Raw genomic sequence first — 110000 nt, 5'->3', positions numbered from 1 at the left:
TTTTCCCCGGAAAATTTTAATTAATTAATTAATTTAGAATATTTTTCCATGGTTATAAGATTCATGTTCTTTCCCTCCCCTCCTCCCAACCCCCTCCCATAGCTGATGCACAATTCCACTGGGTTTTACATGTGTCATTGATCAAGACCTCTTTCCATATTATTGATATTTGCACTAGGTTGATCATTTAGAGTCTTCACTCCCAATCATATCCCCATTGACCCATGTGATCAAGCAGCTGTTTTTCTTCTGTGTTTCTACTCCTACAGTTCTTCCTCTGTAGATAGCGTCTTTCTCATGAGCCCCTCAGAATAGTCCTGGATCATTGCATTGTTGCTAGTAGAGAAGTCCATTACATTCAATTGTACCACAATGTATCAATCTCTGTGTACAATGTTCTCCTGGTTCTGCTCCTCTCACTCTGCATCCTTCCTGGAGGTTGTTCCAGTTCATATGGAATCCCTCCAGCTTATTATTCCTTTAAGCACAATAGTATTCCATTACCAACAGATACCACAGTTTGTTCAGCCATTCCCCAATTGACGGCCATTCCCTCATTTTCCAATTTTTGGCCACCACAAAGAGCGCAGCTATGAATATTCTTGTACAAGTCTTTTCCTCCATTATCTCTTTGGGGTACAAACCCAGCAGTGCTATGGCTGGATCAAAGGGTAGACATTCTTTTATCACCCTTTGGGCATAGTTCCAAATTGCCCTCCAGAGTGGTTGGATCAATTCACAACTCCACCAGCAACAAATTAATGTCCCAACTTTGCCACATCCCCTCCAGCATTCATTACTTTCCTTTGCTGTTATGTTAGCCAATCTGCTAGGTGTGAGGTGATACCTCAGAGTTGTTTTGATTTGCATCTCTCTGATTATAAGAGATTTAGAACACTTCTTCATGTGCTTATTAATAGTTTTGATTTGTTTCACTGAAAATTGCCTATTCATGTCCCTTGCCCATTTATCAATTGGGGAATGGCTTGGTTTTTTGTACAATTGATTTAGCTCTTTGTAAATTTGAGTAATTGAGTAACTAGACCTAGAAAATAGACTCTTGAACAGCTTAAAAAGTTGTGCCAACTCATTTTGGATAAAAGTACACTCTCTTCCCTACCCTGACAAGCATCCACAAAAATGTGTTATAGTCACAAAATCGAACCACAGTAGAAAATGTTCATTGATAGGTTGTACTCATAAGATTTTATTCTGTACTTCTGTTCCTGAACTATATATTCACAGACTTTTGTGATATGAGAAAAATGGTTCAAGTTATTGGTACTACAGTAGGATTGCAGAAATATATTGTGATCCTAACATTATGGGTGGCTGAGAAATGATACAATGACAAAAGCAAAGTTTGGAACTATGGTGCAAAGAAAAATCAGTGCCAAGGGAAAAATTAAGAAGATAGAAAGGAACTAAGGACCCACTATAAGAAAGTGGAACTGTAGGAACCATGCTATGTATGAATGTGCCATGCGATCATAGATTTAGAGCTTGGAGGGATCTTAGGGGTCATCGAACACAGCTCTCTCATTTTACATATAAGGAAACCAAGTCCCAAAGCAATTATGTGCCCCAGTCACAGGATAGCAAATAGGCAGGATTACGAATTAAACTCAGGGCTTCTTAATTCTAAGTCTACTGCTCACTCTGTCCACAATACAACACTGCCTTTCTCAGAGGTCTAGAAAAACAGAAAGAAAGTTAATATAGACCAATGAAAGCAAAACAATATAATATGGTTAGAGAGATGGGAGTGCTGAACAACAGTGCATATGGGAATATATGGAAAAAACATTGAATCGAGTGTGGAAGGGACCTCAGCATCCAACTAGTACAGCTCACACAAAAAGGAGTTCCTTCTATTGTTGTCATTTAATTATTTCAATTGTGTTCTTCCTTCATCCTTCCTTCCTTCCTTCCTTCCTTCCTTCCTTCCTTCCTTCCTTCCTTCCTTCCTTCCTTCCTTCCTTCCTTCCTTCCTTCCTTCCTTCCTTCCTTCCTTCCTTCCTTCCTTCCTTCCTTCCTTCCTTCCTTCCTTCCTTCCTTCCTTCCTTCCTTCCTTCCTTCCTTCCTTCTTTTTCTTCTTTCTCTTCTGCCTTAGAATCAGTACTGTGCATTGGTTCCAGGCAGAAAAGCTGTAAGGGCTAGGCAATGGGGGTTAAGCGACTTGCCCAGGGTCATGCAGCAAGGTAGTGTCTGAAACTAGATTTGAACCCAGGACTTCTTATCTCTAGGAGTGGCTCTCAATTCAATGAATCACCTAGCTGCCCCCCTCCTCAACTCTCCATTTACAAGTTTCTTGGATGAGATATTGGAATGCTTTGCCATTTGCTTCTCTAATTCATTTTATAGATGAGAAAATAGAGGCAAACAGGGTTAAGTGAGTTGCTCCATTTTACGAGGCTAGCAAGTGTCTGATGCTCCATTTGAACTCAGGTCTTCTTGACTCCAGACCTGGTGCTCTGTCCACTGTGCCATCTAGCTGCCCAATTATACCCACTATTCCATACCCGATACATGTTTATCACATGGTGATGGTTGTTGTTGGCCCTTTGTTTTCAGATCAACTAATGACATCAAGGGGTGCTATCTTGACTTGCATGTGAATTGGATTTAAGTGAGGCAGAATTGCACAGTTATCAGCCTCACTCCCTTACAGATGGTACTAGAAAGATGGAAGTACCAAGCTTGGCATATAGTAAGCCCTTCTGAAACGTTTATTTAATAAAGGGGAGTAAGCAATTCCCATTCAGAGCAACAGCAGAAGAGGGATTTTCTGTGGATAGTGAGATCCTTTAGATGCTTCCGTTTCCAGATGCCATTGCTCTGTTGGCAACAAGCCTCAGAACCTTGGAAGCCCTCCTAGAAGAGGTCTAGAAGCACCCAAAGGAATTTGTCCTGACCATTTAGACAGGAAAGACCACGAGGATGAAAATTTTGCCTTCTAGACTCCAACGTGCATTTTGCCAAGCGGTGGGTACAGCTGCCAGACCCCCAACAACATCTAGAAATTACTAAGGGTTGCTTTCCAAAAACCCACACGTGGTTACTTTTATGCAAGATAGAAAAAAAAAGCAGGCTTTTTGAAAGAGACTACATTTTTTTAACACCTTTATCTTCTGTCTTAGAATCAATACTGTATATTGGTTCCAAGGCAGAAGAACAATAAAGGCTAAGCAATTGGGGTTAAGTGACTTTCGTAGGGTCACAGAGCCAGGAAGTGTCTAAAGTCAAATTTGAACTCAGAATCTCCCATCTCCAGGCCTGACTTTCAATCCACTGAGCCAACTAGCTGCCCCCAGACCGCATTGTCAAAATGCTAATAAAAGGCCAAAAAAGCATTTTTGCTAACGAATCTGAGTTGTCTTTCACTGTGATGGGGAGGGAAATGAATAGGGAGGCATAGAACATTATCACAAAACTATCCCATTCTTGTCAATAGATGACAAGGGAAGCCTTTGAGAACTTATATTCTCCTCTACACCAAAAAAAAAATCAATAAATTATTTTTCTTTATATGTCTGATTTTGAAAAGTTCTAGAGCTCATCTCTACTCCCCCAGTACAAGGGGAAGCCTCTGGCTCCCCACAGTGTGGTCCTTGTTTTCAAATCTCATTTTCTCTTCCTCCTTACCTGGGGATCCCAAATGTTCAACACCTACTCTCTTCTTACAGTTGGCTCTTTGACTAACAGTCCACTTCCCATGGGAAAGACCTGCAACAGCAGACAGACCTGGGACTCTCGTGTTGACACCTTGTCATCCACCTCCTCCTCTTCCAACCCTGAGTCAGACTCCAACCTCACCAACCTGCACCCTACAACTGATGACATCCCGTACAGGATGGCCCATGGATGCACTGGAAAACGGGAACTCCAGATTTATAGCTTCTTGCAAAGGGCCAACAACCAGGAGGAGAAGAGTCAGATGGTGCCTGCCTTCAAGGAAAGGCATTCCTCGAAGAACCTAATGTCATGTGAGAACAGTAGTGGGAGGCACAGTTCTGCCAAACAGAGACAGATTTTTGCCAACCTGTTTGCCAGAGACCTGCTTCGAGCAAAGAATGGGGAAGAGCCAATGGTGCAGTTCCTTTTGGGAGGGGTGGAGATCCTCCTCTACCAAGTGGGGAAGACTTGACAGATCAACCAAGGTGCTGGGCTTCCACCATTGGCACCAGGTGCTGGAGGGAATGGAAGGCGTCAACTTAGAGCTATCTGACCACGCTGAGTCCTTAGATAAGATCCTTTGAAGTATGGAGTTTGGACAGGTCATCCTCAATTTCTCAACCATCTTTCCTCTGGACTAGCTGGTGAGTGGTGGACATCCACTGCCAACACCAATATGTTTACATCGGAAATCGCCCCAGCGTTTGTCCTCATGGAGCAAATAACACTTAGGAAGATGCAAGAGATTACTGGATGGTCAAGTAAAGATGGCGGTGGCCCATTTCCCCCTGAGAGGCCATATCCAATACGTAGAGCATCCTGGCTGCTTAATATAAGTACTTTCCTGAAAGCAAAAGCAAAGGTATGTATGGCTGCTGTTCCCAAGCTTGTCCTCTTTACCTCAGAACACAGTCACTATTCCATAAAGAAGGTGGGGGCACCCTTGGCTTTGGAACAGAAAATGTGATTCTGATAAAATGCAATGAAAGGGGGGAAATCATTCCAGCTGATTTGGAGGCAAAAATTCTCAAAGCCAAGAAAAAGGGACATGTTCCTTCTTATGTCAATACAACGGAGTATGGAGCTTTTGGTGTGATTCCTGAGATTACAGATACTTTCCTCAAAGTCTCAGGGGTGTCCCCAATTGTGATGAGAGACGGCAAAAACTTCACAGAGTGGCATCCAAGATGGAAACTCTGATGTCTTTCCCCAAGGTCTCTTCTTCTCACCCACTTCACTTGCCCCAGTTAAATTTGTCTTACTGCTTGGCCCAGGCTCAGGCATCTTATGGTGCTTGCCCAAGCTCCAGAACTGCTAGTTACAGCTCTGAAAAAGGCATCATCTGCTGCCCAAAGAGTCCCATCCTCGCCATTAGTCTTCTAGTAGGAGAGAGTAGTAAGTAGCCCAGTCCTCATTAAAAGGCTTAGTCTTGTTGCATTTTTGGAGATTAGTTTGGGGAGATTGTGTATATTATTGTTAATTTCTTTGTGGGAGAAAAAAGGAGCACAAGTCGTATTTGCAATGACTGTTCAGTCATACAGATATGGAATATTTGCTTCATTTAAAGGCAGATTTACCATGTTAGGAGGCATCTTGTATTTTTTCCCCCCATTTGGAATGGATCTTATTTGAGGTAAGTTTGAAATCACGTTTATGGTATTTGAGTGTATCTGTGAGCCAAAGAGAAAAGAGTAAAAATGAGCGGTACTTGCATTTCTGTTAGAGTGCCCTTCACATAAGCATGCACCTGGCTTTAAAAGGAATTCTGCTAGTGTAGATCAAAGCTGGATCTGCTGAAAGCCCTCGACTTCAACAGAATCTGCACCTTCGTTGTCCTCGCTTCCTGGCTGCGTGTCCAGTCTTCTGAATGCTTTTCTAGTCACTCCTGGCTAACAGCCAGACCCTGGTACTGTTGTAGACGAAGCTCTGGGACTAGCTTAGCTAAATTCTCAGGCGACGTTTCTAACGTTCCCTCTGGATTCTGGGGGAGCCCTGACCGTGCTTGTGGCTGTTCTGCAGAGAGAACACTTTCGAGTACACTTGGGAAAAATGAATAAATGTAAATGTTCTCCTTGGAGAACTTGAACAGAAAAAAAAAGTTCTAGTATGCTATTATTTTGTTCAGGAGACTGACTCTTCCCACAGCTTTTTCAATGGAAACTAATGGCAAAATAGAATCTATTCAACAGGAATTCATTTTATAGTCACCTTTCCTGAGATGCTTCAATTTTGTTGTATAAAGGATGTTGTGACTGTTCAGTTGTTTCAGCCATGCCTGACTCTTCATGACCTCATTTGAGGCTTTTGTGGCAAAGATATTGGAGTGGTTTGTCATTTCCTTCTCTGGCTCATTTGACATATGGGGAAACTGAGGCAAACAGGGTTATGTGACTTGCCCAGGGTCACACAGCTAAGAAGTGTCTGAGGCTGGATTTGAACACAGGTCTTCTTGATTTCAGACCTAATGCTGTATCCACTGCACCACCAGCTGCCCACATATAAATGGTACCTATATTTATTAGCATTTTGCATACTAGTCTATACATGCTTTAAAAGGTGACTATCAGTACATTTTTTTCAGCAGGAAGATTTTTTAAAATGAAATAAGCTCTAGCTTTGGATCACTGATTTGCCATCTAATTCACCCCCCCCCCATTTTACTTGATAAAGAAATTGAGGCCCAGAAAGATCAACTGTTTTGATTCAAGATTACACAAGTAATTAATGTCAGAGCTGAGATATGCACCCGGGGGCCCTTAAACAAAGTTGTCTCTACCGTACTATATTGACTTTCATAGTAGTAAAGGCAATTGGGTGGAAGAGCTGATAGAGAGCCAGTTGTGAAGTCAGAAAGACTTCCTACATTCAAATCCAGTCTCAGACACTTACTAAGTGTGTGACCCTAGGTAAGTCACATCCTCCTGTCTGCCTCAGTTTCCTCTTTTGTTAAATGAGCTGGAGAAGGAAATGGCAAACCGCTCCAGTATCTTTGCCAAGAAAACCCCAGATGGGGTCACAAAGAGTGGGATACAACTGAATAACAAGTACAGGCAGGGCTTGGGGACATGAAGACTTAGGTTCATACCCTACTTTTGACAATGGCTAGTTTATCTCTGGGCAAGTTCTCAAGGTCTTATCTTCTAAGTCATGGAGGGATGGAAACCTGTGTTGGAGAACGGCGTTCCCTCAGTAGGAGGTCCTTATATTGATGCAATCATAGGTCATTCATGTATTTAATGTGCCAAATGTATGCTTTCCACATAGATATCTGCTAAATCACTTGACAGATGTAAAAGTGATATTGTCGAGCGTAAAGCTGCAGCAATCTGCGCTGGCTCCCAAATCTATTTTTTATTTTCCCGTGAGAGATATCTGTGAGAACGTTACATTATCAATACACGCAGGCTAGTTTTTCTAACTGTGCATTTAAAAAAAGAGTGGATGTGTGGGGAATGGTAAGCTTTCTGATTCAGATAGAAATGCACTTTGCAAATGATCGGATCATGGCTTTAGAGGCGAAGGGGGAGTGTTAAAGGAACAAGCAGTTAGTAAATATCCACTTTAGGACAAGCACTGTGCAAAGTGCTTTAGAAATATTATCACACAACCAGCCTGGAAAACAGGGGCTACTTTACTATTGAGGAAACTGAGGCAGATAGAGATTAAGTGACTTGCTTGGGCTCATTCAGAGAGCTAGATGGTAGAACTAGGATTCAAAATAAGATCTGTGACTCCCAAACCCAGCTCTCTCTAATGTGCCAGAAAATGAGTTTTGGACCCTGGAATGGATGTGGAAGTGGGAATGGGGGGAGTGGGAAGGTCTTTAGATTCAAAGCTTTCATCCTAATAATGGAAAGTTCCCAAATTGCATAATGAAAGACCAATGTGAACTGGTGTGGGATCATCACCTCCATTTCTATTTTCTAAAAATGGATGGAGTCAGTTAGTCCTGCCTAGACAGCTCATAGAATGAGTAAGGCAACACCTTGTCTTTTAAAAGTACATCTTCTAAGCGGCAGCCAGGGGACTCAGTAGATAGAGAGCCAGGCCTGGAGATAGGAAGTCCTGGCCTCAGATGCTTCCTAGCTAGGTGATCCTGGGCAAGTCACTTAACCCCAACTGCCTAGTACTTACCATTCTTCTGCCTTGGAACTAAGATAGAAGATAAGGGTTCAAAGAAAGTAGATCTTCTGGAATCATATTACACCCTCTTCTTCCCTGTTCCCCTCCTACCCCCAACAGAGAGGTGCAGAATGAGACATACACCTTCAGTACATATCCAGTGTAGGAATTTGTTTTGCTTAACTATGAATACTTGTTACAAAAGGCTTTTCTGGAAAAGAAATTTTTTGATGGGAGGGATAGAGATGAAAGGGAGATTAGGCGTTGGAATAGGACTGAGAGAGAGAGAGACAGAGGCAGAGACAGACAGACAGAGACACAGAGACAGAGAGAGACAGAGACAAAGATACAGAGATAGAGAGGCAGAGGAAGGGACAGAAGGAGGTATGGAGGGAAGGAAGGAAGGAAGGAAGGAAGGAAGGAAGGAAGGAAGGAAGGAAGGAAGGAACGAAGGAAGGAAGGAAGGAAGGAAGGAAGGAAGAAAAAGAGGGTCATTGAATCATTTGGTTAAAATGCACAGAAGAGAACAGAAGGAAGTCCAGAAAAAAATCAAGGACAAACAATAGTTTTGAGTTTGTATGTTGAATTATATACATGTATATGTATATACATATATGAATTAGGAGTTTTAAATATATATATTTAAAACCATTACTTTCTGTCTTAAGACTCAATGTATTAAGTGGAAAGGGCTAGGCAATGGAGGTTAAGTGACTTGCCCAGAGTAATACAGCTATCCAGTGTCTGAGGCCAGATTTGAGCCCAGGAACTCCTATCCCTAAGCCTGACTCTCATTCCACTGAGCCACCTATCTGCCTTCAAATTTATTATATTCTTTTTTTTTATAAGAAAGATAGTATCTTTATTGTTATCCTCATTTTTTCATTGTAAATTTATTCTATTCTTAAAAAGAAGAAGTAAGCTTTACATTATAAAGATTCACAATTTCATATACTTTTTTCCTGTTCTCCTGTAGCTATGGAAATATTCATTTAGTTAGTGTTGGTCAGTTCAGAAAAAAAGTAATGATGGTGTTAAACATAATAATAATAATAATACAATTTATTGGATGTCCTGCGCATGCTTTGAACTCAGCATTCCCAAACTGAACTCATTTTCCTACACCAAACCTTCCTTCTTCTAATTCCCAGCGAAGGAGGTAGATGGTGTAGCAGATAGAGCATTGAAACTGAAGTCAGGAAGACCTCAGTTCAAATCCACCCACTGACACTACTAGCTTTATGATTGGGCAAATTGCTTAACTTTCATTTGCCTCAATAATAATAGCACCTACCTCCCAGGGTTTTTGTAAGGATCAAATGAGATAATATCCCTAATCCCTAATAACAAATCTTAAATTATTATATAAATGCTAGCTACGATTATTACTGTGGGGTAGGGTGGATCACCATCTTCCTGTTCACTCAGGAATTGCACCCAAGTGTTATCTTCAACTCCTTTCTTTCTCCTCCCTCCCCATGTCCAATGAGTTACCAAATTCTGCAAGTTCTACCTTCATAACATCTCTTGTCTATGCCCCCTTCCCCCACTGCACTCTGGTACAAGTCCTCATCACCTTTTGATATCCTGGATTATTGCAATAACCGGCTGGCTGGTCTTGCCTCAAAATTCTCCCCATTCCAGTCCATCAGCTGTCCAACTGAGCATCCTAAATGGTAGGTCTGTCCATGTCACCACTCCTATTCAATAAACTCCGTTGGCTCCCTTTCACCTCAAGCATCAAATGTAAAATCCTCTGTGTGGGTTCCAAGTCCTGATTCCTTTCTACGGTTCCAATTTTCTTCCAGTTTACTACATTCCGCAGCCTGAGATCCATTGACTCTGGCCTCCTTTTTGTTCCTCCAACAAGACACTTTATTTCCCAACTGTGGCTAATTTCATTGAATGTCCCCATGCCTGGAATTCTCTTCCTTCCCAATTCTGCTTGCTTGTTTCCTTGACTTCCTTCAAGTCTCATCCAAAATTTCACGTTTCTGCAGGAAACCTTTCCCATTCCCCCTTTAATCTCTTGCTGTCTTGTTCATACCTAGTTATTTGGACGCTGCCTCCCTTACTAGACTATCGGTTCCTTGAGAGCAGGTGGTATTTTTGATTTGTTTATTTCTCAGTACTTAGCACAATACCTGGCACATAGTAGGTGCTTAATAAATCCTTATTGACTTGACTTATTAGCTGCTGCTCCTTTCACAATGAATAGTTTAATGGCTGAAAGGAACAACAACAAAAAAGAGAACATTGGCACGAGAATGGATAAAATCGGTTCATGAAATAACAGACAGATAAAATGTTCAGCAGTGACATAGACTATTCTAAGAAGCCGATAACAGTCCTGCCCCTCAGATGAATGTACTGAGCAGACACGTTTGAAGGTAAGGGCTATGAATTAGATGGTTATGGCTTTTAAGACACTGTGATCTGCCAGCTACTTTGCATGTAACTGTGATTTTTTTTTTAATTTTGAAGTTTATAACTGAGAAATAATATGTAAAAATCTTTGGAGACTAAGGAAATTCTGTAAGTCCTATTTGGTTCATACATAACAGAATGATAGATTTCTTAAGTTTTATAGCTCATGAGATAAAGATGAGTCACTCATCATCAGAAAGCTCTGATTTGAAGCCCTGGAAGATAGAAGAAGTCAGAGAAGGAGGTCCTGGGTCCAAATATGCCTCAGATACTTCCTAGTTGGGTGAACTTGGGCAAGCCACTTACCCCCATTGTCTTGCCCTTATTGTTTTTCTATCTTAGAACCAATACACAATATTGATTGTAGGGTTTAAAAAAAAGAAGTCATACAAGAAATTTTGAGAAGCTATAGGAAGAGATAGAAGAAGAAGGAAGAGAGTAAGCTGAATGCAGAATGGGCTACAAGAAGCCAGGGTCATAAGGCTTCCAGCTGAATTGACTCTTCACTAGTTTTGCTAAGGTCTTGCTGATTGAAAGAGAGATTCTACCTCGTTGGTTGTCTTGAGAAAGGGCTGAATGGATATTGGAAACTGACTGGAAAATAGCTAAATACTGTTGCTATGTAAAGAACTGCTGCACTTTAGCAGTACAAAGGCTGAGAAAGAGAAAACCTCTTGGGAGTTGATTTATTTTCTTTTACTTCCTTCTCTGGTTTGAGAGGGAGAAACAGAGAAGGGAAGACAGGCTTTATATATGTTTTGTTTTGAGCTGTGTTTTGCTATGAGGAGAAGTATGGGACAGATTAAATAAATCAGAATCCCTCACTATTTTCAGATCTGAGGATCTTGGTACTTCTCTGACTTAAAAGAGCTTCTTGTCACTGAAAGAACATAACACTTTTTCTTGATGCCCTCTTAAGGGTGGTTATGAGTAAAAAGAACTTGTTACCTCTTTTTTACAGCTGGAGAGCAAAAGAGGAATAGCTTTGCCCAATGGGACAGTTGTTGGGACCAGAAGAGTAGTAACTGGCAGAGAAGTGACTTTGAATGATGTAGAAGAACCTGAAGGGTTCAAGGACACATAAACCTGCAGTTCAGAGTTGTGAATTGCCTCAGGCACCTGAGTTTCCCTACTCATGTGCCTCCCTGATAGATTTCCACAAATATTTTCACTCTATCCCATGAGCATTGTGTACATTGGTAGAACAGCATGACTCAAAATTGGACAGTGATATTTTGATTATTCTTGCTTTTAATCTTCAATTAAATAACTGTGCTGTTCGATTATTCATGCTTTTATCTTCTGTTAAGTAAAAGTTATGATTAATCCTGTGTAACAGGGATTTTGACACACCTAAGATAGAGGCACCCATTTGGGAGGGTTCTGGGAGAAGACAGTTGTGTATCAGTTAGGATCAGCCTCTTTCCACTAGTTACATTGTTGGAGCCCTTTGTATCTTTAGAACTATCAGACTGGAAGAGTTTCCTCTCTTTTTCAGGTGGTATCCAAGGATAAAGTCTTATTCATCTACAGCATGAGTGCCTTCTCAAGTCTCCTTCTCCTTCTCCTTAAGCTTTATGATCCCAAGAAATGAGGTTGGAGTTTTGGTCTTGTTTGGTCATTTTCAGTTCTAGGTGCAAGGAATGGAGTACCCAGAACTAAGAGTTAAGCCATGGCTCTCTTGGAGCCCAGGACTCCAGGCTAGAGGTTGCAGTTGGCTTAGTAGAGAACCCAGAGTCCTAGAATTGAAGCCTGGGATGCAGAGAAAGGATGAGTGCTTTGAACTTAGAACTTGATAGAATTAAATCTATATACTCTCTGAGTTAAACTCAGAACCTAACCCCCTTTCTTTTCTCCAGAGACAAATTAGGTGGGGATTATACAAAGTGTTGGAGGGGGATGATCTTGGAAATATTTGTATGTTCTTGCTATATCTTTGAAGTAGACTTTTTTTTTTTTTGGTAAAAGCTAATCTTACTGTTAAGTAGTTCAATAGAGCTCAAGGGCTCGAATTCCTAAAATTGGGGGAATATAATCAATGAAGGCTTGAGTCAGTGACAGAGACTCTACTTCTCAAGAGTACCAGAGAACCTTGGGGGAGAGTGGAAATATAGCACATTTTGCTCTTAGGCAATGGGAGCCAGGAAAGTCTGTGCCACACCTGTTCTTGTCTCCTATTGAATAAATGTTATGATTATTCTTTTGTCATATTTAATAAATGTTTCCTATTTGAATTAGACTGATTTTGTGTAAATGGGAAGCATCAATGGGGGCTCAAAAACTAAGTGGCAAATAGTAGCAGAGTATTCCCCAACACATAAAAATCAGGTTTGAGTTATACTGTTGGGTAATAACTATTTCTGGGAACTCAGATCAGCCAGGATAAGTGTAGGTTGGGAATGAGGGTAGGGAGTAAGAGTTTTTGGGGGGCATCTGGGTAGCTCAGAGAACTGAGTGTCAGGTCTAGAAATGGGAGGTCCTGGGTTCAAATCTAGCCTCAGACATTTCCCAGTTGTGTGACCCTGGGCAAGTCACTTAACCCCTCATTGCCTAGCCCTTATCACTCTTTTGCCTTGGAACCAATCCATAGTATTGATTCTAAGATGGAAGATAAGGGTTTTTAAAAAAAGTCAGAGTTTATGCTCTTCTTATTACATGTACTACAAAAGGAATACATAGGGTCTGGCATTTGATAATACTATTCAACTTTTTTCGTGATCAGTTCTCTCTTTCCAGATCGCTAAGCATTCTTTTAGTATTATGTTCTCTAATTTTTCCAGGAATCAATGTCAAATTCAGTGCTTTTTATTTGCAAACTCAATTCCCTTCCTTTTTTTGAAAATGAGAACATTTACCCTTTTCTGAACTTATCACACCTTCTAGATTCTCTAAGGTTTTTCAGAGATAACTGAGAATAGCTTACCAATTATTTACAAACCCTAGTGTGCTATTTAAAGCTGTGGAAAGGGGACTCTGGTTATGTCTCATGTTGGGATTCTAAAGAGGTTAACATCATTGCAAAGGCTTGTGGGTAGACTTGACAGTGCTAACCTGAAGAAGCTATGGAGAAGTACGTTCCTGTGGCAAAGAAGATTGTCTCTTAAGCAGGACAAAGGTGCCAAGTCTGCAGTTTGTTTCTAGAAGGTTCCAGTCATCACTAGCTCGTTGTACCCCAATGAATAATACCTTCATTGATCTACCAAGGTCGTACTTGACCTCTACCAACATTGCACCACATTCTGTACCATCCCAAGCTATCCTTTGTCTTCTCAACACACTTGTTGAGGCTATAAATTGGTCAACCATACTCCACTTGGTTGGAAGACATGATGACTGCTGAAACCTGCTTTTGAGATCATAGACCAGTTCTTCTCTTGTGCATATAAGCAATTTTAAAAATGTGATGGCTAAGTCAGGAAAATGCAGAGTACTGAATTAATTCTTTGAAAATAGGGTGAATGACACGACCCAAAAATATCTCAGCAGCCTAGAAAGATGGAACACATCTAATAAGATGAAATTTAGTAGGGTTAGATGTAGTCTGTAACCCCTCTCAGCTTGCCAATTTAGTTAGCATTGTCCCAGGAGCATGTGACATTGGATGTAACCATGCCAACCGAGCAGACTTTCATCTGGAGTTCACAAGGACGCTGATGCTTGAACTAGATACTGGGAGAGGATGTTGGCAAGAATGGAGAATCTATCTTGACTGAGCTATGTGGAGGAGTGAGGGAAGACTGGGGAGTCAGAGAGATGAACTTCATCCCAAGCACCCTCCCTCACTTCTTCCACTGAAGCTTGGGCGTTGCTGCTGTGGGCAGTGGAGTGGTGATCAGAGGTGACAGAGAGTGCTGGGTGGGTGGGTGAGACAAGAGATAAGGCACTGGGGTCAGCTTCATGGCTCAGTGGATTGAGAGCTAGGCCTGAAGATGGGAGTTTCTGGCTTCCAATCTGGCCTCAGATACTTCTTAGCTGTGTGACTCTGGGCAAGTCACCCTCATTGCCTAGCCCTTGTTGCTCTTCTGCTTTGGAACCAATTCACAGTATTATTTCTAATACAGAAGGTAAGAGTTAAGAGAGAGAGAGAGAGACAGACAGACAGACAGACAGACAGACAGACAGACAGAGACAGAGGAGAGAGAGACAGAAAGAGATAGAGAGAGAGAGAGACAGAGAGAGAGAAAGAGAGAGAGAGAGAGAGAGAGAGACAGACAGACAGACAGACAGACAGAGAGTATTGAGCTATGCCAGGGGTGGTGAGCCAGGACAAAGATACCAAGCATCTACCACCATTTGGTTTCCCTCCTCCATTCCTCAAGGGCAGAGGACTCCAAGTTAGCTTCCCAGATATTGGCTTTGTTGTTGTTGCTGCTGTTGTTTTCCCCTCTGGAGAGGGGAGGTGTTAAGAGAGAAATACCCATTATTTTCTCTGGAGCTAATTGTACAGGCAGCCAGCATTCTAAGTGAACTGGCCCCTAAACTTCTTTTCACTTTTGGAAATTTGTTCCGATGAATACTATAAAGGAAAAGCCCATTCCACCAAATTCTGATCGGAGCAACTAACAACGCTGTCCCGGAGGTGAGGCTTGGTAGGAGATTGTGCCTTTTAAATGATAAGAAGCTACTTTTCCTTCATAGAAACAGAAGTGGAAGGTAGAAGAAGGCCACTGCGGAGAGGAAATCCTCATGACATTTAAAGGAGTCACAAAGGAAATGTGAGCCACAGAGATAAGGGTACAAGCTAGGTGAGGGCTGAAAATCTGGCACTGGAACTTCTGGGATGTTTTGCTGCCACTTTAGCCCATGTCACTGGTGACTGGACACCAGGGCTTGGCTGTGGCATTGCTAAGTCTGGACGCTGCTCTCAGCTTTGCCCATCAAACCCTATAAGTGATAGTGATGACTTGTTACCATTATTATTACTATGGCCAAGACCAATATTATCTTTATTATTGTCTATAAACTCCATCACCCATGGGAGCTTTAAAAAAAAACAACAAATCTTATGTTTAGGTTCAAAATAGCTGCACAAAGTAGAGGAGAAGGGAGGTCTGGCCAAGCAACAATTTATAAGAAAGAGATCTCTGGGTTTTAGTGGGCTGCTAGCTTAGGTGGCATAGTGGATAGAGTATTGGGCTGGAGTCAAGAAGACTTGAATTCAAATGTGTGACCTTAGATACTTATCAGCTGTGTGATCCTGGGCAAGTCACCTAACCCTGCTTGCCTCAGTCTCCTCATCTGTAAAATGAGCTGGAGAAGGAAATGGCAAACTTCTCTAGTATCTTTGCCAAGAAAACCCCAAATGGGGTCACAAAGAGTCAGATATGACTGAAACGATTTAACAACAGCAACAGCAATAGCTTGATATGAATCAGCAGTCAAAATAGCAAACGTGATCTTGGACTATATTAACTCTACTGAGCTTGAGGGAGGCCACACAGAGATTGTATTCTGTTCTAGGTACCATATTTGAGGGAGGACATTGGCAAGCTTGGATGTGTCCAGAGGAAGGTGACAAGTATGCTGAGGGGCCTTGAAAACATACCAAAAGGAGGACCAGTTGAAGGGACCGCCATGTTTAGGTTGGAGAAGAGAAGAATAGAGGGATACATGTCTTCAAGTATTCAGAGGACTGATGGATGGATTTCATTGGTTTTTCTTGGTCCTAGAGTGATGCAATGTTGTAGAATTGGAAGAGTGAGTACTTGATTTGGTGTCAGAAGACCTGAGTAGGAGTCCTAACTAGCTAGAGGACCAGAGTCAGGTTATTTTAACTTTTTGAGTCTTGGTTTTCCTCATCTACAAAGGGGAAAGGCAGACAAATCTCATTATCTTATGAACCAGGAATGAAGAGCAGAAGCCATTGCAAGTGTAGGGATTGGAGTAGAGTAGCCCCTGCTCCCAGGTTTGGGGGAATTCCGAGCTTCCTTCTAACTAAAAATGCCCTAAGTAGAAATTTAGATTTATGCTCCAACTAGAAATTTGGTCTTACCTTCCAGGTGACTTCATGTTTCAGTAAAAATGTGTTGCCATAGGCCTGTAATCCAGGGGCAGCATGTTACCAAGGAAGTATGAATTGCAAAATACTAGGCCATGAGGGAATTTTAATCAGCATTTTGGATCAAACAGAGGAGCTGGGAGAGCTGACTTCAAAGGGGCAATTATGCATCCTGGTTGCATTTTTTACTAAAGGACTTAATATTTCCTGAAGACACACTTAAAAGAGATAGATTTGTTCTCCTGCTTTTCCTGCAAGATGTATCTGGGTGAACATCTTGTGATGTTGAGAAATTAGAGCCAAAGGCGTATTGTCCTTACCACCTATAGTTTGGCCTTGGTTTTCCAACGTACACCTTCAAGATTTTCCATTCTCATGGTCAATGATTAATTTTTTTTACCCACTTCAGGAAACCCAGGTGGGCTTTCATGTTTCTATTACAACCCAGGGTGGTAAATCATTAAGCAAATCTAAGAAGCTTAATTAAAAAGAAAATGAGAAGCCCATCATAAGTGATGGAAAGTGGGGAAGAGTTAGCTAGAAATGAGGTGATTTTTGTCTTATGGTGATAAAGCGCTTGGGGCTTTGATACTTAGGATTTGGGAGAGAAAGCATGGAGAAAATGGCAGGGCACTGGACTCAAGATCAAGGAGACTTTGCTTCGAATCGCACCTCAGAAACTTCCTAGCTGTGCGATCCTGGACAAGTCACTTACTCTCTAATTGCTTCAATTTCCTCAATTATAAAATGGAATAATAAAAACACCTCTCTCAGGGTCATTGTGAGAATCCAATGAAGTAATATTTATAAAAAGCTCTTAGCACAGGGGGCAGCTAGATGGCTAAGTGGTTTGAGAGCCAGGCCAAAGGATGTGAGGTCCTGGATTCAAATATGGATTTAGACACTTCTTGGTTGGGTGGCCCTGGACCAGTCACTTAACCCCTCTTGCCTAGCCGTTATCATTCTTCTGCCTTGGAACCAATACACAGTATTGATTATAAGATGGAAGGTAAGGGTTAAAAAAAAAAGCACTTAGCATAATGGTTGGCCCATTGTAGATACTATATATATCTTATGCCCTTCCCCTTTCTTTTACCTCTGCAAAAATGAGAGGAATGGGTTATATGGCAGTTGGAATCCTTTTTACTTCAAAAGAATACACAGGGGGACTTACCAGAGGTAGCCAGATGGGGCAATGGATAGACATGGAATCAGGAAGACATAAATTTAAATCCTACTTCTATCATTTATTGGCTGTGTGATCTTGGGCAAGTCACTTCACCACTCTCTGACTTAATTTCTTCAACTGTAAAATAGAGATAATAGCACCTCCCAAACAAGGTTGTTGGGAGGATCTCATGAGAAAATGTATGTAGCAAGCTTTGCAAACCTTATAATGCTGAATGATGCTGGCTATAATTATTACCAGTGGAGTGCTCTGGCCACTATCCATCTGTCAAGTCCAGAAGACAAGCCCATCTTCTTTTCCCATTAGAGAATTCTTTGATGACATTTTTATTCCTTTTCTTAGTTAGATCATAGATTTAGGGCTGGAGGGAACTTTAGTGGTCTTCATGTTCAGCCTCCACAATTTACAAAGGAGGACATTGAAGTCTGGGGAGCTTTCAACGATTTGCTCAGTATCAAATAGCTAAGAAGCATTTAAGGTAGGATTTGGCCCAGGTCTGCCTAATTCTTAGTCTAATGCTTTATCTGCTATCCCATGATGCCTCACATATATACATATATCAAAATGCTTGCTTTCTCAATGAGGGGTGGGGGAGGAAGGAAAAGAGAGAATTTGGAATTCACATTTTTAAAAAATGACTGTTAAAATTGTTTTTACATATAATTGGAAAAAATAAAATATTAAGAGAAGATATAGAGCTGGCATTGTGGGGAAAATGGAGGTTCAGATATAAATTGGATCATCCTCTTTATAGGTAATAATTGAAACCAGGGGAGCAGATGAACTTACCAAAGGAGAGAAAGCATAAAGAAAAGGGAGCAGTACCTAGGACAGAACCTTGAGGATTTAGTGGTCATAAGGAGGATAAGGAGCCTGCAAAGAACAGAAAGGACATGATCAGAGATATAGGAAAAGAACCAGTAGGGGCCGATGCCATGGAAGCTAAAGAAGGAAAGGATTTTAAAGAAAAAGAGGGTAGTTCCTAGTGTCAAATGCTTTACAGAAACCAAGTCTTTCTCTTCAGAAGAATGGAAGAGTCCCATTCCACTTGACAGAAGCGTCTTTCCATTTTGTCCTTATCACCATCTCCACTGGTCTTTCTGGGACACAGTTCTCGTTCTGTTGAACTTCTTCCCAGTGGTGAGAATGAGTGTCTGAAGAAGAAAGAACCAGTAATTAAACAGAGGTACTTACACTGTCCTTGGCTAAACTCTTACTACATTGGAATGTAATCCATTCTATAACTCTACTTTAAGAGACAGAGAACATAGACAAGAAGGTTGACTTCCAAGTCAAAGACTATGAGAAAATTCCAGGAGAGAATAATAACAATAATTTTCATGAATTGTTATAATATATATATAGTTAATAAAAATAATGCCTCATGATTATATAGCTTTTAAAGATTTGTAGAGGACTTTCTCATTTGATCCCCAGGAAAATCTTGTGAGGTAGATGTTATGATTATCTCTATTTCATAGATGAGGAAACCAAAGCTAAGAAAAGTTAAATGACTGACCAAGGATCAAACAGCTAATGGAAGAAACTTAGAAGCAAAACCAGAAGGAGCCCTTAACATCAGAGATACTTAACATTCACTGGGGAAGTAGCTATTATTGATGGGCAGAGATGGAAATATGGGAAGCATGTTGAATAGTCCTTATGACCTAGAGTGAGGTCTCTCACTGAGGAGGATCCAGCTTTTCCCACCAGGAAATAGTTGGGGGAAGGTTGGGGAGAAAAGATCTGCCTAGATCTTTTAAGGCAAACGTTTGCTGGCCTGATCCTCCTCTGTATTCTAAAGAGGACACCTAGGATTAAGGAATCGTCTGCTCCGGAAAAAGATAGATGTTAATCAAAAGGAGCAAAACAGAGGAGGTTTTGAGGAATCCAAGGTGTCTACTCCTTTTTTTTCTCACCCAAAAGACTTAAGTAGGAGGGCATAACAACACCCTGATGGAAGAGTTCATAGCATCTGGCATTGTTTCCAGAAAACATGTAGTTATGAGTACTCTCTATTTCTCCCCTTTATGTGTATCTACTCTTCTCAGAGTCTGGAGATTTTCCCCAGGCTCTGTCCAAATTCCTCTTATCTCTCTTTACTCTCTCACCTGGTGATGTCATCAGCTCCCATGAGTTCAGTGCTCAGTTCTATACACGTAATTGCCCCCTCAACCTCTATCTTTCTACCTTCCTAAAACCAACTTATATTCATTTTGTGTATATACTCCTACGTATATATGTTGTCTTCCTCATTAAGGGATGAGGGTAAATTGTTTTTCAACTTTCCTTTTGTGAAGATTCGATCTATCTCCTGATTGTAACAATAAAGGTGCTTAGCTCTTCCTTGACAGTGAAGATGAAATTGTAATCCCCTTTCTATTTTTAGATTTTAATCCCCAAAGTGTTAACTCAATATTTAAAGTAGATCTACCCATTTTAACTACAAAAAGGTGTTAGCTAACAAAAAAGGTGTTAACTAATCACAAAAAGGTGTGAATACACATTTCATACATTGAGTGGGCAGTCCTGGAAAGGAGTGTCTTCTGTGATTGGTATATGTAAAATTTGGGGGAGGTGACACAAGAGAAAAAGGTCTTTATTTATTTATTTTTATTTTTTTAAACCCTTACCTTCTGTCTTGGAGTCAATACTGTGTATTGGCTCCAAGGCAGAAGAGTGGTAAGGGCTAGGCAATGGGGGTCAAGTGACTTGCCCAGGGTCACACAGCTGGGAAGTGTCTGAGGTTAGTTTTGAACCTAGGACCTCCCATCTCTAGGCCTGGCTCTCAATTCACTGAGCTACCAAGCTGCCCCCAAAAGGTCTTTAAATAGAGTAAACAGAGACACACTGGAATCATCATTCAGTCACTCAGAGTTGGACTGGAGAACAGTCACTCTGACTTGGAGTGAAGAACAGTCACCCAGAGCTGGAGGGAAGACAGACACTTGAGGAGAGACTGGAAGACAGACACTCAGACTTGGAGTGAAGATACTTGGTTGTGGAATTGGACCCCTGCAGGAGCTTGTACAGGAGACCTCAGATTGCTTTCCTTTTAGATGGTCACCGTGATGAGTTTAAAGGCTGACTTTGTTCCTTGCCCTTTCTGGAGATGTGAACCTCTGAGAAAGGCCCATCATCTTGAGACTTCTTTCCCTTGATTGTTACCTTAGAATTTCTACCTGGCTCAGAGGAAGCCAGAGCTTTCTCTCTCTCTCTCTCTCTCTCTCTCTCTCTCTCTCTCTCTCTCTCTCTCTCTCTCTCTCTCTCTCTTCTCTCTCTCTCTCTCTCTCTCTCTCCTCTCTCTCTCTCTCTCTCTCTCTCTCTCTCTCTCTCTCTCTCTCTCTCTCTCTCTCTCTCTCTCTCTCTCTCTCTCTCTCTCTCTCTCTCTCTCTCTCTCTCTCTCTCTCTCTTCTCTCTCTCTCTCTCTCTCTCTCTCTCTCTCTCTCTCTCTCTCCTTTTCTTTCTTCCTTAATATCTTCCCTTTATTGTAAAAATAAACTACCATAAATTCCATTTACTTTACTCATTCATTTTGAGATTTAGAAATTAAATCCCTGGCAACCACCAATTAAATCTATTCAGTCCAACAACAATTAAATTTAACACTTTGTATCCTCATTAGGATAACATGCTTAATAAATGCTTATTCATTGATTGATTGATTCCTGCCTATACCACGTATATTTATGGTAGGATTATAAATGAAAGATTTCCTACTATGTCATTTCAATAAATGCCTTTACTTTGAGATAGTTGCACCTTTTTGCTGACTATTAAAAAGGGATCACATTGGTGGGGGTTTATAAGACATAATCTTGAGGATGCAGACCCACAGAGTAACTTGAACCTGAAGTATTTGTAATTTGGAATAATTGTCCCCTGAGGGAGCCAAACAGAGGGTGATAGAGACTAATCCAAAGGTACAGTGCATTGAAAAATACTATTACTGTTAACTACAATACCATTTGTTAGGAATGGTGCTCAAAGACTAGATTACCCTTGCCAATAATTGGTTCTATCACCAAGGTTCTACCATTTCTGCTGTTTCTGCTTCAGGTTGATTATTCAGAATAAAATGTGGGGGCCAAATTGGCTAGTAGTGAGAATAGGAGTGTGCTTGTTTTTGTTCCCTTTTCTAGGCATAAAAATAGCTCATTCCAAGTATCAGAGAAACCCTGACCATTCACTTTCTACTTGTGATCTGCCCAAAATGTTCATATTTTGTTTTTGTTGTTCAATTGTGTCTGGATGACCCCATTTAACCCCATTTCTTGACAAAGATCCTGGAATGGTTTGTCATTTCCCTCTTCAGCTCATTTTACATATGAGGAAAGGGACGTAAGCAAGATTAAGTGACTTGCCCAGCACCACACAGGTAGAAAGTGTCTGAGATTGGATTTGAATTCAAGTCTTTTTGACTTCAGTCCTGGCACTCTATCCATTGTACCTACACTGTTCAAAAAGCCCTGGTTCTATGTGAGGCAAATTTAGGATTGCCTCACCATAATACCTTTGTTTGGGGATTAAAGGCTGACTTTGTGAGTTCTTTTTTAGCAATCCACCCTAAAAAGTCTTCTGCTGAGATGGCATGTTAACCATGAAGAGAACACAGATTGGAACCCTGGAGAACATTCGCCACTGGGTGCTGGGCACACTTACCTATTGTAAGACAAGCTGCCTCTTTCTGGGATGGGTGGCCACTATAAAAATACAGACCAAAGTGGTGCTCCATCTTCCAGTCCGATAGGAGCAACTTGTTGTCGCTAAAAAGGATGCTACACTTTCTATTGATGCTACACAGCCAGATGGGGAATTTTGGAGTCTTCAACCTGCTTCCAACCTGCGGTGGGGAAAGCAAGACTCTAAGAATGTTCTTGTCTTTAAGAGCCCTTTCTTACTTCTGAAGTGGCGTTGGTTTCACCACATTAAATACAGATTTTGCTTCATCGTGCACTATGTCATTGGGAGATGCCGTGGGAAATCATTTATCAAACAAACACCTGATCTCACCTGTTGATGTGCCAGGAGATACCCAAAGAGAGTCATCTCTGAAGATAGTGACCCAACCGGGGAATGAACATGCCTCCTCTGATGCTAATCTCAAATAATGAGTTTTTAAAGCACCTACTATGTGCCATATACTGGGAATGCAAACAGAAAAGTCAGAGATTTAGAGGTAGAGAGGATAGTGGTGAACCTTCTCATTTTACAGATGCTAAAACTGAGGCACTCAGAGTTCAAGTGACTTGTCAGGGTTGAACAGCTGGTGTAACCAAGTTGGTTTTGAACTGTTTTTTTTTCTCTCTCCACAAAAGTATGCTATTTTCTGTTAATATGTATACCTGTGTATGTGGGGTGGGAGGAGGAGCCATATTAGCAATATACAGTGTCTTTGTTTTGGGGATGACACATTGTAGGGGGGTAGAATAGGACTTTTAAATGGTAGCATTTTAAACTTTTTTAAACCTTTACCTTCTGTCTTAGAATCATTATTGTATTTTGGTTCTAAGGCAGAAGAGTGCTATGTATGGGCTAGTGACTTGCCCAGGGTCACATAGTTAGGAAGTGTCAAAGGCCAGTTTTGAACCCAAGACTTCCTGTCTCTAGACTCCTGGTTCTCAATCCACCAAGCCACCTTAGCTGCCCCCTTAGTATCAGTTCTAAGACAGAAGAGGGCTAAGGGCTAGGCAATTGGAGTTAAGTGACTTAAATCACACAGCTAGGAAGTATCTGGGGCCAGATTTGAACCTAGGTCCTTCCTGACTCCAGGCCTGGCACTCTATCCACGATGCTACCCAACTATGGGCTAGGGATGATTCATTTCTGCTTGCTTAATTGAGTTCTTGACTTTTGGTTAAGTAGTTTAAAGCAGGACCAAAACATCTGCCCTAAAAGTGCTGGGAAAAGGGATGATAGTTACATATTCAGAGGAGATTTATCTGATATTTAAGCAGTTGAATATTCTTGTATCTAACTCTCTCAGGAGAAAAAGAAGAGAGAATTCTGGGAGAGGGTGGGACAGAGATGGCATTATGCTCATCAAGGGAAAGAAGTGGGAGTGCTTCAGACAAAGCCTAAATGGATTCTGTCTCTTTTAAAAATGAGAGTGGATTTTTCTTCTCAGTGGCAGGTGTGAACCCCCTGAGGCTTTGCAGATGGGGTGAGAAGCGCACTTCTTTATGTTCCCATTCAAGTATGGGGATCTCACACTCAGACCGGTGCCTTCAAATAGAAAAGTGATGGAGACTCTTGTTCCAGATCACTTTTATCTTCTGGGTACATGAGAACAACCTGCAGGAACCTGCCGGGCTAATAGAGCATGCTAGAACTGGGGAGAAAGTGAAAGAGGATCAGTCTCTTCTAATGAGAATACTATTTTTCTAAATGCCATTCTAGGAAGGCAAATTTTCTGTACTTTTTATTCTTTTTAAAGATCTTATCTTAGAATCAATACTGTGTATTGGTTCCAAGGCTGAAGAGCAGCAAGGGCTAGGCAAGTGACTTACCCAGGGTCATGCAGCTAGAAAATATCTGAAGTCAAATTGGAACCCAGAACCCTCCATCTCCAGGCTTGGCTCTCTATCCACTGAGCCACCTACTTGCCCCTTTCAAAGGAGACCTCCCCTTCTGGATCCGACTCTGGGGCAGATTGGATATATGTTTTTGCCATCTCTGCTATCCTAGCATAATTTAAGGGGAAACTGATTTAGCTGAAGACAGGGACTCAGATGACAAGATGAAATTCATCCTGATGGCAGAATCTGATGGATGGGTGGACAGGGCTCTATATTTTTTGAAGCCAGAACTCTTCATGGATTTACAGTTTCCTAATCAGTACATAAGGGGCAGCTAGGTGGCTTAGTGTATAAAACATTGGACTTGGAATCCAGAAGACCTGAATTCAAATGTGACCTCAGACACTTATTAATTGCGTGACTGGGCAAGTTACTTAGCCTCTATTTGCCTTAATCCACTGGAGAAGGACCTGGCAAACCACCCTCAGAGCCAGATGCAACTGATCCACTGATAGCCTAAGCAACAGTACATACTACTGGCCTCGTTCTTCAGATTTATGGAACCTTCGCGAGCTGGAAGGGGGTGAGCTTCCAAGGGAGCATCTGTATGTTTCTTGGTTTGTATATATCTTTGTTGCCTCACCCGTGAGATGTAAGCTCCTAGGACTACTTTTGCCTTTCTTTTTTGTCATTAGCACTTAGCACGGAACCTAGCAGAGAGTAGGTACTTCAGAGGCAATTGTTGATAATCTTCTAAATTCTTCAATTTAATCATCTCCACGGAGCATCTCAAAGGAGCAAAGGCTATGCGGATCCTGTTCCATCCAAGTTCTTACTCTCAATCTATTAGGCTTATACATTTTTAACACACATTTACATATCTACATATGTGTATAGATATTATATACATGTATATAATTATGTAATATAATATGTAAATTATATATATATATATATATGAATTTATGTGTGGCATAATGGAAAGATTGCTGGATTTGGGATCAGAGGACCTGGTTTAGAATCCTGGATCCATTACTGATTACAGATGAATCTGTGTGACTTTAGGGAAGTCACTCATCCTCTTGGGACTCATCTGTAAAATGAAGGGCACTTGGCAGTGAGACTTCTAGGGTCTCTAAGTCAATGATCCTCTGATAAATTATTAATTACTTATTGGATATTTCAAGGCAGAAGTCATGGAAATATGGATTCGTATTTTTTCCCAACCCTTCCCATTCCAAACTTCAATCCAAATTTCTGTTGAAAGCTCTTCTTTCTTTCTAGCCTCCCAGGATTATAACCTCAGTTCTCTTCACTCTTCATCACAAAATGATATATTCATTTGACAATTCTTGCCATTTCTACACCTACAATTTCTCTTCTATCTGACCTCTTCTATGCATTCAGACCACCTCCCATTTAATCAGGGCAATAGTCTCCCAATTGACTTTCCTTTCTTACCTCTCCACTGCATCCTCTATCCTGCAGTTAAAATGATTTTCCTTAAATATAGATCTAACCACATAAATCTCTCCTACTCATTCAGCTTCATCCAGTCTCTGTTTTTTTCTAGGAGAAAATATAAACACTTCCATTTAGCTTTTTAAATCCCTTTAAAACATGGCACTCCCCACCCCTCAAGTCTTATTCTCTTTTCTTCACACATAATACTCTCTATCCCAACTCCATGCCTTCTCAGTGGTCATCTACAATGCCTGGGATGTATCATAATAAATCTGTGATAATGAGAGACTGAGGCACAAAAGGTCTGAGCTCTTAATCTATTTATTTCAGGGCTTGCAATTACTAATAATAGAAATTAATGGTTGCTCAGTAACCAAAGACCTCTAACATTAGAAAAGCTTTTTAATATAGCTTAAGAGTTATATAAGGTCCAGACACGTCTCCAAACTAAGATCGCGATTTGTTCTTAATTACCCAATCTGACCATGAGTATTCACCCATCACTGTGACCAGAAATCGAAATTATGCCAATATCCTTTTGGAAGAACCAACCTGGCAGTGCCTTCCCAGGCCAGGGACTTTCCAAAGTTCATAGTACACTAAAGCGTGGTGGGGCACTGACTTAGTTATCCTCCTGTTAACATTCTCCAGAAGGTTCCTCATCTACCCTCCCTGCACCAATGAAGCCCAGTACCAAGCAAACATCTTGAGATCAAGTTAATTCATCCTCCATCTATCTTTCTAATCTTCTTCAATTGGCATTTGGTTTTGCTCACTAAATGTTGTTTGGGCAGTAGATCTGCACAGAAATACTCTAAGGATTAAAGTCTTAAAACTTGGTTGCATTGATAAAATTTGGATACAATATGATGGTCTTAAATTTGGTTATTTGGTTTTTGATTATATATATGATTATTATTATGAGCAATAAAACTCAACTATAAATCATTAATCCATTTCACAATTGCCCCTTTCCTCACCTATACGTTATAGAATCTGTGGCTAATTTTAAGAAATAGAACAAATATCATTTATGTGTAGACTGATTCCCTTTACCCCCAATTTCTAATGTCATTAAAATGAGAAGAGGGATAGAGGTTGTTAGGAGGACTGGATAGAGCTTTGACTCTCAGATAAATAGACTGAGAGAACCTATTTTAGTTTGAGAAATAATTAAAGCCACCAGGCATTGTAGACTCTCCCTTCATTTGCATATGAATGCTTTAGAGCTTAAGTGATGAAAACATAATAAGTAAATAAAATGACTGTTTAGAGACTATCTGAAGATTAAATAAAGATTTTTGGTTTCAAAATGAACAAAATGTTAGATTTCCCTAGTCAGTCAAGAAGCCTATATATATATAAGTCCCTTTAATGTGCCAGGCACTGTGCTAAGTCCTGATGATACAAAGAGAAGCAAAAACAACCCTCATCTGCTCTCAAGGAGCTCACAACTCCAGAGGAGGAGTTAACATGTAAACAACCATGTATGAATAAAGACAATTCAGATTGGAGTTAATTGACATTGTTAGGCTTCTGTAAGTTTGTGCCCATTCTCACCAATGAACATTGTATGTATTGGTGGGAGAGTATTATCTAGGTTTAAACCCCTTTTTAAACAACCCTTACCTTCCATCTTGGAATCAATACTATTAAGAGGTTCCAACACAGAAGAGAGGTTAGGGCTTGGCAATGGGGGTTAAGTGACTTGCTCAGGGTCACATAGCTAGGAAGTATGTGAGGGCAAATTTGAATCCAGGACCTCCTGTCTCTAGACCTGGCTCTCAATCCACTAAGCCACCCAGCTACCCTCCATACTATGATCTTTTAATGATTTCTTCATTTTCCTTATATTGGATAATTGTGATGATGCTTATTATTCTTGCTTTTTTTTTTAACAAAATGTTTTATGTTTAAGAGCTAATGGTCTCACGGTGCCTGATTTTGTGTGAATGGGTGGCACACTGGTAAGGATTCATATAATGGTTAGAAGTAGAAGTATGCTCTTCCCACAACGATATTGCTCCTGGGACACTGAGAGATTGTGAGTTGTCGATGTACGGTAGCAGTCTGTCTCCGGGAACCTCAGATCTACTGCTATGAGGGCTAGTTGGAGATAAGTGAGCCAGTCCAAAAGGAGAGGAGGTGACCACCTGCTCCATTCCAGGTGCTACATATATGCTTCTCCTTGTTATCTTCCTCATTAGACTATTAGTTCCTTGTAAGAAGGGCTGGGTTGGCTTGTTATTCTTGTATCCTCAGCACCAAGCACAGTGCTTGGCATATTGGAGGTGTAAAATAAATGATTGTGGGTTAATTGATTATATTTTCATCTCTGAGTAGATATTTCTCCAACAAGCCAAAATTTTTTTAAATTATTTTATTTTATTTTTATTTTTTCAAAAAATTTTAAAAAGAGAAAAATATAGTTCATCAGACAAACCAACAAATCAAACATGCCTGAAAATACAATATTCCACATTTATAGTCCTCCCCTTCTGGCAAAGAATGGGGAGAAATTTAAGCTTCTTTCCCTAAATCTCACATGCAACCAATTTCCCCAAAGCCTTCTAATTTCCATTTCTGTACATTGCATTCTCAAGGTTAACAGGAAACCAACCTCAGGAACATCCTAGTTCTTTGGCTCTACAGAGTTACTCGTCTCTATAATAGCGAAACTCTTTCTCAGTACCCTCCTAAGGCTGATTAGAAGTAGAAAAGGGCTTGGCAAAACTTCATTTGTTCAAGATCAGAAGAGGAGATTTACCCAGGATTAGGATGGCAGCATCTAGCAGAGAAATAGCCTTATGTAGAGCAGATTGTTATTAAACATACACAGGCCTAGAGTTGGGAGGGCCAGGTTTCAAATATGGCCTTAGACACTTGCTATGTGACCCTGGGCAAGTCACTTAACCTCCATTGCTAGTCCTTGACACTCTTCTGCCTTAGTATTGATAATAAGTATTGTTTCTAAGACAGAAAGAAAGCATTAAAAATTTTAATATACATCAACAACATTTTTGCTACAGTTGACCACAAAATGTGGCTCCAGCCAGAGAACTGAATATAAGTAGAATGTCACATAAGCAGAAGAGTCCCAATCTGAACTAAGGGAAGTAAGTTTTGTGAAAATAATAATCTTTGTCAGATCATGGGTATGTATTTTTAGTTGGGAAAATATGGTCCCTTATACTTATGCCAGATAAGGACCAGCTGAAGGAATAAGGAATGCTGAGCATGGAGAAGAGAAGATGGGGGAAATGTTGTCAAGTGTTTTAAGGACCCTTATGTGGAAGAGAAAGTAGACTTACATTTCTTGGCCCAAGAGGGAAGAGATTGGAGCAATGGGTGAAAGTTTCAGAGAATGGATTTAGGTTTGGTTGGGATTTAGGTACAGAAAACCTTTTTTACAATAAGAACTATGCCAAAAGTGGAATAAATGGCCTTTCGGGGCAATGGAAGTCATAAAATGGAGGCAAACTTTATTATGGAATCCATAGAGAGTATTTCTTCTTTTCCTTTAAAAATGTTTTTTTTTTTGGATGTCTCTTATTTAATCACAATTATCTCCAAACATATTCCCTCCTTGACTACCAAATGAACTTCACTGACATGGTGAAACTGTCTGATTGTATATACGATATTCCAGCTCCAAAGTCCCTCACCTCGAAATAGAGATTCTTGGTGCAGACTCTGGGGTCACCTTCAACCCTGAGATTCTATGAATCTGTGATAGAGCTGATGACTTTCATACTCTCTGCTGCCCAATTTAGCTGTGCCAAATTGGGAAATGAAACCATGGAACTTCTTGGGAAAGAATTCAATCTCTAGACAGATTCAATCCAAACTTTGTTACAATTAGCAATAAGTGCTAATTGTAAAAGTAATCATCTGCTATATGTGTATGCATGTGTATGTGCCCATCATCTATTTACATCCACCTATCAATATCTATCACTCTACCTATATATAGCTATCAATATTATCTATATCTACCATCCATCATTTATCACCTAGTTATCAATTGTCTGCCTATCTATCTGATCTCTCCACCTTTATCTATCTATCTATCTATCTATCTATCTATCTATCTATCTATCTATCTTCTTCCTTCCTTCCTTCCTTCCTTCCTTTTTCTTTCTTTCTTTCTTTCTTTCTTTCTTTCTTTCTTTCTTTCTTTCTTTCTTTCTTTCTTTCTTTCTTTCTTTCTTTCTTTCTTTCTTTCTTTCTTTCTTTCTTTCTTTCTTTCTTTCTTTCTCTTTCTCTCTCTTTCTCTCTTTCTCTCTTTCTTTCTTTCTTTCTTTCTTTCTTTCTTTCTTTCTTTCTTTCTTTCTTTCTTTCTTTCTTTCTTTCTTTCTTTCTTTCTTTCTTTCTTTCTTTCTTTCTTTCTTTCTTTCTTTCTTTCTTTCTTTCTTTCTTTCTTTCTTTCTTTCTTTCTTTCTTTCCTTTCTCTCTCTTTCTTTCTATATATCTGTCTATCTATCTATCTATCTATCTATCTATCTATCTATCTATCTATCTAATCTGTCTGCCCATCTGTCCATCCATCAGTCTTTCAATCTATACTGTATTTATCTATATCTATAACTATTAATCATCTATTACTATCAAGCTATTAATTGACTATGTCTATACCATTTTCACCTATTTATCCTCATTTATCATTCACCTTACAACTTAATGAGTATGTATCTAATCTCTGTAACGATGTCTCTTTTATATATCTCATATTCATGTAATTTAGAGAAGAAAATTCAAGTGCACCAGTGATTTATTTGCTATTTCATGCATTTGCTGTCAAACCATCCTCTGGGTGTATGACAGAGACAATATAATAAGCCCCCTTGGGGCATAAGCCATTAGAGACCAATTTCAGGCCATTTTCATTGGGATGGGTTTCACTAGAGTCTCCCCGGAGAGAGTAAGAAAGAGCTCTAAGCCCAAGAGGGAAACCAATGAAACTGCATTAGAAATTTTCCAGAAAGCTCAAGCCATTGTAGTACTTATTTCTATGGAGATTTGAAAACCAGCGTGAGTTATTTATGTCTTTTGACCCACTTCCTCTTGGCCAGAGGTCAGTTGGACCTTGTTCAAGTTCTCAGCTATGTCTTACCATCTTCACATCGCAGAAGAGTCTCATTTTTTCTAATTTCTTCTTCTTCTTCTTGTTGTTTTTTTCATTGCTTTTTTCCTCATTTATTCTTATCCAGTCCCAACTAGTCCAACTTTAAACTGCCAGAGAAACTTGTCTCTGTTACTTCAGGATAGCTTAGATTTTATAGGTAAAACCACACAAGATATTATGTGGCCACTTAGAGTAAGTGGGTCCCTGTAGCAAGACATTTATACCAGTGATAATTTAGGATTCTGAAAAATTCCCATCTGATTACTTTGTCTAAAGCACTGTTAGATTTGGCTTTTGTATTGTAATATTCTCCCTTTTCCCCTCACCTGTAACTTCCAGAGAATTTCATTCATTCATTTGTTATTTTAAAAAATTCTTCTTTTAAACCCTTACCTTCCATCTTAGAGTCAATATTGTGTACTGGTTCAGAGGCAGAAGAGGGGTAGAGGCTAGGCAATGGGAGTTAAGTGACTTGCCCAGGATCATTAATTATTTTTCAACAAATATTTGTTGAGCACTTTCCACTTCATCTCCATACTCCATGAATTTTCACTAGCCTGAAATACTATTCTTCTCATCTTTATCTCACGACTTCCCTGCCTTCCTTTTAGTCTCATGTAAAACATTTCTATAAGAACTCTGTCCTTATCACCATCTTTCCTCTGTTGATTATCTCTAATTTATCCTACATGTATTTTGTTTGTACATCATTGTTCACATGCTGCCTCCCCAGTTAGACATGAACTTCTTTTTCTTCTTTTTTTAAACCCTTACCTTCCATCTTGGAATCAATATTGTGTATTGGTTCCAAAGCAGAAGAGTGGTAAGGGCTAGGCAATGGGGATCAAGTGACTTGCCCAGGGTCACACAGTTAGGAAGTATCTGAGGCCAGATTTGAACCCAGGACCTCTGGTCTCTGGGCCTGGCTCTCAATCCACTGAACCACCAAGCTATCCCCTGGATATGAATTTCTTGAGAGAAAAAATAATTATATACTCAGTAATCAGCAGAGTGTTTGACACATAGTAGGTACTTAATAAATGCTTATTGACTATTGGGACAAACACCATGGAAATCTGTTCCTTTTTTTTTTTTTTCGATTCTGGCAGATACAATGGAAACCTAGTAGTATTTTAGATGTGGACAATGGAGTCTGCTGTGATTTTCCTCCTCCTACTCCTGAGTTTTTTTCCTTTGTACAGGGTCCTGGGATTCCTCTGGTATGGAGAATCTTCTTTGCCAATACAGTTCTATACCTAGCCTGAAACTAGATTTTCAGAGTTAATTGACTTGCCCAGGATCAAGTTGAGTCAAGTCAAGCAGCCAAGCACATATGTTAAGCACTAGAATACCAAGATTCCCCCACCAAAATGGTAAAAGCATGATCTTGACCCTCAGTGTGAATTTTAGATTTACTCCACTCTGCTTAGTCTTTAGAATAGCAACCAGGAATGTATACACCCCCACTTTAGGATTAATTGTGGGGGAGGAAGGTCTATGACCCACATGTGCTAGCAAGTGACAAATCAGAAACAACTGGCTGACCCCCTGGGCTTCTAAAGCCAAGTTTAAGCCACCATTGGTACATGTAAGACACAGGAAGTGATGCAAAGAACTGCTTTTATATTTGTTGTCACTTCTGGTGAGAGGGACTTGGCTGTGGAACTTGACCATGGAGGAACTGGAGTGTGAGACCTCAGACTGCTTCCCTTAGATGATCATGTACTGAATGATAAGACTGACTTCCCCTTTCCTTGACTTTTCTAGAGGCACCAGCCTCTGGAGAGGCCCATCTTTGGGGATTCCCTTTCCCTTGGCTTTCTGGAGGCACTAGCCTCTGGAGAGACCCCTTGGCTGAGGCCTCTGAACTCCTGCCTGGTTCAGATCAAGTCAGGGAAGCTATCCTTCCCTTTTTCCTCTCTCTCTCTCTCTCTCTCTCTCTCTCTCTCTCTCTCTCTCTCTCTCTCTCTCTCTCTCTCTTTTCTCTCCCTCTTAATTTCTTCCTTCTATTGTAATGAAACCATCATAAAATCTCATTCTGACTTGAGTATTTCATTGGGATTTAGAATTTAAATCCCTGGCGACCAACTAAAAGTATATTCAGTCTAACCATAAATTTTACCCCTTACATCAGGGAATTATGATCTTTTTTCAAAGCAAGTCAATGTGGTTCAGTGAATTGAGAACCAAGCCTAGAGACTGGGAGGTCCTGGGTCCAAATATGACTACAGGATACTTCCTAGCTTAGGGAATGGGAAGTCACTTAACTTCCATTGCCTATCCCTGACTATTCTTCTGCTTTGGAACCAATACATAGTATTAATTCTAAGATGGAAGGTAAGGGTTTACATTTTTTTTTTTAAGAAGAGCATACTATGTTTCTGGTCTTGTGTTGAGCCCTGGGGATATATAAATACAAGAAGAAGGCAGTCCTTGCCCTTAAGGAGCTTATGTTCGAAGGGAAGAAGACTCCTGTGATATTTATTTCCCACATCCTCCATTATGTTCAATTAAAATAGGAGTCAGTCCTTAGATTTATAATAAAGTTTATTAGGATCCTTTGGCTAGGTAGAAGAGAAGAGAGAAGAGAGAGAAAAGGGGCTCTAATCTAACTGTTCTACGTGGTCCCTCCAGTAGACCCCAGTAGTTTGTAGACAGAGAGTCCAAACTTTTGGGTTAGCCCTTGCGCACCACTACCCCCATCCTCCCATCAAGTTCAGGCTTACGGCAGATATGCAGGTAGTCAACTGGAGATGATATCACCTGTGTGACCCTAGAAAGGGGGGAGGATAAACTTCCTTTGCACATTTAGAACTAACTTAAAACCATTTGGTCTTGTATCAGTTATATCTGGAGATGTCTTAACTCCTTTCACATGCCAAATTTTATCCGTGCTTCCCACAATACATACTTAGGACATATCTGCTGGTTGGCTAAGGCTCAGGAAGTGCTGAATGAAAGCAGAAACATGGAGATTCTCAATATAGATGTTGTTTTCCTCACTTTTCTTTTAGCACACAATCTCTATTTTTTCCAGAATAAGTGATCAGCTTAGGGATGTTTAATCTGTTAAATGGGAACTTAAAAAAATCAATAACTATATTTCAATATAACTGGTTTCCTATGTAATCCTATTTATTTTATTTTTTGCATTTAAGAACCATATTCTGAGAGAGGGTTCATAGTTTTCACTAGAATACCTCTGTGACACAACAAAGGTGACGAGCCCCTACTTGGGTTATTGTTGAGCTAATGTGTGTTAAGGGATTTACTGTCCCTTAAAGTGCAACATATTTAAATATTATAAATTTGGATATGTATATAATTATTAAAATATAATATTTTTCATATGATATTCACATCATACAATATTATATTAATATAACATTTACATATTGGAAATAAGGTTCTTGTTCTTTGTTATCCCCATCCATCAGTCAACCCGCATTTATGAATTGCCTGTAAATGTGCTGGGAGCTTTGTCTTATTTCATCTTCATTATTAGTATATTAAAGGTTTCCTGCCTTCCTGCTAGAGACAAAAGATTATTTGATCAAATGTGACTTGGCCCACATGTGGTTTCTAAGTGTTGGTCTGGAGAATTCTGGGGTTATAATAAGCAACATGTATGCTGCTTTGCAGGCTCAGGAGCCTAAGGGAGCTGAGGGCGGTTAAGTAAGAACCTTTAGGTTGGCCTTTAAAGAAATGTAACTTTCCTTCCTGTTGGTGGAAAAGGTAAGTTTTAATTTCTGTATGTGTTCATTGTAATACTGTAAAAAAAATTCCTGGTTAAGGAAGGGTAGGAATGAGGAGTGAATAATGACATTTTCTCACAAAATTCTTCCTGAACCCTTCAGTATAGAAAAGTGGAAGAGCTCTGGCCTTGGATGCAGGAGCATCTGGGTTCGAATCTCCCTCTATGCTTCCTCCCTGTGAGACTTCAGAAAGCCTCTTAAGTTCTCTGGTCCTCAGTTTCCTTATTTGCATAATTAAGGGGTTGGGTAGACAGGTCTTTAAGACAGCTCTCCATCTCTGGTCCCTTCCTTGATTTCTCATAACATTGTCTTAAAATCCCCCCAAGAATGGACACAAAGTGATGATTCCAAGGCAGAAAAGAAGTAAGGATAGGCAACTGGGCTTAAGTGACTTGCCCAGGGTCACACAGCTAGGGTATATCTGAGGTCACGTTTGAACCCAGGACCTCCCATCCCCAGGTCTGGCTCTCCATCTGCTGAGCCACCTAGCTGCCCCTCCTAACATTCTCTTAACATCTTCACACTTAGCGCATTTTGTCTCATCTCTCTATTTGTGAATTTCTCTTATCTTCTCTGTCTAAGATTATCAGCAGCTTGAGTGAGCAGGTACTCAGCTGGTCATTTGGCAGCTTTATCCCCCGCCCCAGGCACAGGGCACAGGAGGCATGAGATCACCCTGAACCGAATGAGATGTTCAGTCTGGGTGGAGAAGTGAAGATAGCTGGGAGTACTGATTCTAGACCCTGATGCTTGGGGCAGCAGGGGCGAGAGCTCTGCAAAGGAAAAGGACTTGGGCTTCCATGGCCCTTGCCACTCAGGGATCTTTGGAGTAAAGTGCCAGATAGAGAGTCAGGAAGACTTGAGTTGGAATTCTGTTTCAGATACTTATTAGCTTTTGACTGTGGGCGTCTCTCAGCCTTAGTTTTTTCACCTGTAAAATGGGAATAAAAACAGTATCTGCCTCACAGGGTTGCTATGAGTCAAATAAAATTATACAGAGATATTGTATATAAATATATGTAATAGATACACATATACATATATATGCATGTATACATATATATGTATAAACAAATAATGGGGCAGCTAGGTGGTACAACAGCTTGGAGTTAGGAAGACATCTTCCTCAATTGATACTTACTAGTGTGACCCTGGGCCTGTCACTTAGCCTTGTTTGCCTCAGTTTCCTCATCTGTAAAATGAACTGGAAAAGGAAATGGCAAACCACTTCAGTGTCTTTGCTAAGGAAATCTCAAAGGAATCAAGAAGCATCAGAGATGACTAAAATGACTCAACAACTGATACATAAAACGTACTTTGTAGTCCTATATACATGTTAATTATTCTATTGTTATAATTATTGTTATATTCTCCAGAGGCAAGATTATAGTCAATATGTTGGTTAGATGAGACAAGGCAAGTCCATTAACCACAGAAGTTTATATTGACTTTTATGGGCCAGAGACAGTGTATCTCTGGGCTTCAAAAATCTGTAAATATATAGCTTTTAAGGTAGGTAAAGCACTTTAAACACATTATCTCAGGGGATCTTCACCTTTGTTGGGTCATGGACCCCTTGGTCATTCTGAAGAAACCTCTGGATCCTTTCTCAGATAAGAATCAATAACGTCTGGGCATTCAATTATATTTGGACCACACAATTATTTTTATTTTATCTTTGCTTTTTTTTCCATCTACAGTATGATAGTAAAGCCCTTTTGGAAAGCACTGTATCTCTGTAGGGGGAACATAGGGAATATCCAGGTTGAATTGGTCAAGGACTGGTAGCAGAAGCCAAAGGCAACAGAAGGGAATTGGATACATTCCAAATGCTTTGCAAGCAAGTAAAGGACAAGATAGACTATCGATTTTGAGTGTAAAAGGATCTTGGCTATTAGAGTCTGGTCCCTTCATTTATCAGATGAGGCCCCCCAAATCTAATTGCAAAAGGTGCCGGTGCCAAGATTGAACTGAAATTCTCTAATTCTGAACCTAGCATCCTTTCTAACCACAGGGTATGGATGCTGCCCCTGAAGAGAGAAAGGTACTGTGATGGAGCTCCGGGCTGGATTGATTCTTGTCCATCACTTTAATTGCTTTCTAAAAGAGCAGAAAATAGGATAAGGCAGCTTCGCAGTTTTCCCACTTGCAACATTCCTGGATAGAGTTCCTTTGTTTGGTGGTTTCATTGCTTTGTGATCTCATTTGGGGTTTTCTTTGGGGAGATACTTGAGTTATTTGCCATTTCCTTCTCCGGCTCGTTTTACAGATGTGGATCTGAAGCAAATGAGGTTAAATGATTTGTGCAAGATCACATAGCTATTAAGTATCTGAGGCTGGATTTGAACTCATAAAAGATCAATGAATCTTCTTGATTCCAAGTTCAGTGCTCTATTCACTGCTGTACCCATTACCTCTCTTCCAGGATCATTAACTAGTACTAGTTGTATATTGGATATTGAGGAACAACTGAGGACATCAGTGACAGGTGGCTCTTTATAATAGGCTGCAATGAGTGTGGCCATCCTTGGAGTGGCCCCTTTAACAACAAAAAAATGCCCAATTCCTGTCTAGTTTTTTTCCTTCCTTTCACACTGTGCCCTCAGAGAATCTTTTCCTTATTGTAGTGGATTAAAATCAGAAGTTCTAAGCTCGAATCTCTCTGGACCTCATTTTTAAAATTTATAAAATGACAAAATTGGACCATGTGACCTTCATTCCAAACCCAGTCTTGGATTCCATGATCCCAGGTCTCTTCCTCACAGATTCTCTCCATTTTCACATATTCATCTCTTGGTACCCTCTTCTAAACCGGCTTCTGCTTCTCTCCCACTCTAAGTTGGGACTAGGAAGAACACTTGACATATCATTCATTTTCAGCCTCTCTCTGATACAGTCACTCAGCAGGGACTCTCACCCCATCTAGTGACCATCAAAAAACATTAAAGGGGATGGACGTGGACTACTTTGCAAGGATAAGTAACTATAATCTCTCCCCCTTTAAAATTCACCTTAGCCAGTCTAGATCCTTGTTGCTATCAGCTATGGGCCATGAAATCCTTCTTCTTCCCAGCTACACTCAGTAGCTGACTTCACCTTCTCCACTCCTCTTGGAATACTCCAGCTTTCCAGTCCTCACAATCATCCAATGGAGAGCTTAAACCTTGGACAACACTGCTTCTAACATCCCGCCCTTCTCCCCAGAACCTCCCCCGCCCCATTCTAAACTAAGCAAACCAAAAATCAGATTTGTCTCCGGTGCTACAATTTTTAGTCCTGACTTCAACTTCTGATATCATATTTTCTCCTACTTAATATAGTGAGATTTTGTGGTTTATGTACATACATTTGATCTGAGTTGAAAACTTGTTCGAACTTAACCAAGACTTGGAAAATGGATCTGTCTAAAGGTTGCTAGTCAGAAACATGCAGTAAAGTAGGCTATAAGGTTTTGACTTGGAAGCAGGGATCACGTAGAGAGCCTAGCCAGAAAGAATGCCATTTCTTCATGAACCAAGGCTAAAGATGGCGGCAGGGAGAAGGGTTGGGCTCAGGAAAGCACAGGGAAAAAATTAGAATGGAAGTTGGACTAATGCATTAAGCTATGCCCAGTGGAATAGTGTCTAAACTGAATACCTGTCATTGACATTTCTGTAAGATAGTTTAAACCCAGAAATTCCTCAAAACTTGCATTCCACATGGCAATTATAGGAGGTGATAGCCCACTGTGGAGACAGTGGTGTATCTACAGTCATAGTCTAAAGAGAATGCTCATTATTCCCTTGGTGCTGGGGATGGAAGGCACTAGTGGAAAACTCAAAAAGCATTTTGTTTGATGGTGTCCTCGGTGGTTTTATCTAAGCTATGTTGTCGCAGCTGGTTATGAGTGGACAGCTTCTGTGAAGCCTTCTTTTTCAAAGAGTTTGGCTCACCATCTGTGAATTTTGAGATGAGATGTTCTTGTGAAAACATAGAAGCCTCATTTCTCAGTTGTTTAGCATTTATGTGTTTACATTCGCACTGTGTAGACTGTTCACCATTGCAGAATCACATCTCATTTAATTCAATGGTGAGACTTTTCTTAACACTGTATTTTTAGTTTCTAGCTTGGCAGATGTTGTAAATACCCACAGCTGGAAAGCTCTTTGGAGAGGAAGTTGGATGAATGAAAGAGGAATTGTAAGAGGGAGGCCACACATTTTGTTGATTTAAAAAAAACTGACAAAAAAGCATAGTATTTGGGCACATATATATATATATATATATATTTTTTTTTTGTCTGCTGAACCACAGAGATCTTTTTGAAGGAGTGTTATATAAATACTAACTATTGTAGACCTTGGGAAATGCTAGAACAGTAGCAAAGTATCAGTGTTTGGGTTATATATTTGAGAAATCCAAATAAACTGTCAGAGTCACAGAACTTTGCAATTGTTAGGGACCTCAGCAATCATACAATCTAACCCATAACTGAAACAGAATCCAAACTCCCCCCTCCCTGATAATCATCCAGACGTTGCTTGTAGACTTCCAAGGAAGAGGAACCCACTGTGACTAAGTTACCTCCTCATTCCTCTTTTGAATCAACCTAATTATTAACTAATTTTTCAAGCCCAAGTTTGCCTCTTTTCACCTTTTACCTGTTGTTCTTGATTCTTTCCTTGAAAACCAAACATAGTAAGTCTTATCTATCTTCTACATGACAGCTTTTAAATGGTAGAAGACTGTGATTATGGCCTCTCCCTACTCAATGTCCCTTCCTCTCTCCCTCCCACCTCCCCTCTCTCTGTCTGTCTCTCTGTCTCTCTTTCTGTGTCTGTGTCTGTGTCTATGTCTGTGTCTCTCTCTCTTTCCTCTTACTTTCTGTTTTAGGATTGAGACAAAGTATTAGTTCTATGGTCAGAAAGTGGCAAAGGCTAGTCAATTGGAGTTAGGTAACTTGTCCAGGGTCAGACAGCTACATCCTTAGCTCTTTCAACCAGCCCCTTGTAGAGAAAGAACTGAACCTTCACCCTTTGGGTTACCCATCTCTCAGTGGGCTCCAGCTTATCAATGTCTTTTTTAGAATGTAGACTAGAATTGAACACAATATTCTAGATAACCCAGACTGGGTATGAGTGGGTCTTTGACCTCCTTGTCTCTGGGAGCAAGATTATTGGTAAATATTTAACAGCTGACCCTCTAAAAAAAATAAGACATATGCAAGACACACTTTTAAGTTTAATCTGCATTAATAACACTTTTTTAAGTCTAACCAATCCACAAAATAATAATAAATAAAATTAATAAAATAAAGCCCTGATTTATAGCATTTGTCAAATTCCAAAGGCATTAATATTCACACTCAAAACTGAACAATAAACTCTTAGGAACTGGTACCAGCGAGCTCTAGCACAGCTCTGCCAAGACATGTCTCTCTTAATGCAATCCCCAGTTCATGAACTTTTAAAAGTTGTTTGTGTTTTGGCATATCCCTGATGACTCAAATTAAGCCTGCTATCCTATAAAATCCCTCTCACCTGTGAGAGTTCCTGCTGCCTGGAGCCATCCTTGTTCCACTGTAAAAAGCCCACCTCACTGCGGGCCAGGATTCCATGCAGCAGGGCTTCAGAATTTCCTCGCTGGTAGCCGTTGAAGACATGAGGACTGGCTCGTCCTGTTAATATGAGGTTTAGAATTGCCTGGACAGAAACATGCCACAAATGGTTATTTGTGGGCAGTAACAAGATGGAAACTCTCATTTGCTTTTGATAACTTTGGCTTCTGTGGTTGGGACTGAAGAAATCTAAGGATTCAGTTCTTCTAGAGGAAACAGCCTTTTAATTCCCAAAGAGTCCTAGCAGATCTCACGTATGGGATTTCCATACAGTATATTAAACACAGTAAGTATTCAATTATTTCAGTCATGTCTGATTCTTTGTGACCCCATTTGACACCATTTCTTGGCAATAATACTAGAAGGGTCTGCCATTTCCTTCTTTAGCTCATTTTTACAGATAAGGAAACTGAGGCAAAGTGGATTAAGTGACATGCCCAGGGTCACACAGCTAGAAAGTGTTTGAAGCCATACTTGAATCCACAGAGGAGTCTTGTGACTCCATGTCTGGCACTCTATCCATTGTGCCATCTAACTGCCTAGTGTAGGAATAAATAAATAAATGGAGAGGAGAGATGGAACATTTATACTTATTCCTATACTAGTCAGAAAGTGCAGTAATAGGACCAGGAAAACATTTCCCCACACATAGTAGGTACTTTAAAATATTTATTGAAATATTAATTCAATGATATCCATCTAAGTCATGTATTATATACAATTAAAACATTTTCAAACTCTCCCACCTGTCTTGGGAGATCATAGACTTAGAACTAGAAGGGGTCATAGAGGCCATGTAATCTAAACCCCTTATTTAACAGATGAAGGAAATGAGACCAAGAGAGAAGTGATTGGCCAGAGGTCACATGGGATTTAAGTGACAAAGCAGGATTCAGGTCCTTTTACTTGAAATCTCTTTTTCCCTCCTGCCCCAGGCTTCTTCCCTTCATATGATGGGTACAGAGTGGGAATCACTAGAAGGAAGGGATAAGCTTCATTAATTCCACAAATGTCTCCTTTAATTACCTCTGCTTGCTTGGTACTCTCTTTCCCATATCACTCAGATAACCTAGGTCTCCAGTTAGTTATCCCAGGTTCTAATTAATTATGGGCCAGAATCCCCTCCAAATGATATGCCCCCTATGTCTTTTTAGCTTTGAATTCCCCCAATCCTTGCCATTTAGGCTCATCACTCTAGGCACAAATCTTACCACTACCTATCTGTTTACTTAATTCTGTTTGCTCCAACCTTTTCCTTTCTAATACTTCTCTGCTGTCTACTCTTTCTAAGGACCTTTCCTTTGGGATCTCTATCTCACTTTTAAGACCTTCCTGGAAGATCCTACATCCCTTAGCTTCCCTTCTCCCTCTTATTAATTGGAAAGTGAGCATGATACATCCATGCCTGGCCACTCATTTAGCTATTTATCCTTGATCCACAAAGCCAGGAAGAAGAGAAAAAGTGTGTTTCTTTCCTTTTTCTTTTTCTTATTTCTTTTTTAAAATTTAGACAATTTTCCCATGGCTACATGATTGATGATCCCCCGACCCCCAAACTCTTTCCTCCCTCCCCTCCTGAAGCTGACAAGCAGTTCCACTGGGTTATACATGTAGCATTGTTCCAAACCTGTAGGATGTATGTTTCTTGATCCCAGCTGCCATTTCCAGACCCTTGCTCAAATACCGTCACAATAACCCCTTTGCTTTTGCTGTTCAGGTCTCTGATCCCTATTATTCTCCCCTGTGAACCTTCAAGATATGTTCTCCCTGTCTCAGTGACTCCTGCCACTGATTTACAGTTTTCCCTGAACCCTTTCCCTGCTGGTAACCTCAGAGATTTCAATATTCAGTCTGTTGATTCTTTTAACAGCCTCTTCTCCAGTTGACCAAGATACCTTACAATTTAGCACCATCCCCCAATTTATGGCTTTTTCTTGAACCCTTTCTCAGAGATTTCATTATTCAGGCTGCTGATAGCCCATTCTCCCAGTTGACTAAGAGATCTTACAACTTAATCATCCCCCAAACTAGTCCATCTCCATCTCCATATCCAAGACCTTGGAAATGCCCTTGTCTGATCACAATCACCCTTCCACTTCTCCCAAACTTCTTTCCACTTTAGGTTCCTTGATTCCTCCCATTGAATGTTGTTAACTCCACTATGAAGGATGTAATAGCTTCACTGTTTCAACAACAGTTCCCCCTTCTTCCATCCCTGAAAGACATCTGGCCCTCCTCTTTACTTCTATTTTCATTGATGACATCATCACCTCTCAGTCAGAGTGGAAACTTCCATCTCCCTTACCACTCTCATCAAATAAATAGTCATCTGGTCATGTAGTTGGTATGGATGCCTGAAATAGTTCTCAAATCTGGTCCCCTCTTCTGCACCCACCCTTGTTCAATTCTTTTCCATTTTTCATTTAGATTATTTTAATAGCCTCCAAAGAAGTCCTCTTGCCTTTTCAAGCCATCTTTCTTCCTGTGACCATATACTTTTCAGACCATCTTACTGTTCCCCCTGGAAACCTTTGGTGGTCTTCCATATAAAATTAAAATTCCCTACCCTGGCATTCAAATGACTCCAGAGTCTTTCCAGCTTTGTCTCAGAGCCAAACTAAACTATTTATCTTCCCCCATTACTGTTCCACTTCCAACCATCTTGGTGCCTTTGTGCATCAAAGGAATGCTCATCATCCCTATATCTATTTTACTTTTATTTTTTAAAACCGTACCCCCATCTTAGAATCAATATTGTGCTTTGGTTCCAAGGCAGAAGAGTGGTAAGAGCTAGGCAATTGAGGTTAAGTGACTAGCCCAAGGTCATACAACTAGGAGTTTCTAAAATCAGATTTGAACCCAGGAACTCTCTGGGTCTGGCTCTCAATCTACTGAGCCAACTAGTTGCCCCCCTCCCCCTGCACTTTGGTCCCTGACCTATTTGTTTATTAAAATCCTCTTTTACTTCAGAGTCCTACTCAGGGGTCACTTCCTTACAGAAACTGCCTCTTCCCTCCTTTTGGAGGTAGAGAGAAGTTGAGTGTAAAGAGGGCTGGAAGTGAAATCAGGAGAGATCTCAGATCAAATTTCATTTGTGCTATTTATTTTTATTTTAAAACATTTACCTTCTGTCTTAGAACCAATGCTATTTATTGGTTCCAAGGCAGAAGAGTACTAAGGGCTAGGCAATGGGGCTTGCCCAAAGTTATGCAACTAGGAAGTGTCAGACCAGATTTGAACCCAGGACCTCCCATCTCTAAATCTGGCTCTCAATCCATTGAGCCACCTAGCTACACCAACTCTGCCATTTATTAACTCAGTGATTATTAGGTAGGTCCCTAGATAGTACAGTTGATAGAGGACTGACACTGAGGTCAGGAAGACTAGAGTTCAGATGTGGCCTCAAAACTTACTGGTTGTATGATCCTGGTTAAATCATTTACTGTTTGCCTCAGTTTCCTCACTGGAAAAATAGGGGTGATAATAATAGCACAACTCACAGGATTGTTGTAAGGATAAAATGACACAATATTTGTAAAGTGTTTTACAAACCTTAAAGCACTATATTAACACTAGCTTCTATTATTATTAATTTGCTTTGGTTTCCTTATCTATAAAGTTGGGAACTCAAGATATTTTATGTAAAATACTTTGTAATTCTTAAAGCTTTCAAAATGTCAGTTATTTTTATTATTTTAGCACTTCATATGGACGGTTTCATTGCAGATATATTCTTTCTTGCAATATAATTATGAAGCTGTCTCATTTGTGCTCTTTAAGGGCAGGGTATATATTTCAGGAGTTCTTAAAGTTTTTTGGAGGGGCTCATCATGCCAGATTTCTTTCCTTTTTAAAATTGTTATAGACTTGAAAACAACGAAAAACACAAGCATTTCCATATACAAAGGAGAATAAAAAAAGAAAAGTGTGTGTAACTGTTAATCTATTCTACGTATGGCTAGTTTTCAAAGTATATATATTAAATTTATCACAGTGATACCCACAATCCCGTGTCTGCCCATATTCCCTTCTGAACTTTCATTTTCTTATTTATATGTTTTAACCTCGTGCCCACTTTCTTAGTATTGATTCTAAAATAGAAGAATGTCAAGAGCGAGGCAGATTCAAGTGACCTACCCAAAGTCACACAGCTAAAAATGTCTGAGATCAGATCCTCCCAACTTTAGACCTGGTGCTCTTTCCACAGTACTATCTAGCTGCCACTCTTCTATGTATTTTTAAAATACTGATTTCTTATTTTTGGCATTAATGTATTCTCTATTCTTAAAGGAAAACCTTCCTTTGTGACAAATAAATGTAATGAAGCAAAAAGAATTTATATAATGTTGTATCTGAAAAGATCTCATTCTGTACCTAAAGGTCTGTCACTTCTCTGGGAATTAGGAAGTCAGTTTTAACCCTTAGATTTCTGGAGTTGGGATTGTTCATTGCACTAATCAGAATCCTTAAATCTTTAAAACTTAAATTTTTTTTTAACAATATTGCAGTCATGTCTAAATTGTTCTCCTGGTCCTGTTCACTTCACTCTGTATCAGTTTGAACAAATCTTTCTAGGGTTTTCTGAATCTGTCCCTTTTGTTTTTTTTTCTTAGTGTTTAATGATATTCCATTACATTCTTATGCCTTAATGTATTCCACCATTCTTCCATAGAACTACTTTTGGCAGTGAAGATTCATGGCATACTCTAGGAGAGCAGGGAGACTCAGTTATGTGCATAAATGCTGTTTCAAGTATAAATTCTATTCAATTCTCAGGAGACTCATCCATATACATTAGAAATAGAAATTCCATCAAACTTATGGGAGATGCAATTGATCATACATGTTAAATTCCATACATTTTGCTGCACATCTTTATGAAATTCTAGTGGAAACTGTTTGGGGAACTGCTTTTTTTTAAAGCTAAAATTTTATTTTCTTTCTAAAGTTAAAACTTCCTTTCATCCTTCCATCAATAGCTATTAGCAAAGTTCTCTAACATTTGCAGATTCTTTTTTTAAATTTATTAAGCATTTATTTATTTTATTTTTAAATTAAACTAAATCCCCCCCCCCAATGACCTGTAAAAACAGTTTCGCAGATTCTTAACACTTAGTTGAAATACAACAAATATTTGGTACACTTTACAAATGAGAAAGCATCGATTCCATCCATCCTGCTACCTCTGGGGCATTATGGTACCTATCTAAGCCCCCCCTTTCCTACCTCCTCATGACAGAGTCCTTGCCAACAGGGAGGCATTCTATTGAATAACTAAATCGAATCTCATTAGGAAATGAGAACAATTAGAAAGCTTTAAAGTAATAAGAACGAAGAAGCAAGCTCCTTTGAACTCACCTGCCCGCAAGTGAAATTCCCACCAGTTGGCTGCAATAGATGACTTGTGCTGATATCAAGGTCCCTCTGAAGCCTGTGAAATGAGATGGTCTATCAGGGGGGAATCTAAAATCAGAGCAAATGCATCTGGATCTCCCCTGACCCCCATACCTCCCATTGTTGCCCTATGAGATTTTTCCTCACTCATTTTTTGGTCCCTGGCTTTTTCCACTCACAGTATTCTCCCCCATCAACCTATCAAGTTCTTGGGTCAAGCTCCTCTGTAAGGCAGGTGATGATGGAGAAGTCAGTGATGCCATCTCTCCTGCTCCCGAAACTCTAGAGTACTCACTTTTCTTAAACAGCCCTTTAGGCTCACCAGTATATCCTCCTTTGGGTAAGCCTCAGAGGATTCTAGATTTAGACTCTGAAGGGACTTCAGAGGCTGGTCAGTCCAATCCCTTCATTTTACCACGGAGGTCTCTGAAGTGGAAGGATGTTGAATGAATTGCAGAAGTCACAAAGAAAGTGTCAGAGATGGGCTTGGGATTGAGAACTGGAACTGGAGTCAGAGAACTCCTCTGACTCCCAGAGCCTGTGCTCTGTGGCTAGCGAGGACCTCCTCAACCATCCAGATCCATTCCCTCGTTTTAGAGAGGAGGAAGCCAAAGTTTAGAAGCATTAAATGACTTCTCCAAGCCTACACAGGTAGAAAAGCAGGAGAGTTCAGATCCCAACCCACCAATCCTCTGGTACCCAACCCTGCATTCTTTCTGGGAGATGATAAATGCCTGTTGGACCTACCACAGCTGTTATGAGGCTCAAATGAGAATATATTATTTATATACACACACACGTGTATATTACATGTACACATACATGTATACATATATAGGCAGATAGTGTGTACATGCCATATATTCTGTTTATATTTATATACACATAAATATGTAGACATACATGTATAGGTATATATACCTATGTATATGTATATATATATAATGTTTTGTAAAAATTCAAAATGCAACAGAAAGTCAAATCATCTTGAACATTTTTAAAGTTAATTAAAGAAAGTAGTAAATCAATGTGACTTGGAGTCAGAAAGCCTTGGATTCCAATGATACCCCAGATACTTAAGAGCTGTGTGCCCACCTCTCAGACTGGCTGAGCCTCAGTTTCCTTTCCATCTACCTTGTAGGATGATATCAATGAGATGATATACGTAAACTTTAAGGTACTACATAAATACTACTTGCTATTATGATTTCTACTGTACTTTTCCACACAGGAAGCTAGGTGGTACAGTGGATAGAGCACACAAGCCTAGAGTCAGGAAGACCTGAATTCAAATCCAGCCTCAGATATTTTCACTGTGTGATCTTGGGCAAATCATTTAACCCTCTTTGCCTCAATTTCCTCCTCTGTAAAATGAACTGGAGAAGGAAATGACAAACCACTCCAGTATCTTTGCCAAGAAAACCCCAAATGGGATCACAAAGAGTCAAACATGACTGAACAACAATAATGACCATTCTGTAGGTCTTTTCAAGTATCTGTTTCAACTTCCCAATTGGCTTGTAAAGCCTTATAGGGCAGAAACTCTTTTATACTTCTAGTAACCCTCATAGCACCTACAATAATAAGAGAGATTAAATATTTCCTTTTGTGAATGAAAATACTGATATATTTGTAGACTTGTGAAAATCTACAAATGGTCGTAATTATGGTAAAATAAACTATTTTGTTTGTTGGTCTTCACACTTTAAGACAAAGCTGCTGTGTTACAATCACACATTCAGCCTTCTCTAATGCCCACAACTAACATTTTTGTAGCCCAAATACCCAGTCTAGTTCTTAACATGTGGTAGATGCTTTGTTTTTCTTGTGTTTTTACTACATGCCAAATTTGTTGATCTGTTCCCCCCTCCCTTTTTTATTTCTAAAAAGACTTAGAGATATAAAATTTACCTTAGGTACTGCTTCAGCTACATCCTATTGACATCTTATTGTTGTTATTATCTTTAATGAAATTATCTATTGTTTCCATGATTATTTTTTTAACACTAATCCTCTAGGATTAAGTTAGTCTCTAGTGATTTTTTCCCAACAGATAACAGACCAAAAAAGAAATGATGAATGTTGGTAGGAGTAGGAGAAAACAAATATTGTACTATGTTCGTTGACCTGTGAATAGGTCCAGCCATTTTAGAAAGCAATTTGGAATTATAAACAAAAAGTTCATGCCCTTTGTCCCATCTATATCATTGCTACTAGACCTATATTCCAAGGAGATCAGAGAAGAAGAAGAGGTCCTGTGTGTGCCAAAATATTTATAGCATTTCTTTTTGTGGTGGTAAAAAATCCCCAAACTCAACATCTGGAAACTAAGAGGTGCCTATCAACTGGGGAATAGTTGAACGAATTGTAGTAAATATTATTGTGCTGTACGAAATGATGAAAGGGATGGTTTCAGAGAAACCTCAGAAGACTTGAAGGAACTGATCCAGGTAGAAGTGAGTAGGAACAGAATAATTTATACTGTAACATCAATATATAAAAACAATTTTGAAGACTTATAGGACCTGATAAAGAGGATGATGATGACAATTGGGGGAACAACTTATACAATAACACAATAATATAAAAACAATTTTGAAAGTCTTAAGAACTCATGAATCCAGGGGACCGATGATGAAAAATGAAATTTACATTGTAACAGAAAGTTGATTAAGTTGGGGTGCAGAATGATGCACCCATATTTTTTGTCACTGCTAGTAAAAGAATTTGTTTTTCTTGACTGTGCTCATCTATGAAGAGGATCTTATATTTCTCTTTTTCCCCTAATGGGGTAGGGATTGAAGGGAGAGAAAATGTATTTCTTTTCATTTCCATTTTAAATTAATTTTTAAAAATTAATGAATGTCTATTGAATGAATGAATATGACCAGAGCTTCTGTAGAAATATCTGAGACATAGAAAAGGCTATTCTCTATGAGAGAAATCTGCATGATACATATTTTTTGATGTTTCTCAGGTAGAGATACAACATCTTTTCTAGTACAAGAATGAATTAATGTTATTAATGTTACTTGGCAAGAGACCCTATAGCACAGATCTGAGCAAAAGTTCTCCAATTCTAGATTTTACCTTTCAAATGTTCTAGAGAGGAGCAAACTGTAAAGAAATAAGATAACTCCATGTCTTCCTTCCCCTGTGAACTATTTGAGAAAAGAAAAGAAAACATATTATTTTTAAAGTTGCTCAAAGGAAATCTTTTATTTTAAACCTGAAACAAGAAAAGCTTTCTACAAGGTATCTCTATTTGAATGGCTTGCTGTCATGCCAAACTCAATGCAGTTGAAATTTAGGTCATCATTTAGATTCTGAAATGAGTTATGCTACTATGTGGATGGAGTTATAATCGCCCCACCACACTTAGCCCTGATACCCTTATCAGATGAGAATACACCTGATTGAATCATTCATAAGTGTGAATTGAGTGTGAAATAAGGCCAGAATATTTGAACTGCCGCTAAGTCTGTTCCTGTTGGTTGAGGGATTTGTAGTATTTGAACATCTAGTAGTTAATGGGGTGGAAGCTGCCTGCCCAAACCCCAATCTCCAAGAAGGAATTAGTTGGGAGGAAGGAGAGTGCGGTAGCCTGAGCCTGAGCCCCCAAAGACCAGAGAATTCAGGCTTTCTATTGGTGTCCTACCAGTTGATAATAGTCTCTGAATGAGGAATTGAGAATAACTAGACTCAATGAGGAAAGGCAGACGTGATGCTCCATAAGGAATTAAGCAGAAAAACTACACCATACCTGAGGAGGACGCCCACAAAATGATATATAGGACTTGTGAGTTATGTTCTTTGTCATATGTGCATTAACTTTAAGCCTACTTCCCCTGGATTCTGGATGTACTTGTGCGACAGTGTGTCACAGACTTGTTGGAAGTGGGGAAAGAGGTACTATACCACCATAGTAAATACCAGTTTCTAAAAGCTAATCAAGTCTGTCTAATTGAAATCAACTGGTAATTGATGGAAAATGCACCCTAGTAGAGGCTCATGAGCTGTAATATTAGAGAAAATATCTCCTATCTCCTCATGGCTGCTACCCTTAGACCTTTAAAGGAGACAAAATATAATTCCTTTGGAGACTTGTCCTGCTGGCTTGAGTGGAGGTCAGGAGAGAAAATCCATAGTAATTCTTCATTTCTGTTAATGACAACTGTCATTCTTCTGAACTTTGAGGTCTTTCCTCTTTATTCCACATATTCAGGGAGTCAGGAAGTCCTCTTGATCATTTTCCTTCCAAATACCTACTAGATTCCTCCTTCTTTCCCACTCTTGTTGCCATCATTGTAATCTAGGCTTCCATCTTCACAAATCTCAATTACTGAAATATCCCCTTCAAGTGACCTCTCTGACTTTAGTCTCTCCATGCTACAATCAGCTCAAACAGATGCCTTTAGCTTTCTTTTGTCTCATATCATATCACTAGTTTTTATCTTTTAAAAATATTTTTCTTTTGTTTTTTCTCAATTGCATGTACATTTTTAAAAAATTGTTTTTAATCAATCTTTGAATTCCAAATTCCTTTTCTCTCTTTGTCTCCTTATCCCTCTTTTAGAAGGCATGCACTTTGAAACAGATTATACTCATGCAGTTATGTAAAATATCAGATTAACTTTTAAAAATACTACTTTTACCATCTTATTCTTCTGCTTAAGAACCTTTGGTGAATCTCCCCTAAACCTGGAATTTAAGACTCATCAATTGAGTCCATCTTATTCCCAGGGTTCAGTATAGTGCTTGGCACAGTTCCCTAACACATTATATTTGTGGATGGATGGAGTCACAAATTAAAAAAATAATAGAACCCTCCACATGGGTTCATTTTCCATCATGATCTCTATACAGGTGAATGAAACCAGTGCCAAAACCATCTGGGAGAGCTCGAGATGGCCTGGGCTCTTCAGGTAGTTGCGATGACTCAAGTCAAGCTGGTTTTCCTTATTGTGATGCCCATGGCTTCTTTTGATCCCTGACATGAGACATGTTCATCCCAGACTCCATGCCTTTTCTCTTCCTTAAAATTAACTTCCAACTATTTTCTTCCACCAATACAAATCTGGTATTTCTTTCGAGGCCAACGTCTTCTCTACAAACCTTCCTTGACTATTAATATACACTATGATGTTCAATTAATCAAACAATTTAGCCCTTGACTATTTTGTATTGTTATTTCATTTTCTGTATCTTTATAGATTAACTGTCAAATTAGATAGTAAACTCCTGGAGGGAAGGCTCCTATTCCTTTCATCTGCTCTATAATCATCATCCCTTAAAGTCATCGGTCCTCTTTGAAAATGAAGGATGAGAGAGGCAGCTAGGTGGCTCAGTGGATTGAGATTGGAGGTCCTGGGTTCTAATGTGGCCTCAGACACTTCCTAGCCATGGGTTCCTGGGCGAGTCACTGAACCGATTGCCTAGTTCTTACTGCTCTTCTGCCTTTGAATTAATACAGAGTATTCATCTAAGACAGAAAGTAAAGGTTTAAAAAAAAAGAAAATGAAGGATGAACAGTAGCACCTAGAATGGTGTTGGAACAAAGTAAGGATTTAACAAATATAAATCGATGTGCTGTTGTGGAGGAAAAATGTCTCTCTGGGGAAGTATTTTTTCATAAAATTTAAAGTGACAACTTAATATTTTGCATAGGATTTTCCTGCATCATCATGCACATGGCATGAGCCAAATTATTGACTGGTGTGAAATGGCGGGGAGAATGGGCGATAGGTCCTTGGGTCCACCAGCCGGAGAATTCATCATTCTGCCTGAAAAAGCGGAGGAAGGCTTGTTAGAGATGTCAGGGTAACTTCAGAGAAAAGGGATGGGAGGAAAGAGGAATTTCTTAGACCTTGTCACTGCATACCAGGCAGATCTGTCTTTCCCTGACTATTCAACAAGCCATTCCTTCCTCTAGGACCAGTGCCATGTTTAGAAGTCAGATGGGCTCATGTGTGGTGATGATGCATCTGTTAAAACTTAGTGATAAGGGGGCAGGTGGCTCAGTGAATTGAGAAGCAAGCCTACAGACAGGGCTCAAATCCAGTCTCAGACACTCACTAGCTGGGTGACCCTGGGCAAGCCTTTCTCAGTTTCCTCAACTGTAAAATGGGCTAAAACTAGTAACTACCTTGCGTGGTCATGGTGGGGCTTAAATGAGAAGATATTTGTAAAGTGCTTACTTAGCTCAGTGTCCTGCTTAACAAATGTTTGTTCCTTTCCTCTCCATACCTTACAGGTTAGTTCATCAGATATCCCAGCTGCAACCTGACCCAACAGGACATTAAGGGAATACATGAGAGAGAAGTTTGTTAATGGGGGAAGTTTGGAGGTGTGGGAGGGGGGTTCCAGAGTACAATCTATCACCTCAAGAGAACAGTTCTGGGCAAGACACCAAAGTGAGAGGACACTGGGTGAGTAGGGGACAGTCGAAAGACAATGGCCCAGGACTTCCTTCAAAAGGGGTGATAGGGCTTCCCTTCCTTTCCCTAGAACTGGCCCCTCTGCCTTGTTTTCATGATCAGAGTTTTGATGGTTTAATTACGTTTCTGTAAATTGGTTCCCATTTTCACATCGCATAGTTAAACCTAATGTTCCCTCTCCTGAATATTTGGCTGGAATTCGTTCCTAATTGTGCTCTGATTATCAATTTCTTCTAAGCCCGAGGAAGCTGAAATTGCTCCTGCTAACTTTCTTCCTTTCCCAGTCCCTGATTCTTCTTCTTTCCATCTCCCCGCTGTCTTCTCAAAGCAACCTCATATTTGAACTTCTATTCTCTTGTATGAGAAACTGCCAGTGTGGACATGAAAGAGGGAAAAAAGGCAGGAGAAGTCCTGCAGGGAAGATGAGAATGGGAGAGGGAGTCATCCTTTTTTTTTATCCTTTCTTCCTGTCTTAATAACAACCTTAAGACAGATGAACAAAATTTAGGCAATTGAGGTTAAGTGACTTACCCAGTCACACAGCAAGGAAGTAAGTTATCTCAGTTCAGATTTGAATCCAGGTCTGGCACTCTATCCGCCTTGCCACCTAGAACATCCTTTCAGAGATAGGATGCCCAGAAATGACCTACCCAATGATATTTACATAATAAATCCTAGCCCAATAGGGGTCTCCAGGTTTGGGGGTTTTCCCCTAAGTACTCATTAAAACCTTGTCCCCAACTTCTACTACCCAAAGGAGAAGAGACCTTGGCCCAGTCTTCTTCAAGGAATTAGGCGGGGAGGGACCAGTTTTTCCTTTTCTTGACTTGTATTTCTTTCCCTGAGAAGCTCTCAGAACAACTTGGTACTTTGAATAAACTTCATCCAAAATGTACTTTACCAAAGAAATAAGACATTAATGAAAGCACAATTCCACACAAAGGAATCTTCTCTTCACTTACCCATTGTAAATGATCATAGATGAATTTCTTGGCATCTTCTTTCTCTGAAAACTCAAAGAGCTGGAGCTGTAACTCAGGAATAATTGATTAATATATTTAAAACAAGGAGAAAGTATCTAGTTTTTGCATGCTAATGCCCTGTTAACACATCGTAATGGTGAAAAAACATATGCATACGCATTGCAGCAGACTGTTTTGTTACCTGTTTGATGTGAGTGGCAGCCTGGTGGAATGGATGGAGGGCTTGCTTGGAGTCAAGCACCTGGGTTTAAGGCCCTCTTCTCATATATACTGCCTGTGTGATCATGGCTAAGTCATTTAACCTCTTAGTCCCTCCAAATAACTCTCTTGAGGCTTTAAATTGCTAGAGCTGAGGATGCTGTAGCATTGAGACGTCCCTGCCCAGATGAAATCACAGCATGGACCAAAAAATAATAAGATAATCAACAGTGCCTGATAGTATGTGCATAAGTGTTTGTTGAATGAATGAATAAATGAGTGAATAAAAACACATTGTAAAATGTGGTGGCTTAAATCCAAGAATTTGGCATTTCTTGTTTTTTGTTTAAAATAAATTTTGTTTTAGAATCAATACTGCATATTGATTCCAAGGCAGAAGAGCGGTAAGGGCTAGGCAATGGAGGTAAAGTGATTTGGCCAGGGTCACACAGCTGGGAAGTGTCTGAGGTCAGATTTGAACCCAGGACCTCCCATTTCTAGTCCTGGCTTGCATACCTTGTTGCTGTATTTTAACAAAAGTGAAACATAATTTTAGTAGGCATAGCTGTACTGTCTTTGAGACTGTAGTTACAGACTATAGCTAGGAAGAACGTGAGGTGCTCAGAGCTGATAACTGTGGCTCTCTAGTGAATCCAGAGAGCAGAAGTTTCTTGCAGGCTTGTTTCTTGTGGATGCTCCAGTCCCTCATCAGCAGCAGCCACCCACCTCCTGGAGCCATCTTAAACTCCATCTCCATGGCAAGGCCAATAGACATGGAGGCATCTTTGTTAGCCCCACTGGTGCTGATTTAGACATCGAAACTGTCCATACTCACTTGCTCAGTCAAGCCATCTGCTTCAAAGTCCCCCGTTGAGGGAAAACAAGTTTCTGATGTGATGACACAGATGATGACCTTTTGCCTTTCTCCTGCTGTCCACAGAGTGTCTGCCAGAGCTGCTGAGAGGGCCTCTCTCTGTTCTCCAAGGCTTGTTCTGCATAAACTGGAATGCATTTAAATCAAAAGGTGAAAAACATTCCAAGGAGTGCCCAAGAGTTCACTGGGTGGTAAGCGATGATTTCTTTGGGGCTGCTAGCTATTTTCCTGAAAAGAAAAGGGAGCCTTGAAAACTTCTGGAGTTGGAGCATTTCTCTCCACCTCCCCGATTATGTGCTTTCAATCCCTGAGAAGGGATACGTTCTCCTGGGAAATAGACAACAATTAATGGTTAAATGGGAAACTGTGGTAGGAGCACCAAAGACCCATCCTTATCCACAAGGCTTCGTGATTGGCTGAGAATGAGCCTGGGATTCCAACTTGCGTGAATGAATGGATGATGTCCAAGATGTCAGGCTCTGGACCAATCTCACATTGACTTGCTATTATAAGGAACTATTATCACTATTATTATATTATCATGATGCTTTGGGGTTAAATAACCCAGATGTCTTGCGATCCTAGGGGAATGATCACCAGTGAGGAAGACTGAAGAAGTCTGAGAACTTCTTGTGTGCAATTTTCAAAAAAAATTTAAACCCTCTCCTTCCGTCTTAGAATCATCAATGCTATGTATTGGTCCCAAGGCAGAAGAGTGGTAAGGGCTAGGCAATAGGGGTCAAGTGACTTACCCAGAGTCACACAGCTGGGAAGTGTCTGAGGTCACATTTGAACCCAGGACCTCCTGTCTCTAGGTTTGGCTCTCAATCCACTGAGCCATCTAGCTGTAGCCTTGTATTGCTTTCAAATAAAGTCACTGTGTTATTAGTTTGTTTGTTGTTTTTTTTTTTTTGGAGAGGGGATATGGAGTGACTATTTTTTCCCAAGTTTTGGAATTTTTTATTTAATTAATTTAAAACATTTTCCATGGTTACAATTAGTTTTATTTAAATAAAAAACTTTATTATGTATTTCTCCCAAGTGAGGATAATCAAACTAGTTTGTAAGCTCTTTGAGGTCAAGGACTATCTTTTGCCTTCTTTTGAATCTCCAGTGCTTAGTATAATGCCTGGCACATAGTAAGCACTTAATGAATATTTATTGAATTGAAAAAAAGGATAATCCAGGAGTGTGCTGGTAAAATTTTTAATAACCAGCTCTCTGAAAATCAAAAGTATTTATGATATACTAAAAAAACCCTTTTCTTCCATCTTGGACTCAATACTTTGTATTGGTTCCAAGGCAGAAAAGAATTAAGGGTTAGGTAAAGGGGGTTTAAGTGACTTGTCCAAGGTCACACAGCCAGGAAGTGTCAAGGTCATACCTCCTATCTCTAGACCTGGCTCTCAATCCACTGAGCCATCCAGGTATTCTCCCATGTCATACTTCTAAGCAACCTATATCATAAACATTTTTTCACCACTTTTTTACTTCTAGACAATCAACAAAATAAAAATTCAAGCTCTGACTTGTAATATTTGCTTATTTCTGAGGTGCAAATATGTTGAAATGTTAACAATCAGCCTGAGAGTCAGGTATGAGCTGTCTCCAGCACTCCCCTGTAGTAACCTACAAAGGTTTATCATATAAAAACAAAACATGGAGGCAGCTGGGTAGCTCAGTGGATTGAAAGCCAGGCCTAGAGATGAAAGGTCCTGGGTTCGAATGTGGCCTCAGACGCTTCCCAACTGTGTGACCCTGGGCAAGTCACTTAACCCCCATTGCCTAGCCCTTAGAACTCTTCTGCCTTGAAGCCAATACATAGTATTGTATCCAAGATGGAAGGTTAGGGTTAAAAATATATATATATATATATAAAAGACTTAAAAGGAAAAAAAAAGATATAGTGCACAGGTTAGTCAGAAGTTCCTCATCTTCATTTACTAACCAGTAGTCAGTGCGAGAGGCTGGGTGGAGGGTCCCTCCAGTGATGCCTCCATTCCTGTGAAGCCTTCCAGCACTGTTCTAAAAGTCTCCATCTTCCCGTCACTGCAGCCAGAAGTGAAGCTGTCATTTTCTGAACTTCCGTGGCACTGACTTCATCGTCACTTCTCACACAGACCGCCTGGAATGGCTGGTTATCTTTTCATGCAGATGCCTTTTTCTGCTCAACCTAATTGTAATCATGCTCCTGGAGGGGGGATCGGAGGCTTGCTGTGTGTCTGTGTGCCCCGGACGGCATGAAGCGCAGTGCCTGGTACTGAGAAGGCACTTGATAAATCACGGCGATGTGACTGATTGGCTGCTCTCCCGAAAGGGAAGCTAATTGGGACTGATTGACTAAGGGAATTCTTACCAAGGGCTATGGCCTGAAGGGAGCCGGATGAGTGACTGCGCTCATGGTTCATTTACAGAGCCGCCTGGGCTCCCCCAGCTCGGGGGCCCCGCTGTGGCCACACCACTGCTATTTAGTGGCATTTTGCGACATTCCGTCTCTCCCATCAGCCACAGGCAAAGGAGCACACCTGACATGGGAAAGGGCCACGCAGGCTTTTAATCTCAACCCACAGAGAGGATGCTCTGCAGCAGACCGTGAAGACGGTTCAAACTATTTACAAGAGGCAAAAGCTGGAAGGAATAAGACGACGAAATGGAATTCCTTTGCTTGAGAAAGAAACATGTCTTAGGAGAAGCGCATTCTTGACCTATGTTATAAAAAGATGAAGAAGGGCAAGAGGAAGTGAATGATGGCATTAGAGCATCCAGAGGTGAAGGAGAGGTGCCCATGGCTCCTAGGTGCCATATTCCACCCCATTCCTATACCTTGGCTTAAGTAAACATACTTGGGGTTCTCACCTGGGGAAATGGGAAGCATTCGCAGCCTTACTCTTTGTTTTCTTACCTGCAGAAGTCTCTGCCTTTTTCACTCCATGTAAATAAAAGGTATTTGAGGATGTGCACTTGCACAGCCATTTGGATTGCTCTGGATCCACCCTAAAGCGACAATAAGATAGCATCAGATCACCTAAGGATAGAAGCGGTGGCATTTATTTGTATGGGTGATGGGGAAAGGGGTGGGGAGAGACACAAAATAAAATCAGTCCTCTTTGCTATTATTACTTTTTAGCCTTGACCTATGATTTCTTTGGTTTGGACCTCCTGGTGTGGAAGCATCCTTCACCAGTGCAAATGGACTCCTTTCTTATTATTCAGAAATTTAGAGCAAAGGTTCTTAACCTTTTTTTGTGGGAGAGGGGCAGGAAATGGAAAACCTGAATGGGAAAAATATATAGGGAAAAAAATAAAACATCTCTAAAATTTAGATATCTGCTGTAAAATGTAAAGCACATTAAGATTTAGGTATTTAGAAATTAAGTGATGCCACGCTAATGATAGTTGTCATCATATAAAATTTCATATATATGTATATAATAAATTATATGCATATATAAAATAAAATTTTAAATATAATAAACATGGGAATTTGGGAGGAGTTTTGCAGAAGCCCATCTTAGATGACATGTGAAGATCATCAGACAACACAGAAAAGTTTATAAATTCAGAAATGCATAAAAATACATATAGTATTATGTAATATCAATATATTTTTATCTTTTAATACTATAAATGTACACGATTTATTTATTAAAGTTAAAATAAGTAAAAAGTTAAAGTTTGTGAAAAGAACGTGAAAGCCCATCCACACACACAAAGGCTAGAAATGTAGAGATAGCTTAACACTGACCTACATATAGCCTATGAAAAAATATTTGACCCAAATTTTACTATAAGGTATTGTAAACACCCCATAAACCAAAATGAAAAAAAATTCAGACTTCTCTGAAAGGAAGGGAGGGACAAAAATTTGTATGTCAATTTTCCAAATCAGTTTCATGAGGTCATTTTGTACCTGCAGTGTGGAAGGGCAACTTGCCTATCTGTCTGTCTGTCTGTCTATCTGTCTGTTTATCTCTGTCCATCTATCTGTCCATGTGTCTGTCTGTGCCTGTTTGTCTCTCTATCCATCTGTCTCTCTATCCATCTATCCATCTGTTTGTCCATCCATCCATCCATCCATCCATCCATCCATCCATCCATCCGTCTGTCTGTCATCTATCTGTCTATATCTGTCTATCTGGCTATCTATCTCAAAGTGATAAAAATCATGGCCTGTTGGAGCTCAAGAGGGTCTTGGAGATGATCTTGTCCACTCATTCAATTTATAGATAGAGAAGAATTTGTTGGTTATCTCTTATACTATCCATAAGTTATGACAAATGATATGAATTTTAATGGTGAAAAGAAGAAAAAAAACCCCTACAGATGGAGTCCAGATCCTCCACTGTAGCCTAATTCTTCAAACCAGATAAAGCCTCCAATTCCCCTGAACTGTCATAGTAATTGAGAGCCAGAAGGGGAGCTTAGCTTTCCTCTAGTCCCGCTTCTTTATTTTGTAAGCGAGAAATCTGGGACCTGCATAGGTGATTGACCCTCCAGAGACAGGCCTGGAACCCTGGTTCCCAGCTTCCCCTCTTTACTTCATCACTCTGTCTCTAGGGGGACAGAAAAAGAATATAAATGATTATTCTTCTGGTTGTCTTTGCCTCTCTTGTTGAGAAATGAAATTCAAGTTTTCCAAGCAGAATTCAAAATCTTTTTCATTCATCCCAGCCTGGGAATAAAGAGGAGCTGATCTGAAATCATCCCTATTCAAACTCTAGAAGTTCCTTCCATCCTCCAGGATCAATATGAAACTCTCTCTTTGGCATTCAGGATCCAGGTCTAGTTTTCTGTTCTTCTTATACCTTACTCTGCTCCATGTACTCTACACATTTTTCCTGGCCGTTGCCCATGTCTAGAATGTTCTCTCTCCTCCTTTGTCCCTCCTGACTTATCTGACTTTCTTCAAGTGTCACCTAAAATCCTTCCCTCTTTAAGAAGTCTTTCCCAGTCTCCCTAATGCTAGTGCCTTCCATCTGTTGATTGTTTCCAATTTATTCTCTCTACCTTGCTTGTTTGTACATAATTTGTACATTAGACTGAGTTTGAGATCAGTGATTGTCTTTTGTCTTTCTGTGTATCCCAAGTTTTTAGCACAATGCCTGGTACACGTTGTTGTTCAGCTGAGTCTGACTCTTCACAACCCTCTGGACTATAGCATGCCAAGCTCGTCTGTCTTCCACTATCTCCCAAAGCCTGTCCAAGCTAATATCATCCAAGGAATTTTCTTGGCAAAGATATGGGAGTGGTTTGCCATTTTCTTCTCTAGCCTAGTACATATCTGATGATCAGGAAAATTTATTAACTGACTGATTTTGTGAATCTGTCAAAATATAGGGCTGTATTGTGTTACTGTTTCAAGAAAAGCAATTGAAAAGGGTAATTGTGAGTTCCATGAATTTATGTGGCTGCTGTATTCCTTTGGGGATGCTCTATGGGGTCACAGTTCTTTACTTGGATTGCTGACTATTTAGCTAGTTACCTTTCCCATTTCCAGAGCATAGGACAGGTCTGAAGAAGGTTCATGGAACTTGAAACATGACTTTTTCCAGTCGTGGCTGAAGATATGTACTGTATTTCCAAACAAGATCTTTCTTAGGCCCTAAAGAAGAGAGGAAAGGTTCTTTTATAATGAGCAAATTGTGTGTTTGCTTGTTTTTAATACAAAAAACATATGGCAAAGGCAGAGAGAGAGAGAGCCTAATAGCATTCCAATTCTAGAAGACCTGAACCTAATCTAGAGAGGGTGAAAGCGCATATTGTTGACTTAATGATGTATGGAAGATTTCCAATGCTTTAAATAGTTCTTTTAGATCAGAAGTTCTTAACTTGAAATCATGAATTTGATTTAAAATTTTTTTGAATTATTTCAATAAAACTAATTTCATTTCTAATCCTATAAGCTTTATTTTATGCATTTAAAAATGTTATTAATTAATTTGTTTTAAATCTTTACTTTCCATCTTAGAATCGATATTAAGCATCAGTTTCAAAGCAGAAGAGCAGTAAGGGCTAGGCAATTGAGGTTAAATGACTTGCCCAGGGTCACACAACTAAGAAGTACATGAGTTTGAATGTGAACCCAGGACCTCCCCTTTCTAGGCCAATCTCTCTAGCTACTAAGCTACGTAGTTGTCACAAAAACATTATTTGGAGTTCGAGTCTGTGCTAGTAGTCTAGGACACAAAAACAATTAAGAATGCCTGCCTACTGCTGGAAAATATTGAAGGTGCTAAGATAATAATAGTAACTAGAGCTAGCATTTATGTAATACTCCAAAATTTGTAAAGCATTTATCTCGTTTGAACCTCACAACAACCCAATGAGTCAGGTACTCTGTTTTTATGGATGAAAAAGCTGAGGCTAAGAGAGTCTTTCCTAGACTCTGAGGCAAAATCACATCGCTGGTAATGCCGAACTCAAAATCCAGCCCAGGATCCACTTATTCTACCTGGATCCCGCTGAGATGGGATCTTGCACATGGAAAAAAAAGTCTTACCCTTATGAGAAGTGTGCTACAGGTTCTACCATATTTATTGATGACAACTAGCTAGTTGAAGGTCATCTCTATGGAGTGGTAGAGAGAGGTGGATTTCCTCCAATTAGAAGTCAGTAAGGAAAGTCTTGAGGAACCCTTGTTGGATAGGCTATACTGGAAATTCCTTTTGGATATAGGTTGGACTAGATGACTTCTGATTCTATGAAAGTTGCATTTGAAGCTCAGAGACCTGAATTAGAATTCCTTCTTTATTGCTTACTCATTGTGATTCTGGACAAATCCCTTAACTTCTCCCAATCTCACTTTCAGAGATTCTTAGATCTAGAGTCAAAAGGGACCAAAGGGGTCATCTGGTCCAACCCTTCTCCCTCCACTTTGCAGATAAGGAAACTGAGACCCAAGGAGTCAACAGTCATTTGCCCACAGTCATGTATAGAATTAAGTGGCACAAGTGGAAATTGAACTCAAGTTCTCTGACTCCTTCTACTCTACCACTGTCTCCTTCAATAAAATGGGGATAGTGAAAGAAGAAGCATCTGCCTAGAGTATTATTTATAGAATTTGAGAGTTGGAACTCATCATTTAGTCCAACTCATATCCAAAAGGACTCCCTTCCCAACAAGTGATCTCCATGTACCTTCTGCATAACATCTCTAAGGAAGGAGAAGCTTCCATTCATCATTAGAAAGCTTTCTATTAACATCAAACCTCAATTTATCTATTTGTAATTTCCATTAATTGCTCCTAGTTCTTCCCAATGGGGCCATGCAGAATAAATAAAAATCTCCTTCAACAAACCTAGATTAGGAAAAATGCCTCTGTAAACCTTAAAGTACAGCATAAATGTCTATAAATGTTATTTTTACTGTAATATCCTGTCAGAATAGAACATAGATTAGACCTTGGAACAGGAGCTCAGGGAAGAATATTTTTGGAAGAAAAATAGTGGAACAAGAAGGTGACAAAAAACCAATTTGTATTACCCAATTTTTCCCAGGGCTAGGAGACAAAATAAACTAGTATGGTAAAGTGTAGGGGAAAAGGTGGAAGGGCTTAGGCTGAGAAGAGCTTGTTGCCCCTAGACAAAAGAGTAGGGTAGTTCTTGGAGGGGAGAATACTTTATTGATCTACTCCTCTCCAGACAACTAGTGTATCCAACCTCCCACAAAAATGTGTATTCAGCACTGAGGCAAAAGGGAATTTCTCAGTGAGTGTGTCATGATGCTCTCAATTCCATACATTTTACCTGGCTGAAATGTCAGTTAGAGCTAGTCAGGCTTCAAGATTCTTCCCTCCTATCCAGCTCTTCTAGAACATTCTGTTCATCCCCAGAGAGTTGATAGCCCTGGAGGCCAAGAGTATGGGCCATTAATGGCCATGCTGGTTAAAGAAAGGCTAGATCACATGACTTGCAAATGGCAATCAATCCAAATACAATTAAAAAAAGGAATCAATTATTTAGATACTTGGTTTCCTCTCTTTCCAGGTTGCCCCCTTTGGATTCTTTTTGTCTCTGGCTTTTTAAAGGTGAAGATGACCTAAGTAAAGTCTTTGGGGAAGTCTCCAGTGACATCCTGCTTACATCTGTGGCTAAATGAGAGACCAATTGGGTATAGATTTCCCCATTTCATATTTCTCTAACTCTTCTTTTTGACAAAGGTTAATAAAATTCATGAAATTAAAAAAATACACAATTTTTATACTGAATTTTGTTTATTTGTATTTTAAGGGTCTTCAGCAAAACTTGAATCTAATTTTTAACCTTTTGGGGAGAAATGGAACCTCCAGTCAGTGGAGTATAGGACCTTGAATACAATTGCCTCTCAGATATGTTTGCTTCTTTTTTATTAGGGATAGGAGGCTGCTCCTGGTCTTTGGTTTGATTGGTTAGAAGTTCTTTTTTGTGGAAATTCCTTCTACCCATGTAGGTTGGCAACTTCTCTATAGTTTGGAGAAATTCGTTGCCCTGGGCTCTGTGAGATTAAGAGATTTGGCCAGGGTCACCCAACTAGTTTGTGTCTTATGGTAGATATGATGTTATTTTTCTATTTGTGGGAAAACTTAATATCCTTCAACACAGAATTCATGAGATATCAAATACATAATGATTGTATGATTATGTTTGTTGAGGTAGAAGCCACTGAGTCCAACTCTTTTATTTAACAAATGAGTAACTGAGGTGAAGAGAAAAGTGATTTGTTCAAGATCACGCAGAGAGTAAGATTCAGAGAAGATTTGAACCTAAGTCCTTGGACTCTAAATCCAGCATTATTTCTATCTTCTCTGTAAGGGTGGAAGCATTCTTCAAAGTAACTTTAATGAATCAAGATAGAGGCTGTTTGTGTTCTCTCCTATAAAATGAGGGGCTTGGAATACACAATTACTAAAGCTCCTTTCAGATCGAAGACAGGGTCATAACTATTTTCCTATGAATCTTGTGGTTGTTGAGTTGTTTTGGCTGTCCTGACCCCATTTTGGGTTTTTCTTGGCAAATATACTGGAGTCATTTGCCTTTTCCTTCTCTAACTCATTTGACAGATGAGGAAACTGAGGCAAGCAGGGTCATACAACTAGGAAAATGAATCTTCCTGACTCCAACCCTGGCACTTTAACCACTGTGATACATAGCTGTTCTAAGCATCTGGTAGTCCTGTCTAATTCACTATGACCACGACATATTAAAAAAGACCTATTACCTAGATCAGCATTAATGGACTTTTGACTCAAGGTAAGTGAAGGAATGGAACTCCTCATTGATCCCTCCTAGTCATGATGGTGGGCGTCAAAATAGAGTCATAGGATTCTAGTTCAAAATGGAATTCTAAGATCACAAGTTCAGAAGAAGTAGGGTAACAGAAGTGCTGGATTTGCTATCCATGAACTTAGGTTCAAAAACTGACACTAACAACTGTGTGACCTTGGGATAATCACTTAATTTTTCTGGGTCTCAGTTTCTCTCACATGTAAGATAAAGGGTTGGACTAGTTGACTGAGTCCTGAAAATGGAGAGACATGTTCCTCCTAGCTCATTTATATTTATGTGAAATTCAAAAACTTCGATTCCCCTAAAAGGACTCGTCTATAGTGGTCTGTATATTAAATTATATGTAGTTTATTTATTTGCAAATGGCATATTGAGAAAGCATATAAATATAAAGACCGCCAAAATTTAGGAAAGGAGCATTAAAACCTCCCTAGTACTGTGGCCTTGGTTTGGAAAAATATAATAAATAAGTCATTTTAATTATATTCTCCTTTTACCAATAACAACCCTCTGAAGCCCTCTGTCCAATAATACTCTCATATGACACCAGCTAAGATTCCCCAGCCTCATTGTTTTGAAGAGATTACATTTCACTCCATGTTTAATTAACACGCTATACTCACCATGGCCATTGCTAGGGAGACAGGAAAGCTGCCCCATTTCGAGGTGACAGAGGGTGCAGGCAGTGAATAAAGGACCTTTGATGGGTACCGTCCTTGTTCTTTATCTTGAGGTGTTCTTGCACCAGCTGCACCAGAATCAGTAGATTTGTGATGCTCTTGGAATTTCTCTCCAGTGTTTTCCTATCCCCACAGCAAAGCAAAATGTCAACAATAATAATCATTTGTCAATTTTTGCCTTACATGATTGGGGCAGCTCAGCAGATTGAAAGCCAGCCCCAGAGACTGGATATCCTGGGTTCAAATCTAGCCTCAAAAACTTCCTAGCTGTGTGACCCTGAGAAAGTCACTTAACTTCCATTGCCTAAGCCCTTACCATTCTTCTGCCTTAGGACTAATACACAATTTTGATTCTTAGATAGAAAAAAGAGGTTTAATGTGCTTTTTAAAATTTTGCATTACATATTTTGGGAGAAAGATTCTTTTCTTTTTCATTGAGATTTCTCATGAAAGATTATTTTCTGTACTTAGAATCAACCAACAAGCATTGATTGATTGCCGACTATATGTCAGAAACTGGCAATATCAATGCAAAGAATGAAACCATCCTTTCTCCCAAAGAGCTTAATGTTCCAATGAAGAAAAAACAAATACACTGAGAGGCATATGCAGAGCAAATACCAATAAATCCAAGGTAGTTAGGGAGCTAGGCACTAGAGCTTCTCCTATAGCTCTCTCAGGGCTTAGGATGTGTGGTTTATTTATTATTCCTCCTATATACATCGTCACTCTCCTGCCATTAAAGGAAGACCTTATAGGACAGCCTGTTAATGTCTCTCATTTTATACGTGAAGAACTTGTGACCCAGAAAAGCTAAATGACTTGCCCATAGTCCCCTTTGGTCCTTGGATTATGAGTCTAGCATCTTTCCACTACTCCCACACTGTTCTCCTCCATAGGGAAGGAAGGAAGGGGCAGAACCCAGGCTTCTGACTTCAAATCCTGCACTCTTTGTTATTGCATATTTATAACTGGATGAAAAAGACTATGAATACCCATTGGAAAAATGGAAAAAAATAAATGTTTCTCTTGAAAGACTTTCTACAAGTTTGATGTAACTATAGAGATTAAATGTAACCATGGAAACATAATTAGTATCAAGACCTTGGTTTGAAATTATGTTAGGGAAGGAGAGAAATGCCATTGTTTAATGTTTTCAAAAGACAACATTCTATAAATCTGTGTGAAGGACTTTCCAATCCTTTCCCTTAATACAATCAGCTTATCTTTGTGGTTATCATACAATGTATGACACTGGGTAACTCCCATCAGATTCTTTCCTTTCTCTGCTCCCCCCTCAGTGAGGGGGAGATTTCACAGCTTGGAGAGAATTGCCCTTTCACTCATTTGCTCTCAGCCTATCCCTGACCTCACCCTCAGTGTTTCAGTGTAGCTTAGCATCAGTCTTTCCTTTGCCTTCCTTCATTTTTTAACAAATATCCCTTCTGTGTCCAGGCAACAAAAGGAAGCATTAAAGGGACCTTCCCTGGCTCAGGCAGATACTTGAAAAAGACACCTGCCTTCCTAGTAACTCTAAATTCCAAGAGGAAGTGGAAGGAGGCTTCCTTATCTCTTTGAAAAATCATCTGAATCAAGCACGTTATTGATGAGATGAAATACTTTTTGTAGATCAAATCACATCTTTACACTCCTAGGAATTAGATTTTTTCCATCTTGCTGCAAAGCTGCAGTTGGAAATGTTAGGAACAAATTTCTTTATCCGCCTTCTGAACATTCCTTTCAGTGCCCTCTGAATCTTGCCCATCTAAACTGGTTTTCCATCTGATAATTTGAAGATTACCAAACAAATGTCATCTCCTGTAACTATGCTGGGGACATGGCTCTTGAATCCAAGTTTGTTCTAAAAATATGAATTAGAAATTTATATTTTAAAATAATAATAATCAGGTACTGTTTTCAGATTATTATCAAATTCAAATAGCAGCAGGAAGAAATACTAGTATTTGGGGGTTGCTTCTATTTGTGAATGAACTGTATGAAGACACAAATGAAACATTGTAATTTTGCCTAGACTTCAGGGAAATCATCTTACAGCTTTTACCTTGGAATAATGTTTGAATATTTAAAAAATATTAATCAGATTACCTTCCTTTATTCTTTTTAAAACTATAACAAAATCCAAGTGGCAAATAATGCAAATGGTACTTTGATTTCAAACTGACCCATTACCACTGGCATTTCCACAGATCTGGAAAGCTTGCAAAGTACTTTACAAACATGACGAAAGCACTAAGTCTTGATGATCCAATGTTATTTCCAGACAGTAGAAGGTCTGGATTTTAAATATAATTGTTTCTAAATAATAACCACAAGTCGCTTTCAATGATAGAAAAATGTTCTTAAAGGCAAGAAATGTGCTCAATGATCTGTCAAAAAAGAAATACATGAAAAGATCTTTAATACTAGCAATTTACATTTTCACATGCACTACTACCATTGTATAGATGATACAACATGCATGGGAGATGCTCAGATTATGTTTTCAGTGTGATTATTTGATGTAACCATCACAGAAGTATAAAATCTACCTTTGGAGGAAAATTGTTACCTGATGGGTTGCACTGTTGATTTCCAACCTACAAATGAAAAAGAAAACATCAAGTAAAGAGCTTCCTCCTATTCTTAGAGCAAGGAAACAATCGCCTTTCAGGTCTATAGAAACATCCTTCCACAAGATGATTATACACAGATACGTTTTAAAAGAGCACGTAGAAAAAAAGAAATGTTCCTGGAGAGAAAATAAAAGTTGATTATTCAAGTACATGAAAGGTATCATATTCAAAGTCTTCCATGGTTTAGTGAAATGCAAAAAGCTTACCTATGAAAATGAAAGATTTCCCTCCATTTGCCAATGTCTGAAATTTTTCTGGCTATTTCATCTAATTCCATCTCTTGGAAACCACGATCCTCATGGGAGACCTCCTTGTCCATTTGTATACTAAAGAGTCGAATTGAAAGAAGTCATTACAAATTGGGACAAGAGGTACTTGCTGGTGCAGAAAGATTTGGCTGCCCCAGATGGTGGTTTGCAATATGCTTCTCCCCACTCTCAAGTAGCCAGGTCTCCCTCAATTGGTGCTCTGGGCTTGCTATAAGCCCCTGCTCTCAGATTCTGATTAAATTTTCATTAGAGGTGGAAGACTTGGTGTAGTTTTGCTTACTGCATAGACAACATAAATGTTTAATCCAGGATCCAGATTTATAAACAACGAGGTTGCAATTACTTCCTTTGCATTGGAGAAATAAGGCAGAATCGAATTGACTTGAAGTGGAGCTACAGATGGAAAATGATGTTTCCCTAGACTCACATCACTCCATCCTCACTCACATCATTCCACAAACAGCAACTGAGCATCTTCTGTCTTAGAGCTATCCTACAAACCCTGTAGGAGGTACAAGGATCAATGGGGCTTTGTGCCTGTCCTCAAGGTGCTTAGGAGATAGATGTATATATAACAATTATCTAAGGTATGGTTTGCAAAGTGCAAGGAGGGATCAGAAGATCAAAGGCTAGAAGGAACTTTAAGGGTTTCAGGATCATGGCATTATAGAGTGAGGGCCAGATGTGGCCTTAGAGCTGAACCCTTTTATTTTACAGATGAGGAAAGTGAAGTCCAGAAAGCTTAAACAAATTGTCCAAGGTCACACAAGGAGCAAGCAATCACGATTAAGGAGGACTGAGGGGTGGGGTGGGAAGAAAATTTGTTGTTGTTGTTAATATTCTTGTTCAGTCATATTCAACTCTTCCTGACCCCATTTAGACTTTTATTTCTTTTTTTTTTCTGCAAAGATATTGGAGAATTTTACTGTTTCCGTCTCCATTTCATTTTACAGAAGAGGAAACCGAGGCAAATAGGATTAAGAGACTTGCCCAGGGTCCCACAGCTAATAAGTGTCCGAGGTCAGATTTGAATTCGAGAAGATGTCTTCCTGACTCCAAGCATGGCACTCCATCTACTGCACCACCTAACTGAGTTCAAATCTTACCTATTGCAACCTCCTTATCTTTCTCAGGCTCAGTTTTCTCACTCATAAAATAAGGGGTTAGAATTTATGTTTACTAACATCCTTTCCAGTGTTAAATCTATAATCCACAATCCTATGTTACCTGGAGAACCCGTAGTTCATAGCAGGGATCTGAATCCATGACCACAGCCTACCAGATCCAAAATCCTCTCCTTTGGACCTCAGGGATTCAGAGAAGTTGCTTCGGGCTTTGGGGGTCTGGGAGGATAGTTCAATTGGATCTTTGAGGATATGGCATGAGAATGAGCTATCAAACCGATTCAAGAACAGTAATTGTATCTATGATAGCAAAATGGACATGCCAGTCCATCGTCCTGAGTCTCCACTTGCCACCCCTCTGACTTCCCTGTTTAGAACATTCCTCCTTGGCCATCACTCCCCTCTCAAGTGTCCCCTTCCTTTGCTAACAGGTAAACTCCTTCAAAACAGGGACTGTCTTGCTCTCTTATATTTTGTATCCCCACTGATTAGCAGGAGCCTGACCCATAGTAGTGCTTAATAACATCGCTTTTCCTCTTATTCCCTCAAAAGCAGAGAAATCCATTTGACCACTGTCTATGACCAATATAAAATGCTTTTAAGTAATTTGAAGACCAAGAAAGGAACAGGGGAATCACCAGATGTTTTATATGGGAAATTAGTACCTAAAAACTCTCCTACACCGTTTGAAGGAAATATGACTCAGTTTGTTTTATGGAGAAATCTAAAGAGGTCAAGTCCTTTTCTTTCATTGGAATGACTTATCGCTGTGGTGTCAGGCATGGTAAAGAATATTGATTACCTGAATAAAAACACAACGCGATGCCGACAATTCACAGCCTCTTGGTCTCTTTCTGAACAGACCGAATACTTGAAATGCCATTCGTCAGAGTGAAATGCTCAGTTTTTCTTTGCCCAGTGCCACCGATGAGGAAGAGTTTGACCTTCAGGGCTCATAAGTGCAGAGAATAATATGAATCCAAGGGGAAAGAGATTTAAGTGGTCAGAGCACAAGGAATGAGGTCCTTAGAGTTTTGCATCCAGTTATCAACCATGGCGGTGGATATCCCAGAATTTTATATTTAGAAAGCTATTTTGTGGAGCAGCGTGGAGTTATTATTATCCTCATTTTACAGTTGAGGAAACTAAAGCAGTTGTTTTCAGTCACGTACAACTTTTCATGACCTCACTGGGGGCTTTCTTGGCAGATAGCACAGTAGTTTGCCATTTCCTTCTTCAGCTCATTTTATAGATGAGGAAACTGAGGCCAACAGGGTTAAGTGACTTGCCCAGGGTCACATAAATTTTTGGGGGGTACATTTCAAAAAAAATTTAAGAATTCTCTCCCTCCCTTCCACACTTCCTTCACCCATTGAGAAGAACAAGCAATATGCTGTCAATTATACATGTGAAGTCATGCAAAACATATTTCCATTTTAACTCTGTTTGCAAAGGATTTAGAAGATAGTGAAACCAGAGGAACTGGAAGTACTGACTGTAGGGGGCTTTCTCAAGGAACTTAGCCATGAAGGGTAGGACCTGTAGAACAGATCAAGTAAGGATTTTTAAAGGAAACACTGAATTCAATTCAGGAACCAGCTCTCTGTCTTGGGACCCTTCATTCTAGACACATCTCAGAAAGCAATTCCCAGTCTATGGCCTTGGTCTTCATTCAGTACTGAGAAAGTCTTGCTCAGATCAGACCCAACCTGAACTGCTATCTATTCCCAGGTTGTATTTTCTTCTGCTGTCGCTTGTTTTGAATCTAGCCACTTGGGCCTCAAAGGATCCAGTATCTCCATCAGCTACCACAAAGCTGGACTTCAGGAGAGCCTAGAAAAGTCTAGTCTCCTGCATCCTTCCATGAGTCTTCCTCCAGTCACTGATCAGAATTCTGCCTCGATTTATTCCTCGGTGATTCACATTCCCACCCAGTCACAGTCCCCTGTCCAGTGATTCTGAACCCCTAATGTCATTGTACAAGCTCCATTCCCCACCATTGGTTTCCTAACTCCCATTCCTCCCAATTCTACCTCTCCCAATCCACAACGCCCCTCTCCAAATCTATTGGCTCCTTTCTACTGTGCTCTCTTGAAATGTCTGCCTGCTTCTTGGTAACACTCTTGATTTTATCTTGAGAATTTTCTGTTCATGTTCCCTTCCATCTTCTGACTCACTGAGTTAGCTGGCTCCTGGGATACACAGCTTCCTTGGCCACTCTTTCCAGCACTGATCAGATTGTCATTCAAACGTTCACTGGTTATGACAGGGAAGTCAGAACTCTCCTTGCCCTCCATGGCTACTTCCAAACTTCTTTATTACTACCACTCATTACCCTCTCCTTGTTTCAAGTTCATTGAGTCCACACTTTGTCAAGATTCTGATCATTATAATCTGCCAGTCCCCAGAACCCTTCTTTTCTTTCCTCCATGAGTTAGTTCAGTGCCTAACTCACTGTCTTTTTCATCTCCTCAACTCTAGTCCTTTTAATATAGGATTTCAACAGGAATATGACTACATCTTTTTTATTTGAAAATTTCTAATTAATTAATTAATTAAGGATATTTTCCCATGGTTCCAAGATTCATGTTCTTTCCCTCCCCTCCTCCTACCCCCCTCTCATAGGAAACAAGCAATTCCACTGGGTTTTACATGTACATCCTCAAATACATTTTACCACATCATAGCTTCCCAGTTCCTCAGTCTCTTCAGTTCTCCCTTCTACCACAACTCTACATAGAAATGGTCGGATCTTTTTTCTTATCATCATACGTAGTATTACGCTTGCATGTTCATGAGCTGCTAGATTCCATTATGTGATCATAACCGTTTATCCTTCTACCTTTCCTTCTACTTTAGGATCCTTAAGTGTTCTCAGCCTTCCAAATGACCTCAAGTCCTTTCCCCCCTTCAGTTTCTTCCCAGGCCATCACCCCCACATTGGCTAAACTCTTTTGCCTTCCTTAATGTAACCCTTTCAGGAATCCGTTTGACTCTTTACTCTTTTCCATAATCAAGTTCAAGAGCCCCTTACCCTCTCCCCATTATGCCTTGCCAAGCCCCAGACTTGGAGTCCATCCATCATTGGCTGCCTTCACTTTTATTGGAGAAAATTGTGAAAATGCCCCCACTGGGTTCACTATGAATGTATAGAACTTCATCTAAAGTGGAGGCTCAGAGCCTCCCACTGCACACCTGTCCCCCATGCTTTCCCCCTCATCTCTGCCTCCTGGCTTCCCTGGCTTTCTTCCAGACAACTCAGATTCCACCTTCTGCAAAAAAGCCCTTCTCTGCACCCAGCCAGCTTCCTTCTGCCACTGCTTCTCATTCATCTTGTGTATACATAGTCGTTTATATTTTGTTTCCCTCTTTCCAATGCAAACTCCTGGAGGGGAGAGATGGAGTTATCCCCTTTCTCTGCATCTCCAGCATTGAGCACAGTGACTGGAGCAGAGCAAGTATTGAAAGATGCTCTTTAACCAAGATTAAGGAAGCCGTGTGTGTGTGTGTGTGTGTGTGTGTGTGTGTGTGTGTGTGTGTGCACGTGCAGGCGCAGCAGAGAAGGACTCAATGGTTAGAAAGCTGAGTTGAGAGTGGGGATTGGAATGAGGGCATGATGGGATCAGATGTTGGTTTTGGGAACCACCAGTCAGTTCATCTGACACCTGAGGGAAGTAGGAGACACTTAAAGGATGTGTCCAAAGAAGAGATGAAGAAGAGGAAATTCTTTGTGAATTTTTTGGGGTAGGTATGATATGAGGCAAGGTTCTCTCCTAAGAGAATCCCAAGTAGGAGCCTCCATATTTGATGGGAAGGTTAGAACAACTCCCTTTGGGGAACTGGATAGTGAATTAATTTGAGAGGAATAGCATGGTTGTCTTGCTGCAGTGAGGGCCCAATTGGGATTGAATAACACAAACTGATCCAACTATTCTGGAAATTGGTATACACAAGGCTTATATAAGAAAAGTAACCGAATTGTACATATCCTTTCACCCAGGGATGCCTTTGCTAAATTTATACCCCAAGGAAATGAATGACAACAAAGAAGGGTCATATTTAGCAAAAAGATTAATAGCATGACTATTTGTAATAGCAAAAGGTTAGAAATAGAATATGGGCCCAAAGATTGGGGAAATGCTCAACAACTTGTGATACAGGAATGTTATGAAATGTCATTGCATTTTAAGGAGTCATGAATATAAAGAATTCAGAGAAACATCAGAAGAGTTATGAAATGATTTAGAGTGGTGGAAAAAAAATACAAAAGACCATCATACAAGAAAGGCAGCATCTTAATTACTAGTAGAATAATAGGACAAATGTCACTAGACCCACTCAAACTTGCTTAATTTCTAGGTGATTTAGTAAAAAAGAAACTCAATAGATTGAATTCAAGGAACAAAGGCTTGAGGCAAAAAGGTTTAGTTCAAAAGATAAGATTTAAGACTGAGGTTTTTTCTTTTCTTTTCTTTTGTTTGTTTGTTGTTGTTTTTTTTTAACTGATGAATTTGAATAACAAAAGAACTGAGCTAGCCTCTAGGGCTATGAGCTAAAATAACTCCTACACTGTGCCCTCTTCAGGGAGCAGGCTACACAAGCAATGGCAATTCAGCAGAGTACCAGAAGATGGTAGCAGAGACCAATAGAAAACCAACAGAGAGCAGCCCAGCAAAAATGTCAGTGGATGATGATAGGATTAGCACTGTGGACCTTCAGCCTGTATGGAGAGGAGCCTCTCTGACAGTCTGTGACCTTGATACCATTACCAGATGGACACATAATATTAGTGGCTCTGCAGGGGAAATGAGTGTCTGTGTCCACGTCCACAACATGGCTGTGTGTCTTTTCTTTTCATGCGTTTTCTCCCATGAACATTCCTGTTCTCGCGTATTCCCTTTCCCCAGATTACCTCTGGGAGGACAGACCCCTCTGTGGATGGGAGAGGGGAAGGGCACTAATTTTTTTGGAGGGGAGAAGGGTCTTTGAGCTAATGTATCTGATCAAACCAACATTGATGGAGACTCTTTAGAGGGTCCTGACTTAGCATGACTTTCACAGAGGGTCACCCATGATCAGGGCAACTTGATGTCGTACCCAGTGATTAAAATAGCATCAATGAAGACAAGAGTAAGAAGGGATAAAATTCAGGTTGTATATGACCAGGCGGGGCCACACAATTTGGATGAAAATATCAGACTTAGCTTTCTGGTAACAAACACTAAACTCTACCAAGGGGAAGTAAGAAGCTTTAACAATCCCCCTCAGGCAGTTTTGCTTAACTGTTAAGAATGTTGTGGGGGGCGGTTGGTCAGAAGTGTCAGCACTGCCAAAGAAAAATTTATCAATGAAAACGAATCCATTTCATTTTCTTATCAAGACAAAACAAGAAATAGGGGAGAGCGAGCCCTACTTTGGAGCTAGCCCAGGATTTTAATAGCTGCTCTATAAAATTGGGACTATGAAGCAGAGAGCCTGATGGTAAACACAGCGAAAGAGGTGAAGAGGAAACCTTGGAGAAGACCCCAATGGAGAAGGAACAGTAGGTACGTCTAGGGGATAGGACATATGGAAGAAGGATTCGAGGGGTTGTTTTTAGACACCCAGGGAGCTGGGTGTAATCATGGAAGCTCTGGAAGAAAAACCAAATTGAGTTTCGGTGCCAGCTGAGATTTCCCAACCATTAGAGCTGTTCAAAAGTGGATCTGTGGGTTTCCCTTCATCAGAGGTCTTTCAGCAGAGGTTGGTTCACCCCTTACTTTTCTTCTCATTCATTCATGTTATATTTAGGATTCTTTTCAGCTATGGGTTGGCTTAGATGGCTGACGGAGGTCCCTTCCAACTCTCAAATTCTGTTATTCTTTCACTTTGGACCTTTTCGATTGATTATTGCTAGGCAGTAGAAGACATCGCTGTACCAACAGCTTTGGAATCATTAAATAAGAAAGTCATGTTTATTTGTGGGGCAGAAGAGTTTAATCAGAGAAGCATGCCTATTGTCTAGAGAAACGGGTCCATGTACATCGTTTCCATAGAAATGCATAATGAGCAACCATGGAAGAAATGGACAGATAGAACTGTATTTTGTGTACCACTTTCCAGAAACATACGTGTTCCATATGTTGAGAGATTGTTGTATTTCAAAGACTGTCTTCAACATATGGAAATGCTGCCTCACTTCAAAATTTGGATTGCTAAAGTGGGGAGGCATGCAGAATAACAAAGTACAATGACCATATTTTAAGATAATTTGAAATGTTTCATATGAAATCTACAAAGCATTCATTTTGCTTTCTTGGTCAATAATTTATTAAACCCTCACCTTCCATCTTAGAATCAACATTATGTATTGGTTCCAAAGCAGAAGAGCGATAAGGGCTAGGCAATGAGGGTTAAGTGACTTGTCCAGGGTCACACAGCCAGGAAGTCTGAGGCCAGATTTGAACCCAGGATTTCCCATCTCCAGGCCTGGCTGTGGTTGCTCACTTTGTTCAATACTTAAAAAAAATAATGAGGAGGAGCTGCTGATACTAATGACCATGCTATGGTTCTCAGAAGTTAATCATAGATTTTTGGATACTTATACCTAATTTAATCTTATAGTTTGGTTAAAAATAATAATAGCACCTCAAAGTCTATGAACATTTTTATGAGAATGTAAACTTTTCAAGAGCATATTTTGCATGGCTGATATTTTTCCAGATCTGTATTGCAGAGCCATTCTATGTAACTCATCATGTTGTTTTGCAATCAGATCAATTTTATTGCATGCACATTAATTAAATGCCTACTGTTTCCAGGACAAGAAAAAGTGTGGCATGTTGGATAGAGGGCCAGCTTTGGAAATCAGGAAGAGTTGAGCTCAAGTCCTAGAATTCCCTTTAGCCTAATAGATAGATTCCTGGCTTCAGTGTCCAAGGACCACCCAGCCTCTGATATTCAGGCAAGTTAAATCCCTAATTATCTGAAGAATTAGGAGGCTGGGTGGTAGAGCAGATAGAGTGCCTGCCCTGGAGTCAGGAGGATCTAAGTTCAACTCCAACCTCAGATACTTACTAACTGGGTGACCTGTGCAAGTCTCTAAACCCTGTGTGCCTCAGTTTCCTCATCTGTCAAATGAGTTAGAGAAGGAAAGAGCAAGCCACTCCATTATCTCTGTCAAGAAAATCCAAAATGGGATCATGAAGAGTGAGACATGACTGAAAATGACTGAAGAAGAACTCTAACTCTAAATCTATGATCCTGGAGTCCTTCCTGCGCTACATAAAAGCTCTGGGACCCCAGTTATCAGTGCCCAGGTGACTTTCTAAGGCTATAAGTAAAAAGACAAGTTGAAGGTTTTTGTTGATGGAAAGACTTTCCACACTGGGAGTTGTCCTATTCTGATAAAAGCTAGGTGAGCACAGTCAACCCCTACAGCCCCCCTCCTCCCCCCCCCAGAATGTACTGATCTCTGTTCTGGATACTGGGAAGACAAAGGTTTTTTAAATGACATGATAACTTTCTCTTAAGAAAACCTCCTGATTTTAGACACATTAAAAATGTTCACTATGAACCTTAGTGAGTCCTTGGATGGGAGTTCTCAGTCACAGGAGAACATCTCTCATAAAGTATCGTTCTTTAGTTTCATAGCACCCAAGAGGAACTTACAGTCATAGACCTTGAAGGTCATCTAGTCTGATCCAATCCCTCTCTACATGAGTTGTATTGAATGGAAAGAGGAATGACCTCTCCCTATAGCTAATCCTGTCATTTACTACCGGAGCAAAAACTCTTAGCCTGGCAGTTTTATCTCCATCTCTAGGTCCTAGGGGGACCTATAAGGACTTGGGGTCCTTTTTAAAAATTTAATTTGATGATTGAGACTATTTTTCCATGATTACAAGACTCATGTTCTTTCCCTCCCCTCCCAACTTGGGGGGCTTTTTAATGCCATCAGCTGAAGCCCCCATTCTGGTAGCCATCAGTGACTAGTATCTGAGCACTATTGAATCAATGGACATCAATGAATTTTACAAATGGATATTTAATTTGATCTTAGAGTAAGAACAGAGGTACAACATTCCCTCTCCAACACCTCAAGGATCCCCTATTCCACCTTGGTCTGGGTGGGTGAAATGGGCTTAGATTGCAAAGCATTAGCCCCACCAAGTTCATGTCCAGATTTGGCATTGGTTCTGGTCTCAAATCTGAGCCCAGTACTTGAGGTTGCTTCTTATTCCCCAGGGCGTCAGCCCTGGACTGGCTGCACAACCTGGCATGAACTCAATTCCCAGGCTCCTGGACCTCTTGGACTCCCAGATGGTTTGTTCTCTTTACCTTTTGAGACTCACAAGATCATAGCCTCCAATTTCTTTCACATAAAAGGAAAGAACAAAGAGGCACACGTCAGCTTTAGAGGGAGAAGGCCCAAGGACTCTCCCCACCCAACACTCTTATCTTACTAGATTCTGTCAGTGAAGGAATCAAACCAAGAGGAGTTCCATTAAGAGAGAAGGATGGAGGCTAACTAAGATCCTTTTGAATATCTCTTCAGAGAGCCAAAGAGCATAAATCACATGGTTAGCCAACCAGAACCAGACTATCTATTGAATATAGATTATAGGATATCTATCTGCCCAACCTCCCAAGCCTCATCAAGATACTTCTATTACTGGCCATCATGACTCTCACCCAAGTAGGTTCCCCAGTGTCTTCCATGTGAAGAATGGCTTAGTGGTAGTCTCCCTAACTACATGATTTGGGAAAACCATTTAATCTTTTCTAGTCTTACTTTCCTCATCTACAAAATAAGGGTAATACCTGCCTTGCCTAGTATCAGGGTTGGAGTGAGAACCAAATGTTATTTTGTATGTAAACATATATGGCCAACTATTACACAAATGTGAAATCATTGGGATCAGCAAGTCATGAATTTAATACTTGAAGGGACCTTAGAGGTCACCTAGTTCAATCTTCCCTTTTTATAAATGAGGAAACTGAGATACTGGCTCACAGTTGATCGTAGATCACATAGGAAGTATCAGGCAAGATTTGAAACCAGGTCCTATATCTCCAAATCCATTTCTTTCTTTTTTTTAAAACCATATTGCCTCATCAGATATTTGTTATCATTATTGTTGTTACTGTTATTGGTCATCACACTCTTAGAAATCTCTACAATGCTAATTGCACATTCATCTTTATCTAAATTGTTCAAATAACCTTGCCACCAGGAATGTCTTCTTTCTGCTTGTGTTAAATCTTTTATGCTTTAATTCTTGCCAGTCCCTTCAGCTTTGTCTTCTGAGGGGACAGAAATGTCTGGTCACTAACCCCTTGAAATAGTCCTTAAGACCGCTAAAAGCTTCATGACATTTGTTAATTGCCACCTCTCATCTTTCCTTCCTCTCTAGATTAAATAACCTGAACTCTGAAATTTCCTCAGAAGCTTTATTCTTCATACCTTTGTACGATTCAGCATTTCCTCCCTCATTTCTCTGTGTATATCTCAAATGGCAGCAACTAAACCCAGATATGATAACCTGAATAAGAACAGTACACAATGGAAGCGCCATTTCCTAGTTGTTTGATGTAACAGCTCAAGATCCTCGAACAGGTTGGGCTCACACAGAAGATGATGTGGGAGCCAAAAATGCACTTTTAATCCATGTTCAGAGAGGCTGAGTCTCCCTAATCATAGACCCTCTGTATGCAGCCCAAGATGGCGATACTTCTTTTGGGCTCCTCTATCACACTTTTGGCTGATATTGAATTTGCAGGCCATCAAATCTCCCTCTATCTTTTTTGTAATGGTCTGCTGTCCGACAGAGTTATGTCTCTGCCATATCATATTGAGAAGTTGACTTTTTGAACCCAATTATTAGACTTTGCATGTATTACTATTGTCTTTGCCTTATCATATTTAACTAGTGCTCTTTCTCGTTGAGATCTTTTTGGACTTTACTCTATCAACCATAGTATTAATTGTCCTTCCCACATGTGGGAGATGATTTTGACTCTTACCCTATTTCCAATTAATATCATTCCATCCATTGCTACCAATATGCATTACTTTTGCTAGGTTAAAAAACTCTTATGTCAGACTTTTTAGGATACAAGGAACAGGGTTTAAGGCTGTATGAACATGTCCTAGCTGGAGGACCTCCACCCATGTGGTCTCCAGAATCAATGTCAACATGAGGAAGGGGATCATCTGTTCTCCACTCTGACATTTTGCCCTCACTCATCTTGGGGGATAAGCATTCCATGCACATTTTATGTCCACTTAGTCAGCAGTGAGTGTACATCCTGCCTCTCCCATCAGCAGAGATGACCTTATCTGGTCCCTCTTGTGACCACTTATGGAAAGTCACCTAGTTATTTTAGGAGTCTCTTGGACTTTTGTCATTTCTCTTGAATGCTCAACATTGAATGAGATTCTTACCACTCAACACAACTTTAAGGGTGGGATTTTGTTCATTCAATTGCCCAACTTCCACATGTTGTTAAGTTGTGGGTGGAGATCTGTACATCTCTTGCCTCAGGGGCACCAATGTGACTATGTAACCACCAATGAGAATTTGTATTTTTGCTGTTGTACTATTCAGACTGAGGATTATAAAACTTGTCCTGGGATGCAATGGGACCTCTGAAATCCCATACATTGAAGGGGTTCAGGTCCCTTTAATAAATAGTTAATGGCTTAGCATTCTGTCTCAGTTGTTTTATTGCAGATTGGACTGATTTTTTTCCTGACAGATTTTTATCATCTGTAAATTTGATGAGCATGCTCCATGTAAAGTACTGGAACATTCCATTAGAGACCTTCTTTTGAGTTGTCATCAAGTCTTACTGGCTACGCTTTGGGTCCATTCATTTAGCATTAGACTCCAATTCCCTATTTTCTACCAGAATGGTATGGAGGGACTTGGTCAAAGGCTTTGCTAAACTCTAGGAAAACACATCTCTAGCATTCTAATCAGTATGGCAACCTTATCAAAAAAAAAGGAGATGACTTGAAACTGTTAAGACTCATTCATTCTGGTTTTTTGTATTCATGGCTTCTCCTTTTGAAAGTTCGCTGTTTACTCAAATAGTATACTACAGATTCATGTCAGGAATCCAAGTCAAGTTTATTAGCTTCTTAGACCATGTTACTCCCCTCCACACACTCAGTGATCCAATGAACTGGCCACTTCTTTGTTATTTCTCATATAAGACCTTATTCCCTCTCTTGATTCTGGGCATTCTCATTGGCTGCCCTCCTCACCTGGAGTGTTATAAAGTCCCATCTTTATTTCTTGAATTCCCTGACTTCCTTCAAAGTCCCAGCTAAAATTTCACCTTCTATAGGAAGTCTTTCTCAATCTCCCTTTGTCCTAGTGCCTTTCCTCTGTGATTCCCTATTTATTTGTATTTTATATTTATTTGGATATTGTATATATCCTGTTTGTATGTAGTGGCTTATATATTATATACCTCATTAAACTGAAATCTTTGGGAGCAGGGACTATTTTTTGCTCCCCATCTTTTCTGTATCCTTATAGCACAATGCCTGACACATAGTAAATGTTTATTGACTTAACTTTTTGTCCTCCAATCTTATAATATCTTTCTGGTTCTCCATTATATTTCAAAGATCAAAGGTTTATAGATTCAGAGCTGGAAAGGATCTTAGAAGCTCTCTGGTCACATCCTATCATTTCATAGTTTAGGAAACAGAGACCAGCAAAAGTCAAAGGGCTTTCCTAAGGTTACACAGATAGTAAGTGTCAGAAGTGGTATTTGAACTCAATCCTTGGGCTCTAGAGAAATGCTTTTCCCCTTATCCTCTGGACTTAGCATATCTGCTGCGCCCCCCCCTTTTAACTATCCAAAGGATGTAGTTTATTTAGGTCTGATAGAATATGCTCCCTTCATCTAAAAAAATGTAAAAATTATATTTTAAAAGGCCAAACAGGCAAGATTTATGCACACGAAGACTGCTTGCTAGTCCAAAAAGAGGTAAGCAGGAATGGTGGCCAAAGCCATATGGATAAATAATAATAACAGATGACATGACTGCATTGCATGTATCCTAGTAACCATGGTCTCTCTGTGATGAAAGATTACCCTGAAGTGTTATTTATAACTTTCTTCCCAACAGGGATGCAAGTGATTTATTTCTATTTGGTGACATGTGATGGGGATGTCCTGAGCCATCACCTTTAAATGGGCATGGGTTTTATAGACCCAACTGCTAAGAAATGGGAGGATGAGCAGCCCACTGTCCTGGACAGCTTTGTCCCGGTTACTAACAACAAAGGTCACATATAGCAATTGCAGACTGTCAGATAGAAATAACAGATGGTGTATGCAGGCTGAGGGAGGAGCAGACAGATCCCTATTACCCGCCACTGACAAAAGCATGGAAAAAAACCTCTCCACACTTTGTTTATTACTCCTGCATCCGTTGATGATCCTGTCTTTGTGACTTTGTTAAGTTTTTCCTATTTTATCTTGGCCCTAAATCCCAGGTCCCCCAATATAGTCTGTTTTCTCAGATTGATATGGTTTTCTCTTCTCCAGGAAAGATTTGATGATTTTGAAGTTTAGGAAGAAAAGCAGAGTTACAAAATAAGAATATCCTATTAAAAACAAACAAACAAACTTTTCTTCTATCCTAGAATCAGTACTAAATATCAGTTCCAAGGCAGAAGAGCAGTAAGAACTAGACAACTGGGGTTAAGCAACTTACCCAGGTTCACACAGCTAGGAATTTTCAGATTTGAACCCAGAACCTCCCATCTCTAGGCTTGACTTTTAATCCCCTGAGCCACCTAGTTTCCCCCTCCTCCTTATGACATTAAGAGCAGACCTTTCACCAAATTCATGGGTCATTCTCAAATAGCAATGAGGAGATATCAGATGATTCTGGTGATAAAAGTTCCCTTCAGCTACCTGGAAGAGGGAAACATATCTGGGACTATTGAATGAATAGATTTGGATTCCTTGCGGTCCAAGGATTTCTTGGAGACTCCCTGTAATCTTTCTTTCCCTCCCCTAACCCTGATGCCAAGCCTATGACTGTGCTCACAGGTCCAGGAGGAAAACCTGGACCATGTCACATTGAAGGTAAAGCATGCTGGGAAACGGTCTTTGCATTTCGATTCAATGTCTCCACACTCTCCTGTTAGTCCTCCATTGAAAGTGCAACCTAGAATTTGAGAAAGAGCTCAAGTGTCTCTGGGCAATTTGTTGCTGCCTCCTTTGTTACCCTGTGATGTAAATCCCCAAAGATTTGCATCACCAAGATGTTGAACCCCAGAGAGGGAGGTGGATATTTATCTTCGGTGTATCTCATGAGACACAAACCCCTAATGGGTTCTCCTAGGACAGTTGGATAATGCATAATAGGATGATATTAGACTCTGATTTCAGTCTTTCATTTTTTGAAAAATAAAATGTATTGATGCTCTCAAAAAACAATCCCATTTTACCTCCCTTGTACTCCCTTTATCTTCCCAACTCCAGTCTTCCCTTGTAATAGAGTAGAATTAAACCAAAGAAATCAACTCATTTGCTACGTCTGAAACGCACATCCCTTTCTACTTAGATTTCCTCATCCTCGGCATCTTCTTTCGGTCTTCGTTGGAGTATGATGGTGGGAACTAGATTCTCCCAGTTCCTCCTCCTCTGCCATCTTTTCCCTGCCATTTTTTTGCCTCTTGTCCATCACCTCTGCCAAGAGTCAGGGTGCTTGCTCCTTCATCCCTTTCCTGAAAGCTTGATTAGCATGGAGGGATTAGCGTTCTGAAGTCTTTCTGATTTGTTTTCCTCTACATCATGGTCGCCATTCAGTGAACACTTCTTCTGAAGATTTGGTTTACTTCATTCTGCCTCTTCCTGAATTGCCCTGATTTGCCCTTAATATTCCCATATTTATATACCACAATTTCTTCAGCCCTTCCCCAGCTGATAGACACTAACTTTGCTGCTAGGACTGTGCTGCCATATACAAAAATGCTACTATCAATAGGTTTGCATGTATTGTATCTTCCCTTTTGTCTTTGCCCTCCTTGGCGTATATGCCCACTAATGGTTTCATTGATTCCAATGATATATATGTATAATTTAGTATATACATAATATTTAGAATATATAAATTATAGTGTAAATTCCACTTTCTCTAAGAGAGGTGATGTGACTTGTTAGAAAAAAATGGCTCTGGATCCAAGAAGATGCAGGCTGAAACATCCAGTGCTTTAAGACTTCAGAGTTATGGGGCAGCTCTTAGAGAGCCAGACCTGGAGATGGGAAGGCCTGGGTTAAAATCTAGCCTCAGAAACTTTCTCACTGTGTGACCTTGGGCAAGTCACTTTACCTTCATGGTCTACCCATCACCGATTCTGCCTTTGAAAGAATATACTCTACTGATTCTAAAATGGAAGATAAGGGTTAAAAAAAAGATTTCAGGGTCTTAGAAATTTCAGAGAAAGCACAGACCAGAATTGATAGAAGAGGCTTCCTTATGCAGGCATTACCCATATCAATTAAATCATGAATCCAGTCCCTATCCTTATCCAAATTCTCAGAGTCTGTCAAAGAAATGCATTTCTGTATCCTGTATCCTGGTATACAGTTTGGATCTCAATACAATAACAAAGCTAAATAAATGCCAGTCCTCTGGAATCATGGACTGAATCAGAGATCTGAAGTCTTTCAAAGTTTTGTTTTGTTTTTGTCATTATAATGTTAATATATAAATTGCTTTCTTGGCTCTGCTCACTTCACTTTGCATCAATTCATTTAAATCTCACCAGGTTGCATCAAAACGATTCCCTTCATAATTCCTTACAGCACATTAGCATTCCATTATATTCATCTACCATAGTTAGTTCAGCCATTGCCCATTGATGGGGACTCCCTTACTTTCTTTCTCCTTCAAAAAGAGTCACTATGTCTTTATGGACATTGGTCCTTTTTCTCTTTGCTTGATTTTTTTCAGAGGGTGGTGGTGGTGGGATTGACCAGGTAGACCCAGGTAGACCCAGCATTTCTGGGTCAATAGATAAGTATGGTTTAGTGACTTTGGGGGCATTGATCCAAATTACTTTCCAGAATGGCTGGACCAATTCACAGATCTGCCAATGGTTTCCTGAAAGTCTGCCAACATTTATCATTTGCCTTTTCTATCATCTTTGTCAATTTAATGGGGATGAGGGAGAATCTCAGAGTTGCTCCAGTTTACATTTCTCTGATTATTAGTGATCAGATCATTTCTTCCCCCCCTTCCCCCATAGGATGATTATCAATGACTTGGATTTTTTCCTTAGAAAACGGCTTATTCATAACCATTGTAAATGTGTCAGTTGGTGAACTGGTCCACTCACATTCACAAAATTCTAATCCCATGTTGTATGAGCAACGGTCCAACAATGCTTTGTTCTTTGCCTTCTCCCAACAATAATTCTTTCTCCTTTCAAGTCTGGGGTATGTGTGGGTATTCGAGGAAGGGGTGTTGGGCAATATAAGACAGAGGAGGTTTCCTAGACAAGAGAGGCAGGAAGTGGTTGAAGTTTGGCCTGGCAGAGAGATGTCCGAGTGGACAGCCTGCACAGGACGTGTTTGCAAACAAGGGTTGAACAGGTGGCAACAACTCCTCCAGTGTGTGTGTGTGTGTGTGTGTGTGTGTGTGTGTGTGTGTGTGTGTGTGTGTTTCCACACAAGCAAATTTGCTTGAGGGGCTGGTGATTTGGGCTGTGTGGCTGACTGCCCACTTCCCTCTCCTTTTATAGCTGACCATTTTAATAGATGTTACTAAATACAGGATGGGCAGTTTGGGCGCGAGTCAGTTGACTGGCACAGCCGGGACAAACATCTCTGAATTAGAGCAGCTCTTTCCACAGGGAAAAGCGCATGAAAACCAGTAATGTGAGATCGAGGATTCCTTGGATTATTCATTCCTGCTTGCTGGAGAGCTCAGAAGTGGCACTATTCCTGGTGCAGAGCCGGATCTAGGGACAGGCAAGGTAGGCAGACTGGAGGACCCAACACGTCATGATTCTGTTGGAGGCATGGCATAATTTAAGAGAGGGCATGATTTAATAGAACTTTCTATGAATGTACTTTAGTACATTTAGCACCAAATAATTGCACTCTATTTATTTTATCCTAGACTGAGTCGTTATGTTTTGCTTTTGTTTTTTTTTTTATGAAGGGTCAGTTCTAGAAGACTGTAACATTCCAGGGGCACTATTTTAAAATCTCTTCTAAGGCATACAAAAATACTGTCTTAGATCTTTGGCTGTGCCACCAGAGCCCAGCATTCCTCGAGGGGATCACCTTCTTTGCCTCTACTCTATTGAGGCTGCCTAGAAAAGAGAATGGGTTGGTCAGTGAAGTTCCAGTTCTACTTATCACTCCTAAATCAGGCTGCCAAGTGACTTGGTGATAAATATATCCTTCTAGCTCTATTGGAGGGGTGCATAAATGGCTCTGCCCTCTCCCTGCACTTGACTTTGGATGGGTTGAAATACCTCAGGCTAAATTTCAGAGAAGGAAACAACAAACCCAAAGCCCTCAAACCTTTGACCTTTTCATCATTTGATGACTTCTACCATGAGAATACCAATAGTTTGGTGTGGTCTGGAAAGTGACTTGGGAGTCTATTTTCTAGTCTTGGTCCAAGTTTTATATTTCATTGTATCTTACATTTGCTGGAGGAGGAAATGGCAAACCACTCCAATATTTTTGGCAAGAAAATCCAAAGGATGGTGTTGGTGTGATACGGTCCATGGAGTCACAAAGAATTGGATGTGACTGAACAGCAACATATCTTACGTTTACTATCGAGATCGAGCTATCCAACGGGATGTAATCTGATGTAATGGAAAGGTCATTGGATGGAAGTAGAAAGAACAAAAATTAAAAACCCAGTGCTGTGTAAATAAAAGGCAGCTAGAGGGTTCAATGTATATGGCCTGCTGTCAGGAAAACCTGAATTCAAATCCAGCCTCAGACACTTGTTAGCTATGTGACCTTGGATAGATCACTTAATCTCTGCCTCATTTTCCTCATTTTAAAAAGAGGATAATAAATAGCATATAGTAAATGTTATATAATTATTATTTTATTATAGCACTTAGTACAGTACTTGTCACACAGTAGGCTCTTAATAAATGCCTGTTCCTTCCCTTGCTCTCTTCCCCATAATGACCAAGCCTGGACCAAAGGGAGAGATGTGAGAATTCAACTTACTCCCTTCTTTGCAGAGGAGAGAAATTATGGGAGCAGACCAGTGGGCAAACCAAAACTCTGTTGAGATTCTAATTAATTGTTGAACTATTTTCTCCCCATTCCCACCCTTCTTTTTTATTCTTTGCTACTGGGGGTGGCTTTCTGATGGGTGAAAGGAAGATATACTGGGAGATGAAGACTTTTTTTTTTAAAGAACAACAATTAAAAAATAATTGGTGATAAATAGAATAGGTATGATACAGTTTGACTTTTTGATAGGTGGCCTGGAGGGATGGAGAGAATTTGGAACTAAACATTTTAAATGAATGTTAAAAAAAACCCAAACAAACCCCCAACATAGAACTTGGAGTTGGGAGAACAGGGTATAAATTGTAGTTTTAATAGTCACTAGCAGGATGGACAAATAGGGCACAATTTGTCACTTCTTTGCACCCCATTTTCCTTTTCTGTAAGAGAGGAATAGTCCTAAGGAAAGTGTTTGGTAAGGCATGTATCACCCACCCAGTTGTGCCAGTATTGCTTGTAAATAAGAATGGACACCCTGAAAGGAAAATCTATTGGGACTGCTCTGGGGAGTTACAGGGATGGCATGTGGGACCACAGGAAAGTGGATTGTCATAGCTTTTCTAAGCAGTCGTAGGACTGATTTGAGTGAACGAGTGGGATAATGAAGTATAGTGGGGCCCAAATAGCATCGACTGGGGGCATTTCTACTCACTTAGCTCAACAGGACCCCTGAAAAATGAAATCCTAAGAATGAGTGAATTAATTTACTTCCACAGTTAGGAGAGGACATGGTCTCTGGAGACCTGGTGCAGAGGATGCTTACCTGGGCCAGAGAAGAATGGGTGCTGCGTGAAGGTGAATGGCAAGGTTTTAAAGGATGCTTTGGACTCAGGAAAGAAAGAAGTGTGTGGCACGTAGGAAGCAGATCCAGGACTAAGAAGTATCTCTAGGAATTTTACACTGTCAGGAGGAGGACCCTTGTGCTTTAATCTTCTTAAGGGATCTTGCAAAACTCTGGAATCAAATTTAATTAATTTAAATTCATTTTAACTGAAAGTAAACTAGATTGCTCAGGGAACTGAGAACCAGACCTGGGGATGGGAGATTCTGGTATCAAAAAAATGGCCTCAGATACTTTCTAGCTGTGTGATCCAATGCCCAGTTCTTAGTGTTCTCCTGCCTTGGAATTGATATAGTGCTGATTCTAAGACAGAAGGTAAGAGAAGGAAGGAAGGGAAGGAAGGAAGGAAAGAAAGAATAGAGGAAGGGAGGGAGAGACAGAGACAAAGACAGAGACAGAGAAAGGAAGGGAGGAAGAAGGAAGGAAGGAAGGAAGGAAGGAAGGAAGGAAGGAAGGAAGGAAGGAAGGAAGGAAGGAAGGAAGGAAGGAAGAGGACAGAAGGAAGGGAAAGAAAAGAAGAAAGAAAAAGAAAGGAAGGAAGAGAAAGAAAGGAAGGAAGGAAAGGAAGGAAAGGAGGGAGGGAGGAAGAAAGGAGGAATACAAACTACTCCATGTAACATTTTTAGTTTGGAGTAAGGGGTTAGGGGAAAGGAACTAAATTCCCCTGCGAAGGAGGATTAATTACTAAGATGAGAAATTTGGGGCAATATTACTTTCCAGTAAGGGGTAGCTTTAATGCAGAGGACTAATGAGGACTATTCCTACCCTCATGAGATATCCTATCCCTGATGCCTGTTCCTGGCAGCCACAGTTCTAACATGTGGGCAAAGGCAAGGGAAGACCCAGCTTTGCCAGCTCCTGAGTGCCCCAGCTCTGACTGGGTGCCCAGAGAGGGGAGGGCTTCCTTTCCTTTGCCAGCACCCCTTAGGACCTGGAGCAGGGAGGAGGGAGTCTGTTAAAATCTGCCATTGTTGATCCTAATTAGAAGAACATCTGCCCTCCTCTTCACAGATGTTTGGTTGCTCTGGGAACAGGTTTGTTTGTGTGTTTGTTTGGGGGGGAAGCAGGCAAATGTAGGCAAGACTGCATGGAATCCAGGAACTAAAACTGGGTCTTATGTCTTGGAATAGTTTCTTGTTTGAAAGAACTATTTTGTATTTTGTTATTGATTGGGGGAGAAATTAAGCTCAAATGCCTAGAAAATGTCCAACATATAAGCTATACCAGGAATCAAAGGGAATGGGCAAAGCTGGGACCCTGGAACCCTAGTTTCTTTCACAGAATAATGAGGACAGTAACTAAACAAGTGTTTGACTAGGCAGGCTCTGGCAGTGATATGTTGAAGCCAGTTCCAACTGGTCTTACAGAGCCAATTGTTAAATTTTCAGCATGAGCATTTATATGGTGGAAATAGAGCACTACAAATCAGGGCTCGGTTTTGTTGTTGCTGTTGTTAATTTTTTATTTAGATTTAACTAAATGATGGGAGAAATATTAACAATGTAGATTAAAATTATGTGTGTTGCAGGCAGGTATTTTTCCTCAAAGCTGGTTGTTAAACATTTACCAACATACCCCTCCCTCTGAGCCTTCTTCCAATTCTGATTTTCTTGTTGTTTGAATGTCTCCCCAAATGGATTATGGTTATTCCTCTTTCACTGGTCAGGAAAAAAGTTTAGAAAAGGAAAATGTCATCCCCCAAAGTTATCTCTAGAATTTCTCTAAGATTTCTTCTTTCTACAAAGTGGCCAAAAGAATTGAACCAAGGACCCAGCTCTAATCATGTCATTCCTCTACTCAAAAGCCTTTGGTGACTGCCCATTGCCTGTAGCAAAGATGGGCAAACTAGTGCTAGAGACACAATCCAGTCCACCATCTGTTTTTGATCCAGGAATGATTTCTTATTATATATATATATATATATATATATATATATATATATAAATATTTTAAATTTTATTCATATTCATATTTATTTTATTATTTATTTATATTATTTCTATTAATTTACACTTTTTATTTAATATATTATTTTTATTAATTTTATTTATATTTTTATGTTATATATATTATATATATAAAATAAAAATCATTCTTGGCTCAAGGATATACATATACATATATGTAAATTTATTTAAAAAATTTAAAAACTAGACAGAGAGCCTGATTTAGCTCATTGGTCATAGTAAGCACAAGCATCTTAGTGGACCTTCAAGGCTCTTCTCAATTTAGCTCCTCTCTACCCTTCCAACCTTATGTCATGCTATTCTTCCTCACCAATTCTCCATTCTTGACTGTAACCCTGCTGCATCCTCTTGCATTTGTCCAAAGAGTCCCCTCCATGCTGAAAACGCCCCCCTTCTTGGCTCTGCCTTTCAGAATCCCTAGCTCTCTTCCTTATCTCAAGAGCCACCTTCTTTGGGAAGCCACCCCTGACTTCTGAAGTGTTTTGAGTCCTCACCCTCAGTTTTCCTTGTATTATACTCACTGGTATTCCCAAAGCTCTAGTTTCCTAAAACTAGGAAAAAGAGGGAGCCGGATGGGTTTGTAGCCATGATAGCTAGGTTAGAGTGCTTTAATATTTCACATCATCCTTGGAACAGCCCTGGGAGGTAGGAGCTCTTCTCATCCCCATTTTACAGATGAAGAAGTTGTAGCAAACAAGGTTTATGTGACTTGCCCAGGGTCAAGCAGACACTCTAACATAATATATCCGATTATATCACACCATATTGCACCACATTATCATTTTATAGAGCATCATATATCTCACTGGGTAGAGCATTGGGCCAGGCTTCAGAAAGACCTGAGTTCAACTATGTCCTCAGACATTTAACTAGTTGTGTGACCACGGGGCAGTCCCTTTACCTCTGCCTTCCTCAGTTTCCTCATCTGTAAAATGGAGGTTAAAATAGCACCTACCTCTCTGGTTACTGGGAGGGTCAAATGAGATCATATTTATCATAAACCCTTCAGGCACTTTCTCTATAAATGCCAGCTGTTAATAACATAGGCTCTAGAGATCTTAGGGAGCCCAAAGTACTGTTGCTCATGGGGTACAACGTCCTGGGTATTTCTTGCTGCTTTTTCATCCCCATTCTATGCACTTGACTCTTGCAGTTGAGCTAGTGAGTTGGTGAATGGCATCTGTGATAATTACCATGAATGGATCTCCCCTCCTTCCCCTGTGTTCATTCTCCAAAAGCCAGCAGGGGGATCTCTATCCTTGGAGAAGACCAGCCGGCCACATATGGTGGGGAGAAAGGCCATTGGCACTTGGCTTACCTAGAATAATGAAGGCAGAGATGCTTTTGATGGCTACTCTGAAGGAACCGGGTACAAGAACATGGCTCAGAAACCCTTCTGGGCCACTTGAGGCGGCTGTGTCTCATCCTTCAGAAGACAGAAAGAGACAGCAAAAGTGCAGCTCTCAGGATGCTCTGATTTCAGCCTTTCTGATGGACCCAGTTCTCTGTGCTGCCCCTAATGGGTGCACTTTGGGGCAAAGATTAATTTCCCGAGGGTTTTAGTGGTATCTGCTGTTTCCTTTTTCCCCCCACCTCTGCCTGTCTTAAAAAAAAAATTAAAAAACAAGCAAATTCTTGTTTTCCAGAGGAAAAATGCCCCTGGCATTTTTCAAACCCCTTGGACAAAGCAGGGAGGGAGGACAGACAGCCCTGGAGCAGCTAGCAGTTCTGTGAACCCTCCACCCCAAATGGATGATGCTATTTCTTTATTTCCCTCTTCAATCACAAATGCTTCTTCCCAGAACTATTTCAATACTGAAGAGATGCTCATTCCAGCCCTCAATTTGATGATATGGATTCCCCCATCCCTTCAAGTTTTATGCTTACTAGAGGCATGTAGCTTAGTGGATAGTGCACTGGACTAAGGAGTCAAGACAATGAGAGTTCAAATCCTGTCTCTTCTGATGCCTCTCCATCATGTGCAAGACTCTCCATCTTTGTGAACCTCAGACTCCTCCTCATTCAAGAAGTGGGGTTAATAGCTACCTCTTCACCGTGTAGTTATGTTTCCAATGAGAGGATGCAGGGGACTCTGACCCCTTAAAAACATACATAGAGATCACATAAAACAGCAACAAGTTTAAAGGTGTGTACTCTTAGCAGTCTGGGGTATTTCCTCCTGCCATGGACTCAGATGATGACCCTCATCTGACTTAGTTGGTCAAAGAATCATAGATTTGGAGATGGGAAGGATCGTAAGAGTCATTAGTCCATCCTCTGCCTTTCTTGGATGAGAGAAATGAAGGCTCAAGAGCTTCAAGAACTTTCCGAAGATGTGATTCTTGATCGTTGCTATAGATGAAAAAGTCTTCACCCTGTGGACAACTTAGTGGTTATGATTGGCCTCTTCCAATGTGGCTAGACTAGTCTGCAAAGGACTATCATTATTTATATTATACTACTCTTTGAGGACTGACAGCATGTTTCCTGCTCCACACAAAGTCAGTTTTCATCTTATCTGACTCTGCACAAGTTGCCTCCTTTCTCCCTGTCTCAGTCTTCCTCATCTGTAAAACAAAGGGGTTGGAAGGAATGGCTTCCAAGGTTCACACCAACTCTACAGGATCTGGATCAGAATAACCAGAACTTGCCCTCACTTGCTCCCTCCATTTTTTGATGTGGCACCAGAGGAAGATGCTAGGGGGTTGATGGGGCTTTAAAAAAATGAATAAAAAGAAAAACAGCTGAAAAATGAAAAATCCCAGCTGTTGTTGCTATTGCAATGGTGTCATTTCTTGGAGGTCTACTTTGTAGAGTGGGTAGAGCTCTAGTCCAAGGGAGATCTGAGTTTAAATTTGGCCTGTGGCACTTACTATCTGTGTGACTGGGCAAATCACTTAACCCTTGTCTACCTCAGTTTCTTCAACTGTAAAATGGAGATAATACCACTTATGTTCAAATACTGCTTCTGCGTCTAAAATACTCTCGTATTTTAGCAAGTCACCCCACTTTCTGCCTGTTTCCTCATTTGTAAAATGAGAGGATTAGACCAGATCGCCTCAAAGATCCCTTCCAGCTCCAGATTTAGAAACCTAGTACATATGCCTTATGAATGAATATCTGAAATGCCAACATTTATCTAATGGCCTCTGGAGCTAAAGACAGTGTCACAGCATTCCAGAGACCTTCACTTTATATTTGCATAATCTCAATACATATTCTGCCACTTAGAATTTTTACAAATCCCTCCCACCACATATTTCCCATTTTAAAATGGAAGGTAAACTGGTAGTTGAAAGCTTTTGTGATTTATGACAATACCATGGCATGGCTCTTCCAGTTTTGTTATTCTGAACTTGTAGACAAGATGCAGAAGTCCTACAGATACGTAAGAAGGCACTGGGTTAATTTTCTCTTCTCTGTCTTCATGCTAGTGATTGAAGAAAATAAAGGCTCCCACTTGGAGTTATGTCTGATGGAGGGATGGGGTCAGCCACTTGTGCACTCACCATTGGGGAACTGGTTTCAGCGCCCTCTGGCCATGGTGCTAATCATGCATTAGCCCTGATTTCATGGGTGGGGGCCATGAGCTAAGCAAGAGAAGTGAGAAAAACACACCAAGTGGAATCAGTTCCTTCACATGGAGGAAGCCTCTGCCCCAAGGATAATGAGTCATTTGTTCTTTGCATACTATTTAGAGAAGAAAAACAAGATTAATGTTTAAAACCAACATCTTCCAACAAATACGAGCTTGGGTGGCACAGGGGACTGTGGCCAATGAACTGGAGTGTGCGGTCAGCTATTCCCTTTTGTGGGTGCTGCTACTTACCAGATAGGGTATGATCCCAAACCTAGAATACAGAGATTGGTTATTTTTTGCCTCATTTTCACCAACAGATCAAAACCATTGATAAAATAGGACGCCATTTTAGTTTGTTTTTATTATAAGATTCTCAGATGAAAAGGAATTCTACAAAATGCAGTGGCAGAATTGGAATCTCAACATTTAACATAATTATCATTTGGTATCCAGGGATGTCTATAGTGTATGATAGGACATAGTACTTTGTTTCAAATGGTCCTTAACAAGTCATTCTCAGTAAGGCATTGGAGAAAATGCATTGGCTTTGTAGCCAGAGAACCTGGGTTCAAATCCCACCTCTGACACTTATTCCCTGTATGACCTTGGGTAAGAGCTTGGGGCTTCTTGACCCTCAGTTTCCTCATCTGTAAAATGAAGAGGCGCCTTTGAAGTCCCTTTCCAATCTAGACTTGTGATCTCAGGTTACTTCCTTTCTCTCAACTTCAGATTCTCATCTGAAAAGTAGGAGCTTGGACTAAATGATTTCTAAGGTCCTTTTTCAGAGTTATCATGTGGGAGAACAAGAATAATGGACTTGTTCTGCTTGGCCCCAGGGGGCTGAAAGAGAAGTGGTGGGTGGACATTGCAAAGAGGCAGATTTAGTCTTTCTATCTGGGAAAAATAAGCAAAACCACTTCTTAACAGAGCAACCCTATAGCGTAAGGGAGCAGCACTTCAGGATCAGATCTGGAGGTCTTCAAGTAGAAAGTGGATGGCCATTTGTCCTGGATGTGGCAGAGGGGATTTCTTCTGCCTGGTTTGAATGAAATGACCTCCTTTCTAACTCCAGGACTCTCCGATTCTAACTCTAGATAGCTTTTTAGGATAAATCAGGAACTCCAGAGACTATCCACTGGTTTAAAGCATGACATGATGACTCTTTGTGTCTTGTCCTCACAGAGGGAACAAGACCCTCGGTTTCTTCTTTCTGATCTTTTTCAGAGTGTGAAGGTTCCAAATTGAAAACAGGGCCACTGAGTCAGTAGCAATAAAAAAACACATTAAATCTGTTGATATATTCTTTCCCTAATACAAAAGCTGCTTGTTTACTGCATGGATGCCTTTTTAAAAGGATTCTTGCTCCTTTCTCTGATTGCTGATACATGAATCATCAATAATGATTGCCTTGATCAAAAATCAAATTTCTGATCAGCACGTGTCTTCTCAAACAGAAGCCAGACACCTTCAGACTCCCTCATGGCAAAAGAGATTTTCATCAGTCTTTGAGTTATGCAAAAACATCCTTGTACTTATTCTAGTTCACGATTTTCTTTGAATACCTGGGGAAAATGACTTCTGGCTGTTTCAGGCATCTTTCCTCCTCATACCATGTTCTTTCCTCTGCCACCTTGATTTTCTTCCCTTGTTGACGTAGAAAATATCCATTCACCCCCAAAGACCCTGGTCGATATGTATTTTCTTAGTCTGAATCTATTTAGATCTAATTTGGGGGCAGAAGTGCCAAGGGCTGAAGAAGCCTCTTTCCTCATGTGGACCATGATAAAAAATGTATCTTCTAGTTAGTACATGAGGTCAGCTGCTGTATTAGTCTCCAAGTCTTTTGATTTTGTAAAAGGAAACTGAAACCCAGCAAGCCGGATTAAAAGTCCATTCAGAATGTGCATAGAAAAACATATAAAAATGACCCAGAAAGAAGTAGCATATTTTTCGCTGTGAATTTTGTATATGAAGGTTCCCTCCTTATAATTTGCAATTTTCTCTGAGAGATGGTGCATCTTCACTTCTGAGGCAAACAGTATCATAACAAGACAGCCACAGGAACCTAAAATGAAGAAAAAACAAGATGGCGAGATGGGCAGACATTGCTCAATCTTGGTGGCCAGTTGGGGCCAAGAAGGAGGAAAGGGAGACAAAAAAAATTAAGGAATGACTTGTTTCCTTTGGAACAATGCTCGAAAAGTCACTAAACTGCATATCCTTTGATCCAGGAATACTGCTACTGAGCCTTTACCCTCAGAAGAGCAAAGAAAGAGAAGGACCCAGAGTTGCAAAAATATTTCTAGCTACTCTTTTCAGAGGAGAAAAAAATCGAGAAACAAGGTGAGCCCCCTTTCTGGAGAATGGCTAAACAAATTACAGCTATGAGAAGTGAAAAAATGAACCAGACTTCTATGAACTGATACAAAATTAAGTGAGCTTAAGTGAGTAGAAGTAGGAGAACAATTTATACAAAGAAAACAACTAACATTATAAAGAAAGAAACTTTCAAAGACTATAAAACTCTGATCACTGTAATGACAAACCCCAATCCCAAAGGACTAAAGTTATTACTCATCTCTTTAAAGAGACACGATAGACTCACAGTGCAGAAGACCTAGATTTTTGGACGTGGTTAACGAAGGAATTAGTTTTTTTCCTGACTATATATATTTGCTATAAAGGCTTTTGCTCTTTTTCCTTCCTTCCTTCCTTCCTTCCTTCCTTCCTTCCTTCCTTCCTTCCTTCCTTCCTTCCTTCCTTCCTTCCTTCCTTCCTTCCTTCCTTCCTTCCTTCCTTCCTTCCTTCCTTCCTTCCTTCCTTCCTTCCTCCCTCCCTCCCTCCCTCCCTCCCTCCCTCCCTCCCTCCCTCCTTTCTTTCTTTCTTTCTTCTTTCTTTCTTTCTTTCTTTCTTTCTTTCTTTCTTTCTTTCTTTCTTTCTTTCTTTCTTTCTTTCTTTCTTTCTTTCTTTCTTTCTTTCTTTCTTTCTTTCTTTCTTTCTTTCTTTCTTTCTTTCTTTCTTTCTTTCTTTCTTTCTTTCTTTCTTTCTTTCTTTCTTTCTTTCTTTCTTTCTTTCTTTCTTTCTTTCTTTTCTCTCTCCATTTTTTCTTTTATTCTCTCTTCCTTTCCTTCCTTCTTTCTTTCTTCCAGGAAGTGGTGAAAAAATGAAATGAATGTTTATTACTTGAAAAAACAGTACTTTGTTTTTTAAAAGGAAAATATTCATTTTGTTTGCAAGGGCCAGGATCATTTGCCTCAATCAACCACACCATACCCCCTAAAGTAACTATTACTGGAATGCTCTAGAAAGATTCTGTAATTAAATAGTAATTCTGAGGTCTCAGTCTTATGTGTTCTCCATGAACTAATACTAGGTTAGGAGGATTTCTCTTCATCTACAAAAGAAGCAGCTGAATTTTTTTTTCTCTAATACTGTGAAGGGTTCATTGTTGAGTCCTATGAAGAGAGAATGGAATGGCTAGATTCTCGATCATAGAGGTAGAGGTAGAGAAAGTAAGTGCTATGGAACAGTAGGTAAGAAAACTCATCTCTATGGCATGAATCTATGGGTTCAAGTCCCCTCAGACATTGGAGCAACTCTCATAGCATCATAGTCAGGAAGCAGGTGTTAACAAGAAGGAAAAGGAGTAGGAGGAAGAGGAGACACAGATCTTTCTATCTTTTTAATACCAATATTCATCTAAGTGAGATATATAATATAATGGAGAGGACTGTGGCCTTAGAGTTAATAAGAACTATGGATACTGGTCCCCGGGCAAACCTTTGAGACTTGAAACTATAGAGTAGGTGGCAATCTACACACAATCTACAACTCCCTGGGAGTTCTCTCCATCTGTGAAATTGTGGGCCTGTTTTCTTATTTTTATTTTTTACAAAACCTTTACCTTCTATCTTAGCATCAATATTGTGTTTTGGTTCCAAGGCAGAGGAGCAATAAGAACTAGGCAATGGGAGTTAAGTGACTTGCCCAAGGTCACACAGCTAGGAAGTGCCTGAGGTCAGATTTGAACCAAGGACCATCCTATCTCTGGGCATGGCTCTCAATATACTGAGCTACTAGCTTCATTGGATCTGTTTTTAAAAATATATTTCTGGGAGGGAGAGAGAGAGAGAGAGAGACAGAGACAGAGACAGAGAGAGACACAGAGAGAGACAGAGAGACAGAGACAGAGAGAGAGAGAGAGAGAGAGAGAGAGAGAGAGAGAGAGAGAGAGAGAGAGAGAGAGAGAGAGAGGGAGAGAGCAGGAATCATGGGGAGAACTGTATTTGTACAGGTCATCCTCCATTCCTGAAATGCATAGTTAAGTGAGCAGAACCAGGAGGACAATTTGTACAATGAAAGCAACATTATAAAGAAAAGCCACTTTCATCAGTTTGATCAGAACTTTGATTGGAGCTCTATTCAGTGGGATGAGAAACCACAATTCCAGAGGACCAAAGATGAAGTATGTTCCCCATCTCTTGCCAGAGAAATGAGGGACTCACAGTGCTTTCTGCTCTATTTCCTTCTTTATGCCTCTCTCACTATTTTCTTTCAAGGTTCATTTCCAGCCAGACCTGTATAAAGTCTTTCCTGATTAGGCTCTGAGCTCCTTGAGAGCAAGGACTCTCTCTTGCCTTTGTAACATCAGTGCTTAGCCTAGAATCTGTCCATAAAGTTGACTTGTTGACTGATTTCTCCCAGTGGTTAAAATTACTTTGTTATACGCAATGCTATACAGAAACATTCAAAGGAAAAATACTACAATGTCAAAAAATGTGGAGAATGACAGAATTGATTTTACAGGGTTGGTGTAAGGATCAAATGAGATAATTCTTGTAAAACTTGTAGCACATTTTAAAGCCAGAGTTCTCCCTGTATTAATATTACAATGAAAAATTAAAATGGAATGTTTTCTTTGTCTTTCCTTTGAAATAGTGGTAAACTGAGGTCCCTGAATGCATATTCCCTTCCTCTTCCCTTCCTTCACAGCAGAGAATAAGTGACGACAACAGATCTTTGCCTAAGAACTCTTTTAGGTGGGAGGAACTGGGTACAGGTAGTCTGAAAATACTATATAGCCAGAAGTCCTAAAGAAGGAAGATTGCCCAAAACAAATCTGTTATGTTACAATTGATCACATTTACTTAATCATAATCTTAAAAATTAAAAGAATCAGAAAAAATTTCCTTGAATCAGAGTCTCCCCAAAACTTGAGAGTTGGTATGTTTTGCATGACTGCACCCATATGATCTACATCAAATTGTTTGTCTTCTCAAGGTTGGTAGAGGAAAGGGAAGGAAAGAATCTGGAACTCAAATTTTTAAAAAAGAATGTTAAAATTGTTATTATATGTAATTGGAAAAATAGAATATAAACATTTTCACTTAAAATTTTTTAAAGAATAAAAGTATCTTGAGAGTTGGAAAAGTCCCCAGTGGTCATTTAGTCAAACATATCAGAAAGGAGTTCATGAATTCCTTGCCTTTGACCCCTACCTGAAGACATCCACAGTGTGGTACCCCATCCTCTCTTCAGACAACCGATTTGCTCCCATGGATTTTTACTCCCCACTTCTTCAGGATGTAGTTGAATAATTCTCTTCAAAAATGGCCAATTTAGCTATTTTTGTGATTCATGTTTAAGGCCAGAATTCTCCTAGCATTAAAATAACAACTAACAGTAACAATAGAATATTTCCTCTTCATCTTCCCTTTGAAAGTTGTAGAGAAAATGTCACTACTTTCTTACCACAAATGCTTTCTCTGGGCCATGCAATGAAAGCATATTTTCTTATAAGGATGTGAAATCCTGGTATTTAATACTTGTAAGGAAAATTCAAGATTGGTTTCCTTTTCACATTGTTAAAGATTCTTAAAATGCAGCTTTGTTAGGGGAAAAGTCTCCAGATTGAAGCTATGGTTTGAATTCCTAAGACAAGAATGGTTTTTGATGCCTTGAGAATCAAAGCTCTTTCCCAAATTCATTTGGCCTCATCCTTCTTAGGCATGATGGGAGCATGGAATCATTGAGTACAAGAGATAATCTTCTCACTGTCTGTTTCAGTCCCAGCAATAAGCTGGAAAGCATTGAGAGGAAGGCCACCAGGATGGTGGAGAACCTGCAATTCATGCTATAGGAGCTTCTGTTGAAAGAACTTAGGCTACTGAGCTTGGAGAAGCCCAAGGGGCATGTGTGGGTGGGTGGGAAGTATGAAGAACTGTCTTTAAGCATTTGAAAGTCTACCTTGTGGAAGAGAAATTAAACCTATTGTGGTTGGCTCCAGAGGGAAGAACTAGGAGCAATGGGGGTGAGGAGGCCAATTAAAATCAATATCAGGAGATATTTCCTAACCATGAGGATGATGGCCAAGCAGAATGGGGTACTATGGGAAATGGTGGGTTTGAGCAAAGCAAATAAAAATATTTTTTAGATATATTGTCAAAGGGATTATTTTTCATGCATTGGGTTGGATTGGAAGGCCATAGAAGTTTTGTACAGCTGAAATTTGGTGATCTTCTGAATCTGGCCATTGGCTCATTCAGAGCCTTGAAAGAAAAAATGCTTAAAAAACATGATGATTTAGATTCTGATGGGCTAGGGGAAAATAAAGATCTGATGCTTGGTTTGTCCCAAATTCTAGATTGATTCAAGCATCAATCAATCTCATAAAGTATGTAGCAAATACTATTCTAGGTACTGAGGATACTAGTGCAGAAATTAAGCTGTCCATACTTGGAATGAGTTTACATTTTAATAGATGAAACAAGTATAACTCTATCTATGTAAATGTATGGTTTTATATATGTAGATATAGTTAACATATCTTATATATCATATATAGTTATATAAAATATTAGCAATAGGATCAATAAGTTGACAGAGAAATAGTTAATAAATACATTTGGTAAAATCCTACTTAGGGGCAAATAAACATTGTAGTAGATAGAGTGTCAGGTCTGTAATCAAAGAAAGATTTATCTTCCTGAATTCAAATCCAGCCTCAGACACTTACTAGATGTGTGACCTTGGACAAGTCACTTCAACCTGTTTGCCTCAGTTTTCTCATCTGTAAAATGAACACTAGAAGGAAATGGGAAACCACTTGGTATCTATGCCAAGAAAAGCCCAAATAGGGTCACAAAGAATTGGACATGACTGAAATGACCGAATAAAAGATCTTGGTATAAAATAATGGACAAGGCACTAGAGAAAAGACACCAAGTTTAGATAAGATCAGATCATAGTCCTGGAAGTCAGGGAAATGAATGGAAAATAGCTATGGCTGAGGTCTGGCTTTTATTCCTTTCTCTGCCAATGATGCTTAAGTGAGTTTATGTTAAAGGATCAATGGTAAAGGTGCCAAAGATGGCCAATCTTGGGCAGAGAAATATCTATGGTCTAAAGTAGGAGCAGATGATATGAATTTCCCCAAACCTTAGGTCACTACTTCAGAAAGGTGGTTGGTTCCTGCTTTCCATAGAATTTGGGGTAAACAGAGGCATAAACTCTCAGTTTCACAGATTAAAGGTTCATTCCCTAGCCTAGGAGAGAGATCACTTGATTTTTCTGGGACCTCCCATACTTTGAAGTCTAGAAAGTGAAGAGCTGAAATCCAGATAGAATTAGGAGGTAGAAACCAAGAGCTGGATTGAGCTCAAAGGCACCTCAGCAATCACCTGGTCCAACTCCCTCATCTTACATAGGAGGAAACTGAGATCCAGAGATTTGAAGGAATTTGCCAAGCTCACACAGCCTGGATGGCACATCTGGAGTATGAAACCAGAGTCTGATACAAATCCAGGGCTCTTTCCAACCTAAGAAGCTGCCAGTGATTGCTGAATTATGGAGGTGCCACTCAATGACATCCAATGTCTTTGGATCAATGTCTATCCATTTTTAGGAACCCAAGCAGTGTCCTAGGTCACATCTGGAAGTGGAACCATCTCAGATTTTTGTCATTAGTGTTGAGTCTATTCAATTTGACTCTAAGATGTTCCCATATTTCCTTTGGGTACATCATCATCATCATTCTCATCAGACTAGCATTTAGAAGTCTGCAAAGCACACTTTTAAGTATGATCTCATTTGATTCTCACATCAGCTGGGAGGAGTAGGTGTTATCATTGTCCCCATTTTATAGATGAGGAAATGGAGACAGTCACACAGCTCTTAAGTATCTGAACTCGGGTCTTCCAGATTCAAGACCAAGCATTCTATCCACTGCATCGCCCAGCTATAACAACACCCACACCCACTTTAGTGGTCCCTTTTCATTTCTTTTATGGGTGCTTTTTGTTTTTAAGCATACGTTTATTTCTAAGTATACCCTGCCACATTCCCCTGCCCAAGGAGCCTTTCCCTTATAGCTTAAATGTGAAAAGAAAGACAAGCAAATCAGTAAAACAATCAGCGCACTGACCACAGCTGACAGTCTATGCAACATTCCATGTGCCAGAATTCGCTGCCTTTGCAATGAAGGGAGGCATCTAGCAGGTGCTCACCGAGCACTCGTGCCTTTCAGCAGCAACAACACATGCGTTGCACTCCTCTGGCAATTGCTCAGGCATCTAGAATTGGAAACCCTTGCTCTGGTGTCTGAAAAAAAATGCAGGTTTGAGTTGGTGGTGACTAATTTAGTTGCCACCTACAGCATTTCAGCTTTTCTCAACTGTCTGGGGAAATAGTTACGAATCCTGTGGGTGGTCCTACCCTCAGATTCCTGGATGTGGAGGAAATTGGGAGTCAGGTAGAAAAGGGAAGAGATCTGTTAATAATTATTCCCTGTGGATGAGTGGGACCAAAGGCACACCATTGATCTGTGCTGAGTTTATTTCTGAAATGCCAAACCAGGGTCCGTCTTTGTTGTCATCACTCAGTCGGTGTCGAAGGTAGGAATCAATCCCAGGCCTTTCCTGACTCCAATCCAGCATCCTCGTTTCTTTCCATTCAACTTTCCTCACTGCCATGATGAATGCCTTGGCTGGAGGAAGAAATATCTGCCTGTGGTGAGCTCTGATTTTCTGTAAAATTATGCAAAAATCTCTTGAAAAATCAGGCACTGAAGATTATGTAGTCAATGGAGAATTCCAAAAATGGAAGATGTTATCTTCTCCTGGGGCTTCATTTTAAATGATTGATGGCTGCCAGATCTATCCATACAGACAATGAGCAATGGAAAAAAGGGGAAGGGGGTTCATTTCTCCAAACTCTGCAGAAACAAGCAGAGAATGGCACGTAGCTGTGCTGGGGGTTCCTTGGAAGATTATGGTCAAGAAGTAAGGACGGGGGACGAAGAGTTCAGCCACATGATTTTGAATTAAAGAAGCAGCTACCACTTGGCATGAGGAAGAGGGAAAAGGCCCACGCAGGAGAGGATTAGATTAAAAAGCGATTTTTCTAAGTTGATGAGCTTGTCTGAAAAAAAAAAAAAGGCCGGATTTTCCTGGAAAATATTCAGAGTTATACAAATTGTATACAGGGGAGAAAAATAAGCAACTGTAGCTATAATGTAGGGAAGGATATACTTTCTATAATTATGATAGAAAACAATATGGGGGCCACAGTGATGAATGTGTACATAATTCAATTCAAACAATAATTTGTTAAATTCTTGTGATACCAGGTTCCAGGGATAGCAAAATGAAAAAATGGCTAAGTCTAAGCTCTCATTCAGTTTATATGCTACTTAGGGGATGCAACATTAGAGTGAAATAATAACTACAGTGCTGGAGTTGGAGGTAGAAGATCTGAGTTCAAATTCCACCTCTTTTGAGTTGTGTAAATATGGACACTGGGAAGTTTGGTGGTACAGTGGGAAAAAAATGGGAGTTAGACTTGGGGAGCCCTAAGTTCAAATCCTCTCTCAGGCACTTACTAGCTATGTGACCTTGAGCAAGTCATCGAACAATTTTCAACCTTAGTTTCTTCATCTGTGAAATGGGGATAATAATAGTACCTCCCTCCCAGGGTAGGTGTGAAAATCAAACAAGATGATCTTTGTAAAGTTGGCATGTATAAAGCACTTTGCAGATCTCAAAGTGCTATATAAATTCTGACTATTAGTCTTATTATTTTCCTTGACATGACATTTTATCATATGTAAAGGGGAAATAATTTTAGCTTCAAAGGGATATTCGTTGTCATTGTTGTTGAGGCATTTAAGTTATGTCTGACTTTTTGTGACCTTGTTTTTTAGGTGTCTTTTTGGTAAAGATACTAGTAGCTTTACCAATTAGTTTGCCATTTCCTTCTCCAGCTCATTTTACAGATGAGGAAACTGAGGCAAACAGGCTCTTCTTTGTTGCAGTTTGTGTTTCTAAAGAGCTTGTTTTTTTGCTTTTTAGCACTTTACAAATAAATAGAAATTGAATTCATGTACAAAAAAAGTGACTTCCCCAGGGTCACATAGCTAGTAAATGTCTGAGGATGGATTTAAACTCATGAAGAAGAGACTTCCCGATTCCAAGTCCAGTATTCTATCCACTGTACCATCTAGCTGCCCCAAGAGGGTGTTAAGAGGCTAGAAAGGCATCATTTATGTAAGGAGCTTTGCAAACTTTTCAACACTGTATAGATAGCTGATGTAATTCAAATGCGTTGTACAAGGACAAGTATGATAGGAATAAAGGAGAGCTATGAAGTACCCTGGGAAATTTGAGAAGGGAAATAATCTTTTCAGCATTAGACATCAGGGAAGATTTCATTGAGGAGGCAGCAGCTGAGATAAGCCTTGAAGGAAGGATTGATGGGCACAGATGAGGAGAGAGTGCCTGGCAGCCATGGGAGTTGGCATATTGAATTCAGAGAAGAGCCACTGACTTGGTGTGGCTAGAACAGAGTGTATGAGGGGGCACAGGTTGCCCCTAGGCTGGAAAGATTTAGCAGGAGACTTTTGTTCTGACTGGTCTTCCATTAGGCCAAATCAAAAATTAGCTAAGCATCTGAGGACAGTTCACAGAATCGCAGACTTTTCAAGCTGGAAAAGGGGGGCCCTGGGGACAATCTAATCCTCTCCCTTCAGTAGTTGGCTGGAAGAAAATGATTTTAGTGCCCCATTCTAAAGTCCTGCACTCATGGCCTGGAATTGTCAGACTCTCTCTCCCTGCAATTGCTTTCTCATATCTGAGCATGAAATCCCTTCTCCTCACCTTCATGGCCCCACTTCAGGCTGAAGGGCTTCCCATTTCTTGTGCTAACCGCTTTCTCAGCTAGGATAACTCTCAGCTGTCTTTTGTTTGTGATTTTGCTCAATTTTAATCCATCTTCTCTCATGCTGCTCTCTGGTCATAGGCACAGCCCTTCCTTGTCTGCCAAGCACACGAGGCCTCCTGTAATCTACCCTTCCCAGGAAGACCCAAGAGGAAATGAAGATGCAAATCTTTGTCCCCTCTCAATGTTAAAAGAGCTGTTTAGGAACAGATCTCATGCTACAGAGGCACGGGTAGTACAGGCAGTATCACTGACTCCAAAGGTGAGTATTCTTTAAAAATGCCTTATTTTCTTGTCTTTTTCTTATTTCTTTTCTGTGGCATATTCAAAATTAATTCTACAAATGTCAATAATATCAATTTTTAAAGAGTGATAGGGAGCGCATTTATTTAATTCACTTTGTATAGTTCATTATAAATGTTCTCCTTCCCAGAGGACCCTCCCCCTACCATGTGCATGCAAACAGTGTGGTATTACGGGAAAGACCCCTGCATGGGGAAATAGGAGATCTCAGTTCAAATCTCAGCCCTTATACTTCCTCGCTGTGGGACCATGGGCAGGCAAGTCAGGTAATCTCTGAGACTCTTCTACCTTTTTATGTATTGCCTGCCTCACTGGGTTGTCAGAAGGACAGCCCAAATCAAAGGCATGTACTGTTACAGTCTATGAGATACACGGGGGAATTCTGTCTGGTAGGAAGGATGGAGAGTCAGCCTTGGAAACAAAGTCTGAAGTCCTTCCTCAGACAAAAGATATGCATATGTATGTTTGTATAAATATGTATAGGGATAGAGAAATAAGTAGATGAATGGACGGATGGAGAAATGAATGGATGGATAGAGATGAATGGATGAATTGATAGATATCAATAACATAATTACAAATATAGATAAGTATCTCTATATTCACATCATAAAATGAATACATACATCTATGTAATATATGGATATATCCATGTGCAGAAATATCCATATCCATTATATATAATAATATAATATATATAATAGTTCATTTAATTAAGTTCATTTAATTAATTAATTTAGAATATTTTTCCATGGTTACAGGATTCATGTTCTTTCCCTCCCTTCCTCCCACCCCCCTCCCATAGCCAAGGAGCAACTCCACTGGGTTTTACATGCATCATTGATCAAGACCTATTTCCATATGATTGATATTTGCACCAGAGTGATCGCTTAGAGTCTACATCCCCAATCATATCCCCATCAACCCATGTGATCAAGCAGTTGTTTTTCTTCTGTGTTTCTACTCAAGGAATCCCTTTTGAGGAAAAATAGATTGGTGTTTGCTGTGCTAATATGAATATTAGAGATGTGTCTAAGGTTCTGAAGGGAGGGCAGCTAGATGACACAGTGGCTATAACATTGGGCCTGGAATCAGGAGATCTGAGTTCAAATTCAGCCTCAGACATTTACTAGCTGTGTGAATCTGAGAAAGTCATTTAATCCTGTTTGCTTCAGTTTCCTCAAAATGAGCTGAAAAAGGAAATAGCAAACCAGTCTAATATCTTTGCAACAAAAAACCCCCCAAAACAAAGGAACAACACAAAACCAGCCCTGGGGAAGTTAGGTGACTCATTAGATTGATGGAAGGTCCTAGGTTTAATTCTGATCTCAGATTTCCTAGCTGTGTGACCCTGGGCAAGTCACTTAACCTCCATTGCCTAGTCTTTATCACTCTTCTGCCTTGTAACCAATCCACAGTAATAATTTTAAGATGGAAGGTAAGGGTTAAAAAAATGGGCTCACAAAGGTTAGATAAGATTGAACAACAACCAGAAAAAGTGAGTTAGTTCAGTAAATATAAGGCTGAACATGTTTTCAAATTTAGTCTCAGACAATGCCTACCTGAGTGACCCTGGGCAAGTCACTTAACCTTTATCTACCTTTGTTTTCTCATGTGTAAAATGCGGATGATAATAGCATTTCAGGGTTTTTGCGAGAATCAAATGATAGGTTTGTAGCATACTTTATAAACCTTAAAGTCCTATATAAATGCTGGCTGCTGCTATCATTGTCATCATCATCATTGACACCCCAGTTACTTAGCCAGTATGTCAGAGTCAGGATCTGAACCCATGATTCCATGGCCCATTTCTCTCCCAACCTATATACCTATATTTTACCTTATTATATATATATATATATGTATATATATATATATATATTACCTATATATACCTAAGTTTTCTCCTGACCCCAAACCTCAACAGTGTAACATCATATTCTTCCATTGCTGGGAACAAAATGTAGAATAGTGGATAGAGGACCAGTCTCTCAGTCAGGAAGACCTAGGTACATGTCCTGTCTCTATGTCACCTGTAGGCAAATGACTGACATTTCAGCACCCCTGAGCAATATTCTATTATAAATTTTGTTGTTATTCATTTGTTTCTGACTTGAGTCCATTTTGCATTTTCTTGGCAAAGATACTAGAATGATTTGCCATTTCCTTCTCTAACTCATTTTATAGGTGAGTAAACTGAGGCAAACAGAGTAAAGTGACTTGCCCAAGGTCACACAGCTGGTAACTTTCTGAGGTCAGATTTTAACTCAGAAAGATGAGTCTTCTTGACTCTAGGTCCCAGTATTCTCCCTACTGAATCTCCTACCTATCCATTCTATTATAAATTACAAATGAGTTGTTGATATGTATCTATGGAGGATGTTTCTACACCAGGAGTTGATTACACTAATGAAATCACAGATCTTGAAAATGCTGTCCCCAGCCCACCCAGCCAAATACAGCCACCAACATCTTATACAGGTTAGATTGTGGTCTGAAGGTGAAGGTGATAATTTCTTTAGAACGATGTCAGCCAGTGAAAGCTTAGAGAGATCTTATGCCAAACTGCAATGACTTTGAGTGTGGGCTTGGGGTATATGGGTCATCAGAAGACCAGCCAAGCCACTCCCACAGGCAGATGGTCACAAATATTTAGTAAATGTTTACCATATGATGTGATCTACTTCTTGACCAAGAGAGGAGGTGGATTCAAGATGGTGGCCCACATTGTTGGACATGAACGATGTGGGTATTTGTTCTTAAAGGGGGTTTGTTCTGCCATCCCTTTTAAAATTTAAGGTTAGGGTAGTCAGAATGGAGAGAAAATAAATGCCTTTAGGTGAGGCGATGGCCAAGAGAGAAGGTGGGAAGCTAAAACACGATTCAGACTTTTTCTGCAATAGATTTGGTCTTCAAGTATTGCCGGGGGTATATATATATATATATAAACCTTAGACCTTCTGTTTTAGAATTCATCCTGAGTATCTGAGTATCAATTCTAAGGCAGAAGAGCAGTAAGGGCTAGGCAATGGGGGTTAAGTGACTTGTCCAGGGTCACACAGTAGGAAGTATCTAAGGCCAAATTTGAACCCAGGACCTCCCATCTCCTGGCTGACTTTCTATCCACCTACCTGCCCCAAGTTGCCTGGTATTTTGAGATAATACATGACTTATTCTGGGTCACATAGTATTGGGTCCTAGGTGGGATCTGAATTTGTCTCTTTCTGATTTGGAGGTGTTTTGAGCCAAAGTGCTTCTTGAAGGTTTCTCTGTTTACATTTGTGTACATGTATATAAACCTACAGATACATACTATACACGTGTCTATATTTGTATATGTGCATATATGTGCATATGATGGATGGATGCATGCATGTTTGTCATACAAAAAGACAACATAAATGTAACGAGATAAATGAGTTTTTGCCAGTTTCCGTGTCATTCCCTAAATGGTCTGAATAGTTGAATTTCATATCATTATGAAAATGGATTTATCAAGCACTTGAGAGAGTGTGGTCTTGTTCCAAAGGAATTAACTCCTCCCTGCCCGCTAGAGAGCTTAATGTTGGAATGGAAGCCACCAGCTCCCAGACTCTGGTCCTCTGGAGGCTGCTCTGTAGCTTTCTGCTGATGCTAGGACTCGAATGATCCTTGCGCTTGTGGAGGCACCCCTACACCACACTGGCATGGCATCCCACACCCCAAAAGGAACCCCAAGCTGACCTGGACTGAGGAGTCCAGGACAGGGTTCCTCATAGGACCTGGCACATAGGCACCAGAGTGCGTGTTGCCCCTGGCTGTGAATTCTGGGCTCGCAGGCACCCCATGGGGTGGCACGAAGCATCAGGGATCTTAGATGTGATGATGACGATGATTATGAACAGCAGGAGCCTGTCTGGAGGATCATCTCCTCTGTTCATGAATATTCATCTGAATTCATTGCTCACAGAGGGCCACCTCTCAAAGAGCTGCTTCTACTGGGAAATTTTTAGTTTCTTTACCAACTAGCTTATGTCTGCATGCATGCCTGTCTGTGTGTGTGTGTTCATGGTAGATGGGCCCTGGATTTTGGGAGCCAAGAAAACCTGGGCTCAGATCTTGCCTTTGTGTGACTCTGGACAAGTCACTTTACCTGTCTGCCTCAGTTCCTTCATTGATATAATGGGAATAATCATGGAACTTATCTGCTAAGGTTGCTGTAAGGATCAAATGAAACTATGTCTGTAAAGCACATTGTGGACCTTAAAGTGTCATTTAAACGTCATTTCCAGATTATTATATACTACTGAGTCTAACCTTAGTGTAGAGGTTAGTCTATGGTCCTTGGTGTGACTTGCTTAAATTTTTTTTTAACTAGGAATTTTGCTTTAATGAATTACAAACTAACTTATAAATAACTTTCACAGGGATTGATTGTGGGGATACAGAGTGAGGGAGGACACTCAAGATCACAGGAAGACAACCATTCTTTTTTTTTTTTAAGATTTTCCTTATAACCCAAAGGTACACATGGCAGCAAAATTCCTTCTCGGTTAATAAAAGAAACAAACAAAACTCGAATACAACATGCAATATAAATAGTAATGTCCTTCCTTGTTTCAAATAAATATTCTCTCTCATTCCCATTGCCCAGGTACAAAGAAGGAAGGAAGGAAAGAAGGAAGGAAGGAAGGAAGGAAGGAAGGAAGGAAGGAAGGAAGGAAGGAAGGAAGGAAGGAAGGAAGGAAAGGAGGGAGGAAGGAAAGGAGAGAAGAGGAAAAAAGAGAGGAAAGGAGGGGAAAAAAGAGAAGGAGAGGAAATGAGAGAAGAGAAAAGGAAAGGAAAGGAGAGGAGAGGAGAGGAGAGGGGAGGAGAGGAAAGGAAAGGAAAGGAGGAAGGGAGGAAGGAAGGAAGGAAGGAAAGAAACAAGAATTTATTAAGTACTTGCTATATGCACCAGCCATCATTCTAGGCATTTTAACAACTATTATCGGATTTCCCTAAAATGTAGGGATCATTATTATCCCTATTGTACAGTTAAGGAAACTAACGCAGACAGAAGTTAAGTGCCTTGCCCAGAGTCACACAGCTAATAAATTTCTGACAGTAGATTTGAACTCAGATCTTTCTGAAGTTAGACCCCAAACCCTATACACTATGCCACTTAGCCTAGTTACTGTATCATCACCACCACCATCATCACAACAACAATAATAGATAACATATAGTGCTTATTATGTGCCAAGTACTGTGCTAAGGGCTTACAAATATTATGTCATTTGATCCTCACACAACTCTGGGAGGTATGTACTCTCATTATCCTAATTTACAGTTGAGGAAATGGAGGCAGAGACTAAATCAGTGTAACATATCTAGTAAATGTTTGAGATTAGATGTGAACTCAATCCCCCTGACTCCAGACCCACACTTCTGCTCCAGCTAACACTTTAAAAAGTGTTTTATTGATGCTTTTTTCCTTATTACTGTTGCTTCTCGACATCACCCCCCACCAAAGAATCTTCTCTCATGACAAAGACATGCAAGTTGAACAAAACAGACACATTGCCCATATATGCTGACATATGCCTCATTCCACACCCGTGGTCCACCACTCTCACTTATTACATGGAAGCCATTCCCTTTGACTCTGGTGTGTGAGGTGGAGAGGGCTTACCTCCAGTCTAATTTCAGCAGCTAGAAGAGGAACTAGCAGTTAGCCTTTCATTAACCTAAGTCTTTCTTGTACTTTACCTTCTCTTTTTCAGTTTTGACCCCCCAATGGCTATGTTTATTAAAAGGATTTGTAGATCCATTTTAAAATGAAATGTGTAGGGATCCATGCATCAGGTAGTTCCTGTCTTTAGTATTAAGGTTCCTCAGAGGTCATTGCATTTCAAAGTGTTGATGGGATGCTGTCATACTTCCTTAGGAGAGTTGCTTTGGAAAGTGTTGCTCCCAGGAACCAGGCAGGCTGGATCTCAGGCATCCAATAGGAGAATTCATGGTTTTGTTATCTGTTCCTATATCAACTCATCTCAGCTTTCTATCTAGTCCACCTCAGATCAAGCTTCTTATCCCATCCAAAGCATCTACCTGGATACCAGGGTCTAACCAGCAGGGATATCTTGTCTTCTGACCTGCCGATACACCAGTAACAGTGATACTAACACCTAGACCTTTGGGACACCATTCTGGGACTTGAGCAATTGTGATTGGTGAAAATTTGCCTGTCCCACGCTATGTAGCCTACACCTGACCAAGTTTCACACCCCACCCAATCATCTACTGAGATACCAGGGCTCACTCACTAGGAATATCTTGCTATCTGGTCAGGTGTTGCCATGATCCTTTCCTCCAACGTTACCCCAAACTTACTATCTCTTGCTTTTGTTCTGGGAACAATAATCAAATTAATACTACCATTGCTATTGGAAAGGGTGTCACAATCTAATGCAGATTATTACTCCACTTAGTATCACTATGAATTTACAAAACAAAATTCCTTTTGTGGAACATATTCCTCTACTAGAAGATGATACGCCTTGATTTTATCGTTGTATCCAGCATCTAACCTGGCACCTAGCATGTGATTGTTGCTTAGTAAATATTTGTTAATTGATTGAGTTATAAAACCAACTCATCTTAAATCCAGCATCATCTACCCAGTGATACTTGGAAAGAAACCAAGATGCTTGTGTTACCCACTTGTGGCAAATGTATTTTATCAAGCCTTCTTTGCTTCCTGGATGATTCACGTAATTCCCAGCATGTTGATATGGTAGGACCTCTTCTAGAATAATCTCTAAAAGTAAAGCCAGAAAGATGGCACCAGCTTTTGGGGATGTTTTCCTGTGATCCCTAGGATGTGGGCTTTGAATATACAACTGATTTCATTCTCTACTTTTCCTAGCTAGCTAACAAAGGAACCATCTTTCCCTATCCTTGGCCTTACTGACTAATGAGAGATGAATAATGATGCAGATATATCACTAAAGAAATGAGATAAGGATACTCAGTAGCCAACTAGTGGTACTGATGAGTGCACTTGTTGCTATGTAAGAATATTCAGAATATTGATAACTTTAAGAATCTTTTATGTATCAGGTACT

At 40.0% G+C, this 110000-nt stretch overlaps 3 protein-coding genes and 1 pseudogene across 3 annotated transcripts in view; 2 read left to right on the top strand and 2 right to left on the bottom strand.

Moving 5' to 3' along the window:
• The first annotated feature begins 3658 nt into the window (after window positions 1–3658).
• On the top strand, window positions 3659–4875 carry LOC100617127 (glutamate decarboxylase 1-like; annotated as a pseudogene).
• A 13147-nt stretch (window positions 4876–18022) lies between these two features.
• On the bottom strand, window positions 18023–70214 carry MINDY4B (MINDY family member 4B). Its single transcript, XM_056808483.1, has 12 exons — window positions 66538–70214; window positions 66268–66295; window positions 63642–63821; window positions 59238–59357; window positions 56658–56749; window positions 53696–53882; window positions 52663–52728; window positions 48354–48424; window positions 45228–45300; window positions 39793–39954; window positions 22074–22254; window positions 18023–18565 (listed from the first exon to the last, which is right to left on the bottom strand). The coding sequence occupies exons 1-12, from the start codon at window positions 66648–66650 to the stop codon at window positions 18432–18434; spliced, it is 1407 nt and encodes a 468-aa protein (XP_056664461.1). The 5' UTR covers window positions 66651–70214; the 3' UTR covers window positions 18023–18431.
• Window positions 70215–72695: 2481 nt separating this feature from the next.
• Window positions 72696–110000, top strand: part of MED12L (mediator complex subunit 12L) — a 625295-nt gene continuing 587990 nt past the window's right edge. Inside the window, 2 exon segments of the mRNA XM_056807762.1 lie at window positions 72696–73270; window positions 102691–102871. The gene's annotated coding sequence lies outside the window, so the exon portion shown is untranslated.
• Window positions 91741–110000, bottom strand: part of CLRN1 (clarin 1) — a 53223-nt gene continuing 34963 nt past the window's right edge. Inside the window, exon 3 of the mRNA XM_001363120.4 lies at window positions 91741–93463. Coding sequence (XP_001363157.1) covers window positions 93201–93463 — 263 coding nt within the window. The 3' untranslated portion in view covers window positions 91741–93200. The remainder of the gene's footprint in view (window positions 93464–110000) is intronic.

The sequence above is a fragment of the Monodelphis domestica genome, chromosome 8 (assembly GCF_027887165.1).
Source record: "Monodelphis domestica isolate mMonDom1 chromosome 8, mMonDom1.pri, whole genome shotgun sequence".
In the NCBI taxonomy this organism is placed as follows: domain Eukaryota; kingdom Metazoa; phylum Chordata; class Mammalia; order Didelphimorphia; family Didelphidae; genus Monodelphis; species Monodelphis domestica.
This window is presented reverse-complemented; position numbering and strand designations above follow the sequence as displayed.

Bases quoted from the DNA above. Each gene is read 5' to 3' on its own strand.
- MINDY4B (XM_056808483.1), bottom strand. From the start codon at position 66,650: ATGGACAAGGAGGTCTCCCATGAGGATCGTGGTTTCCAAGAGATGGAA. The intron at 48,425-52,662 runs GTAAGTGAAGAG...TTTCTCAAATAG, and splicing joins TCTATGATCATTTACAATGG to TTCACAGGGGAAGGAAGACA. The intron at 45,301-48,353 runs GTAAAATCTAGA...CTCATTTCACAG, and splicing joins CTCTCTAGAACATTTGAAAG to GCTTCAGAGGGACCTTGATA.